Source organism: Juglans regia, chromosome 14 (assembly GCF_001411555.2).
Source record: "Juglans regia cultivar Chandler chromosome 14, Walnut 2.0, whole genome shotgun sequence".
Taxonomy (NCBI): domain Eukaryota; kingdom Viridiplantae; phylum Streptophyta; class Magnoliopsida; order Fagales; family Juglandaceae; genus Juglans; species Juglans regia.
In genome coordinates, this window is record NC_049914.1 from 6,224,935 (window position 1) to 6,347,098 (window position 122,164).

General features: G+C 37.1%; 10 protein-coding genes across 12 annotated transcripts in view; 5 read left to right on the forward strand and 5 right to left on the reverse strand.

The window, feature by feature from the left end:
• LOC108996889 (cation/H(+) antiporter 4-like) overlaps nt 1–286 on the forward strand; it is a 2,493-nt gene extending 2,207 nt beyond the window's left edge. The window contains exon 3 of the mRNA XM_018972929.2: nt 1–286. This exon is cut by the window's left edge and continues 836 nt beyond it. Coding sequence (XP_018828474.1) covers nt 1–286 — 286 coding nt within the window.
• A 2,876-nt stretch (nt 287–3,162) lies between these two features.
• Nucleotides 3,163–3,627, reverse strand: LOC108996887. Its single transcript, XM_018972928.1, has one exon. It carries the CDS (start codon nt 3,625–3,627, stop codon nt 3,163–3,165), a length of 465 nt encoding a protein of 154 aa, XP_018828473.1.
• A 22,139-nt stretch (nt 3,628–25,766) lies between these two features.
• LOC108996886 (cation/H(+) antiporter 4-like) lies at nt 25,767–29,120 on the forward strand. The gene is made up of 2 exons (XM_035685361.1): nt 25,767–26,636; nt 27,911–29,120. The coding sequence occupies exons 1-2, from the start codon at nt 25,767–25,769 to the stop codon at nt 29,048–29,050; spliced, it is 2,010 nt and encodes a 669-aa protein (XP_035541254.1). The 3' UTR covers nt 29,051–29,120.
• Nucleotides 29,121–29,604: 484 nt separating this feature from the next.
• LOC108996941 (GDSL esterase/lipase At2g31550) lies at nt 29,605–31,221 on the forward strand. Its single transcript, XM_018972987.2, has 3 exons — nt 29,605–30,483; nt 30,590–30,851; nt 30,938–31,221. The coding sequence occupies exons 1-3, from the start codon at nt 29,863–29,865 to the stop codon at nt 31,141–31,143; spliced, it is 1,089 nt and encodes a 362-aa protein (XP_018828532.1). The 5' UTR covers nt 29,605–29,862; the 3' UTR covers nt 31,144–31,221.
• A 477-nt stretch (nt 31,222–31,698) lies between these two features.
• LOC108996940 (exocyst complex component EXO70B1-like) lies at nt 31,699–34,365 on the reverse strand. Its single transcript, XM_018972986.2, has one exon. The coding sequence runs from the start codon at nt 33,917–33,919 to the stop codon at nt 31,982–31,984; it is 1,938 nt and encodes a 645-aa protein (XP_018828531.1). The 5' UTR covers nt 33,920–34,365; the 3' UTR covers nt 31,699–31,981.
• Nucleotides 34,366–35,990: 1,625 nt separating this feature from the next.
• LOC108996934 (sorting nexin 2B-like) lies at nt 35,991–51,970 on the reverse strand. Of its 2 annotated transcripts, XM_018972981.2 has the most exons (6): nt 50,562–51,882; nt 50,072–50,281; nt 49,553–49,813; nt 37,525–37,611; nt 36,380–36,471; nt 35,991–36,285 (listed from the first exon to the last, which is right to left on the reverse strand). In XM_018972981.2, the coding sequence occupies exons 1-5, from the start codon at nt 51,618–51,620 to the stop codon at nt 36,391–36,393; spliced, it is 1,698 nt and encodes a 565-aa protein (XP_018828526.1). In that variant the 5' UTR covers nt 51,621–51,882; the 3' UTR covers nt 35,991–36,285; nt 36,380–36,390. The 2 variants fall into 2 exon arrangements, with proteins under 2 accessions (XP_018828526.1, XP_035540899.1); XM_035685006.1 differs by having other exon boundaries at nt 35,991–36,471; nt 50,562–51,970.
• Nucleotides 51,971–59,409: 7,439 nt separating this feature from the next.
• LOC108996936 (N-terminal acetyltransferase B complex auxiliary subunit NAA25) lies at nt 59,410–82,732 on the forward strand. 2 transcript variants are annotated; one of them, XM_018972983.2, is made up of 19 exons: nt 59,410–59,715; nt 60,734–60,890; nt 60,976–61,094; nt 61,198–61,272; nt 61,519–61,612; nt 61,719–61,837; nt 65,841–65,911; nt 76,453–76,594; nt 76,718–76,893; nt 77,337–77,539; nt 78,160–78,290; nt 78,531–78,607; nt 78,858–78,932; nt 79,123–79,315; nt 80,003–80,122; nt 80,304–80,442; nt 80,589–80,629; nt 80,972–81,226; nt 81,728–82,732. In XM_018972983.2, the coding sequence occupies exons 1-19, from the start codon at nt 59,569–59,571 to the stop codon at nt 82,424–82,426; spliced, it is 3,033 nt and encodes a 1,010-aa protein (XP_018828528.1). In that variant the 5' UTR covers nt 59,410–59,568; the 3' UTR covers nt 82,427–82,732. The 2 variants fall into 2 exon arrangements, with proteins under 2 accessions (XP_018828528.1, XP_018828529.1); XM_018972984.2 differs by lacking the exons at nt 59,410–59,715; nt 60,734–60,890 and having other exon boundaries at nt 61,037–61,094; nt 61,202–61,272; nt 81,728–82,426.
• A 517-nt stretch (nt 82,733–83,249) lies between these two features.
• On the reverse strand, nt 83,250–86,613 carry LOC108996937 (cation/H(+) antiporter 24). Its single transcript, XM_018972985.2, has 3 exons — nt 86,201–86,613; nt 85,003–86,010; nt 83,250–84,839 (listed from the first exon to the last, which is right to left on the reverse strand). The coding sequence occupies exons 1-3, from the start codon at nt 86,447–86,449 to the stop codon at nt 83,715–83,717; spliced, it is 2,382 nt and encodes a 793-aa protein (XP_018828530.1). The 5' UTR covers nt 86,450–86,613; the 3' UTR covers nt 83,250–83,714.
• A 9,259-nt stretch (nt 86,614–95,872) lies between these two features.
• Nucleotides 95,873–98,621, forward strand: LOC108996980 (laccase-13-like). The gene is made up of 6 exons (XM_018973047.2): nt 95,873–96,040; nt 96,188–96,339; nt 96,582–96,826; nt 96,923–97,051; nt 97,199–98,149; nt 98,239–98,621. The coding sequence occupies exons 1-6, from the start codon at nt 95,921–95,923 to the stop codon at nt 98,367–98,369; spliced, it is 1,728 nt and encodes a 575-aa protein (XP_018828592.1). The 5' UTR covers nt 95,873–95,920; the 3' UTR covers nt 98,370–98,621.
• Nucleotides 98,622–99,042: 421 nt separating this feature from the next.
• LOC108996981 (SWR1 complex subunit 6) lies at nt 99,043–101,117 on the reverse strand. The gene is made up of 5 exons (XM_018973048.2): nt 100,952–101,117; nt 100,287–100,393; nt 100,053–100,155; nt 99,513–99,622; nt 99,043–99,438 (listed from the first exon to the last, which is right to left on the reverse strand). The coding sequence occupies exons 2-5, from the start codon at nt 100,389–100,391 to the stop codon at nt 99,235–99,237; spliced, it is 522 nt and encodes a 173-aa protein (XP_018828593.1). The 5' UTR covers nt 100,392–100,393; nt 100,952–101,117; the 3' UTR covers nt 99,043–99,234.
• Between the last annotated feature and the right edge of the window lie 21,047 nt (nt 101,118–122,164).

A 122,164-nucleotide genomic window follows, 5' to 3' on the forward strand; every position in this document is an offset into this window, starting at 1 on the left:
TGTTAAACTTAACAATGTGAGTGGTGGATATGTGACGTATATAGAGGAGATGGTGGAAGATGGACCTCAGACGGCATTGATAATTCATTCAATGATAGACGAGTACGACCTTACTATAGTTGGGAGGCGGCACAATGTAGTGTCCCCTCAAACATCAGGGCTTGCAGAATGGAGTGAATTCCCAGAGCTGGGTATCATCGGAGATCTTCTTGCCTCCACAGAAAACAACACCAGGACATCGGTTTTGGTGGTGCAGCAGCAACAACGACGACCGAAAAATTTATGAAGCGGTGCACTCTGAGCGGTATTGCAGCACCGCTCATCTTCTATTTACCAAAATCCTTTAGACCAGATGGATAAGGTCTGGTCTCCAAATGGGAGAATCAGGTTCAAAGCCCCCACCCCCTGTATCAAAAAAAAAAAAACTCTAATCTTTTATTCAAAATTTATGCTTAATGCTTCGAGTAATTAAATTGTTACTCTAATAAATAATAAAAAATCAATTCGAGAAACGTAAGTATTATCTCATTGACAAAATTGGTATATTTGGGTAATAAGATTATATGAAAATTTTGTAAATATTAGTGAAAGAGTTTGTGAATAGTAGTAAAAGCAACAACACAATTACCCTAATCTTTTATTCAAAATTTATGCTTAATGCTTCAGTAAGATTGTTACTCTAATAAATAATCAAAAATCAATTCAAGAAACGTAATTATATCTCAGTGACAAAACTGGTATATTTGGATAATGAGATAAAATGAGAATTTTATGAATAGTATTGAAATGATTGGTGAATAATAATGAAAGCGTTTGAGTTAAGATGTTTTATTGGATTGTAAAAAATGAAAGAGAAAAAATTAAATAAATATATTATAAAATTAAAATATTGTTTGAATATTATTTTTGAATATTATTTTTGTTTTGAAATTTGAAAATTTTGAATTTTTTTTTATTTTGTTTGAAAGTTTTGGAAAATTGTAATAATTAAATAAAAAAATTAAAAATTTGAAATTAAAAAATATTTATATTTAAGTGATGTTTGAGAATAAAATTTTAAAAAATTTTGAAATAAACAGACGAGATGAAATGTGTTTCCAAAGACCAAAGTATCCAAACATGACTTAAAACAAAAGGAGGGTTGTGGTCCAAATATTAAAAAATTGTTGGGGGTGTAGGTAGTTATAATTAAGCTAGTATAATATATGTGGGAGAGAGAAACGAGGGAATCCATGTGAAGACAGAAGTTACACAAAACGAAATATATGTTCAACAAGATTTGCCAGCTTGCATTCGTTTATTTTATATATATATATATATATATATATATATATATATATGTTGGGCGGAAATGACACTATTATTTTTTTTAATATAAAACTAACTGTATTTATTAATAACAAATATTATAACTTTGATTTGAAATATTCATTACAAGTCAATTATAATATTAATAGCTCTCTAGTATACAAGCGTGACTAATATGATCTAGTCTATACTGTAAATCTCTCTCAGATCACCTGAGAGACAGCACAACTATGTCCAAGACAAAGTTAACAAACTCCATACTCTGTCTAAGACGGAATAGAGGACACATAACTCTATGGACAAAAGTCCTTGAGACGATATGCTTTTTTTTTTTTTTTTTTCTAAAACAAAAGATGTAACAGAAATTAAAGATACATGAGAAAAAATGAATTACATATTTAAAAGATATAGATCTGCATTTTTAATATTGGAGAAAAAGTTACAAACAAAGTGATTGTGATGGTGCGTGAGAGCCACACACCACCCTAGGAGTATGGCAGTCAGTCAGGTCTAAAGTAACTGGTGGCCCTGGATCCAGAAAAACTGCGCGTGGCGACAGAAGAGAACCCTTAGTGTGGCACATAGATTTCACACGCCTACTTTGGACCACGCATGTGGATCACGCACAATTCCATTTGGTGGAATACTTCACCCATCTGACTCATTGGTGCTTTGGGAAACCTATGGTAGGGTGCGTGTGTGGTCGTCAAACATCAGAGAGTAGCAAATCGGCCTTCCGCCATACTTTATCTTGAAAAAATAACTAAAAAAAGAAATGAAAAAAAGAAAAATTAGAGAGAAGAGGAAGTAGGGATAAATGAGAAATGAGAGAGGGAGGAGCCAAAGCTTTTGGTGGTGGTTTGTAGAGAGGAGAGGAGGAGTCTCTCTCTTTAAAGTAGGGCCGTCTCTCGAGATGTCGCTATCTAATTGAGAACTTGGATTTATGCTAATTAAAATATCCAGCGAATAATGACAAATATAGCTTGGAGAGAGCTCTCTTGTAAATTAATCAAGGCTAACAATTTTTTTTACAGTGCCACTGATCACAATTTGGATACGAACCCTATATAAAATTGACGAATTATGGACGTTGATGCATGCATGGATCAAATAATTCATTTAATGATCAAATGGGTTCTAGGCTTCTGATCGTTATGGTACTTGATCCATCGATCGATCGATATAAGTTCTAAATTTAATATGACAAAACTCAAACTCATTATATATATATATATATATATATATAGCATTTAAAACTGGTAGTTTTTTTTTTTTTTTTTTTAATTTGCGAACTCAGTACGAATCCAATACAAAATTAACAAGTTAGAGTTATTAATGAATCTGCTGATTCAATATTTAAGTAAATTAATAAATCGAATTATGGAATTAAGATCAACTCAATCCAAATCCAAAACAATGACAACACCAATATTATATCAGCTTTCGGTAAACCCATCATCAATATATATATAGCAATTCCAAAAGAAAAATGTGAGTTTTACCTAATTAATTTGTGTCTAACAGTACTAGTGGATCGATCAACGTCGAAATTGCTAGAGAGCTCATTAATTAAAGCTTCGATGATCATTTTGATCATGAATGGAATCATTAATTTCATGATCATGTTGTTAGGAAGTTCAGAGATCAGTTTTCCCATGATCTCAATTATCTCAAAACTTGAGGATTAAAAAATATTACAAATTCATTTCGGTACATGAAATATTTATCTGGCCTAGTTTTTCTTGAGAATTAAATGGATGTATAATTACCACCTCATAGAAAAACAATTAACCTTGATCGTCACCGGCGGTATTGCAATCGGATCCCGGCACTAGTAAAACACAGAAGAAGTTGTTAGTTCTCGGAGATGCTCTCAAGATGTGGCCGCCATACTCCAACTCGACCAGTACCAGTCCTACGATTCCGACTTGAGGATTCCTTTTCGGAAAAGAAATCCGGCTCTGGATAACGAACAAAGCCACCTGAGACATCAGTGCTGCAGCACTTTTTGCTCCTCTTGGAGGATTTGTTGGGGTTGTTACCACTTTGTTTTTTCTCGGGCAGGGAGGAAACCGGGATCAAGAAGTATATGCTTCCTCTCTTGAGCTCAGAATCCGGCGAGACGATCAAGATTTTACGTACAACGCCTTGAGAACAGGGTTTGGTCAGGACGTGATTTGGGTTAGCCCGAAGGATCTCACCGGCCGTGATTGGTCCAGCAATCTCTTCAACGTTGCCGTTCAAATGGACGATACGGATCAAGTCTAAGGCTCCACAGGGAAGAACACAAGCCAAGCAACACCTTAGGCTGTTACCCATTTCTGATCAGCCTAGCTATATATGTATAGAGAGAGATATGGATTGAATTCTCTAATTTGTATAAAGGTTTTGGAACTATTTCTGAGTACTGGATGATCTCCTGAACTCCTGGTACTATACAAATCATGAGTGTGACAAAAGCTACGGGATGGAAAATGCGTTATATAGGAACAGCCGTACACAGACGAACAAATTACAGAACGTATTATTATTATTATTATTATTATTATTATTATTATTATTATTATTATTATTATTATTGTTGTTGGTTGAAAATGATGACAGTGTAGTCCTATCTGGTGATTCTCAAAGTTTACTAATTATTTAGGATTTGCTATTTCGAATATGAGCAATGCTACACAACCTCACATCTTCTATATATCATATTTTTTTAAAAATTTTAAAATTTTTAATATTTTTTTAAATTTTTTTTGAATTTATTCTTTTTAAACTAATTCAATTTTTTTATTCATTATTCATATATTAAATATTTGATAAAAGAAAAAAATAATAAAAATGAAAAAAAAATGTGGTGTGTGGAGATTGTGTGAATAGTAGGAAGTTGTGTAGATTTTTTATTCGAATATATATAATGTTGTCCTTTCTTTTAGAGTAATAATATGTACACAATATATTGCATAACATATTGTATAACAATATTATAAAATTAGAGTATTTTTATAAAATAATGTTATTTTTATAAAATATTTTACAAAAATACCCATCATTTAAAATATTATTATGTAAAATATTGTAAAAAATTATTATGTTTAAATCATTTTCTAAATTATAATACATTTTTCATTCAAGTGGGGTTATTTTCTTTTGTATTTATAAATCAATTAGGACAACAAATTCGAGGCATGGCTAGCTATATATGGCAGCTCATGATAATTAAGTACTCTAGATCTAGATGGGCTAGCTGTACTCATGCTGCATGTTACTAACGTACGTACGTACGTGTAGAACAAATTTCTAGGATTAAGGTACGTAGTACTATATATATATACAACACATGATGATTTAGGTGACATTTTTGTTTTGGTATCCGAATTTATACTCATATATATGTTGGTATATATTCCATTAAATCATTCGGCCAATCTACAAAATAACATTTCGATCCCATACATTGACACATTATTATTATTAGTATTATTATTATTATTATTATTATTATTATTATTAAGTACTGAAACAAAATATGGGAATTGAATTAATGTAATTAAGTATATAACTGACGAGATTTGATGTATATTATGAATGTGTGTATATATATCATGTATATATATAAAGGTTGATTATAATTAGCTAGGATATATATATAATTAAAGCCAATAAAATAGTTCATCATGATCATCTCACTACAAGAAACAAGATCTTTCTCGGTGCTTAAATTTGCTGCAAATAATCTCAAAAATTGCTGTAAATAAGTATTTGCAGCGACTTCTATTGTACCGAACTTTCGTCGCAATTGTAGAGCCTTTTAAAAAATTAGCCAGTAAAATACAAAATTCGTCGCTAAAAATTTTTATTTACAGCGATTTGTTTCGCTACTAATATTATTAATTTCGCCGCAAATTAACAGATCTGCAGGTAAAATAGTATGTGACTATGGATCAACAGAAAACTCATTGATCTACACGTGTGCTTGACTGTATATATGCAGTGTAATACGTACCACCGTACAAATTTGGAGACGAAGCTTCGTGGTTGCATGAGGAAGGTGGTTTCGGGCACCGACCGCAGCAGAGGAAAGCTCAAACTAAGTTTTAATCAAGACACAAAATAACAATTATGGCAAAGGAAACGTCGTTCGTTCCACAAACTAGATTCCTATACAAAACAGCTAGCAGATTGAAACTGTATATATATCCATATATATTTTATAATTGAACAACGTGGGCTGAGTCTGCATGTCTCAACACTATGGCCAAGGTGCATGGAAGCTTGCATGATTAGTTTATCTATAGTTCATAGCAATTGATCATGTACTAATTAAGTCTAATTTATTCATCGAATTAAGTTATCCAATTATATCTTATAAACATCTCAATATTAAATAATTTTCATATAGAATCTATAGTACTGCATGCATGATCAAGAACTTATACAGACAAATATTAAATACTATATATAAAGACTACTACATGATATATATGTCTCTCTCTCTTTAGAATTACTTCGTTAAACTCGATTATAACGTAAAATATTTTGATAATTAAGCTCATAAAATATCATCTCTTAATTACATGCATTAGAGTACTAGTACTATTGATGAGGGAAACTGTATATATTTATATATACATGCATAAATGTACGTGATTTTTAACTATAAGAAAAATAAGTATTTGTGATGAATTATTTACAACGACAATGACTATTTACGACGAAAACATATTATTTTTATTAAGAAATAATCATTTTCATAAGAAATAATTAGATATAAATAAATAATTTTCTTGTAATGCATCTACATACCGCACTAGTACTTATATGAGTACTAGATCTATCTAATCTTCTAAAAATTAAAAAAGAAAAAAGAAATTAAGGAGTATTTATCTCCATGATTAAATTAATGGATCATAGTTTTGATTAGGGGTGGGCTCCGACTCCGACGGAGTCGGAGTTGTCATTTCCGACCTCCGACTCCGACAAAAGTCGGAGCCAAAGTTCCCCTCCGACTCTAACTCCGAACGTAGTCGGAGTCCGATTCCGATCGGAGGTCGGAGCTCCGACTCCGAACTCAATTTCAGATTTTTTTTTATTATTATTATTTAAATTTTGTTGTTCAATTTCGTTTCAGATAGTGGGCAACATATATTTTTTTTTTAAAAGTGAACTATCTACAAATATTTGGTTTATTCAAGAGTTTTCAATAATTTAAATATTCGTTCTGATTTTGTTACTGAATTTTGATTATATCTTTAATTTGTTTTATATCCGCCTGAAATTTAGTATTAAAAGTGTTCATGACTCATGAGTTGAAAATTACACAAATTTAAAATTTTATAGAAAAGAATGATGGTACGAATTTGTATAATTCGATTAATTTCAGTTGGATAATAAATTATAAACTTTTGAGAGAGGATGGATAAGTACTAATAGAAATTATAGAATAAAGAGTATTTATCCCACGTATTTGCTCGGGATATAAGTACATAAATATAACTATATAAATAGTTTAAAAAGTAAATAACATGTATGATGTAGCCATAAGTTATAACAGTCTCATTTATAACGTAATAACAATATGACTCAGTCTTGAAATTTAACTACATAAAAATTAAACACGGGTTTCACTCAAACCCCAATGTTCCATTGGTCACGCCTGAAATGAAGATAGAAAGTAGCAATCAATAGATGAAAAAAAATTGATAATAAAAAATTATATACGGTAAAAGAATAATTTGATTCTTACCAAGAAAGGAGGTTCTCTCAACTCCATCCCAACTCTCAAGTAGCGTCCGTTCCAAACTCTCAATCATCGGTAATTATGTTAGGGTTCACAATTAGATCTATAAAATCATAAAAAGTAGAAGTTAGAAACATTAAAAATAATTAAATCATCATTTAAAAGCATATAAACTTACCCGATTCAAGCCTATAACTCTCGGCATCAACGCCAACGGTATCTAGTCCAATGGGCGTTTCATTTATCCAATTTTGTGTGCAAACGAGGGCCTCCACGGTTGACGGTGACAATGAACTCCGATAAGCATCCAACACGCGACCTCCAGTGCTAAATGCCGACTCTGAGGCAACCGTAGTGACAGGAATGGCTAGCACATCTCGGGCCACACGGGAAAGGACTGGATACTTGGTGGAATTAACTTTCCACCAAGTTAATAACTGAAATACATCACTAGGTGCCTCGACAGCTTCCATAAAATATCGTTCAACCTCAGATGTACAATGCATAATATTCCTTGTTGACATGAGTTGATGATACTGCCGTATGACACGATTGCCTCTAACCCCTATAGATGGGTCAGTATCACCTGAGGAAACTGTCGATCCTGTCAGCCTCGAATGTGAGGAGCTACCAACTGCGGATGAAGGCTGAGCACTAGTACTGTAGTGATGATATAAGCCATCAACATCACTTTTTAGCAATCTAATAAACTCTCCAGCCTTCACTGCCCCGAGGACAGAATTTATCCAAAATTCTAGAACGGCCAACTTAACTCGGGGGTCAAGGATCACAGCCACAAATAGCAATCTATTTATCTTCTTAATATTCCCCCAATATTTATCATATTTGATCTTCATCCTCGTAGCCATATCAGATAACAATCCAGCAGAGTCAGTACAACTATTTTCCAACTGGAAGTGAAGCTCCGAGAGCTCACTGAAAAATGAGTTCGCAGTCGTATATTTGGATCCAGATAGTCGCATGGTTATCTCATAAAAAGTTCTTAAAAATTCAACAAAATAACTCACACTGGTCCAATCATGTGCGTCTGGCGCACCGAGCCCCTGTCCTGCTGGCTCCAACAAAGCATACCTCAGGCCCCCATCCTCGACCTCCATCCGCTCGAATGCTTTTTGGTACTTCTGTGCCACATCCAACATCATGTATGTAGAATTTCATCGAGTCGGAACGTCCAAGCACAGCATACTAGAACATTCAATCTTCAAATCTTCTGCTATTGCCTTAAACTTGGCAAGCCTTTGAGGGAAACCCCTCACATATCGTACAATATTGCGGACTCGGGTTATGGAATCATGAACCTCTTTTAATCCCTCAACAACTATGAGATTAATGATATGAGCACAGCATCGAACGTGAATAAACTCGTGGGCCCGAATGACATCATCTCTCACCGTCGTGTTCCGCTTAAACCAATCAATTGCTGTTTCATTCGCACTGGCATTGTCAACTGTAATACACAGCACTTTTCGAATTCCCCAGTCCTTTAAACAATCATCCATCTTCGCCCCAATGGATGCACCTTTATGATCCACAATTTCTTTAAAACCAATAATTTTTTTATGCAAAATCCACTCACTGTCAATGTAGTGTGCTGTGATACACATGTAGCAGACGTTCTGTATGGAAGTCCATGTGTCAGTCGTAAAAGACACTCTCTGGCCAGTGGTAATAAACATCTTCCTCATCTCCTCCTTGTCCTTCGCATGCCTCTTCATACAATCTCGCATCACTGTATACCGTGATGGAATGGGAAATCGTGGCTCAACAAAATTTAGAAACTTTCGAAAGCCTCTTTTCTCGACTGTGGTAAATGGCATCTCATCAGTAATTATCATCTCTGCAAGCATGTCCCTCAACATCTTCTCACTGTATTGAGGGATGACCAATTTCTTAGTCTGTGTACCATCAGTGGCTGTAGAAGTTTGGTAACTGAGGTTGGTCTGATCAGTAGCTTGCAATCCCTTCGCTATCTTATATTGTTGGCAACCATTTAGATGTGCTATTAACACACTGGTACCTTACTTCTTCGAATGGCATCCACAAAGTGATCCACAGTAATGGCATCTTGCCACTGGGTTCGCAATTTCACCAGGAATTTTGGTGAAATGCTCCCATGTCCACGACCTCTTTTTAGAAGGTCGTGGTGGTTGATCTTGCTCAATGGGCATCTCCTCTTCCTCGTTGAACATATCTTCATCCTCTATATCAACTGGGAGTGGGAGTCGACTACTCGCACAAGATGTAGCTGCTCTAGATGTAGCTGCCCTAGATGTATGTGGCTCTAGGGGTGGAAGTACCCACCGGTGTAGGAGTTGTAGCATTGGCATCCGCCACATCCCCTTGTGGACGATCATCTCCACTATGTCTAGGATCCATATCACAATCAATGAAGCTGAAAAAATTAAATTAGAAGCAAAAAATTAGTTTAAAAATAAACTAGGCTATTGTATTATACAATAGGACATGTATTATTGTATCATAATAATACATGTATCGATGTATTATTACATTGAGGTTCGGTTGATGTGCGCTTGACTCAGACGAACCCATCCAGATGGGTTCGCTCGACGTGCGCTCGACGTGCGCTCGAGCAGAAGCAATACAGAGAGGTTCGCTCGACGTGCACTCGACATAGTGCTCGAGCAGAACCCATCCAGAAAGGTTCGATCGATGTGCGCTCGAAGTGGAGCTCGAGCAGAATCCATCCAAAGAGGTTCGCTCGACGTGCGCTCAACGTGGCGCTCGAGCATAATCCATACAGAGAGGATCGCTCGACCTGCGCTCGACGTCGCGCTCGAGCAGAATCAATACAGAGAGTTTCGCTCGATGAGCGCTCGACGTAGCTCTCGAGCAGAACTCTTCCAGAGAGGTTTGTTTGACTTCCGCTCGACATATCGCTCGAGCCAATGTTCAATACAACGTGCGCTCGACTTGCGCTCGACACCTCGCTCGAGCGCAAGTTTTCAAAACAATGTAAAATTCATGTTTTTGAGCGCCGTGTTGGGGACTATATTGAATATTCAATACACAAGAATCACAACTGCTGGCTCCAATTCATAAGAGACGTGCTTGAATTAAATTTAGGGCTCATAAATTTAGGGCTCACCGTAGGTGGAAGGCTGGAAGCTGAACAGAGGGACGGCGGCAGGGAGGAGCAACGACGAATGGTGTTCTGAACTTCACTGGTTCACTGGTTCAGTCACTGGGACGGGAGACGCGAGAGAGAAGTGAAGGAGGAAGAAGAAGTGAAGAAGGAAGAAGGAAGAAGAAGAAGTGAAAAGGAAGAGGAAGTGAGGAACGAGCGAACGACGTGAAGAAGAAGCCCCTTCAAGAAGGAACTTCCGAACGACGCCGTTCCATATTAAGTGGAACGGTGTCGTTCAATAATTTTTTTTTTAAACCCAGCTCCAAAACGACGTCGTTTTGGAGCTGGGTTTAAAAAAAAATTCGGAGTTGACTCCGACTCCGAATAATTATTCGGAGCTACTCCGAATTCCGACTCCGATTTCCGACAACTCCGACTCTGTTGGAGTCGGCATCGGAGCGGAGGTCGGGCGGAGTCGGAATTCTGCACACTCCTAGTTTTGATTGGTTATTATCTCTAGGTCATAAAAGACAAAAGAAAGTGGTTATTATCTCTAGGTACAGTACTAATCTAGGATATCATGTCAAGTACATGACTACTTGGTCTTAGAGCTTTATATATAAGATTTGTCCTAATTATATATAGTTGTCAGTACCGTGAGATCGCTGCTCAAAGCTAATTAATTTGATATGTATACATGATACAACTCATGATATTTAATTAGGAGCTTCAACTGAACACCAATATTTCAGTGTATCTAAGTATATGTTGTCCAATAACCAGTAAATAGAATATTCTGATCAATTAAGTCATTAACGATTAACATGTCCAAATTAACATTTCCTTAATTGCATGCTTAGTACTGGTTTAAAATTATTCCAGTTAATGCACTATTATTCTCCAAAAGAATCAATTAGAAACTAAAAAAAAAAAAATTGAAATTCAATAGATCGATCACTTTATATGCCTACAAAACATTCAACACGTGATAATTCAAGAAAGAATCCAATATGAGAAATGATTTGTACAAGTTGCATGCAAGCCCTTATCAAAAAGTAGACTCTACCTTAAAAAAATGTAAGAAAAAAAAATCATATTTATTAGTGAAACTTACTTTTTTATAAAACAATTGTATGTTACTTGTCTATTTGAAAATTGTGCTTAGTATTACTCATCCAATAATAGGCCGTCATGCATGATTACAGAAAAATATGATATAATTTGTAAAACATAGGTCTATTGCTTGAATGATGAAAATTGTTTTTCTTATCAAATTAGAGAAGGGTTATAGCTATAAAGAGATTCTACAAAAATAAATCGACAAACTAACGTGATCTGATGTAGTATGTTAGATCTATTTTATAATAAAATTAGTTTTACAATCTGATATACCACATCAAATCACGTCAATTTGTAGATTTCCTTTTATAGAATTTCTTTGCGGTTAAATCACTTCTCATTCGTTGATCAACCAGCTAGCCTTACCCCATCTGTTATTCTTGAGTACTACTATGTGTCTACGTCCACAAAATAATTATACAAAATAATCTCACAAACTGACATGGCTTCATATGATTTATTAGATTTATTTTACAATCTGACGAATCACATCAAGGTACATTAGTTTGTGAAATTATTTTTGTATAATCTCATTGTGGCTAAAGTATTTTCCTATTATTTTTGGTTCTCTAAAAGGAAGTATTCTCACAATATCAACCACATTGTTGTAAGCTTGAAACACTACAACAAATTCATTTTTAGAGCCGAAATTTATTAGGGACGAATTCAATTTCATCCCGAAAAATACTTTTGGGAAGAAATTTAAATTTTATCTCAAAACATAGATGAGGTTCTCAAGGCATTCGAATGGATAAATATCCGTTCAAACTAGATCTTCTATGACAAAATATATCATCTCAAAATTAGAAATATGTTCGAATGGGTAAAAATATGTTTGAATAAAGAGTTAACGTTTGTTCGAATGGTTTAGTCACTGTTCAAATAATAATCTTGGCGGGAAAGTACATATAATTTTTTTGGGGGAAGTTCAAAACCGTTCAATCTGAAATTTTATGTTCGAACGGGCCTTTTTTGGTGGAAAAATCTGGAGGGATGGTTGCAAGACAGTTCGAACTCAAAGAAATTGGGTTTGAACTAATTCAAACACCACATTTATTCATTCAAACGACTTGTTTGGTTGGAAATTATAAATAAAATAAAAAATTTAAAAAAAAAATGGGCGAGGATTTGATTCAATATTTTTCAAACGGAAGTGTTCGGTTTGAATGGTATGAACTTAGTTTGAACCCAAAATAAATGTTCGAACGGGATTGTTTAATTATAATAATTTATTGAAAGGCATCCAAAATACCTTAAAAATAAATGTCATTAGTTATCATTTTCAAAATATAAAAAATATAGATATATTATATAATATTATTGATGGTGAATTAAAATATTTCATAAATTAAATTAATTTTATGTAATTAATTTAAAAATATTTTAATGAGTTCTTTTATGTTAAATAAGATTTTTAGTTAAATAAATATTACTTTAGTAAAATAAGAAAAAATATTTTTGACAACAAACAAGCTAGCAAACACCAAAAATAAAAAAATTATACACTAATTACATCCCAAAAATATAATGTTCGATACAACATAAAAAAGTGAAATAAAAACTAAAACTATCTATCTCATAAGTAACTCAAAATCCTCCTGTAAGGAATATATGCGTTCCTCCATCTCCTGAAGCTTCCCCATGATCGGCTCAATGATCTCCTTGATCAAAAGTCGGCGATGCTCCTCGAGCAGAGATCGTGCCTCATCCAAAGTAGCCCCAGCAAGTTGTCTCTGAACACCGACAGGAGTATAAGCTGGATCACTCGTCGTGTCACTATCTTGTGTTGCTGGAATATTAGCTCGAGTCTTCTGCAAGTAGCTCTCGCTCCTACTACATGTCATCATGTTAAGGGATTTGATCTATGGCTGCCTCCTCTCAGTCATTTGCACATTAACCCCCAATCAGACTAGGAGGTTAGAGATCATCAGTGCAAGTGGTAAATTGTCTTCACTTGAATAGTGTGACTCAGATCGAATGAGGAGGAAGAAATATAATGGCAGATCAATCGGCTTTCCTCAAGATATTCGTAACATAAATCTAGCTCACTCGATGCCGAAATCTATCTTATGTTTCCTCCAATCGACGTTAGTGGAAAAAATTAAATTTAGCATTCTTATAAATGTTGTACAATCTACTTGTCTGTGACACCGTCATCTGCTGGAGCTTTGTCCTCACTATCACCCTCACCATCTATCCCTACATCTGGCGCAGCCGGTGTAATCGGTGTAGGGTATGCGCCAATCATGCATGGGATACCAATAAAATAAAAAATAACAGAGGGGGAGATAGTAATACTCACTCCCCAAACGGTAAAGGTGAAGGTATCCACATCAGCCTAGGACTGAGCTCCGACTCTGTTGGAGTCGGAGGAGTCGTTTCAGACCTCTGACTCCAACTCTGAGTGGGGTCGGAGGCCAAAATGTGCTCCGACTCGAACTCATAAGGGAGTCGGAGTTCAACTCCAATCGATGGTCGGAACTTGGAGCATGGAGCTCGGAGCCCCAACTCGGAGCAGCACACAGTATTCGATGTTACTTCCAGATTCAAAAATCAAACAAAAACATGTAAAAAAAAATGTTAGGCAGAAATAGAAAATGTATTGCATGTTACAAAAGGAAAAAAGAAAATGTATGGATTAAAGGGAGAGAGAGAGAGAGAGAGAGAGAGAGAGAGAGAGAGAGAGAGAGGGTCGAAATGTTAGAAAAAATAAATCCTTGCAAGTCCTGGCCTTGGACTCGAAGTGGTGCTCCTCATCAGACTGTAACACACAACAGCACCAATTTAAAGAAGAAGTGAAGAACATTGAAGAAGAAGAAGTGAAGATCGGCATGAGACAAGAGGAAGAAGTGAGAAACAGAGAAAGATGTCTCGTGGGGTCTAGGAAAATTGAGGATGAGTGAGTACGTTGTCATTTAATTAAAAGGCCTAAAAAAAAAATTGCTCTCTTTGGGAGGGGGGCTCAAACTCCATTACTGAAGTTTAATAAAAAGGTCAACAACCATTAGGCCAACGGAGCTACTTTTATTTATTTTGTAATATTAAATATATCTATCGAAGTCGGATTCGGAGTCAGAGTCTTGTTCAACTCCGAACTCTGACTCTAACAGAGTCAGAATCAGAGCGAATGTCGACTGGAGTCGGAGTCGGAGTCGCCTGAGTTTTTGCCCACCCTACATCAGCCTCCATCTCACCCATAGTACAGTAGAACTCACCGACCATGTCCGGATAGGCAACACCCCTCTGCTGACAGATCGGTGTCCATCCCCGGTCGGTGATGATGGAGTATATGCTTTGTCCATCCCACACAATATCATAGAAGTCATCTAGAATGATCTCTCAGTTGACCAATATCGGCCTTTGCTGCTAAGCACTTGCTTCTCCGCTAGGTTGGCCGGCTTCTCTCCCACGTTTTCATCCAGTAGTTGCCATTAGTTCACTGTTGATCATAAAACCACAACAAATATTAATAAGATTATAATCATATTATATTAAAGAAATATGTTTGAATTGAATAGAAACAATCCGTTCAAGCAGAAAATATTATGTTTGAATTAACAATAATTACAATCTAAAAGCTAATCACTATGTTCGAACTAAACACACATATGTTCGAACGGAATAGAGTCTCATTCGAATAGTATTAAATCTTCATTGTTTGGCCAAAAGGACATATAAGTTTGAACATAAATTATATATGTTCGAACGCTTCTTAACGTAAATCATAAGCGTTCGAACGGGTACTATCATATTCTAACACTACAATTACAGTTTGGAAATTAAGCGTTCGAATGGCCTTGAAGTCGTTCGAACGCAAACTTGCCAAACAGCCATGGCTGAGTCAACTCAGCACCGAACGTGAAAACCACATAAACCGAAGCAATGCTTGGTTTAAATCGGTAGAAATGATTAAGGAGTGAAGCTCATCATTTCTACCGATTAAGAGCCGTGCGTAGCGGCATTAAAAACACCAAAATGGGGTCGGATTGATTTGAAATCCAACCCCTTCACAGAACTCAAATTAAATTAAAAATGAACCTCTTTGTAGTAGATCATCAAGGGCATACCTCTTAGAACAGTTAGGGCTTTGAATGGCGAAGTTGGTGCGGCGACGGCGAGCAACGGCTTCGAGAGTTCGAACTGGGTTTAGGAGATTTGAGTTTCTGCCATTCGATATTCAAACTGGTATTTGTATTAAACAGTTTCATTCAAACTGAAAATGGCGAGTTTGAAAAGCTGTCGTATGCATTAAGTACGTTCGAGCAGACAAGATGGTAGTTCGAACGGGGTAATATATACTATTCGTAGTATATATATTGTACTAATTTGAATATTATATAGTATATAATATTATATAGTATACATATATTACTAATATGAATATTATATATAGTATAGTATAATATTTGTATAGTGTTAGTATATACACTAAGAATAGTATATTATTTATTATATATATATATTATATAGTATAATATATATGTTTGAATGGATAGGGTTCTTGTTCGAACAGACTAGTATGGTGTTCGAACAGTTAGTATAGTGCATTAGTATTTGTTCGAACAAAATTTTCTCGTAGAATGTGTTTGACGGGAAACTTGGTGTCAAATCCATGGAATATACATCCATTCGAATAGAATATGCATCCATTCGAACGGATATGTGGCATACGAAATTGATAGTGAATTCTTTATCTGTCTTCATTAAAGGAATATGCTGGGAAATATTCTTAACTTCTCATTCGAATACTTGTGATGTTCGTTCGAACAGTTAAAGGTTGAATCAAAATCCACGGAATTTAGGCACCATTGGCAAATTTTCACCTTCAAACGGTACATTACAAACTTAGAAACCTATACTTTCCGTCATATTTCACGCGGATTCTCCTCATTTCTTCATTCGGCCGTGGAGTACTTCACAGAGAGAGAGAGAGAAGGCAACGACGAAAGATTGAGAGGAGAGGTTCTAGAGAGATAGAAGAGGTTCAAAAGAGAGAGAAGTTGCTTTGTAGTCGAGATAAGGATTGTTTTTTGTGGTTTTGTTTTGTATTTCGAATTTATATGTAGTTGTTTATTGGATTTGATTTATTGTTTTTCTCATAACGATTTATGTACATGTAGGTATTGGTAATTTGTGGAGATTTATTGGATTGCACAAATTTGAGGTAAGGTTTCTAAATTAGTGTAAGAAAGTTATGGTGAATTTTAGTAAGAAAGTTTGTTATGTTAATGTTAATGTAATATTGTCTACGATTTTGTGTGTTAGTGTGATTTGGGGATGAATATTGTTAATGTTTTTAGTATGTCAGTGTGATTTGGGAAAGAATATTGTTAATGTTTTTAGTATGTTAGTGTGATTTGGAGATGAATAATTTGGTATTTGTGACAACAATTAGTGTAATGTACTTGGGTATTGATGTATTTATATATATTGTGTGATTTGTGAAAATAATTAATGTGTGATTTGTGAATGAATTAGTGTAATATTGTTATTGTTGTTAGTATGTTATTGTGATTTGGGGATGAATAATATGGTGATCTGTGATATTGTTGGTTTGTGAAATGAATTTGTTAATTTGTGATATTGATTTGTTAAACATTCAAATAATATAAATTATTTCCATAAAATACCCAAAATAAAAAAATATGATTATTTTCATAAAATACCCAAATTAAAATAATATTTGGGTATTTCCATAAAATACTCAAATTAAAAAAATATAAACCAACAAACCAATTACCTATAAATTAAACACCCAAATAATATGAGTTATTTTCATAAAAATACCCAAAAGAAAAAAAAAAAACGATTATTTTCATAAAATACCCAAATTAAAATAATATTTGGGTATTTCCATAAAATACTCAAATTAAAAAAAATATATAAACCAACAAACCAATTACCTATAAATTAAACACCCAAATAATATGAATTTTTTCCATAAAATACCCAAAAGAAAAAAAAATACGATGACTTTTCATAAAATACTCAAATTAAAATAATATAAGCTAACAAACCAATTACATTTAAAATAAACACCCAAATATTATTTTAATATTTCCATAGAATAGTTTATGTTTGAATTATTACATACGATTATGTTTTATATAATAGTGGCTTGGTTTACTAGTTAGGACTATAATGTTAGTATTATTTTCATATGCGATTGAACCTTAGACTCGTTCGAGAGTTGTGGCCAAATATTCTCGTAAAGAATGTTTGTGTACAACTCTTGAATTGTCCAAAGTTGACAGTTTGAGATTCTATCATCTATATGATAGATATATTCAGTCTAAACTCTTGTGTTAGTTTTAAAAATTTTGGTTCAATATTTTCTTACATTCTTTGGGTGTGTGGTCTGTAAGTTGTTCGGCCCATGGGTAAGGTCGAAGACTTTTCGCGACTAGTATACTTAGAGAATTGTAGGAAAATGCTGTCGAAATTTTAACTAATATGAGAGTTTTGGATTAAGTATACAAGTGATATAGATAATAGTCTCTCGAATGGTATATGACCAACTACCTTATCAAAATAGAAGCAGTGAATATGAAAAAACCCTTGATAGTGTTTATCCATGAATTAGGTTTTTTTAAATGACAGTCGACGAGTAACGAAAATACAATGGATAAGAGTTGGATGCTGTTGGGAGATAGACTTGGTCATGATTATAAGGAGTATGCACAAGGGGTGAAATTTTTTATAGAATTTGCTCGCAGGGATGTTGACGATGGAGGATTTATAAGATATCCATGCAAGAAGTGCAAAAATGTTAGTTATTATAACTTGGTAGTAGTGGAGGAGCATTTATATGTAAATAGAATTGATCATAAATACTCATATTGGGTCTAGAGATTAGTGATGAATCTCCATATCAATATAGGTTTAAGTTCATGGAATATAATATAATATAAATTGATACAAATTAATAGTTAACTTGAACATGCGCAGCAAATATATGCACTGATGGCTACATTCTCCTAGGTTAAAGTTTCTCAAGATGTGAAAGACCACATCAAAAATCGTTGCTTGGTAATAATTTACTTAGTAAAAATTTAAGTATAACATGTTAATTTATAATTAGTTTGTATTTATACTAACTGTTTATAATTTTTTTAAAGACGAGTTTGAACTTAATTTTGGTCAGCGAGAGAATAGACTAACGATTGAGGAGTTGATATCCAATGCATTTCGAAAGTACAAAGGTCGATGTCATACACACTATCAAAAAGTACTGCAACAGAGACGCGTCAAAATCCATTCCAAACAATGTCACCAAACGAATAGGAAAAGGTTTGTGATATGTTTGAAGATCCTACTTATCAGGTAATTATCTTTTTTATAGTATATGATAAATATATTAAACATATAGACATAATGTTTTTCCTTCTTTTTTAGCAACGGAGTATTGCGAACAAATTAAATAAATCAAATTTAACGATACATCATTATGCGGGTTCTCGATCTTTTCATCGTTTATCTAAAAAAATAGTAACGTTATATTAGTCCCTGTTAAATGTTAACATATATACTTTTCTGATTTAAGTTCTAATATAGATTGTCCTTTTGCAGCAAGAAGAAAGTCCTACTGACTATAATCTGACCTAATTATATGCTAAAATACATAAAAATTGTGATGGTGTTTGGACCAGTCCCAAAGTAGAAGCAAATTATGTAAATTTAAATTTTTTTTAATTCAATTGTCTAATACTATTTTTTTTTACTTATACTAATTTTAAATTTTTTTTTTTTTTTTGTAGGACAAGATGATATCATTTAAGAAAACTGCTACAGATCCATCTGATGAATCATTTGTCAACGATGCTCAGATATTTTCTCAAGTTCTTGGACCACGTTCTGGATATTTGAGGAGCTTAGGACGTTGTGTGAAGTCATCATCAACATCATCATTCTCTTCTCAAGTCAGACTGAATGACAAAACTCAAGAATTAGAGGAAGCAAGGCCTGAGATAGAACATTTGAGATCCAAGGAAAAAGAGTTGTTGACCCGATTAGATTAAACAGCGGAATTAAAGGCGAGATTAGAAGAAAACATGCAGAAGAAGCTGGAGGTTCAATCCCAGAAAATGTTTGAACAATGGCAATCAATGATGTCCCAAAACTCTATGTCACCACCACAATCCTATAACTTATTTTTTTTTTAATTGTCTTTTTATTATTCTATCCCAGAACATTTGAACAAATGTGATGTTTCAATTATATTATTTAATATTAATATCATATTTTTAATTAAAATCAATTATGTACAATGAGTACCGTTCAAACGGAAAATACTCAGTTCGAACGGTAAATCTTTTTACCTTGTGTTTGAACCGGAAAATAAAACCATTCGAACAACCTGAGAAAAATCCAGTCGATCTGTTCGAACTGCAAAACCTAGAGTTCGAACGAACTCCCGTTCAAATAGTCATTTTATATTTAAACTGGCAGCAATTGTTCATATTAATTGTGTTCAAACACTCTGTTAGTTCGAACATGATCAAATCTATTCGATCATTTGAATCAAGTTTCTATATAGTTTGAACAGTTCAGGTTGGTGATTCCATTCGAATGTGTTTCTGGGACGAAAATGTTACGTCTTAGAAAAAAATTCTTATTCGAACTAATTCGACTAGTTCCGGCAAATTTTGTCCCCAAAAGTATTTTTTTGAGATGAAAATCAAATTTCATCCCAAAAGACCTTTTGAGACGGCTTTTTGAGACAACTTAGAGACGAATTGTTTTTTTTTTCAAAAAATTTTTTGAGATGAAAATGGGGTCTTTTGAGACGAAATATAAAGTAATTAATTGATCTACACCAGCAATGCAATGAAATACACTACAGTTTTTCCTCCTCGCTCAGCCAAAGTTTTTATGATCCTTCTAATAATATATTGGTGAGAATTAATAGCACTAAATCATCAACCAGAACTTTTTGGACCAGCACATATGATCTGTTTTGTTAATTCAAGCTTTTTACAAGCCATTTCTATTCGTACGAGCATAGACAACAAAACTTGTCATGATTTTATTTTCAGATTTGTAGCAAATTTTTATAAGATTTTTCAATCGCGAAATCTATGGTAGGTGAGATATATATCAATATATATATATATATATATATATATATTTTATAGGGTTTAAAATTATAATTTTATATTTTGGTTTATGTTTCCGGACATCAAATAGGATCTCCCAAGAGATTTTTCCACGATAAAATTTGTTAGCTAGCAATTATATGTTAAAAGAAAAAAACAAAAGTGTACCCGTGACTCGAGCTGTATTAATATCATATATATATAATTGAATTAAATATTTAAGCACATAGTCCTAGATTATTAATTTTGGTGTGGCTTCAAATACAATATTAGAGGCAGCTAGGAGATATAGATGATTAGCACAACCACCGCAGGGCTAAGTCGATCGAGTAGAGATTGCTCGAAGTTTTATACTTTTATAGATGAAAGAGATGCATGCAATCTTAGGCTGATTTTGGGCTTATTGAAATTTTAAGAACATATAAAAGTTCCCTAAAAGACAACAATATTTTTTTTTCCCCAAAAAATATTAACAGCCATAATTTAAGACTTTAAGGCCAGGTTGGTGTCGGATGACGGATCCCTACGAGAGTGGTCGCATGAATAGGGTCCGGTCTTATGGAGGTGGCTTGCGAGGATCCAACCCCTCTGATCCGGTGGTAGATAAGTTTGAGGAGTAAGACGATATAAAATGAAAATTTTGTGAATGGTAATGAGATAGTTTATTAATAGTAATGAAATAATTTGAGTTAATATTTTATGAAATTTTGAGAAAGAAGAGAAAAAAGTTGAATAAAAAAATATTACAAAGTTAAAATATTGTTAGAATATAATTTTTTAATATTATTTTTATTTTTAGATTTAAAATTTTTGAATTATTTTTTATTTTTTGTTTGAAAGTTTAGGAAAATTGTAGTGATTAGTTTAAAAAATTTGTTATGATTAGTTTGAAAATATTTGTGTTTGAGTAATGTTTGAGAAAGAGATACATAGAATAAGAATTTTGGGATTGAAACTTTTTTCAAACAAACCGGCCTTAGACTCTCACTTTGTTTTTTTATTTTTGAAAAATTATATTTGTAAGTCGGTGTATAAAGCACACACCTTCCATGTGGTTGACATTACAAAATTTGATTTACAAATAAATAACTTTCTTACAAATAAAATTTGTGTACTTTACATACTAGCTTACAAATAGGATAAATCTTTTTTACTTTATTTTTTAAAGATCATGAGGGGTTGCTAGTGTGAAGTGACATTTAAATGTACGTACTCAATATTTATGTACATTGATATATAAGATTTGATATCAATTTTTTTGTGACATAGCTTGTGCTCATGTCCATTTGCTATTGACTTCATGTGTGTGTTTTTTTTTAGGATTAAGTCCATGTGGTATTAAATAATTTAATTTGGAAGTGATCGAGCTTCAAAATGGCACCAGACCGGCCCGTCCCAGTTCTAATTTGTAATTTTTGAATATCTTTCAGATTGAATATAATGAGCGGGTCATCACATAGTATATTTTAAATTTTGGCCATTGGTTACACAGATGAGATGAGATGAGATGAGATAAAAATTGAAAGTTGAATAAAATATTATTAAAATATTATTTTTTAATATTATTTTTATTTTAGAATTTGAAAAAATTGAATTGTTTATTATATTTTATATTGTAGTTTAAGAAAGTTATAATGACGATATGAGATGAGACAGTTTGGTTTGTGTAACCAAACGAGATGATCTTATGGTTTGATTAAAATCTACATGCTACTAATTATTTGTACATTGGGATGAATTTTGTTATATATGTTCCTAATTTTTTTTAAGGAAAACTGTCATCATTCATTTATCAGAGAAACTTACATTCATAACCGGATTCTGGGATATCCCCATATCACACATGACATTATAAACTAAAATAATGCATTTGAAATTCCACTAGTACACTATTTCCTTTTATGATTGGTCTGGTCTTCACTATTGTTGATACTCTTTACATACAAACGTCCAAGAGACAACACTCTTTGCCTAAACAGAGAGTCAATCTCACTCTTTATAGAAAGAAATGACTCAACTTCTACAAACAAACGTCGGAGAGACAAACTTTTTTCTTTAATTAACAATAAGGAAACGAAAAAGGAATGAGTAAGCTAGATGCAAAAAGAACGGATTACAGTTTTGACCAACTCCAATAGACTTTAGAATTTGTGACAGCTTATGAAGACAACACACTTATCTCTTTTCAGCCACAAAGGTCATATCTAAAATATCTAGTGATGGCGAGTCTGGTGATCTAGTACGTGTGTCAAGAAAAGCTGTTGAAAGGGGTAGCACGTGAGAACCAAGCGCGGTAATTTTTGCAAAACCACTACTTTCCTCCGAACAATTTTCGACCTATGAATCTGCTTATACCGTACGTGTCTCTTGGGAGTTGACGGAAAATTGTTGATCTATCTGTTTCAACATTGAAGAAAGTAAAATAAAACTAAGCAAAATAAACCTTAATAGACAAGGTGGAGGTGAATGGAAGAAGGAAGGAAGGAAGAAGATGGAGAAGGGGGAGGAAACTGATGCCTCCTCCCCCTCCGGACGAAAATCAAATTTGAAACTCTTGATTTTTTACAAGAGATAGGAGGTGCTTAGGATTTTTTCTTTTTTTTTTTTCTTTTTTTTTTTTTTTTTTTTTTTTTATAACAACCAACATCTTCATTGAGATAAAAATGATTACAAACATTTATCAAATCATAAGGTTTGATAAAGAAATTGTTTTCTTTGTTATATATGTTCCTAATTAGTTGCTTATTATCTGTACATTGGGATCTCAGCTTTATCTACGTACGTAGGTGAAAATTTAAATAATCTCGTATTTTGTAGCAAGATTTGAGAGAGAGATATGGCATGATTTGGGTCGAACAAATATTAGAGTCATTTTAGCTCACCCCTTAATTTAAGTATGTATGTATGTAATTTCTTATACTTTTCAATTTATTCCAAGAATTCATTACTAAATCTGATGATCATTAGCTTAATTCGTAAAGGACACACACACACATATATAGGTGATTTGACAGCTGGATTTATGAGCAGATTTTTTTCACTCATTTTGGAAATTCTTTCAGTACAAAATCTAGAAAGAAAAAGGTTTGAATTTTCTATGTGCGCACTCATTTCGGAAATTCTTTCAGTACAAAATCTAGAAGGGAAGAGGTTTGAATTTCTATATTTGAACCATAAATAAGCAAAGGGTGGGTATGCTACTTCGTGGGAAAGCAATATATTGCCTAGCTAATACAAAAAAGTTAAAGCATGTTAATGTGAAAATATTGCCACTTGTCTAAAAAAATAACTTAATTTTATATGTTAACACTCACCTCACGTATGGTCCAAGTCACTAATGCAAAGTCAAATCAGCAGCTTGAACATTTCTACTTTGATTTATATGTATCATGTAAAATCATCACATATATATCTAAAAATTTAAGTTGATGGAAAAATATAAATTTTATATATGATTAAATTTATATCTTAACAAATTGATGAACTAAAGGGGAAAAGAATTCAATCTAATGATCTAATATTTAATGATCTTTCAAAGAAGTGTGTATATATATATATATATGTCACGATAAAAAACCTCGTTCTAGAACCGATTGACCCGTCATATATTGTCAATAATATTGAAGGTTTGCAACTAAATATATATTAGTTTTCAAAGATTTAATTCCAAGTCATGAAATAGCTAGACATATATGTCTATATATATATATATATGCATGGAATGTTCCTGAGCGCAGCCAGCTAGCTAACCCATGCACTAAGTGATATACGTACGTACAGATCTTGTATATGCAGATGATCTTGACTGTCTGTTTGACTATTTTCAATGGCCAATTAAGTACCTGGAGGTTAGTTGGTGCCATAACCTGTACTTGCCCCAAAAATAGCTAGGCCTGCCTTTCGGGGGTCGAGTTTATTGATATTCTTAGTTCGTGCATGCATGCATGGAGTAATAGATCATAGAGTTTTGCTTTTTTTATTTGTTTCTTTCGTTCTCAACCCCATTTTTTTTTTCACAATCAATTGATTTGTGGGAGGGAAGAAGGAGAGCTGCTAGCAAGATGAGATAAGAAGAATTAGATCAAACCCAGTACGCCCCCGGCCGCATGCATGGCAGGACAAATGTTAGCTCCACCGCCGTCCAGCTTTGGATCGCCCTTATTATCTTTTAATATAAGCAGCCCTATCACCTTAAAAGAATGCGTTGAGGTTCCCTGCAAGGTGAATTCAGCAGGTTTCAGGACCGACTTTTCTTTCGGGACAATGCAATTTTCATTGCCACAGCTTGAGCTGCAGATTATTCTTATTTTTGCCATCACGCAAACCTCCCATTACATTCTCAAGCCTCTTGGAGTCCCTCCATTCACCTCACAACTTATTGTAAGTATTTTGATCTTCCACTTCCTGATCATCTCCGTATTTATAATATATATTTATATGTTTGATCCAATTGAAGTGAATATATATATATATATATATATATATATATACACTAGCAATGAATGACGTGCAATGCACGTTTTCCTAATGACTAATATCCACAAAATATAAAAATAATATGTTTTTTAAATAAAATTAATTAGTCAATAATTTAATGTACAGGAGTAGAAAAATAAATTTTAACAAGCATCATAATGATAACAAAATGTTACAGTAGTATGAGTAATATGAAAATTAAAAGATTTTGGATATTTTAGCAATAGTTTTCTTAACAAAATATATGAATTGTAGAATTTAATCACACTACTCAATGACTCATAGAGCACTAAAAAATCATTTTATTTAAATGATTTTAGTTAATGAAGAATATTATGAGATTTAAATTATATTAAAAACTCTAATTATTTATATGATTTTATTCTCTTAAAAATATTTAACAAAACTCTATTTTTTATTTAATGATAAAATATTAGTATTTTATAAATTAAAGTTGAATTTATATTTTAATTATCTATTTTAAGTTTGTTTATTTTTAATGTTTTAACCTCTATTATTGGATCAATTCTGGAGATTCAAGATGAAGGGTTGAGATTTAAAGTTTCAAATCTTAATTTTTCCAATTATTGTTCATTACTGTCGGCTTTTAACGTGAACAATAATAACTATTCATTACTATCGGCTTTTAAACAGTAATAATTGTTCATTACTGTTGGCTTTTAACATGAACAGTACTTACTTTTTATTACTATTCACATTATAAATGCTTTTAAGATATAGGAAGATATTATATATATATATATATAAAATGTGAATTAATGATCTGCAGGCTGGCATAATCCTCGGTCCATCCCTCCTGGGGCGCTTCAAAATATTCGAGGCTTTGTTTTCCATTAGAAGTCAAGAAGCACTTGGCGTGCTGGCTTTCTTTGGTCACACACTCTTTTTTTTCCTAAGTGGGGTGAAAATGGATATGAGAGTGATAAATAGAATGGGAAGAAAAGCGTTGTGGATCGGTATTGCTAGCATGTTGGTGCCTTTGCTAATTGGCTGGTCAATGCAAATAAGATTCAGTAGATCATGGCTAACAGATGAAGAAGCGTTCACCCTTCCATCTCTAACAACAATACATTGTATGACTCCATTTCCGGTTGTTGCTTACCTTCTGGAGCACCTCAAGATCCTAAATTCTGAGCTTGGTCAATTAGCCCTATCTTCAGCATTGGTCAGCGACCTGTTAAGCATGTTTCTTATTGTTGTTTCCACAGTGACATCTGCTAGCAAGGAGACGGGTATCTATCTCGCTTTTATCGGTATTGGATCGAGCATTCTCTATATTTTGATCGTTACTTATGCCTTAAGACCAGCAATGTTTTGGGTTGTGCGCCAGACACCGAAAGGTAGGCCTGTCAAAGGCATATACATTCTCGTCATCGTGCTGATAATGTTTGGATCCGGATTGCTTTCTCATTTATATCAGATGTCCTTCTTCTTTGGACCTTTTGTTATGGGTTTGGCAATTCCAGATGGACCTCCTTTGGGGTCAGCTCTTGTTCACAAATTTCACAGCTTCACTGAAAATGTGTTGCATCCACTCTTTGTGACTACGTGCGGGATGAGAACGGATCTTCGTTTAATCACCAATTCCATTGGCAACTTCATGACACCCAATGTTGCCATAATTGTTGCTACTTTTGTGGGCAAAATGGTGGTGTGTTTTGTTCCTCACGTCTGCTATAAAATGCCCCTAAAGGATGCTCTTGCACTCACTCTCGTTATGTGTTCCAAAGGTGTTGTCCAGCTGTCCTTCTATGCTGCATTCAGAGATAACCTGCAGGTAATTATTATTTACCGCATTTCCAATCTTTATTAATTGTCACCGTTGTTTTTATCCTAGAAAATTTGGAAATTCCCCTTCTCTTCTAATTGAATTCAGTGTAGATATAAGTTAGGGCAGGTTTGGGGTACAAGATAAAATATAAAATTTTTATATCATCTCATATTATTATTACACATTTTTCAAATTCTCATATAAAATATAATAAATAATTTAACTTTTTCAAATCTTAATACATTTTTTTTAAATCTCAAAATAATAATAATATTAAAACATATTATTTTAAACTTCAAAACAAAATACAAAATTCTCATCTCACATTCCAAACCTATCCTTAGTCTACGTATAGTATCTATTTAGAAATTATTCATGTAAATTCATATAGTTATATTTAAAAAAAATTAAAATTACAATAATATTCTTTTTCAAATGATATTTTTTTTCATTTTAGTCTTATTCATCAATGAGACTACACAATCCCCTACTTAAGACTATAAATAAAATTTCTCGTGTACATATATACCTCATATATCTACGCACTTAATTACGAATCATAAATATTATATACAGTAGTTTAGATAGTTTGAATGTGTAATATTATGACAGTAGTTTTGATAGTTTCATGCGAAGCAAATTAATGTAAGAACCAAATTAATTAGAGGTAAGAACCAAATTAATTAGAGGTGCAATTGCAGATAAAAATTTAAAAATTTAAAAAAAAAAAGTGTACGTATTTCTTCCAATATTTTTGAAGTATACAACCACAGCATTGCCGTATTTCAACTTTGCTTTTTTCTTTCTTTGGCCAATATGATGATGATTTGATCGATTTTTATCATGGGTAATTAGCTAGGAGCGTATTAAATGTAGAGAAATTATTTGTACTATTCTAGAGTGTGTAAGTCTCTCTCATTTCATTTAAAAAAATTTTGTAAAATCTGAGACTTGTATGAAAAAATTTAATAGTGAATTCTACTTTTTTTTTTTTAAAAAAAAAAATGAGTGCACAGGATTATTTATATACTATATGACTGTATTACTCTTAATTAATGTAAGATATACGGGAAGAACTAGTAGTAGTACTCAAACGAAACATCGATCCTATAGAAACATGATGAGTATATATGTATATATATATATATATATTGATATTGCACAGTAGATGCTTGTAGGACATGATCGATCATATTTAGCAGTAGACTAGACTCGCATGCATGCATGCATGTTCTCTTGAAAAAAGCAAAGCCGATGATTTTATTTTTATTTTATTTTAGGTGGAAACCGTGTCAGACCGAGAATTCTCTATGTCGACTATTTCGATCCTATTGAATGTAATTATTGTGCCAATTTTGGTGAAACACATCTACGATCCTTCAAGAAAATATGCAAGTTACCAAGATCGAGATATTATACATTGCAGAAACGATGGGGTCCTTCGAATCCAAGTATGCATTCACAGACCTGATAATGTTGCTGCCATAATCAAGCTACTAGAAGCTTCGAGCCCATCTTCAGAAAAGCCCCTTAGCATTGATGTGCTTCACCTCATCGAACTGATTGGCCGAGCATTCCCGATATTTTTCTCCCACCAAATGCAGAAAAAGAGTCTTCCCAAAGCATCCTACTCAGAGAATGTTGTTCTCGCTTTCAATAACTTCGAACATCAGTACAAGCCTTGTGCTCTATCGGTAGACGTTTTCACAGCAATCACTCCACCCAAGTTCATGTACGAAGACATATGCAGCTTTGCATTGGAAAGACTCACATCCTTCATAATACTTCCCTTCCACAGAAAATGGAACATTGACGGCTCTTTGGAATCGGAGGACAGTGCCATAAGGACCTTCAATTGCAGTGTCCTTGAACTGGCTCCCTGCTCCGTCGGGATCCTGGTCGATTGCGGCCATTTAGGCGAGAGCTTAGTGGTTTCAGCAGAGTTGTCGCCATCTTTTTCTGTTGGCATGATCTTCCTCGGAGGCAATGATGATCGAGAGGCATTAACTTTTGCCAAACGCATGGCCAACAACTCCAGCATCAGCCTCACTGTGATTAACTTTGTTGCCCAAAGCAACGAGGAGAGTGGTGCTTCTGCTCCCCATGCTTGGGACGAAATGGCTGATTCTGAAGTGCTGAGGGATGTCAAACTTAACAATGTAGGCAAAGAATATGTGATATTCATGGAGGAGGTTGTGAAAGATGGGCCTCAGACGGCTTTGATGATTCGTTCTATGGTGGAGGACTACGACCTTATTATAGTTGGTAGACGATACAACATAAACTCCCCTCAGACTTCAGGGCTTGTGGAATGGAGTGAGTTCCCAGAGTTGGGGATAATCGGAGACTTGCTCACCTCCACAGATCTCGACAGTAAAGCTTCTGTTTTGGTGGTGCAACAACAACAAAAGAGGACTTAGGAGTCTAGTCTTTATTGACCGGGAAAGCTCGGTTTTCGCCTCCTTTTAGTCTTTCACAATATATGCTCCAAATGTGTATTCCATCTTCTCAAGGTTATTTTTTTGGCAATAGTATAAAAAGATCAATTAAATGCGTTAGAAGTTCTGATTGTATTTGAATTTTGAGTATGAAAATATGGCTTCCCATAAATTGTGCACCTTCTTATTTCTTAAATTAAAGAAATATCAAGCATGGCATTCGGCGAGTCATTCATGGAAGCCTCGGGATTGTGTATTGGTAGTACAATCGCTTCAAGATTCGAAGCTCTGCAACTGGAAAGGAGAATCTATCCTATTATCCTCCAGAGACCAGAGCATCAGCAATGCTCTGGGAGAGAAGCTCAGAGAGAGAGAGAGAGAGAGAGAGAGAGGAGATGAAATCGGTCATAGGTGGCCCAAGTTTAACGGCCCAAGTGGGGTCAATGGGATCGAGTGGTTTTGGGCTATGCTCATATTATTAATTGAAAAACAAGCAACCCCTCCACTCCCAATAACAATAGCTTGAAATTTCGACTGCCATAACTTGGATTTAAAGACCCAACTAGAAGTACAACTCAGAAACAATGCTGTACAAATTCAATGCTGCACATCACAAATGACATTGCTTCTCTTAAATATAAGAATGAGTTAAATAACTTGACATATATAGCTCAAATCTCACAGTACTTAAGATATGTTCTCCAAACTAAAAATGGTAAAAAATTGAGTGCTCTATTCTTTTTAAAGCATATATATGCTAAGCTATATACCAAGGTTATTCGTACCCATTAAAAATGAAACTCTTGTCAGCTTCTTCTCTCTTCATTATATTCCTAGAGGTTCTAACCATCATCGGCAACACATGCAGAGCCTCAACCCCACCAAAATTCCCAGCCATTCTAATATTTGGTGATTCAACGGTGGATACGGGTAATAACAACTATGTTGTCACCCTTTTCAGGGGGAACCATTACCCATATGGTCAAGACTTTCCCAATCATGTTCCCACAGGGAGGTTTTCTAATGGAAAACTCATTCCTGACTCGGTGGCAAGCTTCCTAGGGATCAAGGAGAATGTTCCTCCCTATCTAGATCCAAACCTTTCAAATGATGAACTCCGCACCGGTGTTTGTTTTGCATCGGCCGGATCAGGGTACGATGATCTGACAAGTGCTGCATCTGGGGTCATCCCAGTGTCAAAGCAGATTGATTACTTCAGAAATTATATTGAAAGACTTAAAGGGTTTGCAGGGGAAGCCGAAGTTATGAAGATAATTAGTGGTTCTTTAGTCATGATTAGTGCGGGAACTAACGACTTTGGTTTCAACTTCTATGATATACCCACAAGGAGGAACCAGTTCAGCATCAGTCAGTACCAGGATTTTCTGCAGCAAAGAATTCAAAAGTTTGTGCAGGTAAAACATGCATCCTCCTCTTCATCCATGTAACCAAGGAACACGTGTTTTGCAGATGAATATTATACTGATGCTAACAACTAAATCTTTGTACTTAAATCTATAGGAACTGTACCAGCTGGGATTGCGTATAATGGTTATAGCTGGGCTTCCTCCAATTGGTTGTCTGCCCGTTCAAATAACTGCAAAATTTGGGAATCCCCATGATAGAACATGCTTGCAAGAACAGAATTCAGATGCTCAATCTTACAATCAGAAGCTCGCAAAACTGTTACCTACGTTGCAGGAATCACTTCCGGGAAGCAAAATCGTCTACGCAGACATATATAAGCCGCTGATCGACATGATCAACAATCCACAAAAATATGGTAAGGCCCCCCTCGTAGGGTTTTCACTAGGTTTCCTGGAAGTGTAATTTGGGGAAACTAATAATTTTGTTGTTGTGGTGTAACAGGCTTTGTGGAAACAAACAGAGGGTGCTGTGGAACTGGGTTTGTGGAAGCGGGTCCACTATGTAATCACAAATCTCTAATGTGTGCAAATGATTCCCAATTCTTGTTTTGGGACTGCATTCATCCGAGCCAAGCGGCATACCAGTATATCCAAAAGTACCTAGAGGAGACAGTCCTTCCCGGCCTAACAAATTATCAGAGCCCTTGATCTAATCAATGATACAAATCAAATCACTCATTTCATGGAAAACCTTAATTTCGTTTCTTCGGTGTCAAACAGATTTTAAAGGGGAAAATATAGAGAGCTCATTTCCTTTCCCAAAAAATTTAGTTTAATAAGTAACTTTCTTCTTGGCGGAGATTCCTCTCTATTGAATGTAGGATGTACCAATGGAAAGAAGAAGCAAGCAATCTCCTTCAACCTTCAATAACTTTTAAATTGCAAATCCTTTCGGCTTTGCATTATCTCTTTCTTTAATTGTTAAATGCCATAAAGCACAAACCAAGATCCATAATACGAAACCGATCGCAGTCTATCAAATTTGACTTAAAATGGGCAGCAAAACCTTATTGTATCTACTTCAAATTAATGAGCACGCAACATACTTCGTTAAAATCTTAACTGGTAATATGAGACTCTGTAACCTATATTCCTCCGACTACCGTTTAAGTTCCTACTCTAATATGATCATCTAGTAAAACTTATAAATGTAGATATCCATTTGGACTACACCCTTAGGCCTAAAAATTCTCACAAAAAACATATTAATTTCCTCGCGGATAAGATCTTATATGATTTTAACCATCTTACAAATCAAGAAATCAGATAAATTCCCAACATACTAATATAAACACCTATTTAGAACACAAACTTACAGCCTAATTTCAGAACAACTCATATCAATGTGGCAAGCATCAATGATTTTCATTAACATATGGTACAAACTTCTGGTATAAGGAAGACAAATAATTCGATCACCATTCATACAACATAAGCATTCGTAGACACCAACACAAAGATGCTACATACAGGTGGTGGCTTACCTTCACTTCCGGCGACCTGCTGATCCAGTGTTTCCCTGAAACAGGCCGTTAATGCGAGCCTCAATTTCCTCTGCGCCAAACTTAATATGCCTCTCCACATGCTTCCGTAGCTCGGGGACATTCCGGAGCCTTCCAATAAAGCTACCATATGCTGGCAACAAGAGCTTCACCACCGAGATCCTTAACTCTTCCCTCATCTGATCATCGTAAACTACCCAGCCAGATTGAACATCACATATCTCCTCAAAGGAGGTGTTGAACAACTTAATTCTATCTTTCATGGTGCTTGCAGCAACATTGGCAGCTTGCGAGCCAGTTTCTAGCTTCAGCACTCCTAGAACCTTATTCCACGAGCTTCGCTGGTAATTGGCGTGGCATTGCCGGATTTTGGCCGTGTGTTTCCGAATCCAATCATCGCCTAACAGCAAGGCGAGCTCACTATCCTTGACCTTATGAACTATATACCTCCCATTGTTCATCATGAATAAATAGGACAAGGCAGAGTCCTTGTAAATCTTCGACTTGGCCTCCAAATTGCTCTCCAGTAGCTCCATAATCCATGCCATCTGAACCGACAATGAAGACGATGAAGATCCTCCTCGATTGTTGTTAAGCTTCGAAGGCGGTGGAGGTGGAACCACATTCTCGTCGAAAACTTGCTCGAGAGATCGGCGCGATCGACAGGCAGCCCGAAGATAATTCATCACGTACCGAGTTATTGGATGGAGCCCGCCGCCGGGAACTGGTGCCTTTGCAGGGTCCCGACGGATCAAATTCTCCAATTCCATTAAAATAGCTCTGATTGCTTCTCCTAATCTCTTCCAAATCGTTATGGCTTCGTTACGAAGAACCAGACAGTACTGATCAGAAAACACCAACTCGAACTCGGGCATTAGGTCTTTCAAATTCTCGAACACGTCCAGAACTCTGAACAACCGCTCTGGCGATCGACTCCGGATGGCGACCGCGTCGGCGAAATTCAGCAGCTGAATCGTTGATCCTCGGCATACCTCCATGAAGGAGAGGTCAGCGGCGGAGGAGAGCCCAACAAAGACACGGTCGCAGAGCCGTCGCTCGCTGGGGAAGAGGATACGGAGCGAGACATTAACGGCCTTGATCCACCGTTCGATCTCGTCCTCGAGGTCTGGCCATGGCATCTTGTGAACTTCCTCGGTGCTCAGCTTTTGCAAACCTAACCTGGACAGGCTTTCCTCCAGGAACTCGCGCCTGCAGCTACTGTACACGTGCGAGCACTCCTTGCCGAACCCTGCTGCCACCATACGCTTAGCTATCTCGTGGAGATCCTTGATCGTACCGGAGGGGAGCGCGTCAATGACTATTTCATAGTCGGTGATTGGGTGCGCTACAGGGATTTCGTTGTCCACACCGTTTCCGATATCTCCTTCGTCGTCGTCTTCTGAATCAAAGGACAGGTTTCCAGTGGACTCACCGTTTCGGTAATCGCGACTCAGTTCAAAGGACTCGCCACCGCTTTCCATCAAGGACCTGAACTCGTCCTCCGCACGAAACATGGCTTGCTGCATCAGGTCCTGGGCGCGTACCAGGCACGCGCCGACGGCCTTCTGCCTAGAGACAAGGGTCCACTCCCTGATGGTGGCGATCAACTCGTCGATGGTGTCGAGAAAAGCCGCGGAATCAGCGGAGTCGGCCCAGATCGGGTGGTCAGCCTCCACGTAACGGGAGATCTGACGGTCGAGGGACTTGAGAGTGAGCTCGAGCGCGGCGACGGAGCCCCTGGGATGGTCGTCATGGTGATCGTGGTCGTCCACAATATTATCGGAAAGCTTCTCGCGAGAAAACCTGCCGTCGAAGTTGGAGAAGATCTGCAAGATATCGTCGGCCATGGTTTCGTTGTGGCCCAGCGTCTTGGCGATGTGCCGCGCCACAGCCAATAATTTTTCCTCACCATTATCCTCCATGGTGTCGAGGTTGGATTAATGATTACCAGTACTTGAAATCAAGGTTTCGTGAATTCGAGGAAAGGTAGGGTAAAGATTAGGGTTGGGAAAATGAAGCAATAATAATAGACTATACGAGGGGATGAAGACGAAGAAAGAAGAGGAGCGAGGAATTCAATTGAGTGGACAGTTTTTGAAAGAGATATTACGGAAAAGTCCCTCGGGAAACGCGGTTTGTGGGGGGAATAAAGGAGGAAAAAAAAGAAAAAGAAAAGGAAAAGCAGAAGAGGGGACGTGGGAGGAAGGGAGGGAGAAGGAAGAAGATGCAGCAGAGCAGACAAAGAAAGGAAGATAAAAGTCAGCGGTCGTCGAGTTAAAGACTAAAGACATAACTGACTAAGCTTAAGCGGTGTGGATTCAGTCTTTGACAGGGACAGGACAACGTGGAAAAAGCTTAAGCGGGCTGCGCGAGTGGCTTTTCTTTGTAATTAAATATATATATATATTTGATTTTTTTTTTCTAAACAAATTTATTGTTATTTAAATTTTTATTTTTCCTAAGCAATCGTAAATGTAACATATTTTTTCTCTTTTCGATCATGCACTAATTATTTAAGAAGAATAATTCAAAATGTAATGAATAGTATCACTATCACCGTCGTAAAATAATAAGAATAAAACCGCGATATAATATATAAAATTATATTTTTCAAATCACAATTATTAGTATGGCATATTTTGAATAAATATTTAAAAGTTAACTTATTAAATTATTTAAGTCTTATTTATTTTTATAAATGAGATGAGATGAGTTAAGATAAAAATTTAAAATTAAATATAATATTATTAAAAAAATCTAATTCTACCGTTAAAAATCTAATTTTAAATCTAATTCTACCGTTATAGTAGAATATAAGGCCGAAGGGGCTAGTCTTTCAACTTTTGGGCTATTGATCAAATGCAAGTGCCAAGTGCTGTAGCAATTCTTTTATGAGGGGGAAGCCGACGAATATTACGGGCTTCTGTCCATAATTTTGGGAGTCCCAACAAAAGCAAACTTACTTTGTTCTTCCTCTTCCCTGGTTCCTTGCCTTACAGTCTCGTTGTTCCTCACCTATTTGGGCCTTCCTTCGCAGGCCTTGGAACACTTCGAATTGGATCCCCTACCCATTAGTCACACCAGATTTTACATCCATACACACTCGCAAAGTTCTTTTCTCCACCTCTTCACAAAGTACACATTCAATTAGGGCTGATGACTCCCGACTCTATCGGAGGACTCCGATTCCGAGTTGCATAGCTTTCAATAAAAAGAAAAGAACTTTTTTAACCTATTTAAAATTTTAATTTAATAATCTCTGACTCTTATTAATCAGATTTAGACTTCTAAATTTCAATTTTTTTAAAATATTTTTTCAATTTCAATTTTATTAAAATATAACCAAAATTAAAAAAATAAATCATTGTACGAATTATTGCCATTGTACATGTTATTATATGTTAATATTTATACATTAGTATTACATGTTATTATATATTAGTTTTTATATATTAATTGTTATTATACATTAGTGTTACATGGTAATAATAGTTAATAGTATTGTTTTTATATATACTAAACTATTATTAGTGAATTTAGTCTATTTATATTATAGTATAAGCATATTATTTTATAATAATTTGTTCATACTAATATATTATTGAATTTAATTATCTATATAAGTTATAGTTATATAAAATATATATGATTAATATATAAAAATACATATATTTTTATAAAATATGTATAATATCAAAGTCGGAGTCAGAATAGAGTCAATACATCGCCACCTCCGATTCTGACTTTTTTTATTAAAAACACTCCAATTCCGACGAAGTTAGAGACGGAATCGGATTTTCGAATTTTTGCTCAGCCCTACATTCAATCACTCACCTTTAAATGATAGATACATCACAATTATTTCACACATGTTGATGTAGTATGTTTCAAATTGCTGCTTCATCCTGCAGCCACTTAAATGTCGACTATTTAAAATATATGACATAATATAAGTGTGACTGAGGATGACAAAATTTAAAATCAAGAACAACATTGTTCTAACAAAAGTTTCTGATTTCTTTTGGAAATTCTACTGCAATTACTTATTCGCTATCTCGTGTTTATAAGAAAATCGCTCCCTTAGTCCTGATTGACTCGGGGTGTGACCCAACATCACCAACTCAAGAGTTGCCTAGAATAAAATAGGTAACAATCAATGTACAACATGAAATCTGGCTTTTAAGGCCTGTAAACAACCTTTATCATAGATACAACTTGGGGGAAGTCAATTTTTCAGAACCTACTAGTGCTCCCTTTCCTTCATTGTTATGAATGTTAATGCTATTTCCTGAAATTTGAAAATCAATATTTGATTTTTTGGTAAGTGGAAATCAATCAAATATCGAGAAACGAGAACAAAAAAGCCAAAGATTCAAATTTACAGCCGCTTGGTTCAAGAATTCTCTTTCGCATAACAGCTAGTCTCCTCCACAACCTTTGTCCACACGTTGGCAATTTTCTCCATATATCCCACCTATCAATTGACAATAGAGCCTTAAACATAAGGAGCTGTAAGGAGCAAAGATCTTAAAGAGAAATAGCTAAATCTTGATAGACAGAATTGCACTTGGGAAGCCATTAGAGAATACACATAATTTGAGCCAGCAGATTACACATAAGTTAGAAGGAGTAACTTTACGATCCACCTTCTCAACAGACAATGGTTTCACTGGCTTGAGTTTTTATAAGTGCAGCAGTTTGGTTAATTCATTTTTTTTTTTTTTTATTTCAAAGAAATCTGCAGGTCGAGTTGATGCTATATTAGAGACTGATCAGATTTAGAGCAGCAAATCCACTTTCAAGCAAATCGAGAGTAACAGAAATAGTTCAAAGAATTGCTCCAGTCAAAAGAGACAAACACCCCAAAATGATTTTGAATATCAACTTGATGCTACCTGGTTGCTCAATTTGAAACACAAACATTCAATCGATTTTATATTCTGTTACTCAATATGCTTTCTCACTTGAAGCGTGACATTTCACAATATCATAGAGGCTATAATGATAACACTCAAAATACCATAATACCCAGCTATCAAGTAATGCACTTGCTTCAAACCCCCCCCCCCCCCCCCAACAAAGGCAACTCTTGACCAAGCAGAACATCCCTTTACAACGAACATGCTCTTGTGATTTAATGAAGCTCAAAAATCTCTAATGACAAGCTAATTGTATCAAGAAGTCTATGATTAACATACTTACTGGAAAAAAAAAAAAGGATATCTATGATTACATGTCACCAGTTCATAGTTATCTAATCAACATCTTTTAAAAAAAGTGTCATATGAACAGGGAAGAGAAAAAGACCACAATTTCCCAAAAACTGGCTTGAATTTCTCTCAACCATTTTTTTCATCCCCCTGACTATGCAACCCAGATCAACTCAAGTAAGAACAGCACTAGATCACATAGTGAAGCATAAAGGAGGAAAGAAAGAAAGAAAATAATTTGAAAAAAGGCCATGGTAAAGGAGACAATATGTTCTTAGCTCAATCCTACAATATTGACAAAAGAAGATTCATTTTACCTGATTATGCACAAAACCTTTTAACATGTTCAATAAGTCAGCTTCTCTCTCTTTGTCAAGCCTTTCAAGCTCACTCCTGTTGTTTTCCTGCATTTATATAAGCATTAAACCATGATAAGTAGTTAATGCACTTATCAACAATGGAAAACATGAATTTTACAAAATTTAAATATCATGTCACTTAAAAATGGTAAGGCAACTAAACATAGACATCTCGAACAAATTTGGCAAAAGGATATCCAACATAAATGAAAATAAAAAGAAATTTTAGGACCTTTGGAATGATCTCCTAACCATACAACTTTCAAGGCATCCACAATTTGGAATTCTATGACCATGAGAAATTATAGCTACAAGATATAGTCAAGTACTTATCTATTGATGCAGGAAAAATCGCACAGCAAGCTGGAATGAGAGAAATAGTCATTCCCGGCCCATTAGTCGACTTGAGCCTTGATTGTTGTTGTTTGAAGCCCCCGGCAGTGTTTCGGTGCAGTTGTACGGTGTCGATGCATACGTCCATGGTGGTAAATGGAAAACAAGTGCAGAGAAAATAAGAGAAATGGACACACAAATTTACGTGGTTCGACATGTTGCCTACATCCACGGGCGTTTGGGAAGGAAAAATCCAGTATAATATACTTGTTTACTCTCATTCCTCTCATTTCTCACTATACAAAAAAAGATGGAGATCTTCTTGCTGGAGAAGATGTCTCCCTCAAGAGGTTGAAGAAGAAGAGAGTCTGGTTAGTCATCTAGTCCCTTGCCTTTATCTCACCCCACCTTCTTGTGCGTGCCTGCCTGCCATGATATGACTGGTCCCTTTGCATGTCTGTTAGCGAAGGTGAGATCTGACCCTTGGCGTGTCTGAGCATCCATTCATTTTCCCACTTCCTTCTGACATCCTTCTCTTACACCTCCTGCACCTATGGTCACTTCTTGTCTCCTACTCCCTTCCTCTCCATTTTGTCCTCTAGTGTGGCTTGGTGGGCGGGGTCTAACATTCAACAAGCCAGGTATTTTATCCTCCACAGATGTCCGTGATTCTTAAGGGCAACTCGATCCAACAAATTTCTTGAGAATCCTTAAAATAAAATATGCAACAGAGGTCGTTAGTAAGAAAATAAATTCAGAAAATAAATTTCAGAAACGGGTTCTTCATTCTCCATTCTGCTTGTGTTAAGCGATAAATGCCTACGGGGGCGAATTTAGGCGAGAGGTGCGTGCAGCTGCTTACAATGCAAGTGCGGATGTGGCAGGAGGTGGACTCGATCGCGTGAGATGCGAGCACGGAGCTCAAATGTGGCGGGAGGTATACTCAACCGCATATGATGCCAGCACGAAGCTCGAACATGGCAGGAGGTGGACTCGACTGCGTGTGATGCGAGCGCGAGCTCGAATGTTTCTCGTTATTGAGAAGTGTATGTTCGTTCGATGTTTTTGTTTTCAATTTACTGTTAGTGTTGGAGTTTGTGTGAAGTAACCCACGCAAAGCGGTCAGAGGGCCCATCGACACCTTGGGTCCACCTTAGGCGGTTGCCGAGCTCGTCGACTCGTTCCCGAAAGTAACCCGCACAAAGCAGTTGTGGAGTTCAGAGGCCCGTTAACTCTAAAGGCTCGTTCCCGAAGGTAACCTACTAGCAGCTGTTATGGCTCGAGTGTGACACTTGGCTTGATGGCACGAAAGTCAGCAAGTCTAGGGACTTGTGTTAGACTGGTCGTGTGGGTGAGCCCTGGGGCTCTAGCCCGACCAATACATTGTCGTGAGTTTAGAGACTCAGCTTGTACACCAAAGTCGGCAAGTCAAGGGACTTATGTTCGACTAGCTGTCTATAGAGCAGAGCTCGGAAGGCCCTGGCCCTATGCATCGTGGCAAGTCTAGAGACTCGACTTGTAGCACCAAGGTCAGCAAGTCAAGGGACTTATGTCCGACTAACTGTCTATGGGGCAGAGCTCGGAAAGTCCTAACCCTAGCCAATGCATCATGGCGAGTCCAGAGACTGGACTTGTAGCATGAAGGTCAGCAAGTCAGGAAACTTGTGTTCGACTGGCTGTCGATGGGGCAGAGCTCGAAAGACCCAGGTCCTAGCCAATGCATCATGGCTAGGGTCGACAAATCTAGGAACTTGTGCTCGACCGTTGTGTCGCGGCAAGTCTAGGGACTCGGCTTTGCTAGCGCGAGGGTCGACAAATCTAAGAATTTGTGTTCGACCTTTGTGTCGTAGCGAGTCAGTGTAAATGACCCAAATCACAAAGTGGGGTAGCAAACCTGAATTGCTCTGCCGAAGTGCAGCAAAGGTTGGAGATGTGCCATTGTTGAGGCTTGTGGGTTGTCATGTTTCGGTGATGAAGAAGATTTGGGTGCTTGCGATGCCAGTCAGCTTGTTCGGAGAGTAAAGGTTGCTATAATCGATTATTACTTGACTGAAATCATTCAAGCAGACTTGGGCAAGCAAGTTGGTAGAGCACGTTGCATGGGCCATGCAACACCGGTTGTTAGCTGTCGAGAAGTTGCATGCCAAGTGAAGTGATCTTGCCCGCATGTGCGTTAGTGCCAAACAATTTGTCCCGATAGAGTTATATTGGGACGTCTGGGCTGCACCCGTGCCAGGTTACGTGGCCGGTGTTCCACATCACAAGAATCAGTTTTGTCAATAGAAATAAATTCAAACCAATTTTGAGAGAGACAACCCGGGGAGTTTTTAGTCACTGTAGTCAATTTTTGCTTGAACGAAAATTGCCTGCAGCTGATTGCAATTTCTTCACCTTCTCTTTTTTTTTTTTTTTTAGAACCCGTGCAGCGCGGTATAACTTTCTTGCACTACAAGCCTTGGCCACATGGGTGACTGTGCAATGGCCCGATGAGTCCCGTGCAGCCAAGGTACTACACCTGATCAGATGGGTCCCGTGCATCTAAGGAATTGCTTCTTGCAAGTGAGTCCCGCGTAGATGGGTCCCGAGCAAAGGAGATCCCATGCAAAGGAGAGCTTGTGCAATTGAGTCCCAAGCAGAGGAGATCCCGTATAGTTAAGGTACCACACCTGATCATATGGGTCTCGTGCGGTTGAGTCTCGAGAAGAGGAGAGCCCCATGCAGGTTGACGTGTTGCCCTCCATAGGGTGGCCGAGGAGGGTCATGAGCATTGGAAGGCGCCATGCGGTTGAGTCCCGAGTAGAAGAGAGCCCCATGTAGGTTGACGCGTTGCCCACCATGGGGTGGCCGAGGAGGGCCATGAGCAAAGGAGGGCCCCGTGCAGTTGAGTCCAAAGCAAAGGAGAGCCCCGTGCTGGTTGACATGTTGCCCGTTGTGGGGTGGCCGAAGAGTGCAGTGAGCAGAGGGCCTCGTGCGGTTGAGTCCCGAAAAGAGGAGAGAGCCCCACACGGTTGAGGTGGTTAACTGCCATGGGCTGGCCGATGAAGGTTGTGAGTCTCTCAGGTGCACAGTGTTAGGCACACCGTGCTCAGTCCCCGATGGCAGGGATGAGCCAATTCGAGAAAAAAAGTACCGGCGGATCACGTGGTGGCCACCAGCAGGTTCATTGGACCGGTGGTTGCTCTCCTCGCGCCTCACATCTCGTGCCACAGCAAGCAAGGCACGGCGTCGGGCTCGACTCGCTCACCGTTCACGAGAGGTGGCCAACTAGAAACAGAAACTTCCGGCAGCCCAAGTAGTGGCCGCTGGAGAGGGGGGCTCACGGCCCAACCGCCGTGAGCCTCTCGAGTGCACCCGGGTTAATGCTCAACAGTTGCCCGCCATGCACAGGCATCATCTCAAGTGACCACCATAGTCGCAGCAGACAATGCCGATGGCATCCATGGTGGCTAGGAGTTTTCTCTGATGGGCTCACAATGTGTGCTCGAGGTGGGTCTCGGGTGCACTAGACGTGCACCCGTCATGCATGGCCATCAACTCCGGTGACCACCACAACCGCGGTAGACAATGTCAACAGCCTCCATGGTGGCCGGGAGCTTTCTCAAGTGGGCTCACGAAGTGTGCCTGTGATGGATCTTCAGTGCACTGCCATGCATGGCATTGTGTGTGCCATGCATGGCCAGTACGTGCATGGTGCCCCTGTGCATGATATTGTGCACTTAAGTGTACAATATCGTGGCGTGCGCAATGCATTGTGCTAACGGCTCGAGAAGTATATATGCCTAGGCAGAGTGCCTCTTATGTGAATAGTGCTCGTCATGTACCCCCTCTTCGCACAGTGCATCCGAAGTGTACAAAGTGCAATGGCAAGGAGCTTGGGTTCCTACCTGGGAGAGAAAAAGATCACTCACGCATTTTTGCAGCAATGTTTTTCATAAATATAAAAGTTGAAAAATTAATAACACTTATCTGGGAGAATGTTGTATGCTTGTCTTGTAATTATTCAGCGTGCCAGAAAATCATTATTCTCTCACCTCCAGCGTAAAGAGTAAATCAGATCCCACAGACGACGCCACTGTTGATGCGGTAAAAATCACACAACAGACAGAAAGGAGAGAGAGTCATTCCCGGCCCATTGGTAGACTTGGGCCTTGATCGGTGTTGTTTGAAGCTCCCAACAGTGTTCCAGTGCGGTTGTATAGTGTCGATACATACATCTATGGCGGTGAATGGAAAACAAGTGCAAAGAAAATAAGAAAAAGGGACACGCAGATTTACATGATTCGGCATGTTGCCTATGTCCACAGGCATTTGAGGAGGGAAAATCTACTATAATATACTTGTTTACTCTCATTTCTCACTTACAAAGAAAGCTGGAGATCTTCTTGTTGGAGAAGATGTCTCCCTCGAGAGGTTGAAGAAAAAGAGAGCCCTGTTGGTCACTTGGTCCCTTACTTTTATCTCACCCCCCTTGAGCGTGCATGCCTGCCATGATGTGACCGGTCCTTTTGCGTGTCTGTCAGCTGAAGTGAGGTCTGACCCTTGGCATGTCTAAACATCCCTTCCTTTTCTCACTTCCTTCTGACACCCTCCTCTTACACCTCCTGCACCTATGGTCACTTCTTGTCTCATACTCCCTTCCTATCCATTTTGTCCTCTAGTATAACTTGGTGGGCTGGGTCTAGCCTTCAACAGGCCGGGTATTTTATCCACCACATTATCCACACTACAAACCACGATAAACGCAATAAAATGTTTGCCAGAGCTCTCAATGAGTCACAAAGAACTCAAAGCTTCCAAAAACAAGTGTTAAAAAAATCAGTACCCTAGAAGATTAAAAAACAAATCGTGAGATAGCTAGCCATAAGGCTTGGATGTCTTGTTTTCCAGCCAAAGCTTGAGAATTTTATTGGGTGTAATTTACAAGACTAAAGCTACTTATGTGAGTACAATTTGCCCAAATTGGTCAAATACAGAAGATGGAAAAAGGTAACTACTAATTTCTAATCGGTAACAAGAACTAGATAATAACTCTGGAAATCAAGGCACAACATGAGTATAAAGACACCATAATTCAGATAAACCCTACCCAATAAGTAAAGGGCCAGATGGGCGGATGGCTCTCATCAACTATATTGGATCAAATGTTGGCAGTGTCAGGAACTAAAAAAAGATCCAAGGTTTCTTCCATTCCCCTCATTTCTCCAATGTCAATTTCTTTTTTTCATAGGTTAAAAAAAGTAGTAGTAACACAAATAACTAACCACAAGCATTGCCAAACATATATGCCCCACCAGTAAGCCCTTTTTTTTTTATAAGTAAGAAAACTATATTGTTCAAAGAATAGGCCTAGCCCAGTATATACAATAGAAAGCCTTGACTAAGAGGGCGCTAGAGAGACTAGAAAATCATGCAGGGTCATGCCATTAAAATCAACAGCAATGGCCCAAATACAAAGTATGCTATAAAATAATGCTAACAATTCCTCTAACGTTCTCTCATTGTCCTCAAACGTCCTCGCATTACATTCTTACCACAAGCACCACATGATACACATTGGAATCATCCTCCAAACTGCTTTGATCTAATTCATACCTCCAATGTTTGGCCAGCTGGCCAGTGTTGCCACCACATTCTCCAGCATAACCCAAGCCAGCTCTACTATACTCAATACCTCATACCATAAAGCCCTTGCAGTCTCACAATGCAATAGGAGATGGTCTACCGACTCTCCCCCTCCCCTGCACATACAATACCAATCTACTATGATAACCCTCCACTTCCTCAAATTATTGGTAGTGAATATCCTGCCCAATGCTGTTGTCCACACAAAGAAAGCAACTTTGGAAGGCGCATTGTGCTTCCAAAGTCGTTTCCACGAAAACTAAGTATTAGGCTCTTGGGTGAGAGCCTTATAATATGAACGGACCGAGAAAACACTTCTCCAGGAGGGTAACCACCCCAAACCATCTTTTGTTGATTACTTGGCTTCACAGAATACAAGAGGCTATAAAAATCAACAAAATTGTCCATCTCCCAATCTTGTGCTGCCCTATTAAAGCTAATATCCCAATGAACTTGTCTACCCACCATCCCCATTACATCCGCCACTAAAGCCTCTTTAGCACAAGCAATATGGAATAGTGAGGGAAAACGGTCTTGTAAAGCATTATCGTCACACCATATATCTTTCCAGAATTTAATCTTGGACCCATCACCCAACTAAATACGAGTGTACCTAAGAAAAACCCCCCAACCTCTTCTAATATGTTTCCACAGGCCCACTCCATTAGTACCTCTAACTTCTTTGGTGCTCCAACCCCCCCCCCCAATTTGTCTCCATATTTGCACCCAATCACCCCTCTCCACAACGCATTGGGTTCCTTCCCATATCTCCAAAGCCACTTGCCAAGTAACGCCCAATTGAAAATCCTTACATTTCTAATGCCCAAACCACCATTGGATGTAGGACGACATACTATCTCCCACTTGCCCAAGTGAAATTTGAACTCCTCCCCCAAACCTCCCCACAAAAAATCACGTTGAAGTTTTTCGATTATGTGTGCCACACTAGCTGGTATAGGAAATAATGAGAGAAAATAGGTTAGTAAGTTAGAAAGTGTACTCTTTATCAAAGTGAGCCTACCACCTTTCGACAAATACATCATTTTCCAACTTGCTAATCTCTTTTCGATCTTCTCAATCACTGGCTCCCATAAAGAGAGTGACCGTGCTCTTGCCCCCAACGGAAGTCCCAGATACGTCAAAGGGAGGGAAGCTATCTTACAACCCAACGTATTGGCCAGCTGTCGAACATTTGGCACCACTCCAATTAGCACCAATTCGGATTTGTCAAAATTCACTTTTAACCCAGAAACTACTTCAAAGCACAACAACAACGTCTTTAGCGCACGCACCTGACTTAAATCTGGTTCGCAAAACACAAGAGTATCATCTGCGAACAATAGGTGAGAAATGTCAATGATCCCCCTATCCGAGGTTCCCACGGAGAAACCCTCCATAAAGCCATGATGTGCCAAGGCCAAAATCATCCTACTTAACCCTTCCATCACAATAACAAACAACAAAGGAGACAGCGGATCTTCTTGTCTTAGACCACGTGTACTATGGAAGAAACCCGATGGGCTACCATTAATCAAGACACAAAATTTCCCTATTGAAAAACACCAACGGATCCATGTTCTTCACTTTTCTCCAAAACCACATCTCCCAAGAAGGTAGAGAAGGAAATCCCAATTGACATGATCGTACACATTTTCCATATCTAGTTTGCAAATGATCCTTGTTGTGCCTCCCTTCAGCCTGCTATCAAGACATTCATTAGCAATAAGTACAACATTTAGGATTTGCCTACCTTTTATAAAGGCATTTTGGGGCTTGGTAATGATCTTCCCCACCACCTCACTTAACCGATTTGCTAAGAATTTGGAAATGATCTTGTAAACTCCACTCACCAAGCTAATGGGACGGAACTCCGTTACCTCGTTTGCCCCCACCTTCTTTGAAATCAATGCAAGGAATGTGGTATTTAGGCTTCTCTCGAATTTTTCAACTATGAAGAGTTCTTGAAACACCTTCATGATGTCTTCATTCACAATGTCACAGCAGTCTTAGAAGAAACCCATAGAGAACCCATTCGGCCCTGGCGCCTTGTCTTTAGCCATTTTCATCACTACTTCAACAACCTCCTCTTCCTCAAAGGCCCTCTCCAACCACGACACGTCACTCGGTCCAATAGAGTCAAATGCCAAGCCATCTAGAGACGGTTGCCAATTTTCAGGTTCAGTTAGGAGTTGCTCATAAAAGCCAACTACATGGTCACGAATAGCATGTTCTTCTCTACACTCAAACACCTGCAATTTTCATCATCTCTATATTGTTGTTTCTCCTATGAAAATTTGCTACTCGGTGGAAGAACTTCATGCTTCGATCACCCTCCCTGAGCCACAATGCTCTTGACTTTTGCCGCCAAAAAGTCTCTTCAGATAAGATAATTCTCTCTAACTCTGCATCCAACCGAATCTTCCAAGCTACTTCATCCGAGGTGAGAGGTCTGGTCTCTTGGAACCTCTCAAGTTCCTAAATCTCCATCAACTTACCTTTCTTAGTTTCCCCTAAATCACCAAAAGATTGCCTGTTCCACAGCTTCAAATCTCTTTTCAACATTCTCAATTTACCGGCAAGGATGAAACTAGGGGTACCCTGAAGTTGATATGATGACCACCACTGCCTTACTCTTTCAACAAAGCCATCAGATTTTAACCACATGTTTTCAAATTTAAAGTACCTTCGACCTCCTCTAATGCCACCACAGTCTAGCAAAATAGGCCAATGATCCGACCCAATACGCGGCATGCGCTTTTGCCATACATCTGGAAAGTGACTTTCCCACTCTAGCGAAATTAAGAAATGATCCAACCGAGACCAATATTGATTGTAAGCCCACGTGACAGGGCTCCCAGCAAGAGGCAAATCTATCAAATCCAAATCAGAGATGCATGCATAGAATTCCACCATAGCTGGCTGCCCTCTTCTATTTCCGGAGGACTCGCTCGGAAATCTGGTAGCATTGAAATCTCCCCCTATACACCATGGGAGGTTCCACCAACTGTGGACTCCGGCTAATTCTTCCCACAACAAGAATCTATTACTATCTAAGTTTGGGCCGTATACACCTGCAAAAGCCCACAAAAAGTTATCTGACACACTCTTAAAAGAGCACGCTATCGTGTACCTTCCTATGAATTCCTCCAATTTCTCCATCACTCATCTATCTCACATCACCACTATACCTCCTGACGCCCCGTTGGAGGTCATATAGACCCAATCCACGTGTGCACAACTCCATAGGCTTCTCACAATTCGCCTATTAATCAGCTTCAACTTTGTCTCCTGTAAACAAACGATGTCTGCCTTCCACTCACGGAGCAGGTTTCTTATCTGAAGACATTTGTTGACCTCGTTAAGCCCATAGACATTCCACGACACAATTTTGAGTTTCATTTGGTAAAGGTCAACCCCTTCCCTTTCGACCTGCCCCTACTGGAGCAACCCTCAGTGTTTAGCGACCACGTCAACCTGTTGAGTTCCCGCTGTTTTTTCAACTCAGACTTCCTCTGTGGTTTGTGCCCCACCTCAATGACCGTAAGTAAGGCCATAAACTGATCTTCATACCCTCCGTACTCCAATCCCACAACTTTGTGGACTTCCTTCACCATCTAAAGAGCCCAATCTGACACACCAGTATGCAAGGGAAACATAAAATTTAAGGGGACTGGTTCACCCTCCCTATTGTCCATCGGATTATCTCAAGTCTCCTCCACCACCGTAGCATCCTCCATATCTACTATGGCCTGGACATTTTCTTCATCAGAAGACACCCCATCAACAGTATCGGAAAGTGCCCCATCTACTTCACAGTCAGAATACTCGTCATTCTTCTCCAAGTCCTCAGGTAGTTGCTTTGAGGGATTCATCGGACACGCGAGCACCTCCTTAACTTTCATCAGCACTATCTGGCCCTCAGACGACGGAGACAACACCCCCACGCAAGTCGCAGAACCCTTTGCAATAACAGACACTTCCTCCCGCGCATCCCACAATTGTGAGCCGTCATCGGAGAGTGCTACTGTCTTCATCGGCAATCTTTGGGTGTCTGCCGACGTCTCCCCCTGCGGCGACGACTGTCGCGGCGTAACTTGCGTGCCAAACGGGGCAGTGGGAAAAGCCCTAGGGTTATCTTCGGGTGGTTTCTGGGCCCTGAACTGCCCCCCAATCTCAATTCCCTCCCTTGGGCCATTGGGCTGGGGCCCAATAGTGTGACCCGTCACTTTCGGCCCAGAAACTCTCCTCCACCTAAAGCCATTATTCTGTTTACTGGACTGAGTGGGCTTATTAGGCTATACAGCCCAGCCCAAACCCTTCGACCCCTTCCCCTTACAAATATTGCATTCCTTATTTCGCCCAACCACTCTGCGCAACTCTTCCATTTCTCTCTACAGATTCCTCATTTGGCCATGCAAGTCCTCCATCAAGCAGCGTAGTTCCTGCTCCTCCTCTCTACCATACACAACCTTTCGTACCCCACAAAGGGCTCGAGGCACGCGTTTGTCAGTGGTCCAGCCCCCAACTCCTTCTCCATTCACCTCTCGTTGCGATCTCGACCGGAGCAAAGCCTCCTTATACGAATGCGCAGACTCCAACTAGGGCCTCTGCTGAGCTCCACCACTGTGTCCACCCCTCAAACTCCCCTCCTGCACAATCTCCCCCAACGCCTGCTTCATACTTTTCCATCCTCTCCCCTCCTCGCCTTCCGGAATGAAGATAAAACTTCCCCTTCCCCCCTCCCTGTATTCAGCCACCACTACATAACATCATCTGTTATTAGAACATTTATGTGCTAAATAACTACAATAACCCTCTCTAATGGTGCTATAAAAATCCCGCTTCACCCCACTTGAACAGACATCCAGTGACTTAACAAGCCATTGAGCTGTGCTCTGCTCCACCGGAAGTTCCTGCTTCCTCTTCCAACCCCCTCTCTGTTATGCGAAAAGAACCAGCTTCCTTAGCTATAGTGAATAATTTAGACTCAATCGCCACTTCCCGTATGAGTCCCATCAGAACCACTTCAACGTTGGTTTCGTCCGGGAAACTTTTTTTTTTTTTTTCACTATCGCCAAGTGTATAGAGAGAGAGAGAGAGAGAGAGAGAGAAGATCCTAAAGTTTCACAACACCAATAAACCCTAAGTGACACAAAATGCTGGACAGCATTCATCCTATTGCCTGAAAAGTGATGGTCACATGAAACTGAGGATGCACGTATTCTTTTGCACCGACCACCAAGCTCCAACTAGTTTAAAGCACCAGATAAATCATCCGGCCAAGGAAGCATAAATGTCCTCCTAGGACCTACACATCAATCCTGACCATCTTATCCAATTAATTTGGCTCATTCTAGCATTTTTTCAAGGATTGTCTCCACAATTTTTAAGGTTAGGCTCAACTACTCATCAACCAGCACCCTGAAACATACTTCAATGAAAGAGAATTCATGCTATCATATTTTTCTACAGCCACTAAAAAAAGGATAAAAAAGAAGCTACTAAGTCACCAAGTCAAACCCTATCTTCTAAGATGTGTTTACTATGGAGACGTTTAGATTCGCAACTCATCTCAACTCATCTCACTACTATTCATTACTATTCAACAACTTTAACTCACAAATCTCACTACTATTCACAACTCCTCTCATTACTATTCACAATCCATCTCAACTCATCTCAAGTCATCTTCGAATCCAAACGTCTCCTAAGTTATTGCATTAAACCCCTATTTTTTAAGATGTGCTTTCACTTTCCACTAGTTTAGTATTGGATTTACCAAGTGCAGCAAATGTCATCACAAGTTTAGTTTCCCCTTGATCACAACAGGAAATTGTAAATTAAAATTGTTGATGGATGCATGAGAATTCGAAAGGTCTGGTCTGAAAATCTAAACCATGATGAATGGAACGTACAGAACTGAAGTCAAAATGAACATATTCTTAATTTCCACAAACTTGAAGACATAAACCACAATCATGATATGTTGAAAATCTTTCATGATGCGAGAAAGGTTTAGGTCTGCTGATACCTTGATCCGCTGATATTCTCTAATTGCAATATTTTTGGCATCCTCTGTGGCTCTTATTGTCTCTTTCAAGTCCTCCATCTTGCGATTCCTTGATTTTCCAGCACCAAATACTTTAGATGATGTAGCCTCGAGTTTCTCAGCCCTTGATTCCAATGAACTCAATTCTGATAGAAGAGTCTGCACTGTCAGCAAAGCACTTGAGCGATCCGAGAACGCACTATGGACAACTAACATTAGCCCAAGATATTCGTGAATTGTATCCTGCAATACATACAAAATAAATATCATTAGGAAAGTGGAAGACTTTCTAAGGAGTGGAATGACATTAAACAAAAATGTTTAGGTATGCTCGTAAAGTCATGAATGAGTTGAGCTAGTGCAAGCACAACCACCTCCTCACACAATTGGCAAGCTTTCCATCGGAGGAACATCCACGTACACTTTAATATATATACATATATATATATATTATTTATTATATTTCAAAGCATAGTCTACCACAAAGGTTCGGTGATTTACCAAATGCTCGACAGTCTGAGCATTTAACTCCCGATAGAATCTACTTGCTTTGACAGCAGCAGTTGCAAAACCTTTCATGTCATGGGCCCGTGCTCTCTGAGAGTTAAACATGGCCTCCTCGTTCTCAAATTTTGTCAGTTTAATAAATGCCAGCCCTAATTCACCCATTGTATCTCCCATATCTTGCTGAGCCTTGACAAGTGATTCAGCCTAACATACCATTCAGAACATGAGAAACAATCGAAAAATCACTTGTAGAGAAATAGATCACTGCAAGCATACATATTTTACTTGCGTATTTTCAAAACCTGTAGATACCATGGTACATCAATGGCACATACCTTCGTATATGTTCTCCCAAAAGATATCCATACCACCACATACTAAATCAACCATATTCTTATACCATAGTACATACAAATATGCATTAAGATTCGGAGAATAGGATTGCTAAAAAAAACACCAAGAATGAGCTTAACATATACATAACCTGCTTAGAAACATTGCTGAGTTGTTGCTCGAGATCATTAATTTTCTCTTTCTTTTCCAAAAACTCCTTATCTTCCTCTACCACGAGAGGTCTCGACCCTCCCCAATCATTGGCAACCGACTGCTTCAACTCCTTGAACAGCCTCAACAAGTCTCTGCCTCCTTTTGCAGGCTGCACCACCTCATGCGGTGCCACCACCACGCTGCTATCCCCCAGCAACTGCTTGGGCAACTTCACCGCCCCGTCGAGCATCCTTGAAGCCACGTCCGTCGTAGTCGCCAGCGGCAGTTTCCCTTGAACCTGTAAGAACACCTTGAGCTCATCGCTCCGCTTGATCACCGGGTGCGCCACCAGTCTCCGCAGGTACTTCTCCAGGGCCACCCTTCTCAGCTCCACGAACTCCTGCTTATGCATCACCTGACTCTCTACCACGCTCTTGTCTGGCCGAGGCGGTATGAAGAGCCCTCTGTACGACTCTGCCAACCGATCTGATAACGTGACCACGTCTCGGAACCGTCTCCGGACGCTGAATTCGACTCCTCCGAATTCCGGGACGTTCGTTCTCGTCGTAATTAAATACGTCACGTAATTTCCACCGCCCGGCACGATCGAATTCGAAGCTTCCTGCTCTTTCTGCGGATTCGACACAGTGATTTTCACATACTCCGAGTCCGAACTCGAAGACGTAGACCATGATGCGGATCTTGAAAATCTCCCGAAATTATCCAAATTCAGGCTATGGTTTTCGACTCCGTTGACGTCGCCGACATTATCCCCAAACGGGGGAGGCTCGATGTAAGAGCTCTCCGTCGGGGAGTTATGGTATAGGTGATCGCGGTAGGGTGGTGGCGAGAGGATAGGATCCGAATCAGCAGGGGTGACGAGGATCGACGGCGCAAGAGGGTGGGATGTATCGGAGATCGCCGACGACATAGCGCTTCGGTAGTTTGAATATGAATTGCTATCGTTCAACGGATTGTCGAGGACGAGATTTTCCATTTCCTCCTTGGAGGCGTAAAGATGGGCTTCTTCGAACCCTTCGTTCTCCGAGCCCATCATTTCGTCGCCCAAAAAAAAAATCTAAAACTGAAGCTTTTACGGTGTAAGAAGTTCACCAAGACCTAGCCAAGCTGGGAGATGAGACGGAGAAAGAGCGCCCAGCACGTGGCTTGAGATGCATAGCAGTGAGAGGGAGAGAAGGAAGAGCCGAAGAAGAAAATGATGGGTGGGAATCGTGGGATTGGCAATTTGGCACTGTGGATTTTTAGTTGGGAGCTCTGAAGTCTGAAGGTTCTTTGGTCGCTTTTTGTTGTTTTGTTGGGATAAAAAATTTAAAAAAATTAGAGATACAGAGGTAGTTCTTAAAATCTTTGTGCGGAGTTCTCAGCTTAACATTGAGCTGAGTTGGTACCACTTATCTATTCTGAAAAATTTTATCGGAATATGGTTTATGAGTTCAAATAACCTTCCTCATGTGATACGTTATTTATTATAAAATAAAACTACAAGCACAACAAAGTAGCTAATATATATATTTTTAAATTCTACCAACTATAATTTTATTTTAATATTTATCTCGCTTTAATGAGGTTGTATATTAACAATTTAGTTTAAAGTTTTTTTTATAATAACAAATTTAAAGCCATGAATAATGATATATCACTGTAATAAAATAAAATTAGATAAAAATAAAATATATAACATATTCCTTTAAAATACGAAATCATATAATTGAATATCTTTAGAGCATCATCCATTACGGCTGTAATTGAGTCAAATAAAGTCGGTCTTTAACTTGCCGAACTCGGCTCGACTCAAAATACTTGAGTTCGAGCTTGAGCCCGAACTTAATATTTTCTTTTATTCTTTGTTCAAGCTCGACTCAATAGCATAAACTCTCAACTCGAGCTCGTCCCATAAACGAATTCGAGTAGAGCCGAGTTGAATCTTGAGCTCGAATTGTTTATTTTTTTAATAAGATTTAATAATTAACAAATTAAATAAATAAATAATAAAGTATCTAATATTAAATTTATACAACTAACAAGTATAATTTTTATTGAATTATAAAATTTTATAAAATTTATAAATAATTAATATCTAACTAGTTTATATTTATCCAAAATAACAATATATTATATGTCTACATATATTATTAATACATACATTTAATAGTTAATATAATAACATATATCTATTTCATATATGATTCCTACATACAAGTATATGACATTATTAAATTTTATCTACTAATTATTATACAAATTATAAAATATACCTATGAAGCATATTCACTATATAGACATAAGTAATTAAATTATATATTATATATTTAATTATAAAAATTGTATGCTTATATTATTAGCTAATACATATATATATATATGTATATATTTATCAATATATGAATAGATTTTAATCGAGTAAAACTAATGAGTCAACTCAAGCATAAACGAACGGGCCTTGACGAGCCTTAGCAAAGTTGAGTCAAGTTTTGTTGGGTATGTGTCATTTACAAATCGAGCGGATATCTGCTTTCACAAACGAGTTTTTTTTTTCACAAGTCAAGTTCGATTCGAGTTTAACCGAGCGAGTACTAAACAGTCTATCAAACAGACTGGTTCATTTACATCTCAACCATTCATTGAGTATTTGGCTATTAGAGAATAAAATAAAATCACAATGAATTAGCTAAATTCTAAATAATTGGACTTTAACTACAGTGAATTTCAAAATATTTTTCAAATTTAAAAATTATTGTAGATAGACCAAATATATATTTATCAATTATTTATCTTTCCTCTTTCTTATCTACTTCATATGAAACAACATTAATTTAATTAGAATATGATTACTAATTCACATATAATAGGCAGAATGATAAAATATGATTAAATTAAATAAATTAATAATTAAAAAAATTAAATACTTTTTAAAGTAATATTATTTTATTACTATATAATGAATAAATGAATAATCAAATGTGAGAATTTGATGTGAATGGAATAGCTAAAATCAAATTCATCTCATATTATTTAATTGTTATATAATGAAAAAAATAATTATTTCAATGTGGAGATTGGAATAGTCAAAGTCAAATTCATCTCACATTAGCTAAAAATGTCATTTAAATTTGGTTAATCCATTAAGTGTACTATTAAGTATGCGAAAAAATAAATATTAATATGTTTCACGATCGCGTTGTTGATCTTTCTTTGCTTTTATTAATTAAATAATATGTTGTTTATAATTTAATAATGGTTATATTAATCATTGACCTGACTAATTTTAAGATAGTGGTTGAGGACCGAAGTGATTCAATTGAGGTGCTATTGGCGGAGGCTGTCAGTCAACCCCGCCGAGAATTATGATTATGTTCAGTTGGAACTGTCGAGAGCTTAAGAATCCTCGGACAGTTCATGACCTTTCACTAATAGTGAAAGATAAGTCTCACAATGTAGTGTTTCTCATGCAGACATTGCTTGTAGCCTTTAAAATGGGTTAGATTAGAAGAAAATTGGGTTTTGATTGTTGCTTTTATGTAGATCCACTGGGAAGAAGTGAGGGTATTGCTATATTATGGCAAGAGAATTTAGGGTTTATAATTCATAATTTTTCATTAAGACATATTAGTGGATGGGTTACTGGGTTGGATCAGATGGAGAAGGTCATGCTTACTAGTTTCTATGGGGATCCTCAGACAAGTAGAAGGGTTCAATCTTGGAATTTGTTAAAGAGATTGAATCCAAGTCCTTATCCCTGGTGCTTATTTGAGGACTTTAATGAGATTTTATTCTCTTCTGAGAATGTGGGGGGCAGAGATAGATCTGAGTTGCAAATGAGAAGGTTTTCAGCAGCTATGGATCAAAACAGTTTGATAGATGTGGGGTGTCGTGGCAATCCCTTTACTTGGAGTAATAGGCATTCAGACAAGATTTTCACTAAGGAAAGGCTAGACAGGGTGTTTATAAACAAAATGTGGCAGGATCAAGGTGTTAGACTAGTGGTGGATACAGTGGTGGCTAGATGTTCTGACCATACTCCCATGTTGGTTTCTTTGGTTTCAAAAGGTGGGGGTATGGGTAAGAAAATCAAAACTTTTATGTTTGAGGCTTGTTGGTCAAAAGAAGAGAAATGTGGTCGAGTTATAGCAGAAGCTTGGAGGGGCAGTTCTGAGAGGGGTTCTACTTAAGATAAATTACAAGCTTCTTTAAAGCAGTGCAATGTAGAGTTGGATAACTAGAACATATCCAAGAGTTCAGAAGTTGAGAAATTGATTGCTGAGAAAAGTGCTCATTTGAAGAGATTACAAGACAGAGAAGGGGCAGATAATGTGGATGCTATCAGAGTTTTACATAAAGAGGTTGGTTTTCTTTTAGAGAACGAATATTTGAGATGGAAACAAAGGGTTAAAGTAAACTGGTATAAGGCAGGTGACAGAAGCACTAGGTTTTTTCACTTGTGTGTTACTCAGAGAGGGAGAAGGAATCAAATTATGGAGGTCAGAGATTCAAATGTTGTCTTAAGGACATGTCGGGTTAGTATTTCAAAGGCTTTTGAGAATCATTTTGCTAGTGTTTTCTATTCAACTAACCTATATGATGCGATAATTAAGGAAGGTCTAGCTGATCTTAGTTGTAAAATAACTAGTGAAATGCTCCATACTCTGGATACACCTTTTGACAGATTGGAGGTTGAATTGGCTTTATCTCAAATGGCTCCTTTTAAGTCTCAATGCACATATGGTTATAGCCATTGTTTTTACCAAGATTATTGGAGTATAGTGGGTGATAGAGTTGTGGAAGCGGTTCTGAACTTCTTGAATTCTGGTATTTTTTAGGAGGAAATGAATAAGACCAATTTGGTTTTGATTTCTAAGATGGATAGACCTAAAATTGTTGGTGATTTTAGACTGATTAATTTATGTAATGTAATTTTTAAACTAATGGCTAAGATACTAGCAAACAGGTTAAAAAATATTTTACCTAAAATTATTTCTTACAATCAAAATGCCTTGATTCCGGGTTGTTTAATTTATGATAACATTATGATTGCTTATGAAGCTATTCATATAATGAGAACTAGATTAAAGGGGAAAATAAGGAGCGTGACTATTAAATTGGACATGTCTAAGACATCTGATAGGGTGGAATGACCTTATTTAAAAGTTGTTTATGTTAAGAATGAGTTTCAACAAGAAATAGGTTGACAAAATTATGGTCTGTGTTTCTACTGTTAAGTATTCAATTTTAGTGAATGGCCATAGCAGCAATTTGATACATTCTTCTAGAGGTTTGAGACAAGGGGATCCACTATCCCCTTATCTCTTCTTATTATGTGCAGAAGGCATATCTTCAATGTTACATAATGCTGAGGCAAGAGAGGTCCTGAAAGGGGTAGAGGTTAGTAAGGGGGCATTAGTATTAATCACTTGCTATTTGTCAATGATTGCTTTATCTTTTATAAGGCTGAAATGGATCAATGGTTAGTTTTGGAAGGTCTTTTGCATACCTATGAAATGGTTTATGGCCAGAAATTAAATTTGGAAAAAACTTATTTGTTCTTTAGTTCAAACACAAAAAAAGGAGGGGCATGAGGGTTTAACTCAGATTGTTGGGACTCGAATTTGTGGAGATGCTAAAAAATATCTAAGGATGCCCTTAATGGTGGGTAGATCTAGATATAAAGCTTTTAGTAGCATCATTGAGAAAGTGAATAAGCGAACCAATAATTGGCATAATAATTTCTTTCTCGGGCTGGTAGGGAAGTACTAATAAAATCTGTTTTGCAAGCATTACATACATATGCTATGAGTGTTTTCAAGTTACCCCTGAAACTGTGTTTACAGATTTCTCAATTGATAGTCAAATTTTGGTGGGGTCACATGACAAACCATAACAAGATTCAATGGAAACAGTGGAATAAGGTCAGTTTATCTAAGGATTATGGGGGTATGGGGTTTCGAGATATGGTCAGCTTTAATCAAGCTTTATTAACAAAACAATATTGGAGACTTTTGACCAAGCCTCATTCTCTGGTTGCTAAAATAATGAAAGATAAATATTATAAAAGTGAGGATATTCTAAGTGAAAAAACTGGTACTGTCTCTACTTTGATTTGGAGGAGTATTAATGGTATTGCTGGGTTAGTGAAGGATGATATGCATTGGAGGGTGGGTAATGGTCAAAAAATAAGGATTTGGTTGGACAAGTGGCTGCCAATCCCTAACACTCATATTGTTCAGTCACTTATTCATTGTTTACAGAGGGGGATATAGTGGACAAATTACTTCTATCTGGAGATTCTTGGAATGTCTCTCTTATTGATAAGGTTTTTTTGGTGGAAAAAGCTAAAGTGATCAAAAGTTTGACTGTAAGTAGGAGGGGTTCTGAAGATAAGCTGTATTGGGGTTCTACTAACAGTGGCCTATTTTTTGTTATATCAGCCTATCATTTGCAGTGCCAGAGAAAACAAAATTTAATGGGTGAGTGTTCTAATCATCAACACTTTTTTAAGCTTTGGAATAAGGTATGGGCTTTAAAGGTTCCAAATGCAGTTAAAGTTTTTCTATGGAGGGCAGTTAATGAGGCTCTTCCTACTAGAAGTAATCTTTATAGAATGAAGATTACTGAGAATGCAGCTTGCCCTACTTGTAACTAGCAAGTTGAGACAGGTAACCGCGTCTTGTGATCTTGTGGGGTTGCAATGGATGTTTGGGCTGATTCATAGAGTTTTCTTCATAAATCTAAGACTATTGAGATTGATTTTGTTTTCACTTGGAAGCACTTGTCTGAATGTCTAACTGTTTTTGAACTTGAACTTACAGCTTGTGTGTTGGTTGAGAAGGCATAGGTGGATGTTTGAGGATCTATTTGATAATCCCAAGAAACTGTGGCAGGGTCAAGATTAGAACTAGATGAATTCCAAGCAGCTCAAGCTTCAACTCTTATGATTAGTGAAGGTCAGACTGAAAGTAGAAGATTGGTCAAGTGGTGCAGACCATAAAGAGATTGGATAAAAGCTAATTGGGATGTTGCCTTTCATGACAACAGTAAAAGGATGGGAAGGGGATGTGTTTTCAAAGATCACAATGGGAGTTATTAGCAGCAGCAGCTTGGTCTAGAGATTTTATTGCTTCTCCTTTACAGGCTGAAGTTGTGGCTTTAGAAAGGGCTATTGATTTGTGTGTTGAACTGGGGTTTAATAAGGTAGTGTTTGAAGGGAATTCCTTGTCTTTGGTTACTGATATTCAGAATATAGCATAGAATTGCTCCTGGTATGGCCAAATTGTGGAAGATTTGAAGGTAGTTTTTGGACAACCAGATCGAAGGAAGCTGTAGTTTGTTCCACGACAAGGAAACCAGGTGTCTCACATTCTAGCCAAGTTGGCCTTACAAAATAATAAGGAAATTGTTTGGATTGAAGAAGGACCTATTGAAATTCTACATTTTGTTGTACATGATCGAACTATTTCCATTATTAATTAATGAGATTCTTATTGTTTTTTTATATATAAGAATATAAACTCTATTTATGGAAATTAATCTTCAGCACATCAGATGAATGATCTCAACTCCGTCTTTGTATTATGATATACTTATTAAACTACAAGTCAACCTATATGGATTATGATGATTGACATCAATTCAAATGAATTAAAGTTATTTCGAGCAAAAATATAATAAAGAATTTGGTCATCTTATAAAAAAAAAAAGGAAAATAGCTTTATTTAATACATATATGTTCATTTTTTTGAAATAGAAATATGCAACAATAATAATTTCATTTATTCCTTTGTTTTTTTTAGATATTCCATTAAGTTCATAAACTTTTAAAACTCTATTAGAATCTGTCACTTTAAAATAAAAAATTTGCCACTTATAGCCTCTAATGTCAGTAATTTTTAAATAAAATAATAAAAATAATAAATCTCATATTAGTTTGTGGTATGGAGATGATAAGTAATACTTTTCTTGTTTAAAAGAATATAAATTACTTCGTTTGTTTACACAGATTAGATGAGATGAGATGAGAGTTAAATAAAATATTGTTAGAATATAATTTTTTAATATAATTTTTGTTTTCAGATTTGAAAAAATTGAATTATTTATTATAGTTAGTGTTAGAAACTTGAAAAAATCGTAATAATTAAATAAGATGAGATAAAATAAGATATTTGTAAAAACAAACGAGTTGGAAATGTAAGGGTGAGTTTGGTTGTCAAACTCATCTCAACTCATCTCAACTCATCATTACAACTTTTTCAAATTTCAATACAAAATATAATAAACAATTCAACTTTTTCAAATTCTAAAATAATAATAATATTAAAAAATAATATTCTAACAATATTTTATCATCTCAACTCAACTCAACTCAACTCAACTCAACTCACTTCAACATCCAAACACAACCTTAGTTGAGAGCCTCCAAAACTTCCGTCACTGTTTTACTACACACTTTTTATTTTTTATTATTTTTAATTTTATGTCACATCTAAGTATCACTCTCTTTTTTTTTAGGGTGAGTTTGGTTGCCAAACTCATCTCAATTCATCATTACAACTTTTTCAAATCTCAATGCAAAATATAATAAACAATTTAACTTTTTCAAATCTTAAAATAATAATAATATTAAAAAATAATATTCTAACAATATTTTATTATCTCAACTCAACTCAACTCACTTCAACATCCAAACACAACCTAACTCTTTGCAGCCTTGCTCCAAACAGGGAATGTTTTCAATTCGGGTCAGGTGTACAATCGTTTCCAGGAAGTGTATACACTTCAACCGTTTACAAACACTCGTTTTTTTTTTTTGTCCCCTGAAAGCAACCCAAGATTAGGTTTGTTTTCATTTTTCTTTTTGTCCAAAGTCCAAACCCTCCTAACATCCCCCGGTCTGTAACTCTCATCCTTCGTCACAGAAGAGCCACCAAGTGTTACAAAAGCCGAAGAGAGAGTATCGTTTCTTCCTTGATCTCGAACCCTGACACCGACCTCTAATGGCGTCCAAGTTTGGCTTGGCCGGTGGAATACCGGAGCGACGGGTCCGGCCCATTTGGGACGCTATCGATTCGCGGCAGTTCAAGAACGCTCTCAAGCTCTCCGCCTCGCTTCTTGCCAAATACCCCAGCTCACCTTACGCTCTCGTAAGATCATTTTCACAGCTATCATTATCTTTTTTCCTTGTACTATCATTGTTGTATCATCTTTCAGAATTTGCTTGCATTTTCCTTTCTTGAGCATTTCTCGTAAGAACCAAAGAGAGCGTCTTGAAGTATAAAAGCTACTGTATAATATGGATAAATGCACATATATCTATTTATGTATGCTTACGCTTGTTTCAATGTTACAACTTATACTTGAAGGGTTGGATTGATAAGTAATGTGTATTTTTTTGAGTTAATTATGCTCTCAATGGCTTTTAGTTTGAATTCATTCCTTTTTGCTTTTCGTTTGGGAGTATTAATGCTTGAATTTATCTCATTTCATTATTTTCCATCCTGAGACGACAACAGAAAAATTATCTTTTGGGGGGGGGAGGGGGAACATCGTTTTATTTTCTTGGGGTGGAAGGTAATTTTTGGAGGAAGATGGGTGAAAATACCAAAAATCCCATATTTTTTCATGTTCTTCAGACTTCTGGGAGACCCTAGCCTCCCTCCCCATGGTGCCGTCCCTGATTCCATATATGCCCTTATTTCTCTTCTTGTTAAGCTCAACTCTGGATTTCAATATTGCAGACACTGCCTTTTTTGATAAATATTCGACATCAAATAGTTGGAAATATTTTTAGCAAACGATGGTCGCATGGGCTGAGGTGATGATAACATAGTAAAAACTATCTATATTCCCTAGTGTGTTCTAATAGAAAGACCAATAAATTTAGGACCACACCCCTGGTGAAAAATCAGTGATTTAACCAGTTCCGTGTAGGGAAACTTCCGAGAGTGCGGTGCACGAGACCGGGGTTTACTCTTCAGGGGTGGGTCTGAGGTTCCCCGACATTAAAAAATATATACATATAGGATGCAAAGAGCTAAATTTATAGTATGCCATTAGTCTATATATCTTTTGAAGCTGTTTTGATTAATATTATCTTCATAGAAAATAACAATGTTTGAAGGTGGTTTGTAGCAATCTTATTTTCTTTGGCATGTTCTACAGGCACTTAAAGCTCTCATCTTGGAGAGGATGGGGAAACCTGAGGAAGCACTATCTGTTTGCTCAAGTGCCAAAGAGCTGTTGTATAAGAACGACACATTTTTGATGGATGATCTCACTCTAAGCACGCTGCAGATTGTTTTCCAACGACTTGATCACTGTCAGTGTTTCTTTTGATGCTTGGAAGTAACCTATATTATATGTATATCAGTGTCAGACATGTCTCATAATTCCTATATAATCAGTGGACTTGGCTAGAAGCTGTTATGAATATGCTTGTGGGAAATTCCCAAACAATTTGGAACTAATGATGGGGCTTTTCAACTGCTATGTCCGTGAATACTCATTCGTGAAGCAGCAACAGGTTGGTTTTTTTTGTAATGTTTACATTATATTTACATATACATTTTTGTACTGTTCCATTTGGTTTGTTTGGGGGACAATTAGATAACTTTGTCTTCTGGCAGACAGCTATCAAAATGTATAAGCTTGTTGGTGAAGAAAGATTTTTGCTCTGGGCTGTTTGTAGCATTCAATTACAGGTTCTACCAGTTTTCTCTTTTGTTTTTTGTCAATTGATAGGTACATTATCAATGGCCAATTTTTGAAATGATTGCCAGCATAACATGGAAATGTACCATATAATATCCACCCCTCCCCCATTGCCAAAAAAAATATTCTGGCAAGAGCACAATTAATCTACTAGATTTTATACTAATTGTATGTTGCGTTTCTAAATGAGTAATTTTTTTCTATTTATTGATCCATGGGGTCTGACCTTCTGGTAGGTGTTTTGTGGTAACGGTGGAGAGAAGTTATTACTCTTAGCCGAAGGTTTACTCAAGAAGCATGTTGCCTCCCATAGCTTGCATGAACCTGAAGGTGCACTTAAAATTTTTCCTATCATATCTATCTTGGACAACAATCAATAGGCCTCTTGTGATGAGAATGGTTGGTATCCTTACCAAATGTTTGGAATCTATTGCAGCTCTTATTGTCTACATTTCTGTACTTGAGCAGCAAGCTAAGTATGGTGATGCTTTAGAAATTCTCTCTGGAAAATTAGGATCACTTTTTGTGATTGAGGTTGATAGGCTGCGCATACAGGTACTTTCTTAAGCTTTAACTTCTTAGTATTAACATTCATTGATAATATCATGTCTATCTATACATTTTTTTTATATAAGTAGTCTATCTATACGTTAAATGTTTATGTGTATGTACTTGTGTTTTTTCTTCCATGTTTGTGTTTTTCTTCTTTTGGGGATGAGGGTGTGTAATGCCCTAAGGGAGGCCCAAACCACATATGAGCCTATACTCCAAAAGACATAGTCAATGATACAATTGAAGTCCTGTTGAAACATTATAAAGAGCAATAACTTCTCTTTCCCAAGCAATATGAGATCGCATATACCATATACCCTTATCACTTATCAGAATGAGCTATCACAATCTCCTTCCCTTATATTCCCAACGTTCTTGTCGGGCTAGTTCGTCGTAGGCTACATGCCTCAAGTTCTATATTTCTGGTTGGATAGGCTCTAATACAATTTTTAACAACTTACTAACACCCCAAGGGAGGCCCAAACCACAAATGGGCCTACAATTCAAAAGGACTAGTGGATAGAATTGGAGTCCCATTGGAACATTATAAATAGCAAGAATTTCTCATTCCCAAGCAATGTAAGATCCATATATCACAAGGTGAGAAACAAAACTTCATCGAGAAAATAGGTAAACTAAATTTGAACTTGTATGGGCATGGGGTGTCTTTAAGGACGGCTTCATGAGAAGAAAATTAGGAAACCGAAAAATATGTTAAAAAACTATTAAATACAAAGTCTATAAGGGAATATGCACCCTTCTAGATGCCCAATGATTTTAGGAAGATAATGTGAGATGTCATCCTTATGAATGAACTCCATTGATCTGCGTAACACCCAAATTTGTTCTCTTTATGGTCTTGACAATAAAGGGGGACTTTTTTTCTATGCATTATTACTTAAGAATGGGACACATGCTAATGAATTGATGTTTTTTCCAACCGAAATGAATATTTTTTATTCTATGAGGAGTTATTTTTTGTAATGGAATTTGCTTGCAGCCATGACAAAATAGAGGAGATTTTTTTTTTTATAAGTAAGAAATAATATGATTGAAATGAATGAAATAAGCATAGCCCATGTACACTGGAAGTATACAGAATAACACCTAAAAACATTCTAAGGACGATAAATTAAAGACAAGAAATCATGAACATTGTCCCCATTTAGTACAATAGCGGAAAACCAAAGCATTAAGGTGTCGAGAAAGAAATTCTTCAGCTCAATTATTGGGCGTTCCTTATCTTCAAAGCAACATGCATTCCTTTCCATCCAAATACACCACATGATGCACAACAGAATCATCTTCCACATTGCTGCCACTTGCTGACAGCCTTGCATCTTCCTTCAACAACCCAACAAATCCACCACACTCAAAGGCATAACCCAAGCAACATTAACCCTTTGGAAAATCTCATCCCACAACACCCTTGTTACTTCACAGTGTAGTAGAGATGGTCCATAGATTCTCCATTCTTTTTACACATGCAACACCAATTCATCACTACACATCCTCTCTTCCGTAGATTGTTCGTGGTCAAGATCTTCCCAAGAGCGGTGTTCCATACAAAAAAATGCTACTTTAGAAGGCACTCAAGACCTCCAAATATTCTTCCTGGGGAATGGATTATGATCCTGTGTAACCAAAATCTTATAATACGTCTTAACAGTACATTTTTTGTGATTATTAGACCTCCACTTCAAACTATCACACTGTGCCAGAGGAGTCCCCATGGAATATAGTAGACTGAAAAATCTGAGACAATAAATAGTTCCCAATCATGAAAATTCCTATTAAAAAGAATATTTCACTGATGAACATATAACCGCATATCCGCCACTAAAGCCTCCCAATTAGCTACAATATGATAGAGAGTCGGAAAAACCCTTTCCAATGCATGATCACCACACTACGCATCCCGCCAAAAACTGATACGATTGCCCTCACCGGCTACAAAACGAATCTGTTTTTCGAAACAAGGCCAGCCCTTCCTTATAAACTTCCATAAACCCACACCATACCCCCTTCTCATTTCATTGGAACACCAACCACCTCAAGCAGCACCATATCTAGCGTCTGTAATTTCCTTCCACAATGGTCCTCCCTCCGAGTAATATCTCCATAGCCATTTCTCAATAAAGCTTTATTAAAAGTTTTCAAACTACACACTCCCAACCCCTATTTACAACTGGGGCACATATTGTCTTTCAACTAACCAAATGAAACTTCTTCTCCTCCTCCTAGGGGTGCTACCTTCCTCCTGCGGGGTGAGGGCACCCCTTCCCCTCACCCTTGTGGGGGGTGGGGTTTTCACCCCCGCCCCCGGGATGCAGAGGCGGGGGCTGGGGCGGGGTGCGGGGTGGATTCCCAATCCGTCCCGCCCCCTTCTACTTAAAAAAAAACATTACATTTTATTTGATTTAAAATTATTTCTAAGTGTAAAAGTAATTAAAAATATATATTTTTAGACCAAAATTATAAATTTAAATTTTGTAAATATGACTATTTTAAAAAATATTTAATTTTTAAATTTGCTTGTGCATATTTTGTATAAATTGTAGTGTATTAATTTTTAAATTATATAGTTTTTAAATTTACCAATGCATATTTTGTGAACAAGTCTAACAAATTGTAAGAGCATCCTCATTGGCTTGGCTAAAGTCCAATGATATCTAAACTTTAGCCAATATGTGCCAAAAAACCACCACATTTGATTGAGTATCTCTATAAAATTTTAGACTTCTGCTACAGTGATTCTCCAAATTTGTAGGTGAACAGTAGGTTAGCCAAACATTAAAATATTCAATTCTCACTTTGCTCACAAAATATGTAGGTATTTTTTGTAATTAAGAAATTTGGTTCGATTTATTATTATTAAATATAAAATGTGATAAAAATAAATTAATTAGTTAATATTAATTAGAATATTAATTATTAAGTTAATTATAATATATTTATTATTAATATTAATATTTAATATTAATTTAATATTTAATAAATGTGATAAATATTAATATTAAGTAGAATTATAAAATGTGATACAAATAAATTAAATAAAAAATTATTAAATTAATAATATTTTATTATTATATAGAGAGTAAATGACTAATCCAATATGGAGATTGAATTTAAATGGAATAGGCAAATACAAAAAAGTGTGATATTGGTTAAATTTTGAAGATGAATTTGGTCAAGCCAATGATGATGCTTTAATATATATTTATATATACACAATTTGTAAAATATAGATATATATTTATGTTTATATATATAATATATATAAGTTTCTCGATTCTATTCACCACCCCTACAGGCATAGGAAACAGAGATAAGAAATATGTGGGAAAGTTAGTAAGGGTACTCTTGATAAGAGTGAGACGACCCCCTTTCGATAAATACACCCGTTTCCACCCATCCAACTTTTTCTCTACCTTTTTCACCCATATAACTCTAGCCTTGAAAGTTGCACCCAACGGAAGACCCAAATATTTCATTGGTAAAGAGGACACCTTTATGGGTGCCCTAATGAACTTATGCATAGAAGAGAAATTTTAACGGTTATGGATAAATTTATGCATTAGTTACATTTTCTCCTAATGAACTATCGTCTCCGTTACTAATCAAAAGCTATCATCTCAAATAAATGAGGTCAAGCTTCCAACATCCTAAATAAAAAGTAAAAAGATGTTCGGTGTTTCACATAATGCAAATAGTCATAGTTTTGCATGGACTACTTCCCGTGAATTGACTACTTCAAATAAAATAAAAAAGATAAATGGACTGCTTCCATTTTTTCTAGTTTTATTTCATTATGCTGCCACCCTTTCGTGAATTGAATTAGATGAAACGAGTTGAGTGGAATTCATTGGTTTAGCGGCACTTCTTCACCATGCAAAATTTCAAATATGTTTAATGTGATTTTGGGTTTATGTGGATTTTTTTAAATTTGTGTAGTTCCTTTTTGCTTTCCTTAATCAACTAGTGCAATTTCACTCTAAGTTGACAGGGGAGGCTTCTTGCTCGGGCAGGTGACTACTCTGATGCTGCCAATATATTTCAGAAAATCCTAGAATTGAGGTATGCTTGTGTAAAGTTGCATAATCCCCAAAGTCATAGTCTAAGCTGTTCAAGACAAAAGGGTCTTAGCCTAGCTTTTTTTTTTTTATTATTTTTTTAAAGTAGCAAAGTTTGTGAGTTAGTGGCACAATTAATGTTTGGGGAAGCTAGAAATAAAAGATCAGAAAGAGCCCTCTGCATGGCTTGCTGGGATTTTCTTTATGATATGATAGTGTGAAAAATACTTAGGAATTATGTTTTTTTAGTTCGTAATTTGCTAAATAAGTATTTGAGAATTTGTTTTGGTTCTCCTTGTGTATGGCCTTTTTATTATTGTATGTTGTAGTATTTTAATAGTAAGGTATTCTCTCTCCCCGACTTGCTTGGAAAAAACACAGGGTTGACGGTAGAGAGGTGAGCCGCCACCTCTATCTCTCTCTACCTCCATAGACAAACCCTGCAAGTCATTCACCATTTCAGGAAATGTTTTGTGGTGGTTACTAATTTGACTCTGAAGAAAAATATTCTCTCTCCTAACATATTTTCTCTCCATACACTTTTTCACCTCTGGTTGATGAAGTGGTTCATGGGAGACTGAGTGTGTGATTCTTCAAAGTGTGGGGAAGAATATGGGTACGTTGAATGTTGTTAGTATTGATTTTAAGAATTTTGAGGTAGTAAGGAAGGGAAGATGGGTGCATATTACTGAGAGGGGATGGAAGTGGGTTAAGAATCTTCATTTGGAGTTAGCCACGGCATGGTGGTTCACAAAAGCATTGGAGGATTGCTTGAAGTCAGGGAGAAAGGAATTTTATTCAGCACACAGAGAAGGTGACAGTGGCTTCATAGCTCAGAGAAGTTCTAATGCACAAGGGGTGTTCATGGCCCTGGTGGAATACAAACAGGGGGGCCGGCACAACTGCATTATCATTCCTGAAGATAGAGAGGGGAAGGGGTGGAGGAAAATGGTGGAGGTTTTGAAGGAGGAGGGTAGAGGAGGCCGTCATGTTGGGGTGGCATCAATGAAGATGGCAGTGATGTCGGCAGCTCAACCTTCGTCGTAGTCATATAAGGAGGCTCTACAGAAACCCAAACCGACTCCTGTTGCTAACCCTAGAATGCGTGAGGTTGCCATCTCTGCAGAGGCACAACATAGAGGGGGTGATGGTAGGGGAATTGTTTGCCCAAATAAAGAAGTACTTCGGGCGCTAGCAGAGATGCAGGCTCAAGTGGGAGAGTTGCAGAGTCAGATGTTTGGTTTAATTCGGTATATAGAGGAGGATAAAGAGGAGGGAATGAAACGGTGCGGAGTGGAGGGCAGGGGGCAGGGATCAAAACGGTGTGGATCATTAAATTATATTGGCGTGGGATGGGGTGGGCTTGGGCCAAGTGTAAGGCCCGTTGGAGGGGTGTTTAAGGGGAAGGGAGTTGGGTTGTTGGAAGGTCCGGACATGGAGGAAGGCTTGAATCGGGTTTGGAAACCTAAAAGCCAAAATGATATCGGCGTTTCAGGAGGGCTTCACACGACGACGCCAACGCACACGACAGAGCCACCACCTACACAGAAAGTTTCGCCGGCCCTTGGGGAGTCATTTGGTGGCACGTCAGAGCCGATGCCTCATCGGAGGAAGAAGAAGAAAAAAATAGTAATCCGATAGTCTGTGGTGGTTTTGTAGGCGCTGGAAATGGAAGAGGGGGAATTTTTGGGGAGTAAGGTAGGAGGTGAAAGAAGGGATCATTAAATTATATTGGCGTGGGATGGGGTGGGCTTGGGCCAAGTGTAAGGCCCGTTGGAGGGGTGTTTAAGGGGAAGGGAGTTGGGTTGTTGGAAGGTCCGGACATGGAGGAAGGCTTGAATCGGGTTTGGAAACCTAAAAGCCAAAATGATATCGGCGTTTCAGGAGGGCTTCACACGACGACGCCAACGCACACGACAGAGCCACCACCTACACAGAAAGTTTCGCCGGCCCTTGGGGAGTCATTTGGTGGCGCGTCAGAGCCGATGCCTCATCGGAGGAAGAAGAAGAAAAAAATAGTAATCCGATAGTCTGTGGTGGTTTTGCAGGCGCTGGAAATGGAAGAGGGGGAATTTTTGGGGAGTAAGGTAGGAGGTGAAAGAAGGGATAATGCTGGTGAAACATCACATGAGTCGCAGATCATTGGAGAGCCAGAGAATCTTGGGCCAACATAGAACACGCTGAGGGAGGGTGAGAAATGGTCTGATAGTGAAGATATGGGAGCATTGGTGAATGTGAAAGAGAAGGAGCAGAGGGAGGGGGAAGGTGAAGGTGAAGGCTCCTTAGTTTTGTTCAATGCTGAATCCAAGGCTGAAGAGCTTGCAGGGGAGGATCCTCTCCAATAAGAATTATGCATCCTTTACCGGTAGACTGGGTTTTGAAAATGGTGGAAGAACTACAGAGTTGTGTGGGGATTTCCTGTGTGGGATATGCAGATGAGTTTAGGGTATTGCTAACAGCCATTGAGGCAGGCCATTTTCAACAGGAAGCAAGGCCAAAAAGAAATAGAGAACTGCAGCGGCTGGATTGGTCTATTAATTATGACAATAAGGAGGGGAGTGCAAGTCGTGGTAGGAATAAAGTGAGGACTGGTGTGGTTGGTAAATGAAGCCAAAAATTCTGATATAGAATGTAAGAGGGTTGAATGAGATTAACAAACGCCTCCAAATAAGATCCTTGTTAAGACAATGGAAGATGGACATTATTTGTTTGCAATAAACGAAGTTGAAGCTTATTGCAAGAAAAACCATACAGAGTATTTGGAGTTGTCAGTATGTAGGATGGTCATACTTACCTTCGCAAGGGGCTTCGGGTGGTATATTGGTTATGTGGGACAAAAGGATGGTGGAAAATATAAAAGAATTTGTGGGAGAATATTCGGTGAGGTGTTCTTTTAAAAATTCTGTTGATGGTTTTGTATGGGCCTTTGCTGGGGTGTATGGACCTAACTTAGATTGCAAAAGACGTTTGCTTTGAGATGAGCTGGTTGGTTTATGTTCTTGTTGGGAGGTTCCTTGGTGCACTGGTGAAGACTTTAATGTGACAAGGTTTCCCAGCGAAAGATCCGGGGAGGGGAGACATAATCATGCAATTGTGGAATTTTCTGATTTAATATCTGAGCTAGAACTTATGGACCTTCCTCTTATGGGAGGTGATTATACATGGTCTAATAACCAAGCTTGGTCAAGGCTGAATAGATTCCTCATATCTCTCTTATGGGATACGCAATTTCCAGATGTATGCCAAAAGAGACTTCCATGGGTATGTTCTGATCACTTTCCTATAATGTTAGACTGTGGAGGAATTCCGGGGGGGAGAAGACCTTTTAAATTTGAGAATATGTGGTTAAAGACGGAAGGGTTTGTGGAATTGGTTAGGCAATGGTGGAATTCATATCAACTATAGGGCACTCCAAGTAAGATATTGGCTGGAAAATTGAAAGTTTTGAAAGTGGATTTAAAGACATGGAATGAACAGACTTGTGGAAATGTAATATTACAAAAAAGAAAATCTCCTACAAGAACTACAAAGTTTGGAGGGTGTTGAAGATGAGAATGAACGCAAAGACCAAGTATTATCTGAGAAGGTTGATATTAATGGAGGAAATCTCGTTGAGGCAAAAGTCAAGAGCTTTGTGGCTCAAGGAGGGGGATAGATGTACAAAATTCTTTCATCGAGTTGCAAACTCACACATGAGGTTTGATGCCATAGAGTCCATGACTATAGATGAAGGTATATCCACTGATCAAGCAGTAAATAAAGATCACGTTGCTGTACATTTTGAACAATTGTTGACAGAACCCTATGAATGGAGGCCAAAAGTGGATGGTCTAGTTTTTAAGGCCATTGATCAAAACAACATGACTTGGTCTGAGAGACCATTTGAAGAGGAAGAGGTAATGAACAAGGACAAAGTGCCAAGTCCAGACAGCTTTATTATGACACTTTTTAAACTTGCTGGGAGGTGGTGGGAGGAGATGTCATGCAGGTGTTTCAGGAATTTTTCTTGTTTGGAAAATTCGAGAAAAGATTAAATGCTACTTTTATTACACTTGTCCCTAAAAAGGTGGGTGCCATAGAGGTGCAAGACCCAAGGTACTTGCCAATAGGATGAGCACAGTAATGGATAAGATCATTTCTAAGTCTCAAAATGCCTTTGTGAGAGGTAGACAAATATTGGATTCAGTTCTTATAGCCAATGAATGCCTAGACAACATGCTTAAGTCAGGGGTACTAGGTATTTTATGTAAGCTGGACATGGAGAAGGCCTATGACCATGTCAATTGGGATTTTCTGTTTTATTTGTTGGGTCGATGTGGATTCGGGGAAAGATGGAAGGGGTGGATGATGCATTGTGTTGACGGCTCGTTTTTCGGTTTGGTAAATGGTGATCCGGTGGGCTTCTTTAATAGTTCGTGGGGACTACGACAAGGAGATCCACTTTCACCACTCTTATTTGTCCTCGTGATGGAGGCACTTAGTAGAATGGTGTCAGCGGTTGTAGAGGGGGGGTTTTTCTCAGGTTTTTCAGCGGGGGCTTCTAACCATAGCTCCATAACTATTTCTCATCTCTTGTTTGTTGATAATACGTTGCTGTTTTGTGAGAATAATGCAGGACATATTCAATCTCTAAAAGCTATCTTACTTTGTTTTGAAGCGGTATCCGGGTTAAAGATCAATCTTGCTAAAACGGAGATGGTTGCGGTGAGTGCAATGAGAAATATTAGTGGGTTGGCCAGCTTATTGGGATGTCTGGTCTTCTCGTTGTCGTTAAAGTATCTTGGTCTTCCGTTGGGTGCAAATTTTAAAGCCACGACAATTTGGGAGGAGGTGTTAGAGAAATTAGAGCGTAGGCTGGCCGGGTGGAAAATGTTATACTTATCGAAAGGGGGAAAGATCACACTTATCAAGAGCACGCTATCTAACATTCTCACATATTTCTTGTCTTTATTTCTCCTCCCGGTAAGCATTGCATCTAGAATTGAGAAATTCCAATGTGACTTTTTGTGGAGTGGACTAGGGGATGAATTTAAATTTCACTTAGTTGGATGGGATAAAGTATGTACTCTCTTGAGTGCTGGTGGGTTGGGGGTTCGCAATGTTAGATCCTTTAGTAAGGCTCTATTAGGAAAATGGTTGTGGCGTTATAATCATGAGAGGGAAGCCTCATGAAAAGGGGTAATTGATGCGAAGTATGGGGGTGCAAGGGGGGGTTGGTGTTCTAGTGAGGGGAGGGGGGCTTATGGTGTTGGGTTGTGGAAGCACAAAAGGCAAGGGTGGGGGACTTTCTCGAATAATACTAGGCTGTGTTTGGGGGGAGGGCAGTAGAATCAGCTTTTGGAATGATGTGTGGGTGGGAGACATGGCCTTTAAAAATGCTTATCCTAACATTTTCAGAATTGCAAGAGAAAAGGAAGCTATGGTGGCTGATGTGAGGGTGGTTAGACAAGGTTCACAGGAGTGGAATATTAATCTCACTAGGGAGGCACAAGATTGGGAAGTGAGTGAGCTAGTGGATTTTTTCAGCTTACTATATAACATCACTACCGCGGATCCAGCTGATGACATGATGGAATGGAGGCCTTCCAAGAACGGAAAATTTTTGGTACACTCTTTCTATGACATTCTTACAGCTCAAGATAGGCCCTATTTTCCTTGGAAGAACATATGGAGGAGTAAAGCACCTCCCAAGGCTGCGTTCTTTGTTTAGACAGCAGCTTTAGGGAAGATACTAACCATGGACAACTTAAGAAGGCGTGGACTCATAATTACGGATTGGTGCTGTATGTGCAAAAATAGTGGAGAAACGGTAGATCATTTACTATTACATTGTGATTTTGCAAGAGACATATGGACTTACTTTTTCAGCAAAATGGGAGTCGCACGGGTAATGCCAGGAACGGTGGTGGAACTACTAGCTAGCTGGAGAGGGATCACAGGGACACCACAGATTGTAGCGGCGTGGAAGATGTCGCCTATTTGTATTTTCTGGTGTATTTGGAGTGAAAGGAATGATAGATTCTTTGAGGATCATGAATGCTCCTTGGAAGAGTTTAGGAGTTTTTTTTGGAAGACTTTATTTATGTGGGCCATTGCTTTAGAGTTAAATGGTCTCAGCTTCCATGATTTCCTTGTAACAATTTCTTAATTTGGTATACTCATATGTATACCTCTGGTGTACTTGGGCTATGCCTATCTTTATCAATACAATTGCTTCTTACTTATAAAAAAAAAAAAAAAAAGGTCTTTTAATAAGACTTTGATCAGGACTGTCTGTGGCTGTTTTGTGGAATAAACACGAGGGATTTACGAATTATGACTGCTCTTTAGTCTAATCTACAAGCTCACAATCTGCTGTTGAGTTGCGGCCTATCACATAGTCTGTAACAATTCTGTTGATGATGGGGGCCTTTCTTTGTCCCCAACCTTATATAGATTGATTGACTGGATCTCAATGCATTCTTTCTGTGCTTGAGGTTTCTTTTTTAAGTTATTGAAATATTAAAAATGCTAAAGGCATAGTCCAAGTGCACAAGAAGTATAAAAGATGAAATCTAATTAGAAATAGAAAAAGAAACAAGACAAACATGGAAGCTTAGCCCATTAAAAACTGTAGAAGCTACCCAAAGGAATTTTTTTCTTTCTATGATAAAATTAACTAAAAATATCAGTATTGTAGGAGCAGATGGGGAATCCCAACAAATATATATAAAAAAAAGGAAGTTGAGTGCAAAAAATAATAAAAAATGAGAAATTAAACCCAAAGGTTAGGTTGCATATTTCTTGTATTTGTGGTCAAGGAAAGGCTGCCTTGATGGCAGTTGAATATGCTGGAGGGAAACCCAACAGCACCGAGATGTACACTGCAACTATCTGTATTGAGGTGGTCAATGAGGGTCTATTCTCTCGCCCTGAAAAAAAGCATCCAGTCTCATTTAAAAGCTTGGAACAAGTGTGATCTGGAGCCATGGAGACACGAATGGGCTGCTGGAGGTGGCAGCGTGTGGCGGCCACGTGCTGCGGGCTGCGGGGATGGTGGCCTTGGCTGTGCGGTAAAATGGATCCGAGGGCTGCGAGTCTAATGGTGTGGTGCGTGTGAGGTGGTTGTGGACCAAAAGTGAGCCTCCTACAACCAAGGAAGAGAGAGAGAGATGGAAAAAGATGAATTTGAGGGGAGAAACCAGTCCCAGAGGAGACTAGCTCTTCAAATCCCATTGAAAGAGCCCACGCACACGGCTGGAGATGCGTGAGGGCCATTTGCTGGTGAAAGGAGGTGGTTGATGGTCGTTTTAGGTAGGTTGTTGGACAGAAAATCCAACGGTAGAGCATGTGCGGGTTGAGGGTTGACGGATCGATGTAGATCTAGACTTTTTCGTGGTAGATCCTAAGGGCTTTGTCGTGGGTGGTTCCCCTGTCATAATAAATAATAAAAAAAAGACTTTGTTCTGGTGCAAGAGAGAAAATGGGAGGGAAACTAACAGTGGAGAGAAAGGAAAGGGGGGAGAGAGATTTTCTTTTTTGATAAGTAAGAAATTTTATTAATTACGTAAGTACGCATAGCCTAGGTATACATAAAGTATACAAGAGGTGAACCTAATTACAAGCTAAGTACTGTGAAAATCAGCATAAAAGTCATTAAGGCTAGTCCCATTCAATACAATGGCTGAAGCCCAAAGTAACAATGTATGGTAGAAAAAGTCCCTAAATCCTTCCATCGACCGTTCCCTATTGTCAACGCAGCAACCATTCCTTTCGTTCCAAGTACACCACATTAAACATAGATGCACCATCTTCCAAAAAGCCGTTATTTGACGATTACCCTGAATTCCTCTCCAGCATAACAATAAATCAGCCACCTTCCTAGGCATGACCCAAGCAATGCCAAGCCTAGAGAAGATATTCTCCCATAAGGCCTTGACCACTTCACAGTGTAAAAGAAGATCACCTGCTGTTTCTCCATTGCTTTTACACATAAAGCACAAATCCATTATTAGGAATCCTCACTTTCTTAGCTTATCAATAAGTCAATATTTTCCCATGAGAGGCCAGCTAGCTAAAAAAAGCAACCTTAAGTGAAACATAACTCCTCCAAATACTCTTCTAAGGGAAAGCAATAGAAGAATGCAGTGACAAAACCTTGTAGAAGGATCTGACCGAGAAGTTGTTCCCAGTATGCTTCCAACGCAACCTGTCCCCTTCAGCTTTTAGGTTCAGCGCATAAAGTGCCCTGTAAAGTTCTGTAATGTCACCCACCTCCCAATCCTGGACAGCTCTAGTTAACCTCACCAACCATTGGAAGGAGCCAGCGGAAGTGACCATGTTATAAGCCACTGAAGCGTCCTTGTCCAACACAATCCTATAGAGTGAAGGGAAAGCGTTTTTCAAGGCTATATCACACACCATTTGTCGGACCAGAATCTGGTTCGAGTTCCCCTTCCCACCTCAATTCTGAAATTGTTGGAGGGATCTACCCATCCATTCCTGATACATTTACAAACTCCCACCCCATATGTTCCTACTTCATTAGAGCACCATCCTCCCCAAATACTCTCATATTTTACTTCAATGACATTTCTCCAAAGAGTGTCCCCTTCCGGCTGGTACCGCTATAAGCCTATAACCATTTCCCTAATAGTGCAAAATTGAAGATTCTCAACTTTCTAATCCCCAAGCCGCCACAAGGTAGAGGCAGTAGCGGAACCAGAAATTTGTTGTAGGGGGGGCCGAGCAAAGCTAAAACTATAATAAAATATTTTTTATTTTATTTTTTAGTTAAAATAATTTATAAGATCAAAATAATTTTGTAGAGGGGGCCAAAATAATTTTTTAGAAAGGGGATCAACATAATATGAAATAATATAATCCTATTAAATCATAAAAAACTAAAATATATTAATTTTTTTTTCAAACTTTGGGGCCCCCCCCCTGCCCCTATGCAGGTCCGCCACTGGGTAGAGGGGTGCAGATTTTCTCTCACTTGATTAAGTGGAGTTTCTCATCTTCTAGGCCTCCCCACAAGAAAACACGAAAAATCTTCTCCAATCTATTAGCCACCCCTGTAGGCAAGGGAAATAAAGATAGGGAATATGTTGGGAGATTGGATAGCGTGCTCTTAATTAGGGTGATTCTACCACCTTTGGACAAATAAATCCGTTTCCAACTAGCCAATTTACATTCAATCTTTTCGACAATCCCATCCCACATTGCCTTAGATTTATGAGGAGCCCCCAAAGGAAGACCGAGATACTTAATAGGCAAGGATGACACCGTGCAGCCCAAGATGGCAGCCAATTCACCTAAGTTATGAACCAAGCCAACAGAAACCATTTCAGATTTAGATAAATTCACTTTAAGGCCGGAGACCACTTCGAGGCAAAGCAATAGTGCCCATCTGGTCTGGATCAGGCTCGCGAAGAATCAAGGTGTCATCGGCAAAAAGGAGGTGAGATAGCTGTAAACAACCATTCGAGGAGCCGCCCACCAAGAAACCCGAGATTATATTCCTATCCACCACTGCATTCAGCATTCTGCTCATCACATCCATTACTAAAACAAACAGGAAAGGGGACAAAGGGTCCCCTTGTCGCAAACCCCAAGAGCTGTTGAAAAAGCCTTTGGGAGTGCCGTTTGCCAAGACCAAGAATCTGATGGTTGTGATGCAATATTTTATCCATTGACACCATCTCTCCCCGAATCTGTATCTGCCAAGGAGAGAGATATTTTAAAGCTTAGAGAAGAAAGATTAGAGAGGGATGGAGGGAAGCGAGTAGCAAAATTTCCCCTCCATGTCCTCTGGCATGAATGGTAGGGGAGGTTTTGTTTTCCTCTCTAGGTTCAGAGCAGCTGGTGGGTTGCTACCTGAAGGAACTAAGTATAGAAGAAGAGCACCTAATTAGAAATAGAAAAAGTTAACAAGAAAATGAAGCTTGGCCCATTTTAATCCACAGAAGCTTCCTAAAGGAATGGAATGATTGAAATTTTGAGGATCAAGAGTGGGCGATGGATGTTGGAGGATGGTGAGGCTTAATGCGGTTCATTTGGCAGTAATGCAATGCTAAAATATTATAGATGGCAAGAGGATGGTGTTTGAGTTCAAAGCCATTACCCTAAAAAACCTTTCATAGTTGGATGGTTGCCCACAATAACTCTCATTTACTAGTTTTTTAGATTTTACGGACTCTTGTTCTTTTTCCTCTACTAGTTGGTTGGGTATGGCCTCTTGTATACTTCTGTCTCTTGTAGACTTCTTTTGTACATAGGTTGCACTCTGCATTATCATTGAGATTGACTTATCAAAAGGAAAAAAAAAAGTTTGTAGCGTTCTGTAATCCTACCATTAACAATGGTCTTAGTCAATTTGTTCCTTTTTCTGTTTCATTGAGACCTCTAGCATATTTTGTGTTCAACGTTTTTTTTTTTTTAAATAACTTTCTCCTGTCTATATCCAGGAACATAGATTGCAATTTTGACATGCTGTTTGTGAGACATTGTACTTTTTGCCCTTTCCTTTCTTCAACCCTTGATATTGTTTCTTTCCTCTTGCAGCCCTGATGATTGGGAGTGTTTCCTACATTATTTAGGCTGTTTGCTGGAGGATGATACCAACTGGTGTAATGGGGTCCCCAATGATCCAATTCTTCCATCAAAACACATGGATTGCAAGCTTTCACACTTAAAAGAAGAACTGGTGTGTGTTTACACTAGAATTCTGTGCTTTTTCTCCATATGTTTGGTCATTTTTTCATATTTCAAGTAGCACTTTGCTTTGACCTGTTGTGCAGAATTTGATTTCCCCAAATTGGTTATGCAGTTTGATTCTCGTATGTCAGATGCATCAGAATTTGTACAAAAGTTACAGGCAGGCACCAGTGACAATACTTTAAGGTGTCCGTACTTGGCAAACCTTGAAGTTGAAAGGAGAAAGCACCTATATGGAAAGGGGGATGATGACAAGCTAATGGATGCTTTGATGCAATATTTTTTCAGGTACATTACAACCTATGTCTATTCTCTGCAAAATTATGTTTATTGTTTTATATAATTTTCTTTATTATTTAGCGTGAACTTATAAGGCCTTATAAGTTTATAAAGCCATGAGTTGGGTTATACTATCTCGTGGTCTGTTTATATGACATTTCTAGCTGGTTATGGGTTGCTTTCCTCTTTGCCATGATTATAAGTTTTCTTGTACGTTGTAAGAGTCAATCTTTTAATTCATCCATCTACCTTGCTGTGTTGCTAGGACGAAGTTCATGCGTTTTAGTGGATTAATTTGATGTGATGATGTTGTAAAGTCTAGGAATCTCTGGTTAATTTGTTTCAAGCTACAAGCTTGTGTTACATTTTATGAACTTTTTTTTTTACAAGCTATATTCATGATGATGCAGTTCTGATTCTATCTTTGGAGTGTTTTTGCTTGTCAAACACAGGTTTGGTCACTTGGCCTGCTTCACTTCTGATGTAGAGGTGTTTCTCGAAGTCTTGACTCCTGATAAGAAAACAGAGTTCTTGGAGAAGTTAAAGAAAGGCTCCGAGTCCCTTTCAACAGTGCCAACTAAAGTGCTTGGGCAGTCAATTACTATCTTAAAGGTTCAAGAAGTAGTTGGCAAGATGTACAAGCTCTCGAAGAGTGGTAGGTCTCTTGCCTTTCATTCTTAAACCTCTGAAATTTCATTTGCTTGGAAAATACCCTTGAGCACCCAAGTTTTCATTTCTCTGATTTTTTTTTTTCATGTTTTGGGGGGAAGGGGGGGCTAGTGCCAGCTAAGATTTTACTTTAATAGGACCGCATATTTTTTTGACTTCAACATTGTTAACCCATGTTGCTGGTGTGGATTGTGGTATATTATCATTATTTTATCAGTATCCTTATTCTGACTTCTAATTCTTTTGTTCATATATCACTCCCACTAGGAGGTTCTCATGGCAGTGAAACACATTGTATGCCAGAAGCAATGAGTCACATATAAAATTTGAAGATGTTTCTCATTTCAGTAAAAATAAAGGTCAATATTCATAAATTAAATATAATATTTTGAATTAGCAACGAGTTACCTTTAATTTCTTTTATATGTATCTCATTGCTTCTCACTTATAAAAAAAATGTATCTCATTGCTTCTTCCTGTGTGCTTGGGCCATGCCTATTTACTTGTCTCAATAAAAGTTTTCTTACCTATCAAAAACAAAATATGTGTCACTCTGTGAGCTCTGCCATTCAGTTTTCAGCTAAACCTAGAACTCTTCCTCCCCAGAACTCGAGGGCTCTGCTGTTCAGATGGTGGAGTTGTATTGTAGAAACCTTCCACTTTCAAAGGACTTGGATCCACAAGAGAGCATGCATGGGGAAGAGTTGCTATCTATGGCGTGCAATGTGTTGGTTCAGGTATCTCATGTTACATCTAGAAAGTTATTGTTGTGTTGTGTACAAACTTGTATTAGAGCTGTTTTATAAAATTTTATGTATATGTTGTATCATGTATATACATCTCTGTTATCATGCATTCATGTACTATGTTTTACTTGAACTCTCTCGTCAGCTTATTATGATTCTCAATGTGCAAGTTCCATTTTTTTTTCCTTCAATTTGGTTAATGCTCATACTGACAGGTCTTTTTTGGTTTAGTTATTCTGGCGTACTAGGCATCTTGGCTATTTTATAGAGGCAATTATGATTTTGGAGTTTGGCTTGACCATCCGAAGGTCAGGAGCTATTGTTTCTGATTAAATTGGTATTAATAAATGAGTCATTTATTCAAAGTCTGTAGCATGGACATTAAACTACTATGATTTCTTTACCACGTTTTTTTAAATAACAATAATAAGATAACACCATCTTTGTATATATTTTTTTAGGTGTGCCATCACTTTCAGTCTGAAAGCTATTCATTATATACCATGTTAGGGGGTTCTCTATGACAAGATAACATTTGTATATTTTCATACGTGGCAGATATGTATGGCAGTACAAGGTCTTACTGTTGCACTTATATTCTCTCATGGGTGCCCTTTCATCAGCGTATGAATGGTAAAGTTATTTAATTTGTTGTGACTTTACGTGTTAATTGATGGAAGACGTTATTTTCAACTAAATGATGCCACTCATGCTGATTTAAGGGCTATATGGTTGGACTTACTACTTTATGAGCATTAAACCACTCTTATGCAGTGCCTTTTCCTCTTCTTTAAGACTAATGGCTGCATTTCTCTTGTTTTAGTTATAAATCTCTGGATGCAAAGAATATCTTGATGGAAACTGTTTCACACCACATTTTACCCCAGATGTTGGTATCTCCCCTTTGGGTGGATTTAAATAATTTGCTAAAAGATTATCTCAAGTTTATGGATGACCACTTCAGAGAATCTGCTGATCTTACATTTCTTGCATATCGCCATAGAAATTACTCAAAAGTACGTGCATATTTCTTACTTTGCTTATTTTCATTTATTCTGATGTATGTGACAGCAAATGTGTTACATGGTTCCAAGATTTACTAGAAGCAATATGTTTTCATTTTATACCCTTTTCATTGCTTAACATGCTAGAGAAGGTTGGTTTGTCGATCTGCATGGTTTTCTTCTTTTCACTATTGCTCAACTTACAATATTTGCAGGACTTTAACTCTCTCTCTCTCTCTCTCTCTCTCTCTCTCTCTCTATAATATATGCTGTTTGTGTGCACTGCAGGCTTTTATGCGAGCTTTGAGAGTTTAGCTTGTCAATATTTTTTACCAATCAAAAATATTAGACTCAAAATGGAGAAAAATAAAAGTGAAAGGGTTAAAAAATACTTTCCATGAATTTGGGATCCCCTAGGACATATTAATGCGTTATGAGTTAACTGCTTCATTACTTTCAAACAATCTGATTTTGTAAGGCCACTTGCCTCAGTTAGGTCATCAATCTCTCTCTCTCTCTCTCTCTCTCTCTCTCTCATGAGGAACTTATTTTAATTTGTGACACATTAAATCCATTATGCCTGGCTCTATACCTTTCTTGTTGCTTTACCATGTCATCTCTATTTTGTTGGCACTGTGCATTTTATGGTTTTGACTTTATAAAATGGAAGTATTTATACTCTAATGTATCATATTTCAGGTAATCGAATTTGTGCAGTTTAAACAACAATTGCAACACTCTAATCAGTATTTAGTGGCAAGGGTTGAAGCACCCATCCTGCATTTAAAGCAGAATGCTGATAACATTGAAGAGGAAGAGGTAATTGTTATTTTTGCGACTTTTTTAACATTGAGAGATGGAAGGGTTAATGTTTAATTTTACCTATAAAAAAAGGGTTAATGTTTAATTTTACAACTTGAGTATGTTAAAAAATAAAAAAATTTACTTGAGCATGTAATTGCATATTCTCTGCTAACGCATCTGATGATATCTTCTCTAGCGTGTTCTTGAAAGCTTGAAATGCGGGATCCAATTCATTGAGCTCTCCAATGAGATTGGATCCAAGTCTTTAACCTTCAATGAAGACTTGCAGTCACGGCCTTGGTGGACACCAACTTCAGAAAAAAATTATCTTTTAGGTCAGTGTAACATGGATCTTGTTTTCAGTTGTATTTAAGGTTACAATTCTTAGGCATGGGAATTTTGGCTATACAGATTTCAATCCTGTTCTTGCATCCAATGCGACAAAACTTTCTTGAATTAAATTGATGGTTGTTGTTATCAGGTCCATTTGAAGGAATATCTTTCTTTCCTAGAGAAAACATGGTATGGAATTTCTGTCCTTAATGACTTAATTTGCATATATGTTTCATACTCGATAGAACTTGTGTACAATCCACTTTTGTTTATATCACTAATGTCCAAAGAGAAGTGCTAGGTCTACAAAGAGATTTTACGAAAGTATACAAACCGATGTGACATAATGTGATACAACAAAAAATGATTTACAATCAAATGTACCATACCAGGTCACATCAGTTTGTAAGCTTTTACTTTTGTAAGAGTTTTGTGTAGAAGTATTTCTCATGTTGGAAATAGTTGTTTGACTTTCTTCCTATGCCTGCTTTAATTTTGAATATTTCCTCTATCTGCTGGCATGGAAACTAGACAACAGAACGTGAAGCAAATGTACGGAGAGTTATTGAGAGGAAATCTCTTCTTCCTCGAATGATTTATCTGTCTATTCGAAGTGCTTCTGCATTACTAAAGGAGAATATTGAAGTGAATGGTTCTCTATCTGACCCTAAAACTTCCTCAGAACTGAAGTTTCTGCTTGAACGCTATGCTAAACTGTTGGGATTTTCTTTAAGTGACTCAATAGAAGTAGTTCTGGGGGTGTCTAGTGGCATAAAACCTTCTTCGGTAAGATTTTATCTACTGTCTAACATAAATTCATATTTTGTTATCAATATCGTTTTTAGACATTATATTATTTTCACCTGTCAAAAAACAAATAAATTGTTCACTATAGTCTTTTAGTTTCAATGGGCATGGACGTCTTGTTTAAAATTTGAGAAGTTGTGCCTTTTTCCTTTGCCAAACCTATGACCATAATTTCTCAAAAACCATTTCAAATTTTATAGTTTTCATTATAGAAATGGGATTATTAAATTTTTACTTGTTATCTTGTCCCAATATTTGCGGTTTTTATGAACTGGATTTACATGGATTGCTTAGAGGCAAGGTTCTATCCAGATTAATTGGTTTATTGTTAATTTACCTAACAACAAAATAGTTATCCTCCCTGATCCAATTGAAGCTTGTCAATTAGAATAAGTTTGTCAAGTCACCATATACACAGCTCAAGCACTGCACAACTTGGTTTAGCATTTCATCAAAACTAAAATTCTGCACCTGCTGCAGACTATTGATTCGGATTTGATCGACTGGTTGAATTTTGCCGTGTTTTTAAATGCATGGAACTTGAGTTCCCATGAACTAGCACAGCCAAATTTAGATGGATATAAGGCTGGTAGTTGGCACATCGTGGATTCCCTGCTGGAGAAGTATATTTCAGAGAAGGTCAGATCTATGGATCCTCTAATCTGCTCTCCTTGGGTTGATCTTCCAATTTTGGTGCAATTGGTTTCAGAGCCATTGGCTTGGCATGGTCTTGTACTCCAGTCTTGTCTCCGGTCATCTCTTCCATCTGGAAAGAGGAAGAAGAAAGGTGGTCCAGATTCTACCTCTCCCCCATTCCATGCAATTCGAGAATCAATCCAATCTTCATGTGGTACAATAGAAGATGTTATGAAATGGTTAAGAGAACAGATAAACAGGCCAGAGGATGAAAATTTGGAAACTACACTCTCCTTTCTTCAGGGTAAAGGACAGAATGAGGGCCCTGGTCAGGTTTTTAAGATCGTAGAAACTTTTGCATCATCCATAAATGACACAGAGCTTGGCGACTGGATCTCCCAAGCAGTAAAGTGTTGGAGTCCTGTTGATGTTGCAAGGAAAATAGTAACTGGGAAGTGTACAGTACTATCAGAGTTTCTCCAAATGTGTGGATCAAAAATGAAGTTACTACAGGCATTAAAACAGCAGATTGCTCAAGTCTGAAGTTTGATTACTAAGGGACTGGTGGTACTGCCGTTTCATGGGTTCGCCTTTGATTGTTGGCACTTTGCTTCTATCTTGTGTGCCTTCATCATCTCCAACATTTCAATATCGTCCTACCGCGAGGTTGGTGTGTGATGGTAGTGGTTGAACTGGTATGACAGTGTACACGGAATAAACTAGCAATTCTTTTTCCTTTTTTCCTTTCACAATCTTTCAAGTCTGTAGCAGATTTTGTTTTGTATTTATTTCTAAACCTAATTTTTTGGCAGTGTATCATCCATTTTCAATGGTACTTCACATCGCTGATTTGTTTTTCGATGAAAAATATTGCATAGTATTCTAATATACTTTCATAATATGGCAGAATTATTAGTTATGGTTTATACAAGTGTGTAATGATGAGGAGATTGGTTGTCGAGTGCTTTATGTGATGCCGGTCGGGGGTGCTGCACGCTCAAAGATAACATGATGTCTGTCTAGATACAAGATAGAATGGGTGCGGTTGGTTGTAACATGATTGATAGTGCTGCCAGAGTTTGTACTGTAGAAATATCGATGTTATGTAGTAGGGTTTTCTCTTGGATTCCGATTGTTGTACATGGTTCTTTTTGGAATAAGATTGAAATTCAACAAACTGTTCTTGAACAGTTTGGTGTTGATTAGGACATGAGAATGTTGAAAACTAACAGGCTCAAGTTGAAGTCTGGACAGGACAGCTTGGTACATTTAGAATTCCTTTTATACAAAGAGGGGAAGGATGAAGCTAAATATTACCGTAAAATGACATGAGAAAGGCGAGGGGTAAAAGTATAAAACAGTATAGTTTAATGCAATTTGAGTTCAATTATGCTCTCCAGGGATATTGGAGAGGGAGGGAAATAATCATATCAGGGAACATTATGTAAATCCTGTACAAAGTGTAGCAGCATATAAAGGGAAGCTTTCTGGGTAGAGTCTCAATATATGCTACAGTGTATGAATTCACTAAACAGAGGGTTAATTTACAACAGAATGCATAGCATTGCCAACAGTGCAAGAGAATGGCGCCAGTCATTCAACAGCTATAAAAAGCAAGAAGCCAATTTGGACATGATAGGTTGAGGAGTAGCAGTACTTTGGTATAGGCTAGCAGAACATATATATAAGTAGCAGCATTTTGTATAAACCAGCATCCTGACAAGCAACACTAGGCCAAGTGCATCTAAGAAACACAACATGCAAAATTCCGCAACATAAAACGCATCTTGTCCCTGGTGTGAAGTACCCAGCGGCCAGCCTGCTTAATTAATTAGCTCCCTCTCATAATTTGCTGTTGTACCACAAGCACAGAGGCAGAACTACCAAAATCTGCCGAGGCAAGAAAGTCCCCAATCACTCCCAATTCATGATTCTCACTCCAATCTCCTATTCCCTCGATGAGGACTGGAGCGATGCCCTTTTTTCTTCCTACTATCCAAAGGTCAAAGGAATCAACAACATCCATGGCCTTAATTGCGGCCATTGTTTCATTACCGTTCGTCACCACCACCTCTCTGTAACTCACCCTATTATTTTTCTCATTTCTTACATAAAACCATGTAACTAGTCCATCATCTAGCTTTTTTTCCATCTCATTATATTTTTCAGGTCGGTGGGCAAGGAACCTTACTGCAGTGAGAGACACGTTGTTGTTCTCGGCCATCCTATCTGCATAAACAAGGGCCTCCCGAGCATCTGCTCCTCCCAAAAATACCACAGCCAAGTGGAGAGAATGATTGGAGGCAAGGGTGGGAAACGGCTTTCGAAATCCACCTTTGTCCACAAGAATTGCAACAGAACAAGGTGCGTGGTTTAAGACACTGAAGTTTACAGACCGAACTGCTCCTGCTCGCACTAGCTCCATCCCTCCAAACTCTTCCCAGCGTTCCTTGTGGAAGGGCAAGAGGATAAGAGCGGCTTTGTTTTCAAGAGCAAGTTTACAAATGTCTTGGTACATGGATAGCTTTGGCGACACGGCTGTGAATGAATGGAGCTTGATGGAATCACTGCGACTTTGCTGATAGAACGTTAAGGCTTTGTGGATGGCGTCATATGCTGCATATTTGGCAGGCACTTTCTTATGCTCATGGTCAAAAAACAAGGGGGCAGCACGGCCAACAAGCTCAATGAGGTGGAGTGCAAAGATTGAGAATGGGCGGCTAGAACTTGGATTGGAGACCTCAAGAAGATTGATGAAACCAGCCACGCTTTCCTTGTTATGTATGCAAAGTACCACGCCAAGTCCCTTGTCTTGTGGAGTGTGTTGAATGGTTCTCCTTTTAGTGACCATGTACGGCTTTGTCGGATCATAGAGGATGCGGACCATAGGTGTAGATATGCCAGTCACCATTATCATTAATAGCACCAGCATTGTGAACTGTGGCTGCTTTATAATCTGCATGCAGTAGTATGCATTGATTGAAAACAACCAACAATTAATAAAGGAAAGAATTTGAAAAGCTTTCAGTACTTTAGTTGTTCATGAAGATTGACACCATTAATTAGGTAGTAATAACAAGCCAAACAATTAGCTCCAGCGAACGTCTTAATTAACATACCAATTTGTCCATCCAATGGAGATACACCACAAGCTCAACGTGGCCTCTTAAGCTCAGAATGAAGCTGAGAGCGAGACTATCTCTGATGGGTATATCGAAGAAGACACAAGGCAACAGCGTCCCAAGCAGTCTGGACGTAAACCCAACTACAACCATGAAAAATAAGGGGGCCAAGCTTGACCACCCAGCTGCAAACATTACAGAAACATCCGTGAAAAGTCCTAGAAATGCAAATGCAAATGGCAAAAGAAGATCCATTATGATTGTTTCGCTCTTTTCCACGAGCGTGACTCCCAGGGGAGGGCCATCTGGTATTACCAGTCCCAGCCACATAGGTCCATTTAGAATGGCAATGCCCAACATATCCGTCAGAAATGCCATCACGCAAACCCCCAACAGAATCGCAACCACATAACCTTGATCAACAGGTTTCCCTTCTGGAGTTTTTCTAATTATCCACAGGAAAACTCTCCGAGCCCCAGTTACAATGAAAGTCACCAAAACCACCAAAGATATCAAATACCACAACGCATCTATGGCTTCTCCTTCCCCTTGTTTTGCTGCCTCAAATGCTAGAATGGCATTAACCCCAATTGCATCGCCTATCAAGCATATGGATAATGCCATCTGTCCAATCTCTGAGCTTAGGAGGTTTAGCTCTTGAAGAGTTGGATACAGGGAAGGAAATGCTATTATACCCATAGATGAAGAAACTGCTCCAATCGAAGAAAACAACGCAAGCTCTTTATCCATTTGACTACGTAGAATGAGTGCAACCGCTGTAACTATTAGCGTAGGAACGGTCACTCCTACCAATGCAATAAACATATGTTTTTTTCCTGCCTTCTTTATTAGCGAGAGATCCATTTTCACGCCGCAAACAAAAAGGAAATACATGAAACCTATCAATCCGACATTTTCCAACACGTATATGGAATTTTCGGGGAACATATATGCGGCGAACTTCTTGTTGCGTCCCAGAACGGAGGGTCCAATGATTATACCGCCCTGGAATCATTAAATGTGTACCATTAACGTTAACGATTAATGCATCATAGGAAATGAATTTTAATTCAGCGTACGTCATGTAATGTGTGTGTGTGTGTGTGTGTGTGTAGAATCATGCATCTAATTGATTAGTTTGGTCGGGTGTGGAGAGGTTTCAAATCTGTAACATAGGGGTTAAAGAAAAACTTACGATTAAATCTGAAACAACCCTAGGCTGTTTGAGAGGCTTGAGAAGAAAGCGAACGAGACGACTGATCAGGATGACACAAACGATCTCTAACAACACTAGGGTGAAGGAGTAATCCAAAGGGTTTGCTCCATAAAAAACGCTAAAAGGGTGAGCCTTGTGAGTTCGTCGGCAGATCATCGGAGTAGTTGGTCTAGAGCTCACATGGCTAAATGTGTGAGTCTCACCCCCGGCCATGATCATGGCCTTCATGCCGTACCTAAGGAATATTGCTGCACCGGGAAAACCCTAACCATGCATGCAGAGACAGATAGATAGAGAGAGAGAGAGAGATCGAGGGAGAGATCAGAGACAGAGTCAGTAGCTAGGGATGTGGACCTGCGTTAAAAGAGGCGGGTATTTATTCATAGCTGGTTGACCATTTTCCCTGATTGCGGACTGGATATATAGATTTTTCCGTGTTACATGTCCTATCTTTGTGCATATCTCATGAGTATTGATGGATCGTTCACAATCTTCCTGTGTTCATCTCCATAATTATCATCAGTACTGTTAAAATTATCTTCTTCTTTTTTTATTTATTTATTAAAGAGTTGAGATCATCTGTCCATAAGTGATTGATTCCCATTTTTATTCAAAAAACTCTCACTTATAGCAGAAGAATATCATGAAAAAAATAACCACAAGCACCTAATATAGTATCAATAAATACAAAACCAAAATAACCTATGTAGTATCAATGAATACAATATACCCCGACCCAAACCAGACATCCCACCAACAAAACCAAACCATCACCGCCTAATATAAGGCATCCCAATTTTGTCAAGTCGAATAATTCCCCAAAGAGCTCATTGTACACAACTCGTGCCATAAAAGTCATCGTTACACCCTTGAGTCCCTTGCTTTGCTAGAAAATCTGCATCCATATTAGCTTTTCTAAAAATATGCCAAAACCTTACATTAAGTTCATCGACCAACACTTTAACTTCCTCCCAAAAATCTCATAGAAACCAATACTTACAAACCCCCGAAGCCAACCATCCAAATATCACCTTTGAATCCTATTCGACCACTAAATCCCACAAACCTAGTTGCTTACACATTCAAAGTCTATCAAGAAGAGTACGACATTTAGTAATGGAATTAGTAGCATGCCCATATGAGTGAGCAAAACCCGCCACAACCTCACCTTTATGATTTCGAATAATACCACGTCCCTCTAACTCTCCCAGGTTACCACAAGATCCTCCATCGACATTCAATTTAAATCTTCCTCTTTTCGACGGCCTCCAAACAATTAAATTCATTTTCTTTGAAACCACGAGAATAATCGAACAAGATAAAACCTCCATTACAGCCCTATCGTGCTTGCCCAAGACTCGGAAATTTTTAATCTTACCCGAGACCTCTCGAATGCATATTTTAACCGAAAGAATAACATCCTCAGTATTGAATTTCGTCCCTTCCATTCGTGCCACACATCAAGCTCTCCATAATGCCCAAGAAATTACAATGGGGAGAAATCCCTGAAGCCATCCAACCTGAGAATTCATTGTAGCTCTCTACCACTAGAAACTCATCATCCCCTCCCAATTCCGGATCTAAGACAGTCTAAAATAACAAGCATTAGCAAAATAATTCCATATTGTTTGTGCTCCATCTCCCTCACATAAAATATGGTTGACAGTTTCCATGCAAGGTTGCACACAACATTCACATTTTTAGAAACTAAAGGAATTCCTAAATTCTGGACAATATCATCAACTGGGATAGCCTTTCTGTTTGCCCTCTACACAAAGAACGACATCTTCTTTGGTAGCCACTTCTTTCACAGCCACTTCTTCCATATGCATAAATCCCCTCGTTGGTGAACCAACTGCCATGTTGATTTAGTCGTAAACTCACCGTCAATAGAGGGCTTCCATACGCAAACATCTTCACCCTGCCTTAATCGCACGCCAACTCCACATATTTTCTGCACAAAATCCTCCGGAAGCAACTATTGCACTAACTCAACGTTGGGGCCTAAATTCGTGAATACTTCCGCCAAACACAAATCAGCACTCCCAATGATGGGCACCGAATCACACAATGGCCCATCTCCTAACCATTGTCTACCTAAAACTTTGATTGGCCCCCCCGTATCAACCACTTCGTATTCCTTAAGACCTGTGGCATGATATCCATTAGTCCCCTCTAGAATCTTGTTCCTTTCCTGATCTGCAACACTGAGAAGACATGAGAGTTACCAACATATTTTTTATTAAAAAACTCTGACCACATTGATCCCCTTTTTATAATCTTCCAAATAAATTTCATAAGCAATGACTCTTAAGCCTCATGAAGATCCCGAATTCTGAATCCTGCTTCTACCGGCAAGCAAATTTCCCGCCAATAAATCCACTTCCTTTTTTTAGCCCCCCTCGAAGAGCCCCAACGAAAATCTGAAAATATTTTCTTGATAGTCGAGTGTACTCCTTTTGGAAAATTTAAGACCGAAAGCATGTGTATAGGGATACTATTCAAGACATGTTTCAGTAAAACAATTTTTACCCTGAAAGATAGGAGCTTACTCTTCCATCCAGCAAGCTTCTTTTGAACTTTAGCCAATAGGGAATCAAACATACGAATTTTCAATCGCCCCACAAAGAGAGGGATGCCCAAATACGTACATGGCCATCTACCTTCCTCAAAACCCTAAATCATTTTCAGTCCATTCTTACACTCAATCGACATAGATGAGGAGAAAAATATGGAAGACTTAGGATTAATTGGCTGCCCAGACAATACTTCATACCTTCACAACACCGCCATAAGGTTTCGAATAGAATCTTTCCCACCATTGGCAAAAATCAGAATATCATCCCCATAAAGTAAGTGAGTAATAAGAGTTCCTCCACCCGGGTGAAAAGACTTAATTCGCCCCCAAACTAAACTCACACTTTAGCATTCGAGAAAGAATCTCCTCAGACAAAATAAATAAATAGGAGGAAAGTGAATCACCCTGTCGTAAGCCGCGCGAAGCTCTGAAGAATCCTTTAATACTCCCATTCAACATCACTTTGAAAAAAGGTGAAGATATAACATTAAAAATAATATTCCTCCAATTATACGAAAAACTCAATCGCCGTAACATATTTAACAAAAAACTCCAATTCACTCAATCATAAGCTTTAGTCATATCAAGTTTCAACATCACATTCCCACCCTTTACCTTCATGTTCATGCCTTGTACCAATTCCTGAGCTAGAGATATATTCTTAAAAATACTCCAACCCCGAATGAATGCAGCCTGCTTAGGAGAAATGATTTTTTCCAACACTGGCGCCAAATGAAAAACCATTATTTTTTACATAATTTTATACACCACCGAACAAGGACTTATTAGGCGAAATTGACCAAAACCCAAAGGCTCATCCACCTTTGGAATCAAGACCAAATTTGTAGCCCCAAAGAAAGTAGTCAGCGGCTTCCCCTCAAAAAATTCTTTAGCCATTTCTAAAAGATCATCCTTAACAATATCCCAGGCCAGGATGAAAAAACTAGCAGAAAACTCTTCCGAACCCGAACTACTATCCGCAAGAATCGACCACAGAGAATTCTTTACCTCCACCGTAGAGGGAACAACACACAAATTCTCATTGTCCCCTATAGAGACCACCGACGTTACTAGCTCCAAGTCCCCCTGCGTCATTTCAGTAGGTGATGCCAAAAGCAATTCATGAAAATAAAAGACCATCCCCTTAACAATCTCTTTCCCCGTAGTCAACATACGCACATCCTCAAGTTGCATTCGATCAATCCTTTTATTTTTTTTCTTCATTCTCATGGATGCATGAAAGAAAATGGTATTAGAGTCACCTTCCTCAAGCCATTTTATCCGAGACTTTTGAAAAGCCAACATCTCTTCACGATGCACCCACTTCAAATGTTCCTGCTTATAGTTCAACAGCTTTGCTTCAACTTGTGTCGAGTACGCACTAAAAAGCTCAATTTCCAGCCCAATAATTCGGTCTTCCAAGGTTTTTAACTCCCTCTCTACACGACCAAATACTTCCTTATCCCAACCTTGCAAATCACTTTTCAGAAGCTTTTAACTTTTTGCTAATCCAAACCATTGCACATCCATCCACACATTTATTCCAAACCTCCTGAACTAGAGGAAGAAACCCCTCATGAGAACCCCACATCCAAAGAAATCTGAATGGCCGAATGATAGACACGTGATCTCGCAAGAGTTGAACAAACATGGGGGCATGATCCGATGTGGTCCGCGATAAATAATTAACCATAATATCCCCAAAGTAGTTTAAAATGATCTGCGCCTTAGCTTTGGCACTCAAACAATTCTCCAATAAATCATCTATGATTTATTTTTTACTAAACTTTGCAAAGATTTTCTTACTATCGATCGGAGGGGCCAAAACATAAAAGTGAAGATATATTAAAATTTGAGACAAGTTCATATCTTGAAAATAAATTTATATATAAAAAGAAATGCAAAATAGACGATTATTTCATTATATATTTGTTAGGTTTGTTTTAGCTTACTGGTTAAGTGCATGGTTAGTTACCACTACGTCAGTACCTTTTATTTTGGGATGTAATTTGTTATCTGTTGATTTGGTCTTCTTACCACGTTGTAGGAGTTGTTATAAGTGGATAATTTTTCCGTTTGTTTCAGTTTACTTATTTCAGTTTGCTCTGTAAGGCTATATAATATATAGCCAAGTTTGTTATTCAATGAAGTAAAGTCGATTTCTTCCAATTTCCTTTATCTTTTCTCCAGTTTCAAGTTCCGAACAATATTCTCTGATCTCTCTCTCTCTCTACGGTATTGGTGGAAGACACATGAATAGTGTTTATCTATAAATTTACCTCTCATATTTGTCTTTTATATATATATATATATTTTGGCCAAAAGGAGGGCGACACCTCCGGCAATTTGTTAAAGAAACCTCACTTGTGGCAGAGAGAAATCGTGATTACAAAAACACCCAACTTATGAAAAAATACAATACAATAAAACCATCACAAACTCAAAACAACGCCTAAACATAAACCAAACTATAAATATAGTTTTGTCTTATATATATATATATATATATATATAAGTGATACAGTTATAAAGAGATTTCATAAAAATAAATTTACAAACTGACATCGCTTCATATAATTCGTTAGAATCTACTTTTAGGGGTGTAAGGAGTTCAGTCTAGACCGAAAAGACCGACCTGACCAAACCATTCGGTCCAGATTAAACCAAGCCGAACTCCAGACCAATCGGTCTTGATCCCATAAATTGTGGACTGAGAAAATTTGGTCCAGTCCCAAGGTCTATAAATTTTGGACCAGACTGGACCGAACTCCTATATATTTTTAAAAAATATTTTTAATAATTTGATATATTATTTTTATATAGTAATTATATAAGTTAATAATGTAATTTTTATCTAATTTATTATCATTGACCATATAAAATATTTTTCTTAATGAATTAGTTATATAATTCACTTAATTTTAATTTAGTGATTTAAATAATTTTTTATTAATTTATTTTGAAAAATAAAATAAAAAATAATTGGGCCGTACCTAAAGGACCAGACCGAACCGATAGCTACCAGTCCACTCCCTATGGATGTTTGGTCTGGTCCAGTCTGGAGAAAATGGATAGACCGAAAATTTTGGTCCATCACCCCCTCAGACCGGACCGGACCGAACCGATTTACACTTCTATTTACTTTACAATAAAAATAACTTTAGAATCTGACTTATTACATTATCAACTCACGTAAGTTTATGAGTTTACTTTTGTGAAATACTTTTGTTGCTAAAACATTTCTCTTTTTTATATATCAGCGTAGCACGTACAAGTCACATTAGAGGCTGTCTAAAGGCTTATGCTTCAACAGATGAAACATATGTAGCAGAATAGGAGTGTTACTCGCACCCCAAGAAAGGGTGTGCCCTTGTCCCACCCCCCCCACCCTCGGGGGAGGTTTGGGCCCCTAGGCTCCTGCCTTGCTCCCGATGGGCGGGGCCCCCCATACAACTGTCGGGGAGCGAATTGACCCCCTGGTTCATTCGCCCACCCACGATCGCTGAAAAAACCAAAACTCACCCAGTGAAGAGTGAAGCACCAACCAACCAGTGAACCACCATTCCGAGTTACCATATACCAACCAATGAACCACCAACCAGAGAAATAGAGAGAGAGAGAGAGAGAGAGAGAGAGAGAGAGAGAGAGAGAGAGAGAAATATATATTTATATACCAGCTGGGGGCGACAACAAGAGGGAGAAAGAAACCATCACCACAGCGGTGACCAGCTAGAGCCGATGACGACCCCATAAAACACTAAAATAGAGGCACTGTGAGTCACAGACAGAGAGAGAGAGAGAGAGAGAGAGAGAGAGAGAGAGGCACAAGGAGGGGAATGGTTGGGCCCAGGGTGGAGATTTCTCAATTTATATGAAAACCTATATTAAAACAACGTCGTTTTATTAAAGACTCCCACCCCTATTAAAGACGCCCACCTCTATTAAGCATAACTCATGCCTAAATGAAAAAACAAAAACAAAAATTCAAAACATCATCTCATTGTTAATTATTATTACATTTTTTTAATTATTTAAATGATCAGTTGTGAGTTTAGAAACACATAAACTTGGATTGATTGTTTGGTTCCAAATCTAATTTTGATTGGGGCATGGTTTATTTTTAGGCATATAGGTATATATGTATATGCATTTTTTTAAGAGGGCGTGTATATTTATTTGTACAATGAAATATAAATTAAATATTAGAATATATGTGAAATATGTTCTTTTATATATTAAAAATATTTATTTTTTTCTTTAAAAAAAAAAAAGAGTAAAACCGAGCCATGGCCCACCCTGGCTTGCCCCTCTAGCTAGTCCCTTCACTAGATATACAACATGATCAAAGAATCAGACAAAAACTCGTCTATTTTAAATGAATTATTGATAGAAAATACTAAAGTTTTAAAGATAATTATTTTCTTTCGAAGTCAACAGTTCAAATATACCTTGAGTTCTATAATAAAATAATCATCGAGATTAATAAATACTCTTAAAGATATCCATCACGGAGTGAAAAAGAAAACAAAAATCACGATTTCAATGTATTCAAACATGATATTTATATATAATTAATATTAACTCATTTTAGTTGTTGTTACCTCTTTCAATTATTTATAGATAAGAGCTTCTATATTATAGATCAGTTATTAATTAATCACTTGTAATTGGGACCAAACATAGCTAATTCCAAGTTTATAACAAACATTAATTTTTAGACAAACATATGTTACAAGAAAAATAAATATACATAACGAATTATTCGCAATAAGAATGAACTCATTTTTATAAAAAATATATATATCATTTTCATAACAAATAATTGATCATAAATAAGTGTCATTCTTGTTATATATTAAAAAAATATAATTACGAGTACCAAAAATATAAAAATTTGAAATGTTGTTCTTATATTTTTAATAAAAAAAGATAACCAGCCACGTACGAGGCTGCCTGCAGAACGAAGCCACATTGGACACAAGTGACCAACAACGTTAACGGTCCCCAACAAGAAGTGTATGGCATGTATTAGTGCACACACACGTACGTAGTATTAATTCAACAACTTAATTATTAATTTCCATATTAGCTAGCTAGGGTTCAGACTTTTTTGCAATATATATATATATATAGTAAAATGATGATCATGAGGTACGTAGGATGCATGAGGCTTTGATCCCCAATAAGTCAGTTGGGTGGCTACCTAATTCATCTTCTGCATTAAAATGGTAGCAGCTAGCTCGATCTCAAAGTACCACTCATCATGATCTCATACTTCCAAAGACATTTCGAGTGGTACCTATCATCATCAAACCTCCTTCATTTTCCAATAAAATCACCTAATGCAGCAGACTTAACTACTTCTCCTATTATAATATTATTCACTTCACTGAATATTGATCATGTTTGTTGCGGCTGTTTATTTCAAGATTCCATGCTACTCCACTACACCAAATAAATAGCAACTTTTTAAAACATAACCCCATCTTATTGAAGCCAAATCAAGATTTCTTCTTCTTTTTTTTTTGTTGTATTAATCAACTTTTTTTCGTTTCCATTGAATCAAATTAGGCCAAATTAGTTGTATATTTAATTATTTGTATTCTTAACACTCTATCTTACGTGTGAATTAGACTCTCTCGCTTCTCAATGAGTGGACAGTCAATACGTGAAATTTTTAATTAAATTGGGTGCAATGTAGAGTCAGAGTTTAAATTCAGAACTTTTACTCTAATACCATGTGAAATTACTATTTATTTCAAAAACTTAAGCTGATGGATAGAGATAGATTTAATTATTTATATTCTTAACAAATATATACGACATACCTTGAACAGCACAAATCCTCTTTGAGAAAGGTGTATTAGTCATAATAATCAGTGCATGGCTTTGATGTTTACACATCACGGCCACCTGCCTAGGAAAAATCATGTCTGAATTAAACAACTTCCACTTTGCTTCCCTTTGTCAAGACCATAGACTTTGGAGTGGAACATATTAATTACTCTATCAAATGACCGAAAAGTAGTCAGCTAAGACAAAAGAAACACTTCTTCGTCCTCCTATATACCAAACCAAACCAAAATTCAACCTAACCGTTCTTTGATAATGATGCCTAGCTGCTAGCTGCATGGATTTTAAATCACATTAAGAAAATACAACAATTAATCCACAAAAAAAAATAGAAAGTGAACATTATTTCCATATATATGTGTACTGCTTAACTAAGAAGTAGACATGCACTACAACAAAAATACTTATTTGTGACCAATTATTTGTTCTAAAAATGAAAATTTCCTACCAAAATGAATTCATTCTCGTCGTAAATAAATTTTCACAAATAATTGTTTTTTTGTAGTGAGGCTACTATATTTTAAAGATTTAGGACTAGTTTGGTTACACAAAATCAAATTATCTCATCTCATATAATCATTATAACTTTTTCAAACTCTCACACAAAATATAATAAACAATTCAACTTTTTTAAATTTCAAAATAAAAATAATATTATAACAATATTTCATTAACTTTCAACAAAACATCTTATAAACTGCATAACCAAACGAGGCCTTAAGAGTATAGATTAAGCCAAATTATATTAATGTATATCACTTCATGACTACTCTCGCTCTTTATTTCATGTGTGGGACTTAACAGCTGCATGCACGAAATCAAGTATATATCCCTAAAAAACATTCTGATCATTCCATAATACATTTAGATAATGAAGACTTATTGGAGGACATGCATCAAGGTATCGATAACTTTTAAGGGTGGAAAGAGTACGTACTTAGAGTAGAAACATATAATAAATATATGATTGGCACATACATTTTTTACCTTAACATATATGCATGCCCTTTTTAACAAGGTGACGAGGCTAGTGGGTGCACCAAATTCCCTTTATGGTTGGACTAATTGTACGTCCAAAAATCTCTATTCAGAGTCAGTACTGTTGACTCAAAACCTAATTTTTCCAAACCAATTTCTCTCTTACAATTAAAAAAGGATAGAGCTTTTATATTTCTTTGTGACAGTATAAATAATGGTTGCCCTCTTATGGTTGTAAGACACAGAGAAGCAGTACGGGTTTAATTAATTCAACAGAGGCTGAGAAATCAATGGAGACTTACAATCTCATTGTCAAGCCATGGTGCAGTCACTTCTTTCTTGGCTTATTTGCCATGCTCGCTCTCCTTTCTCTGTCTGCAGATGCAGAAACTCACTACCATCAATTTGTTGTAAGTCTTTCTTCATTTTCTGAACTGAATAAAACCACCAGGCACCGGCCAACGGATCTTAAACCTCTGCTCTTGGTGATTTCGAATAATGGAGTATAGTTCTGTTACTAATTATTAGTTTTACTATAATTTTCGTAACTGATATAGATTCAAGCAAAACCAGTGAAGAGGCTGTGCAGAACCCACAACACAATTACAGTAAATGGACAATTCCCAGGACCAACCTTGGAAGTGAGAAATGGGGATTCCCTAGTGATCAGAGTGGTGAACAGTGCTCAATACAACATCAGCCTCCATTGGTAAAATCCTTAGAACTCTTATCACACATAACATGACCAAAGGTTGATTTGCAGACAAGTGCATGCATGCATGCGCACACTTGACCCCAGGCCCCGGGGCATGCATGGGCACTCAAATATATAGAGAGCTAGCCTGAATAAACCTGCCAAAAGACTTGCAAACCTAGTACCAAATACTACGTACCTAAAAATTCATGATTCTTGTAATTTGATGTCTATAAGTACTGCATGTTATATATCAGGCATGGAATTCGACAGCTCAGAAATCCATGGGCAGATGGGCCGAGTTATGTGACTCAGTGTCCCATTCAACCGGGAGGGACATACACATACCGTTTCACAATCATAAACCAAGAGGGTACGTTGTGGTGGCATGCTCATACCAATTGGCTCAGAGCCACTGTTTATGGAGCTCTCATCATCCATCCTAAATTGGGTTCTCCATACCCATTCTCAACGCCCAAGCGAGAATACACAATTCTTCTTGGTAACAACTCAACACATGTTATTCTTACCACCAATCAATCTGGGATTATGAGAAAGTAATAGAACTCTGACGGCTTATGATGATGGCAATAAACAGGAGAATGGTTCGACAGAAATCCCATGGATGTTTTAAAGCTGGCTCAGTTCACAGGAGCAGCTCCAAATGTTTCAGATGCATTTACCATCAATGGTCAGCCTGGTGATCTGTATAGATGCTCCAGCCAAGGTAAGGAGTAAACTTACTAGTTTAATTTAGGTCTAGCGGGAAGAATAATAAACTAACAGTGCTTGTTTGATCATGAAAAGATCTTGGTATCTTGTTTTTATTATATGGTACCATAAAACGGTTACCATAACTAAAATCACAATGCAGAAACCAAAAGATTTGCAATAGAATCGGGTGAGACAGTTCTCCTACGAATCATCGGCTCTATGCTCAATCAAGAACTCTTCTTTGCCATTGCCAACCACAAAATGACTGTTGTTGGTGTTGATGCTGCATACACCAAGCCTTTCACAACCAATGTTGTCATGATAGGACCAGGTCAGACAACCAATGTCCTCCTCACCGCTGATCAGCCCCCAGCTCACTACTACATGGCTGCACATGCCTATAACACCGCGAATGCACCCTTTGATAACACCACTACTACAGCCATCCTTGAATACAAATCTGCTCCCTGCAAGAAGGGGCAATCCTCAAGACCAGTCTTCCCTCAACTGCCAGGCTACAATGATACAGCCACAGCAACTGCTTTCACTGCCGGGATTAAGAGCCCAGCTTCTCAGGTCAAGGCCATTACTGACATTGATGAGAACCTATTTTTCACAGCGGGATTAGGACTAAACAATTGCACACGTCCTAACAGCCCCCGTTGTCAAGGACCAAATGGAACCCGCATCACCGCCAGCATGAACAATGTTTCTTTTGTCCTCCCTAGAACAAACTCCATTATGCAAGCATATTATCAAGGTGTGCCTGGTGTCTTCACCACAGACTTTCCACCTGTCCCCCCTGTACAATTTGATTATACCGGCAACGTGAGCAGGGGACTCTGGCAACCTATTCCAGGAACTAAGCTCTACAAGTTGAAGTATGGTTCCAGAGTACAGATTGTGTTGCAGGATACAAGTATTGTCACAACAGAGGACCATCCTATGCATATTCATGGATACCATTTCTATGTTGTTGGATCAGGTTTTGGCAACTTCAACCCAAGAACAGACCCAGCCAACTTCAACTTCGTCGACCCACCACTGAGGAATACCATTGGAACAAACCCTGGTGGATGGGTAGCCATCCGATTTGTGGCTGATAATCCAGGTGACGCACTAAATCTCAAAAATTTAAATACCTTGCATAGATCCATTGATCTGATTTTTTTTTTCATGTGCTTTCTTGTTGCAAAACAGGAGTTTGGCTGGTGCACTGTCACATAGACGCACATTTGAGTACTGGTTTGGCAATGGCTTTCCTAGTTGAAAATGGATTTGGGGAATCTCAGTCTGTAATACCTCCACCAGCAGATCTGCCCACATGTTAAGACCGTCAACAGAGTATCATCATTCACCAGTCATTTCGTCTAATTTTCAAGTCAAATATTTGCTGTCCTCTAGTATTGTTAGAAATTTATATAAAGGTTTGGCTGAATCTTTTGCCATGGGTTTCTAGTATAGTAGTAGGCCAAGAATCGGTCAATGCTCCACTGAGCAGCTGATTTCTCAAGTTTCTTGATTGCGTGTATTGTTTTAAAAATCAGATTGGATTTTAGATTTTATAACAAGTTAGTTATATCTGTTTCATTCCAAACTTTCTGACGATAAGTTTATAAGACATACCACAAGTGAAACAGATGTAAGTTCCCAATTAGCCCACTTATGGCAAGGCAGTGCAGACAGAGCTGGTAGCCATCCAGTAAATCCACTTGAATAACTCATGAAGGCGACTTTGCCCCTAACACAAGACTATAACCATCTTAATTGAGTGGACCTTATTCTGATTGGCTGTAGACATTTGAAAACCAGGTGAAAATTGCCAAGACACTCCCAAACAGGGTTGCCATCAACCTGAAAACATACACCAAGCATGTGGCATGTGTAAGGTGTGATTTCCAGTATTTGAAGAGAAATCAGTCAACACCAATACTTGCATGGAAGTTTATATATATATATATATATATATATATATATATATATATAATTTCTGAACCAACAGCAGAAACATAAAATGTACAGGCAATATGATTACAAAAAAGAAAAAGAAAAACCTTGTTTCTAGGGGCAGTAAGAAAGGGAAAATCAAAAGTGATAATATCAATAGAACACGGCAGACAACAGCTCTGGCATATAATGGCAAGTTGGCATCAAGAAACATTTACAAAATTGGGCTAGTTAAAATCTCCAAATCATTCAGGCAACAAATTTCAGACAACGGGTATCATTATGTATATTCTGGCAACGGCATGAACAGAAGCGCATCCCACACTTCACACATGTATAGCTGGCAGCATATCCACAAACAGTACAGAAATGGCGGCGAGAGGTAGAGCTAGGAGGTCCCACAGCTGCCTTCAAATAGGAGGGAACGTGAGAAGGCAATGTTTCTATGCTTGCCTGTAGTTTTTGAAATGATTAGTGACTAAAGAAAGTAAAAATAAAAACAGTACAAGCAGCATTTCCCTTGTTACCTCATGTAAAAGCTCGGCAAATGTTCTTGGGGCTTTCCTAGCATTCTCAAGTGCTTTTGCCTGTCTGGTTTTACGTTTTGTGCCCTTGGACTGCCTCTTGTGCATATATACTGTGAGAAGCAGTCCCCAAAAATAAAAAACAGAGAGAGAGAAAATCATTTCAGCTAAAAAATGGGGAGGTAACTTTACACAAGTATCTTCCAGTGGCACCCTAGCAACGAGCAACCTCCCTTATAAAGATATACCAAATGTGACCATTAAATCCCACAGACCAATCCTCCATAATTGAGTACATGAGAGGATCAACTTCAAAGATGAGAGAGGGTGGGTGGTATCTTATTCTTCTACTTTTTTGGAATCTAGATGGTTTCCATACAGGACTTCTGTTTCATGGATGTAGGTATATGCTCTATGTAGCATATAGAGAAATGGAAACCTATTCACTCCCCCAATTAAAGTTAAAGAGCATTGAAAAGAGAAAAAAAAAAATGAACAGAAAGGAAGAAAGAAAAAAAATTGAAGAACCAATATGAATTAGACCTTGATCTTCATCATCAAGAGAAGTATCATCGTCTTCGTTAATTTCAATCGTCTCCATTCCCGCATTGTCATTTTCTAGTGCTTCAAGGCGAGCAAGAGCAGCCTAAGAAAGAATTTCTAAGACTTCACAATCCACATTGAAGGAAGCTAACAAATCTACTATTTCATCAACAGTGCCAAGTAAGGAAACCACAAAACCAAAAACTGATTGTCAAATAAACGGATTGGGCATACCTGAGCGCGATTGTCACTATTCGCTAGGGCAGCAACCATTCTAGGAGCAACCTTACGTGTTCGGCTCGACATGCGTCGAAATGGGCTGGAATTGTCTTCATCCATTGCTGCAAATGTATAGTTAATTAAGATAAAGCAATCATTGACGACATTATACACTATGTATGCTGTATGAAAGCCATGAATACTATATGATAAAGTAAAATTTTTCTATTGGGTAACCCACTTTTGAACTTATCAGCACTAGCATTAGGTAAAAAAAAACCTTGCTTGAAGGAGTTGCCACTTGACTCCAAAATCAAAGGCACAATAACTGGGAGATTTTAATTCAGTATCTCTCATATTGAATCGAAAATATGGGTCGTCTCCAAAACGACTGAGAGATACGCAAACAAAAAATTGATAGACATGAATAGGAAGACTTGGAGAGCAAAGCTCTGAGTCTCCACTTTTCCACAAGATCAGATCACGTCTTAGACCCAATTCAGACCTACTGATTATTTGAGATTTAAAAGCGAGCCCGAAAAAGAAAACGAGAAAGTGGAGATTAATCCAACAAAGAAAGCAGAACTTCAAAATTCATCCAAATATGAATTAGATAAAAATCAAAGCGAAGAAAAAGAAAACCAAAAAGCACCATGAACATGGGGAAGAGAGGAACTAACCTGGAAACACGTCGAGAACAAGGAACGGAGGGGCAGGAGGACGGTGGTGCGAGCTACTTCGTTGTCGTTCAGAAATCTGTAGTCGGAACCAGAGAGAGAAGCAAAACGGTGACGTTGTGAACGAAACGTTTTGGGCAAAACTTCTCACTCACACACAGTAAACCACAATTTCCGTACCAGCAAGGATTATAAAGAGAAATGCTATATCACACTCTACCGTACATTGCACTCTTCACATACTTCACATAGTTTAATTTTTTTTTTTTTTCAACCTAGCACGTTAGGTGTGATGGGACTTCTTCAAGAAGATTTTCTCGGATTATAAATTATAATTGGTTGCATACGAAAAAACATACGAGGATTATAAGGTTTGCTTACGATAATCCATTAAAAATATGATTTTTTGTTAATATAAAACAAATTTTTGTTATATAAATGTTCAATATTTATGAATAAAAAATAGAAAATCAAGGTCCACAGGAGACTTATAGAAACGAAATGATAAGGAATAGAAAAATTATATTCATCATTCTAACTCTCATCATTTCATTATGTGGCATTAAATGATAAGTTTATAATTGAAATATAATAAATAATTTCCAATTACCTAATGTCACATCATAGAATGATGAAAGAATGATAGAAGTTAGGATGATGAGTAACATTACTCCAATATTTATCATTTCTAAAAAAGAAATCAATGTCCATCATATATATTTGGCTAAAGGAAAATCCAGCCAAAAAAAAAAAAACAAAGAAAACTGAAGGAAAATTAAAGATCTTCAAAGCATGGTAAATGTTATGCTATTTAACTTTTTAAATATTAGGATTTAAAGGAATATAGCCTTGTAATTAACCTTATAAAAGTTCAGAAGATCCTGGTGTTGTCAAACTGATTTTTCTTATTATATAAGTTATTATCTTTACATTAGTTTCTCCGTACAACTTCCAATTTTATAATTTTAATGTTTTTGGTCCACACCATTATTTCAACTATTATTTGATTTGTATAAATTTTAAATAGATAAATTTTATATAATTTTTTTGGTAAAAAAAAATAGAACTTACTTTAAGTATAAAAAAATAATTTTTTTATTAATAAGACTCACTTTTTTATTAAAAAAAATATGTAAACTTATTTATTTATAGGGTTAATTTGTTTCAGCCCACGTATCTAACATTCTCTTCCACAGCGGTGGCCTCGTGCGAGCAATTTAACGAACACCTTGACATGGATTGTTCGAGAGCTAGTTTGAATAATGAGATGAGATAAAATAATTTTAATTGAGTTTAATAAAATATTATTTTTATAATATTATTATTATTTAAAAAATATAATAGATTATTATATTTTATATAAAAATTTAAGAAAGTTCTAATAATAAAATTAGATAAAATGAATTGAAAATATTTCTATGCTGAGTACTTATCTTAAAAAATGATAATTTTTAATGCGCCCTCTTTTCTTTCTTCATTGCAAATCGAGAAATATGGGACTGGAACTGTTAAAATTCCATTTCCCTTTCATTTTTTATTGTTTTGGGTATTTATTGTACTTTTAATTTTAATTAATTTGATATTACAAAAAAAAAAAAGTTAAAGGCTAAAGCGGACCAACATGGCCCATTAATTTGAGATTGCCTGCCCGAATGTGGAATTGTCATAAAGAGATAGCAGACAACATGGCCCATTAAGCATTTAAAATTATTTTAAAAACGATAAAACATACACAGATTGAACCGAGAGGGACCACTGAAAGACGGGCCACGGCCCATTCTATAGAAAACTAATTGTCACAAAGATGATATTTAAGAGGGCCCAGAGCATCACCATCACCAGCCAGCCACACTGCCATTAGAGAGGACATGATTGTTTACCTAAAAAGAAGGCGGCTTTTTCGTTCCTGCAAGTGGAGAGAATTTATTTCTGTGCAGAGCTCTCTTATTATGGCCACCATCTGTGAGTGTCAGGGGTACAAAATTAATTAAAGAAGAAAGAAGGATGATGATGGATGCAGAGCCTGGAGAACCTGCAACCCCTTCAGCCCATCCTGATCTCTCATTGTTTGTTTCAGTCGGCTTTCTGCCCTTTTAGGATTGGACCACCATCCCATCTTTAATATGAGTAACCTTGTCATTGAATATCTGGGCAGGTGAATTTTGTTGAGTTTGAGTTGATTTCCAGTCATTTTTGTTGTCAAACACACAATCTCTTGCTTTACATATTGAACCTGTTGATCTAAAGTTTGAATACCTATGAAAACGATATTAAAGAAAGAGATAAGACTCGATCCCACTACCTATACAAAATGGAAAACATCTTTTAAAAAGCACAGAAAACAAAAGGAATTAAGTGAGACAAAAAGTAACTTATCTGAGATTAACCCGAATATATTTTTGCTTTTGTTTTCAAATCTTTTTACAGAAAGTTTAGCAGCTCTTAACCTTCCCTGTTACGGTGGAAATTGATCAGGCTTTCAGCTTTGAAAATGATGAAGATGTAAAGGAAATATAGCAGGTTTTGAAAAGAGAGAAAGAATTGCTCGTGTAGAAGTTTTGTCATGCTGCAAAACTAAAAACGGGTTTTGAAAAAATCCCCAAGTATCTTTTACTGCATACTTTATCCATAAAATATAGCAATTTTCTCGGTAAACAACCAGGTGCTAGGGAAGGCATGTAAATTCGACACCAAGGACCATTATATAGCATCACTGACTTGAATAAATTACTACCATAAAATGTAGTTTCACGGCAAATGGTTTCCCCGATGCCAAGAATCATCATTGTAATTAAACTCAATCAATCTGAACAAAAGTAGATATGGGGCATTGCTTGATCCTCAATTTCAGATAGTACCACATCAAGCAGTAAATTTACATTGAAATCTCCTGAGGTAGCCTCTCTCTATTTTTAAGTAGGCATATCATAAGCTAGCTTGCCAGTGATACTACTGCAGAGCCCTGCAGGAATTCCATTACTCCAACCACATCAAGTCCCATAACTTCTCAAGTGCCCTTCCGAGCATAGCATAGGGATCAGAATTTGGGGCCTTTTCATTTCCTCTAAATATTTTTACCAACCAATGAAATATTCACATAGGTTAAGATTATGATACATTCAGTTAGGAAATGTATACACGATTGATACGTGTAGACAGAAATCTAATTGGAAATCATACTAACCAGTTGTATTATTACAAATAGAAGGCGATGTGCCTAGCTATATAATACCATAACAACTCATGCATTGAAAGATACCATTTGCAGCTCAAAATTCTTGTGCAGTTTGAGGGTGTATATAGCTTGTCTTCCTCGTTCCACCATATAGGCTTGTTGCATATGTTACCAGACTCAGGTCTCATGGGTGGCAGCAACAAATGGATACATGCACTGTGAGAGCCAATAGAATTTCTACTTTTCTACCTTTTCTCATTCAATTAAATCCGGGTTGGTTATCCTGCCATCATGAGATCTCACAAATCCAAAAAGTGTTTTTGGACCGCAATGGTCAGGAAAACAAGTATCGCAGTATCTAGATTTCACAGGAACTGGTTGGTCATGTAAAGTCCAAACAACATGAGCTTCAGTTTTCCTTTCAGAAGGATTAGCATCCTGAATGGGAGCTTTTGAAGTTAAAAGTTCAGGGTGAACTCCTAAATTAAGAAACTCTAAAGTGGGGTCCCTGTTCAAGAACATTACCTTGTGAAGATAATTATCTTATATATATATATAATCACAACATCAAAGGGTTTAAACTTTAATAACATAACAGGTGCGTTGGTTTCTCTGTCCCCAAACAATTAAACACACCATGTACCCTAAAGTTAGGTCAGTCTTATCGACACTTGCAAATTGGCCCAAAAATTATCACTCCCAACCGTAGATGTGGGTCTATAATGGCCAACCAGATGATCCACATTGAATCTGAAACAGGGAATGAATAAAAAAACTAACATAAAAATATTCAAAGAGATAGACATAATGATCTTCAACCCAGAATGCAAAATTAAACAGCTATTTTAGTTTAATTCGGGGATTAGAATAATCCATCACAGTCGTAAATAGTTTTAGATTTTACATCAATTTCACTTTTTAAAGAGCAATAATTATGATGATGAGGGTGAATAAATATAGAAATTAAAGTGAATGGACGGCGACCCGAACAAAGTTGGGAAGGGAGTCAACATCCAGAGTTACGAAGACCCTCTTTACTACAAAGCCTGCAAAAATCTCGATCAAATATGAAACCCTAGCTCAGTTCCCACTACTTCGAAAAGGCTCTCTCCCTAGGGTTTCGGACTAGCCCAAAATAAATCCCAGCTGCAACAATACAGAAGTACTATCAGAACTAAATAAGTTCCAAAATTTTGTTCAGAGAGAGATCTGCAAGGCTTAAAAATCGAGGCAAAAGAAACTGGTTTCACTGTTAGTTTGATCTTCTAGAGAATACTTCAGGCTTTTGCCCGTAAACATGTAAAGGGAAACCCAAAAAAGAAGCCATTCGAAGCCAAATCACAAATAATGCATATCCAAAAGACCCAAGTAAAAGTTAAAAGGTATGAGAGTAAGGAAATCCAGCAGCAAAATTGATAGATCCAACGGAATCCAACAACGTAAGGTGCGGTGGTTGGACTTGAAGTGGATAGAAGGACCGGATCATTTATGTTGCCACAATGTTTCTGCAAAAATTATGCCGAGAACAAGTGCATGGCACTTCACCTGCTTCTTTTCCGACCAAAAATAATCCTAGATGGAAGTGTAACCCACAAACAACACAGTGATTCAGAAGATTTTTCAGATGTTCCAAACTAAAGATATTTGGAGTGGTAAGAGTCCGTAAGAGTGGCCTCCTCAATGATGTGCAGGTCACAAAATCCATACCTAACGAAGCCTTCAAAATATATAGCACGACTATATGAGAAGTGAGAAACAACAAAATAAGCAAAACCCATTTTCCAGCAGCACGAACACGGGAGAAAACAATCATATATTTGAAAGGAGGACCAAGTTTGTATCTTTCATAAGTACTGCATAATTTCTAACTCAAGAAAACACAGCAGAAAAGAAAAGAGTAATATTACATAATATTCAGAAGAGACGACATATTCTTCTCGGTCGGAGCTGAGACCACAGTCCAGAGAAAGTAAGAAGAACCCATGAAACTCAGGATAGATAGCGCCAGTAATCACACAAACATGATGATCATGATTACAGTAATTCATGGCGCTATCCCTCCTGAGCTTTACGGATTCTCCTGTACTGTGAAAAGTAATAATCGGGACAGGGCTAGAAAATATCCTGTACAAAACGCTATAGAGAAACTGGGCTCTGTACCTCAAGGGGTGGGCAATGAGGGAGAGGGCAAGGCGCTGTATTTATAAGAGGAAGGGACGTAGGACATGAGTCACTTTATTGGAACATGAAGGACCCTGAGACCAAGTAAAGATTAGGGGGTTTGTGTGGAGGGACGGTTTCTTTTTATTTTTATTTTTTTTCTTTTTCATTTAATTTATCATTTTGGTTTTATCCATCAGGCGTCGTTTGTGTTGAATTAAGTTGAGATAATTGATAAAAATTAAAAATAAAATAAAATATTATTTTTTAATATTATTATTATTTTAAATTTTAAAAAAATTAAATTATTTATTATATTTTATATAAAAATTTTAAAAAATTATAATGATGAGATAAGATAAAATTAAAATATTTATTTTTATAATTATTTTTAACTCATCTCATCTAATAATTATAATTTTTTAAAATTTTTATATAAAATAAAATAAATAATTCAAATTTTTTAAATTTTAAAATATAAATAATATCAAAAAAAATATTTTTTAATTTTTATCGCATTTTATCTACAGCGGATACATTGTATCCAATTCTTTAATATTAATTGTGTTTCCTTACTTACTTTGTACGCTGCCGACTACGATGATACTCACAAGCCTCACCCGTTGCCATCTTGGGATGCGGCACGGAGGAATTCAATGGAGTATGGTTTTTCTGCACATAATTGGCCTTAATTTTCTCCTCTTTTGCAGCTTTGACGGGGGGCAAACCCTTATTTTCTAAATTATTTTGCTTGAAAAGGACAACTGGTGGGATTATTTCACTTTACTTTCTTACAAATTTGTCATTAATTTCTTATCTGCTTTAAATTGGACTCAAATTTTTCATTAGATTTTACCTGGTTATAAGGAAAACCATTTTTTAAATGTGGGAAATAGGAGTTCAATTATAATCCTTTTTTTTATAATATTTTTTCCTTATTTTTTCACGCGTACAACTGAAAAATAATTGAAAATCCTCGAGCATGTTTCCACAAAAAATAAAATAAATCGAGAATGTTAAGGTGCGGTTTGGATAGTAAGATGAGATGAAATAGTTTTAGATAAAAATTAAAAGTTGAATAAAATATTATTATAATATTATTTAATCCTACAAGAAAAGCGAGTATTTATAACATTTTTTACGACGAAAATGATTATTTATAATGAAAATAGATTTATTTTAATTGGAAATAATCATTTCGTTAGAAATAACTGGTCGTAAATAAGTAATTTTCTTATAATTAATTTCTAATATTATTGTTGTTTTTAGATTTGAAAATGTTAAATTATTTATTATATTTTATATAAAAATTTAATAAAATTATAATTATAAAATAAAATAAGATGAAACATTTTTACTGTCCAAATAGGCCACGATAAAATATGGAAGTATATGGATCTCTTATTTGGGGCTTTATAAACACATTTTTGCCTTTGAAAAAAAAAAATAGTGGTGAAGTCAAACAAAGACAGACCACTGATTAATTCCAAATAATAAGATAATGTAATTTGATTTTCATGAGACTTAAAAGACAGATAAATATCATTGTATCAATGAAAATTATATTTGTTGGCTCGGAAATTGTGACTCATTTTATTTAGTGGTGAGTGGGGGACTGCATGTGTTGATGAATGAGAGTAAAAGAAGAAAAAATATCATTTTAAAAATAACGTTATTGTAATTTTAATATTTTTTTAAATATAACTGTATGAATTTACATAAGCAGTCCCTATTTAGAGATTGTATATAGACTAACTAAAACAAAATGTCACAATTCATAGGTATAAGCCTCATTTAGATACAATAAGTATTTAATCTCATTATTATAACTTTCATAAATTATTATATAAAATAAAATAAATAATTTAACTTTTTTAAACCTAAAACAATAATAATATTAAATAATAATATTGTAATAATATTTTATTTAATTTTCATTTTAACTGATCTCATCTCAACACACTATCCAAACGGCATCTAAAACAAATCCTACACCATATACATATTCTCTAATGCACTTTTGGGGGTTTTAGCCTTTTACAATCCACAAATTTCCTAAAGATCAACACCTTTGTTATGAACGAATTATATGAATTAGCAATGGCATCTTCCACAATGACATTTCATGGCTTCATGGCAGGTGTAAATAAACAAGTTGTTTGTGATCTCTTGTGTTAATTCGAAGGCCATGATAAAAAGAGGTTGCATGATCCTTACAAAGGGGATGCCACATGGGAGATTTTTATTTTTTCTCCTTTGTATTAGAATAAAAATTATGAACTTGTTTACTTAAGTCTTAACGACTATTTTGGGTGGGTCAAGTATCATTACATCAATGGTCAATCAAATGCTCTTCACCATCCAACATCACTTGTGGGCAATACTATTGACAATTGTAGCCTATTTTTTGTCAAAAATGTAATCATCATGGTTACTAATCTCCATTACAGTCGGCAACATACATAATCCCTATTATGAATTATCATTCTCTTTTTTTTCACCCCGAATATTTTATCATTATAAAAGTATTAAATTCCCGTCTTCAATAATTAATTCCATTTTATTTACATAAATAATTTATTTATAAAGAGATCACATAAAATAAACTCACAAACTGATTTATTTACATAAATAATTTATTTATAAATAAATAATATAAAATAAATTTATAAATTAATGTGATATGTTAAATTCCAAAACTTTTTTTTAAATGAATCTAAAGTATTATATAAAAAAATGTTTGTTGATTTGTTTTTGTGAAATTTTGTTGTAGTTATAACGTTTATCATTTAAATAATGGAAGGCTAGAGATAAGATTGGTATAAATAATGAATAAATATAGATAGAAGTCATTATTGAAAACATCTATTTTATACATATGATATGGCATAATGTAGACCACATATCTTTACAAGCGAGTGTTAGGAACAATTAACTAGAAGCAGTCATGTAGTGAGTATGAAGTGTACATTACTATAGTAGTTTCTCTCTAACATTACTCATAAATAATAAGATCAATATATATAAATCACTTTTGAATTCTATTTAGATTTGGAGATTATATAAAAATAAAATTTATAAATAAATATAATGTGTTAAATCTATTTTAGTTTAAAAAATCAAAGAAAATATAGAGGAGGGTAGAGTTTTAGGAGAGAATATTTGGGATTCCTATGGATTAGTTCTGTAATTCGCAGTAACCTCCGATTTAAGTGCTGATGCAGTACAAGGACATTTTCTTATTGTGACGTCATATCCGATCTTACAAATATCTCGATCGTAAGAACACCTTTTTCAATGTTTCTCCTTCTTTTCCATTAACCTTTTTCTGTTTCCTGTGATTAGATGTGAGAAACGTTCTATGCGTTGTTATATTGGATTTGTATTTGATGTTTCAGGCTGGAAGGCATCTTTTAACTTTGGATAATTTAAGCCTAATTTGGATATAAAATTTGTTTGATTTTATTTGATTTTTATAATTTTTTAAAATTTATATACAAAATATAATAAATAATTTAATTTTTTTAAAATTTTAAATAATAATAATATTAAAAAATAATATTTTATTCAACTTTATTATAAAACTATTTAATTTCATCTCACTATCTAAATCTGGCCTTAACGTATATTGTATTTATGGAAAAATGTTGCTCAACTCCAATAAATATAATACAAAAAATTTACATCGCTCTGTAATTAACTTTGTGTGCTAAAATATGTAATATATCGAAAATACTTTTGAAAACAAACAAAATTACTAAAAATTAATTGGAGACATCCATCCATAGCGTAAATTTATATTTAAAATAGAGATGTTCCTGACCACGAACAGTAAAAATGTTCAATTTTTTTAGAAAAATATTACTCTATAGTTAGTTTATATCGCTGTGAGTTTTTTATTTATTTTTTATTATTATTTTTTACTTAATGATTAAGTAAGTATTTTTTTATAATATTATAAATTTTTTTAAATATATTTAAACATATTAAAAAATATATATATATATATAAAAAACAAAAAAAAACTTTTAAAAGTATTAGCGGAAGCTCTTAGCCGTGAGAGTAGTACCGCTTATTTTTTTTAACAAAGAGGGTACTAGCCAGTGTGTGATTATTTATATAAAAATAAATTTATAACTTAATTTGAATTTATTAAAAATTTATAATTTGAATTAGTCATAAATAAAGTTATAAATTATATAATTTATAACTTTATTTATGACTAAAATATATATCTTTCTGACGGAAAATGTAATTCAAACTAATAAGAAGAGTGAGATGACCTGATTGCAAATTGATATCCCCTCAAAAGGCAACTCTTGTTTCATATGTTATAATATGCGCACAGAAAACACCATGGCAGCTTAGAGGGCTTAAAAAAAGCAGAGACCATCCCGATGTTGACTTCTCGAGGTCCATTTGGAAAACTGAACTGAACATAACATCATCCAGATTTTACTGGAGTTGCATCGAATTAAAAATGCTATACATTATTAGCCAACCATAAACAATTTATTTACTCCAATAAATTAATTAATTAATTAATAAAAAAATCTAGAGACAAGACAATCTGAATGAATCTTTCTCGTGAAAAATAAGCAGGCAGAGAAGGCGGGGTTGTGGTTAAATTGGTGGTGTATTATGGAGGCAATGACGTGGAGGAGTAGGAGGAAAGGTGGCTCGGACCCTGGGGTCATTCCATGCCACCATTTCTCTCTGTCTCGGACCAACTTTGCATCGGCACTTGCACCACACACACACACAGAGTACTACTACTCTTGAGAGCGAGAAAGAAAGATAGAAATAGAGAAGTAGGTAGGCTTTAGGGTTCTAGCCATCTACACTTCTTTTTAGACGCTTTCCCACCCTCTCGATTTCCTTGTTTCAGTACAGCAGAGAGACTCCCCACCATACCCTTCTCCCCTCTAAATACTCTGTCTCTCTCGGGAACCGAGATTCTTTGGCTTTCTTTCTAAACCAATAAATAATCTTCCTCCGTTTCATTTATTGCATTATGGGACTCTCTTTACAAGGACATTAATGCCCTCAGAGCCTCTTACCAACCTCGATTGGTTATGGAAATTGGAATTGCATGAATTTCTCATTTTGGGAAAAACCAAAATGTGGGCATTTTTGCCAATTTGTTACTTTCCTTGAACTCGCGCTTTCTTCACCGTGCCCAAAAGGAAAAATCCCTTTTCTTTATCATTTTTTTCGGCGTATTAGGCGTCCTTTGTTTCGAGGCAGTTAAAATATTATTATAATATAATTTAAAAAAAATTAAATTATTTATTTTATTTTATATAAAAAATTATAATAATTAAATAAAATGTAAATAATTAGAAAAACAAACGCAATATTTACCTTGAAATATTTGCAATATTATTTTATATACTCAGGTTGTTTAGATGTTGAAGTGAGTTGAGTTGAATTAAGTTGAGATGATAAAATATTATTAAAATATTATTTTTTAATATTATTATTATTTTAAGATTTGAAAAAATTGAATTATTTATTATATTTTATATTGAGATTTGAAAAAATTATAATGATGAATTGAGATAAATTGAAATGAGTTTGGGATCCAAACGAAACCAATCTACTCGGATTGGGAAAACAGAGTCTTCGATTCACTCCAATCATGACTATGCTGTTGGACTCCATCCCTTCGCTTTTATAATTTTTATTTGAATTCATCATTTATTTCAAAATTTTAAATTGATAAAATAAATATATTGAATCATTTATATTATATATTAGCAACAATCTTTGCTGTTCTGTTGATAGTGTATATATATATATATATAGTGATACTCGGCTGATGGTCCCGTGATAGTTGAGTCTACGTGTTTGGGTGCTTCTTTTGTTACAAGCTTTTGCATTAGGAACTGTGATATAACAACAATCAATGTTATCAATATACAAGCTCGAGGTGGCATTTTATGTTGGCCTTACTTTCATGGAATTGACCATAAAATCTGTCTTTTGTTTAGTATGGGCGCAAAACATTTCTTACAAGTTGATTCCTGTCATTCCATGCATGGACGTGTCAATGATGGGTCAAGAGCTCAACTTCTACAGAATTGTTGGTTGGATGCACTGTGCATTAATTGGTTAGAGCACTAGTGGTGCGAACCTAGCTAAATTTTGGCATTACAACACACTCAGTAGTATATATACAGTATTTTTAATCAAATTTATTTTTACTGGCTAAATCTTGTTTTCGGCATAAAAAATTACTCTTTCTGCTTGTATTCATCGCCCTCGAGCTTCTCTTTTGTTTTTTTATTTTTTATTTTAAATTAAAATTAATATTTTAATAAAATAATGATAGATCCATCGTAGCCATACACGCTGCTATGTGTTTGTGTGCTTCCTTTGAGACATGTTTTGTGTATGATAATTGATGGTACAAGAAAAAGGGTAATATACACTTACAATACTGCGAGTCTTTTATAATACATTTTAGAAAAATATTATCACTACAAATAAATTCATAAAATAATAATATTTGATATTATTAGTCAAATTATAAAATTATTTTTATCTTTAACACTTTATCTATATTTTATAATTTATAATCAACGTATGTGATCATGCCCCAACGAGTGGCAACTTTCTATTACGTTAGGTTTTTTTTTTTTTCTTTCCAACTTGCACTTGCAGCCAGGAAAGATTGAGGAAGAAGTGGCATGATTGGTTTTGTGGAAAATAAACATATAAATATAAATTGGTAAGAAATTAGAAGCCGCGCGCGAGTGAACAGAAGAGAACAGAAGAGAAGAGAAGAGAACAGAAGAGAAGAGTGAGATAACTGCGGAGTTGGAGACGAAAAACCAGAGTCGGCAGACCCCAGGTAGTGCATGTAGGTGTATTTGTGTCACGTCAAATATGTTCGGTTGCAGAAAACCCCCGGTCAATAGTTTTGCCACGTGGGGACTCCAGGGATTCCAATCCCTGCTGGCCCTCTTTGTTTCTTGAGTGGGAAAACGCAATTGAATAGAGTCTTGTAGGTTTAAGTGCATCAAATCGTTACTGATGTTGAGACTGGTTTTTTCATTAAAAAAAATTAAAAGAAAAAAATATCTTCTGTCTTGTAAAATTTATTTAACTTTATTTCGTATTATTTTATTAAAAAATAAATTTTTAATATAATACTTATTTTTTTAATAATATTACATAACGTATACTTTATGACTATATTTAATATTATTATTTTTATAAAATAATATTAAATATAATTATAAATTATACAAATATTACACATTATTTATTTAAAAAATAATACACAACACTTACCACTCCATGGCTATAAATATGTTTTTCCTTTCTAATATTACTCTTTTACGTTATTCCATCCATCTCTTTACGGAGAGGAAGACCAAAGGGCCTTTTCTAGCAGACTCTTCAACATTTTTTTTTTTAATTTTCTTACGTCTAAAACTATATTTGAATTATATAAGTTATTAGAAATAAAGCATTTATCCTTCTTATATAAAAAAACCATCTGATTCATTATTTTTTTCTACCACATTCAAATTTCAGATTTCCTCCTCATCGTGTCATTCCATTTGTTAATTAATATATTTTGAACAATAATTATATTGATAAATAAAATTGTTTAGATATTCTTATTCATAATAATACAGATCAATTTTTGTTTTCTCAAAAAATAATAAATAAAAAAAAGTAGAAAGAGGGAAAATTCTAATTCAATAAGTTTTTAAGCGGTTAAAGTAAATCCACATCTTATGTAATACATACAAAAGTATGCAAAAATGACAAGGATAAACTTATAGAATTGAGTAATGACATGGACAAGCTTTAACCAAGTTTTTTAATAAAAAAAGTAGGCTTCATCAATAAAAATAGACTTTTTACTATTTTTCATAATTAGATATATATTTTTTATATAATACTATATGAAATTTGTATATATCAATATTATATGAGTAATGCTATATATAGTCGTAGAGTGCACAAGTACTATATTGTGCAATCACTTTAAAAATGAATGAAGTCTGTTATTAAAAAATTAATTTCTTTTCATGTAGATTATTTATTTATTTACTTTTTTAAAAATAATTATACGATATTTACATACTCATAATTATAACTATCATTTCTTTTATTCTATATAATTACTGTAGCAAGGATAAGGATTAATCAGATATCAATGACAGTAGCTAAATTATCGGGGGATTAATTGAAAGTCATTCTACATTACATGAATTCTTAAGGAAAGTCAAGGTAGTATAAATAAATGCATCAGTAATGAAATCAGTTCTAAAGTTTGAAGTAGGTGGACAAGCCAATCCCAAAGTTTGGACGAAAAGGTCAAGACTTAGGGAAATGAAAAGGGAAGAAGAAAGAAAAGAAAGGCATGGGGATTTGGGTAAACATGGATCCATCCGTATCCAAAAGTCGGATATTGTATAAGATTGAGGGAGGTCCCACACCGACAATCTATTCATATTGGCTCTCCCACTTGTCCGCGTATTAGCAATACACCAAACGCCAGAGCCGGATCAGGCCCCCTCGTGGTGGCTCCCACCCCCAACCCCCTCATTTTAATGCATGGTTGGGGTTTGGGAGCCTCGTGACTTTTAAACCATACCCTTTAATTAGTCAAGCCCCCTCAGACTCCATGAAATCTGTATTTTTGGCAGAACCTTCCAGGAGAATGGAGAGCTGGTTGGCCGGACTGAGGGTGCATCGACGTGGAAGAAAATTGAAATGCGCCTGAAAACCAGCTTTAGTACCTCCTTTTGCCAACTTGCTAATCATCTAAAACTCTTTTTATCCAAAGAGACGGGAGATGCCAACATAAACCTCATCATAAATGTTTCTTAGCATATAGATAAGAGTACTTTAAATATGAGATAGACAGTGTCATGCAATATAGATGTAATTCGCTTTTATATTGAATATGTGTGTTAGCGTCAAGTTTCATACTTTTTTGGAGCATGTTTCAATAACTCAGGTCTTTAAAGTTGGGCCTTTAAAAATGAAGAAAAAAAAGTTGAGAGAGGGCGGCCTTAAGGCTGGAGAGTCTCCGATGCTAAAGTCAGTAGACTATTTTAAAAGTTTGGACCCTACATCTTCATTACTATTTCCTTTGTCAATGTCATTTAATATAGTGTACTTCTGTGACAACGTTATTAATGTGACATATTGCTCGGGTAGTAGTGTCATTAATACGGCGTAATTCTCAAATTTATCTTATTCTATGCTTTTCGGTGATTCGTCAATATCACCTTGTCAAAGGATCAAGAGTCATCTTGATTTCCACTCGTTCATGTGGATAGGTACTCAAAGGTTAGACGTTATTCGAGAGATCTCCAGGACTGTGAGTCTCATCCTTCTGCAGTCTGCTCTCAAATGGGGGTTGCGTCTAAGAGAGTTTACTTGCGGGCCGAGCCGAGGAACTTATTTGCTCTAGGTTAGGCCTTATTTTCTCATTCTCTTAGTTGCTCATCACAAACCCATTGAAAGAGAGAAAAATCCCTTATAATGTGTATACGAAATTTTTTTTTTTTATTAGCACGCATGTTCAAGAATAAAATTTCAACTAATTTTAAATATGCACATACTCTCAACAAGAATTTATCCATTTCATGGCTTAAATATTATTTAGGTTTAAGAGGATTTGAACCTAATATTTTTTAATAGATAATGACAATGGTATGTTAAGAATAATATCTGTCTACGGTTTTGACATTCTTCCTTACCATCATATATTATATAAACTTGATCCAAAGTGAATCCCACCATATCTCAGATATAGTAATATGAGAGAATACAATAGAGGTGTAGGGAGTAGACATGATGCCACCCCCTTGTCTTCTTGTTATTTGTCTTCTTTTGCTTTCGGTTTTCTATCTCATGTTTGTAGGCTGCCCTAGACATTAGTTTTCTTTTAAGGGTAGGTATAGTGTGCCGCCCCAGCTGGCGTCCCCACTACTACAAATTTAATTTTTTTTATTTAATTTTATATTTAAATATTTTAAAAAAATAAAAAAAAATATATACTAATAGATTAATAGTTTGTTTTTAATTAATAATTAAAAAGAAATTAAATATATATACTATCAAAATAAGAGAACAAAATAAAATAATATAATAATATTCTTCTTCTTTTATTCTTTTAAAAAACAAGAACAAATTACAGTACATCAATAAAGATCAATAATCGTTGCCATTAGCACAGCTAGCCGATAGGGGTGCATGGGTACGTACTACATTCAGCCATTTTCTTCGAAAAATGAACATAGCTAGAAGGGAGAAAAACGAGAGAGAGAGGATTCTGCATCATAGACCTACCCTGAAACCTAGACTATATATATATATATATATATATATAACAAATAATATGGGAGCCAGACATCCTGTTAGTAGTCATCTTCTTACTTTAGGTTGTGTTTGAATGTTAAAGTGAGTTGAGTTGAAATGATAAAATATTATTAGAATATTATTTTTTAATATTATTATTATTTTAAAATTTGAAAAAATTGAATTATTTATTATATTTTATGTTAAAATTTGAAAAAATTGTAATGATAAATTGAGATGAATTGAGAGATGTTTGTCATCCGCCTAATGTTGTCAATAGTAACGAAGGCTACACAATAGCATCTATTTGTGAAAAGATACTGGTGCAGTACTTTTGGCCAAAACTGATTAGTATGGTTGACTCAAACTTAAGCGAAGCAAGTGCAGTACTAATGGTCATTAAAAGAAGCTGAAGGACTAAAGTTAAAAAGAATTATTGTGAAATGAGACTCACGTAACAATTCAATCAATATCAAACTCCTCTAATATTTCAGAATGGATTTTGAGTTCCATCATAAATGATATCAAATATCACTTTAATTCATTTAAAGAATAGACAATAAAAAAAATCTATTGATACAAAAATCTATGCACGCACCACCTATCGGACAACAACAATGCAAGTTTTTGAAAACATCCATCTTATCAAAATTTCAACATCCTTATTACAATTCCAAGGTGGCAAAGATCCACCTTTGTAATTGTTAATCTTAGAGATCCCAACTATGATGTACTGAACTATATTTTTATTTTTCTAATATATTTCTAGTAATTTGCGAAAAAAAAATATGGGAGTGAGAGCGACTAATTGGAAATGATGTCATTAAGAGGGAGCTCGTTGCTGCATCCAGTGACCTTGCCGTAAAGGTGCAGCACCAAGGTGAGCTCCTTCTTAATGTTATAGTTAGCGAGGGTTCGGTGGGTCTGTGCAAAAATCTGCACGTCCAGGCAGAAATGATTGCTGAAGAGGTGGTCCCAACTTGCGTAAAAGGCGTCGAGGGCTAGCCTCTGACCCTCGCGACTAGGGAGGTTGCTAACGGAGCTCGTCGAACCGAGGCGACCACACAAGCGCCTGATGGAGAGAGTTTGGTGGAGGTCATCCCCCTTTTGGCCCGGCTAGAAACAGGGGGGTGTCGCGTAGAAGCCATCAACCAGGTCATCAAGTGCTTATCTAGCTTCTTCCACAAGGTTTTTTTTTTTTAATTGCCTTGCAACTTCTTTTCCCATCTTCTTCCCCTTTTTGTTTTCTAGATTATTTTTATTGACCATTCCATGTTGGCTCCTCTTGTTGTCAGAGTTCCTCTCATCTAGCAGCCTTCATCATGGACGGCCAAGAGGCCGTTGAGCAGGAAAACCAAACCCTTCGCGTGATGAGCCGAAGTGCTTTACGGTATGCCTGTGGCGAGAGGGATGAGAGGGAACAACTGGAGCAAGAGTTGAGGAAGGTCAGGCTTGCCCTAGATGAGGGTAGCAAGAAAATTGAGAAGCTTAATCGCCGTCGGAATGAGCAAAAGGATAAGGCAAAGAAATACGCGAAGCGGAATGGGGGCTTGGAGTGACTTGTCGCAGATCTTTGGAGTGACTTGTCCCAATTGTAGGACATCGCCTCCTGCCTGGATAGCCAATTGAAGTTGGCCATGGGTGTTCGCAATGCCGCATGGGCACACAGGTCTGCTGAGGGCCTTAGGTCGTTGCCGGACCACATTGTGGAGAGTCCGCAGCCATTTTTGCAGGCCTTTGAGAAGTATTTGTTGAACCATGACCTTTCCAAGGTTGCCGTTGACAGTGAAGCCTTCGAGTTTGGCTGCAAGCTAAGGATGGACGTGATCCCTGTCACCATTACGGGTCCCACCGTCCCGGCCATGTCCAAGCATGTCGTTCCCGAACACGGCGACCTCGAGCATGACATCCCTGAGGTCGACGCTCCGGATGTCGAGGTCTCTGAGCATGATGCTGATGTCTCTGAGCATGATGTCGATGCTCCTATGCCCTAGCTCCTTTATGTCGTTGTCGTTGTTTCAATTTGCTATTCTTTCCCCTTTTTTTTTTGTTTTTTTTCGAAAATGTATATACCTGTGCACCGTTGCCATGTGGCTTGTGCGTAACTCTTGATCATTAATAAAAACTTCCTTATATTATACTTTGCTGTGCCATGCTGCTTATTTTTTGGGTATTCTTTTTCGATGTTTCCTTCTTCTTCTTCCCCCTTTTTTATGCACCGGTTTTGTATTTTCAAGAATCGACTCCGTACAAGTTACCCCTTAACCTGGTACTTCCAGTTTCACCGATTTTGGTCCAACTCGGTCTGATTTTCTGGTTTTAATATACTATATTATATACTATATAATATATATAATGGTATATTATAGTATATAATACTATAGTGATAATATATTGTAGTATATTATAATTGTATTATAGGCTATAGTGATATATTATAATATATAGTCATATTGTATTAGTATAACTATTAACACAATAGACTATAGTGATATAAGATTTTAAATATTATATTAATTAGTAGTTTGTCATATAATACAAAACTATTTTATATATAATTATATATTATATATAGAAATTACATACAATAAAAAAAATTAAAAATTATAATATATATGAACATGTCCGATTCGATTTTAGAAAAAAGAAAAATCGAAACCGGACTAATTTTGATCGATTTTAAGAAAAATAAAACCGGTACTAGACCGAACCAAACTCGGTACTTGACCAAACCCACTGGTTCAGTTCGGTCTGGTTTACCGGTTCACCGATTTTTTTTTACACCCATAACGTCGGATAGTCGAAAGATTAGGCCCACACTTCGTTAGGGAGAGGTTGGGATGCCTCAAGTCAAACCCACCCCTTTGATTCCCTGAGGATGTAACTTCTTTGAACGGTCGTGGGGTTGGTTAGCTCTTTTGCTGCAATGGGAGTCGGGATAAGTATTCGAATAGCCGGAAGGCTAGACCCACTTTCCTCCGCGGGAGGCTTTGAGCGGCCTCTGGCACACTTGCACTTTTCACCTCGCGATGAGGTAGTATGTTCAGGTAGTTTGAGACTGAAGTCGCTCCCGCTTGTTGACATCGTAGGGAAATGTAAGATTTGGGTCAGGTTGGTGCTGAACCCACTCTTCATTCACATCGGAGGTTGAGGTAAGTTTTCGGACCGCCGGGGGGCTGGACTCGCACTCCTCCGCAGGAGGGGTAGAGCAGCCTCTGGTGTGACTCACCCTATAAATCCCGCGAGGAGGTAAGTTTTCGGATAATTTTAAATTGAACCTACTCTCGCCTGTTGACGCTTACGAGGAAGGTAAGTCTTCGTTTTTGGGCAGCTGAGGACTGACCCGAACTCCGTCGCGATAGGGATAAAGCAACCTTAGGTATTACACTCATCCCTTTGGTACCCTGCGGGAGAGGTAAGTTCGGACAACGACATAACTAGTCTACTCTTCGCCGCAATAGGGGTTGGGGTAAGTTGTTCAGGCCGTCGGGGGGGAGGGACGACCCGTTCAACATCGTAGGAGGAGTAGAACAGCCTTCGGCTTAGTTCTTCATTTTGGTCCCACATGAGGTACGCTTTTTGGGCAGTTTGAAATTGGACTCGCTCTTGCCCATTGGCACCATAGGGAGGGTAGCCATTAATTTGACAATGATTTTGTCATTGTAGATTATGTTAATTGGAGATCGTCTTGTCGGTGTTTTGTCGACAACACAAAAGTTCAAAGTAGGTGTGGTGTACTGTCCTGAAAATTCATGTATTTCACAAAACAATAAGAATTTACAGTATTCAAATAGCGAATTACAAAATAAGGGGGGATGGAGCCTTCAGCCGGGGAGCTTTCGCTTGCCCTGCCTTTGCTTCTGGAACCATTCACCCTCCCACTCCCACTTGAACTCAGCAGGGTGAGTTGTAGACTAAGGTCTGCTAGAGCTCCTTAAATGGTGCAAGCCCTACTCTTTCTTGGAGGTGCTGTTCGGGGTGCCCCCACCATCTTTATGCTTCAATTCTTGGACATAATATTCCCTCGTCAGGACTTGTTTGTCTTGAATTTCTCCCACTCCATGGGAAGTCGAGAATTTTATCTTGAGGTGGTAGGTTATTGTAGCCCACCCGCAAATTATTGAAGGTGAGCCTTCCAATGATGGCATTGTAAGATGACGGGGTCCTCACCACTAGGAAGTAGACCATGATTGAGGCAGTGTAGGGGGTGCTGCCTATAAGGACTGGCAGCGCGATGGTTCCCATATGATGAGCCATATCCTTGAAGGAGCCCTTCAACGACATGGGGGCAGGAGGTAGCTAATCAGCTTCTATTACTGTCCTGGTGAAGGCTTTCCAAAACAGGATGTCTGCGGAGCTCCCGTTGTCGATGTGGAATATCCGAGTGGTGAAGTTGGCGACTAACATGGTCACCACCAGTGCATCATCGTGGGGGTACAAGACTCCCTCTTCACCAGCCTCCCCAAGGGAGATGATCGAGGTTGGTTCGCCCTTTTGGTGCTTGGGGGGGTGGTACTCTGTTGAGTATACCTTGTGGTACCGAGCCCGCCTAGCATGTGCTTTTTTGCTCGAGGGGGTAGTGCCCCTGCCTGTGAATCCTCCTGTTATGGTCCTTATTTCTCCGAGTGGGAGCCCTCCTCGCGGTGGCGAGTTGGGGCGGTCTTGCTGCGGCCCCTGTGCTAGTGGTCGTTGCCGAGGGCTTTCTTCCCTTTTGCGTCAGTCGACCAGGTCTGTGCTCCTATCCTTCGACCTTCCCCTCCTTTCCTACTCCAGCCTTCGTGCGAGTGGGTAATGTTGCCTTGTCTGTTCCGCATGTTCCCCCCTCCCTTTCTGGGAGAAGCAGTCATCAGTATTGTGCAATGTGGGCCCGTGGTACGTGCAGTCGCAACAAAAAATGTCTCAGTCATCGCCTTTGCAGGCGGCGAAGGGGTCGACCTCGTGGATAGTAAACGTCGGTCGAAGCGAGGTCCCAGTTTCCTCGTCGGGGCTTCCTCCCTTATCTTGTCGTGGGAGCTCTTTTCCTGCTTCTCTTGGGCCTTAGCCTTGGCTAGGGCATTTGCCTTCTTTGGCTCTGTTAAGGTCCGTAGAGTGTCTTCGGCGTTAATGAAATTGTCTGCCATGTCCATAAACTCCAGCAACGTTATAGGAGTCCTTCTCACCAATTCGACCATGAACTGAGATCGTGGCCAGACCCCTCACAGAAGCGCTGCCAGGGTTATCTTTTCGTCCTGGTCATATTTGGTCATGTCCTCCGTGCTGAATTGGGACAAGTATGCCTTTAGACTTTTCTCCACTCCTTGCTTAATGGTGAAGAGGTACGCTGTTGGGCGTTGCCTTCTTCAACTTGACTTGAACTGGATCAAAAATAGTTGAACCGGACGCCAGAGACCCAAACCATACTCTTGATGGCTCCTTTAGGGTCAGAGGGAACGCCTTGCAGAACACCTCTGCTGCGAAGCCATGCAACGTCATGTGAGCCTTGAATGTCTCTAGGTACTTAATGGGATCCCTCTTCCCATCGTACATCTCCATGGTGGGGATCCTGAATT

Coding starts and splice junctions, on each gene's coding strand:
- LOC108996887 (XM_018972928.1), bottom strand. CDS start 3,627: ATGGGTAACAGCCTAAGGTGTTGCTTGGCTTGTGTTCTTCCCTGTGGA.
- LOC108996886 (XM_035685361.1), top strand. CDS start 25,767: ATGGATATGAGAGTGATAAATAGAATGGGAAGAAAAGCGTTGTGGATC. Junction 26,637..27,910: donor CATTCAGAGATAACCTGCAG/GTAATTATTATT, acceptor ATTTTATTTTAG/GTGGAAACCGTGTCAGACCG.
- LOC108996941 (XM_018972987.2), top strand. CDS start 29,863: ATGAAACTCTTGTCAGCTTCTTCTCTCTTCATTATATTCCTAGAGGTT. Junction 30,484..30,589: donor GAATTCAAAAGTTTGTGCAG/GTAAAACATGCA, acceptor TTAAATCTATAG/GAACTGTACCAGCTGGGATT. Junction 30,852..30,937: donor CAACAATCCACAAAAATATG/GTAAGGCCCCCC, acceptor GTGGTGTAACAG/GCTTTGTGGAAACAAACAGA.
- LOC108996940 (XM_018972986.2), bottom strand. CDS start 33,919: ATGGAGGATAATGGTGAGGAAAAATTATTGGCTGTGGCGCGGCACATC.
- LOC108996934 (XM_035685006.1), bottom strand. CDS start 51,620: ATGATGGGCTCGGAGAACGAAGGGTTCGAAGAAGCCCATCTTTACGCC. Junction 50,282..50,561: donor TCAGCAATGTTTCTAAGCAG/GTTATGTATATG, acceptor ATGGTATGTTAG/GCTGAATCACTTGTCAAGGC. Junction 49,814..50,071: donor CTCAGACTGTCGAGCATTTG/GTAAATCACCGA, acceptor TATGTATTGCAG/GATACAATTCACGAATATCT.
- LOC108996936 (XM_018972983.2), top strand. CDS start 59,569: ATGGCGTCCAAGTTTGGCTTGGCCGGTGGAATACCGGAGCGACGGGTC. Junction 60,891..60,975: donor TTTCCAACGACTTGATCACT/GTCAGTGTTTCT, acceptor CTATATAATCAG/TGGACTTGGCTAGAAGCTGT. Junction 80,630..80,971: donor TCTTTCCTAGAGAAAACATG/GTATGGAATTTC, acceptor CATGGAAACTAG/ACAACAGAACGTGAAGCAAA.
- LOC108996937 (XM_018972985.2), bottom strand. CDS start 86,449: ATGAAGGCCATGATCATGGCCGGGGGTGAGACTCACACATTTAGCCAT. Junction 86,011..86,200: donor GGGTTGTTTCAGATTTAATC/GTAAGTTTTTCT, acceptor TAATGATTCCAG/GGCGGTATAATCATTGGACC. Junction 84,840..85,002: donor TCCATTGGATGGACAAATTG/GTATGTTAATTA, acceptor TACTGCATGCAG/ATTATAAAGCAGCCACAGTT.
- LOC108996980 (XM_018973047.2), top strand. CDS start 95,921: ATGGAGACTTACAATCTCATTGTCAAGCCATGGTGCAGTCACTTCTTT. Junction 96,827..96,922: donor AGAATACACAATTCTTCTTG/GTAACAACTCAA, acceptor GGCAATAAACAG/GAGAATGGTTCGACAGAAAT. Junction 97,052..97,198: donor GTATAGATGCTCCAGCCAAG/GTAAGGAGTAAA, acceptor ATCACAATGCAG/AAACCAAAAGATTTGCAATA.
- LOC108996981 (XM_018973048.2), bottom strand. CDS start 100,391: ATGGATGAAGACAATTCCAGCCCATTTCGACGCATGTCGAGCCGAACA. Junction 99,623..100,052: donor TCTTGATGATGAAGATCAAG/GTCTAATTCATA, acceptor TGCTTCTCACAG/TATATATGCACAAGAGGCAG. Junction 99,439..99,512: donor TTGCCGAGCTTTTACATGAG/GTAACAAGGGAA, acceptor CAAAAACTACAG/GCAAGCATAGAAACATTGCC.